At 28.7% G+C, this 144,179-nt stretch overlaps 14 protein-coding genes and 1 non-coding gene across 21 annotated transcripts in view; 6 read left to right on the top strand and 9 right to left on the bottom strand.

The window, feature by feature from the left end:
- Positions 1 to 14: 14 nt before the first annotated feature.
- Positions 15 to 2,701, bottom strand: LOC113863810 (probable 2-oxoglutarate-dependent dioxygenase AOP1). Its single transcript, XM_027497529.1, has 3 exons — positions 2,328 to 2,701; positions 1,188 to 1,515; positions 15 to 260 (listed from the first exon to the last, which is right to left on the bottom strand). Exons 1-3 carry the CDS (start codon positions 2,699 to 2,701, stop codon positions 15 to 17), a joined length of 948 nt encoding a protein of 315 aa, XP_027353330.1.
- Positions 2,702 to 24,219: 21,518 nt separating this feature from the next.
- Positions 24,220 to 25,591, top strand: LOC113863854 (probable 2-oxoglutarate-dependent dioxygenase AOP1). Its single transcript, XM_027497608.1, has 3 exons — positions 24,220 to 24,587; positions 24,911 to 25,235; positions 25,349 to 25,591. Exons 1-3 carry the CDS (start codon positions 24,220 to 24,222, stop codon positions 25,589 to 25,591), a joined length of 936 nt encoding a protein of 311 aa, XP_027353409.1.
- Positions 25,592 to 27,161: 1,570 nt separating this feature from the next.
- Positions 27,162 to 28,894, bottom strand: LOC113863852 (probable 2-oxoglutarate-dependent dioxygenase AOP1). Its single transcript, XM_027497606.1, has 3 exons — positions 28,491 to 28,894; positions 27,960 to 28,281; positions 27,162 to 27,539 (listed from the first exon to the last, which is right to left on the bottom strand). The coding sequence occupies exons 1-3, from the start codon at positions 28,871 to 28,873 to the stop codon at positions 27,297 to 27,299; spliced, it is 948 nt and encodes a 315-aa protein (XP_027353407.1). The 5' UTR covers positions 28,874 to 28,894; the 3' UTR covers positions 27,162 to 27,296.
- A 3,766-nt stretch (positions 28,895 to 32,660) lies between these two features.
- LOC113863546 lies at positions 32,661 to 33,157 on the top strand. The gene has a single exon (XM_027497174.1). The coding sequence runs from the start codon at positions 32,702 to 32,704 to the stop codon at positions 33,014 to 33,016; it is 315 nt and encodes a 104-aa protein (XP_027352975.1). The 5' UTR covers positions 32,661 to 32,701; the 3' UTR covers positions 33,017 to 33,157.
- Positions 33,158 to 39,797: 6,640 nt separating this feature from the next.
- LOC113863339 (protein GAST1-like) lies at positions 39,798 to 41,105 on the bottom strand. The gene is made up of 4 exons (XM_027496892.1): positions 40,978 to 41,105; positions 40,617 to 40,688; positions 40,412 to 40,445; positions 39,798 to 40,049 (listed from the first exon to the last, which is right to left on the bottom strand). The coding sequence occupies exons 1-4, from the start codon at positions 41,044 to 41,046 to the stop codon at positions 39,868 to 39,870; spliced, it is 357 nt and encodes a 118-aa protein (XP_027352693.1). The 5' UTR covers positions 41,047 to 41,105; the 3' UTR covers positions 39,798 to 39,867.
- A 3,790-nt stretch (positions 41,106 to 44,895) lies between these two features.
- Positions 44,896 to 51,998, bottom strand: LOC113863290. Its single transcript, XM_027496819.1, has 9 exons — positions 51,786 to 51,998; positions 50,836 to 51,225; positions 50,584 to 50,724; positions 50,397 to 50,500; positions 50,092 to 50,316; positions 46,979 to 47,470; positions 45,958 to 46,379; positions 45,332 to 45,425; positions 44,896 to 45,201 (listed from the first exon to the last, which is right to left on the bottom strand). The coding sequence occupies exons 1-9, from the start codon at positions 51,957 to 51,959 to the stop codon at positions 45,090 to 45,092; spliced, it is 2,154 nt and encodes a 717-aa protein (XP_027352620.1). The 5' UTR covers positions 51,960 to 51,998; the 3' UTR covers positions 44,896 to 45,089.
- Positions 51,999 to 60,273: 8,275 nt separating this feature from the next.
- LOC113861314 (protein EARLY RESPONSIVE TO DEHYDRATION 15) lies at positions 60,274 to 62,935 on the top strand. Of its 3 annotated transcripts, none has more exons than XM_027494054.1 (3): positions 60,274 to 60,308; positions 60,971 to 61,321; positions 61,483 to 61,784. In XM_027494054.1, the coding sequence occupies exons 2-3, from the start codon at positions 61,012 to 61,014 to the stop codon at positions 61,530 to 61,532; spliced, it is 360 nt and encodes a 119-aa protein (XP_027349855.1). In that variant the 5' UTR covers positions 60,274 to 60,308; positions 60,971 to 61,011; the 3' UTR covers positions 61,533 to 61,784. The 3 variants fall into 3 exon arrangements, with proteins under 3 accessions (XP_027349855.1, XP_027349857.1, XP_027349856.1); XM_027494055.1 differs by lacking the exon at positions 60,274 to 60,308 and adding an exon at positions 60,365 to 60,665 and having other exon boundaries at positions 61,483 to 62,935; XM_027494056.1 differs by having other exon boundaries at positions 60,274 to 61,321.
- Positions 61,604 to 69,547, bottom strand: LOC113861313 (GTP-binding protein BRASSINAZOLE INSENSITIVE PALE GREEN 2, chloroplastic). Its single transcript, XM_027494053.1, has 4 exons — positions 69,307 to 69,547; positions 67,921 to 69,221; positions 67,421 to 67,588; positions 61,604 to 62,750 (listed from the first exon to the last, which is right to left on the bottom strand). Exons 1-4 carry the CDS (start codon positions 69,419 to 69,421, stop codon positions 62,388 to 62,390), a joined length of 1,947 nt encoding a protein of 648 aa, XP_027349854.1. The 5' UTR covers positions 69,422 to 69,547; the 3' UTR covers positions 61,604 to 62,387.
- Positions 69,548 to 72,390: 2,843 nt separating this feature from the next.
- LOC113862176 (protein MAIN-LIKE 1-like) lies at positions 72,391 to 72,813 on the top strand. The gene has a single exon (XM_027495298.1). It carries the CDS (start codon positions 72,391 to 72,393, stop codon positions 72,811 to 72,813), a length of 423 nt encoding a protein of 140 aa, XP_027351099.1.
- A 774-nt stretch (positions 72,814 to 73,587) lies between these two features.
- LOC113863697 lies at positions 73,588 to 78,776 on the top strand. 2 transcript variants are annotated; one of them, XM_027497354.1, is made up of 14 exons: positions 73,588 to 73,648; positions 73,725 to 73,826; positions 73,976 to 74,038; positions 74,170 to 74,231; positions 74,424 to 74,521; positions 74,763 to 74,814; positions 75,463 to 75,555; positions 75,696 to 75,806; positions 75,982 to 76,333; positions 76,501 to 76,952; positions 77,217 to 77,326; positions 77,700 to 77,758; positions 77,841 to 78,028; positions 78,239 to 78,776. In XM_027497354.1, the coding sequence occupies exons 1-14, from the start codon at positions 73,609 to 73,611 to the stop codon at positions 78,425 to 78,427; spliced, it is 1,971 nt and encodes a 656-aa protein (XP_027353155.1). In that variant the 5' UTR covers positions 73,588 to 73,608; the 3' UTR covers positions 78,428 to 78,776. The 2 variants fall into 2 exon arrangements, with proteins under 2 accessions (XP_027353155.1, XP_027353156.1); XM_027497355.1 differs by having other exon boundaries at positions 73,609 to 73,648; positions 73,982 to 74,038; positions 78,239 to 78,427.
- Positions 78,777 to 82,024: 3,248 nt separating this feature from the next.
- Positions 82,025 to 88,580, bottom strand: LOC113861685 (TMV resistance protein N-like). The gene is made up of 5 exons (XM_027494665.1): positions 88,105 to 88,580; positions 85,377 to 86,469; positions 85,011 to 85,289; positions 83,928 to 84,941; positions 82,025 to 83,849 (listed from the first exon to the last, which is right to left on the bottom strand). Exons 1-5 carry the CDS (start codon positions 88,578 to 88,580, stop codon positions 82,278 to 82,280), a joined length of 4,434 nt encoding a protein of 1,477 aa, XP_027350466.1. The 3' UTR covers positions 82,025 to 82,277.
- Positions 88,581 to 101,868: 13,288 nt separating this feature from the next.
- On the bottom strand, positions 101,869 to 101,942 carry TRNAN-GUU. Its single transcript has one exon. It is a non-coding gene; the product is annotated as a tRNA-Asn (tRNA).
- Positions 101,943 to 102,017: 75 nt separating this feature from the next.
- LOC113861500 (glycosyltransferase-like At2g41451) lies at positions 102,018 to 108,103 on the top strand. The gene is made up of 11 exons (XM_027494349.1): positions 102,018 to 102,529; positions 102,650 to 102,799; positions 102,903 to 102,955; positions 104,215 to 104,323; positions 104,434 to 104,568; positions 104,700 to 104,744; positions 105,509 to 105,696; positions 106,236 to 106,377; positions 106,671 to 106,717; positions 107,134 to 107,221; positions 107,338 to 108,103. Exons 1-11 carry the CDS (start codon positions 102,227 to 102,229, stop codon positions 107,617 to 107,619), a joined length of 1,542 nt encoding a protein of 513 aa, XP_027350150.1. The 5' UTR covers positions 102,018 to 102,226; the 3' UTR covers positions 107,620 to 108,103.
- Positions 108,104 to 119,672: 11,569 nt separating this feature from the next.
- LOC113863327 lies at positions 119,673 to 123,023 on the bottom strand. The gene is made up of 2 exons (XM_027496878.1): positions 122,589 to 123,023; positions 119,673 to 120,797 (listed from the first exon to the last, which is right to left on the bottom strand). The coding sequence occupies exons 1-2, from the start codon at positions 122,680 to 122,682 to the stop codon at positions 119,983 to 119,985; spliced, it is 909 nt and encodes a 302-aa protein (XP_027352679.1). The 5' UTR covers positions 122,683 to 123,023; the 3' UTR covers positions 119,673 to 119,982.
- Positions 123,024 to 142,930: 19,907 nt separating this feature from the next.
- Positions 142,931 to 144,179, bottom strand: part of LOC113863016 (DNA repair protein recA homolog 2, mitochondrial) — a 6,257-nt gene continuing 5,008 nt past the window's right edge. For 3 of the 4 annotated variants that reach the window (XM_027496383.1, XM_027496384.1, XM_027496386.1), the window contains exons 7-8: positions 144,008 to 144,142; positions 142,931 to 143,795 (exon numbers count right to left, since the gene is read on the bottom strand). In XM_027496383.1, the coding sequence (XP_027352184.1) occupies positions 143,517 to 143,795; positions 144,008 to 144,142 (414 nt within the window). In that variant the 3' untranslated portion in view covers positions 142,931 to 143,516. Of the gene's footprint in view, positions 143,796 to 144,007; positions 144,144 to 144,179 lie in introns of all 4 variants that reach the window. The other variant, XM_027496385.1, reaches the window with a different exon arrangement.

Raw genomic sequence — 144,179 nt, 5'->3', positions numbered from 1 at the left:
TATTAGTGTATGCTTCAGATCCCACAATACGCTTGGATTCGAGAATCAGATTCTTTGATTTTCTCTTTGTCGAAGAAACGAAGGAATTCATAGTGGTCAAATATTGGTTTATAACGCAAGGGATGTTCTTCATTAACTAACTCCTTTGGTATCTCCATCATCTCACCACTGAAAGTAAATAGTCCCATAGAGTATCTGCTTTTCTTTGCATTCATTATAACTCTGTGTTCACAGGGGCGTATCCTCCCATTACTCCACACCTAGGCCATCAAAATCCATCAAAACTTAGCCTAACCAAATAAAATATTAATTTCGTTATATATAATTCATTGTCTTTAATTTTAGATAACTACTTTAAAGTTTAAAGAAAGTGAGGACTTATTTATTTTTATTTTAATATTTTGCAAATATAATAAATTTAAATAGGAAATATCAAATCACATTAGTGTAAGTTATACTCATTCTTAGATTAAGAGTTTCAATTACGTAAATCATGTATACAAAATTTGATATTAAGTTAAAAATATTTGATACATTATTTATATACATTAAAATTAACTTATAAAAATAAGAACTTTTTAATAATAATCTTATTGATGAACTATATTTTATTTTAAAATAATTTTTTAATGCACCAAGTTTAGAAAAATATTAAACATTCTCAATTTCAGAAAATTATGAATTGATTATACTATCTCTTATTTTGTTATTAATGTTCTCAATTATATTTAATAAATACACAAAAAACAAGACAATTAAAAAATTAATTAATATACTTCTATTTAAAGCTAAATGGTTTATATAAATTAAAAATACTTAAATATGTTTTAACTACCTTTAAATAAGACTTATTACTTTTAAAGTTAATTAAGATTTTGTACTTAAATATTAAGATTTAAACACAAAATCTTAATTTTTTGTTTTTTTAATTTTTTTAAAAATAAAATACTAATATAAATTTGTGACTTAGAAAATTAAAAGTGAGGTAGAAGAAAGAGATTAAAGATAACGTAACAAATAATTTAATTGACAGAAATTAACGTCAAGTATAAAATTAAAAAAAAATTAACAAAATAATAATTTAAAATAAATCTTATTTAGAATTAATTAAAATTTATTTAAGTAAATTAAAAATTAGTAATTATTTTAAAATAAATAAATATTTATTTATGTGTATATCTATTTACCTTGAGTGCGTCACCTGCCATGACCACAAACAAGGAGGGCGAGGCATCAATCCCACTCCACTCCCCATCCTTCAGTTTGATTTCCAAGCCATTTAGATTATTGAGCTGATGTACTATGGATGTGATGGTCAAGTCTGTGTGAGAATGAAGTCCCAAGTCATTTTCATCCATCTGGGGCGCTCTGTATGTGGAGCATCGAAGGAGATAATTGTTTGATTCTATGAAAGAACTGCATCGTTGCATGTCCACACCATAGCTCTCAAACACCATTCTCTTTACCATATGATCTAATTCTCCCAACAGCTTAGCATACTTATTGACACTTTCACTGTATGGAGAATGAAGCCTCTACCATGAGCAATTTTTAACATTCACACTATAAACACAATTATCACCGTGCAAGGGGTTAAAATCACCGGTCTGAGTTTCCTATGCATTGCCCCATCCTTTTAATTGAAAAAACCACATGTATAGTAGAAATATAATATTTCCTGTTTGTCATAACAATTTTTATAGGACTTAAGCTCGAGAGAATGTCTTAGAGTTTTAGAATTGAGACTCCTCTTACTTGTATACCATTTGATCTTTTGTTAATCTATTAACCTGAGACTTGATATAGATAAGGAAGAGAACACATGAAAAGACATTTTTATTAACTTTAATACTTAGAATTTCAATATTTAAAATTAATTTTTTTATTAAAATAAGGTATTTATTATATTACAGATATAAAAATATAATAAATATTTTTTAAAATTACTATTTTTATAAATTTAAACTTAATCATAAAGTTTAAGTTAACTATCCTAATGAAGTTTTCACAAATAAGGAAGAGAATGTTCCCTTCTGATCTTATGCTAATTTTAAATCGAAAGAACCAAGAACAAAACATACAAAGGGGCAGTGATTTAGATTCATCGTTCAATTTCATGGCATGTCCAGTTAGTTTAAAAATTGAATATGATTAATTTCGAGGAAACTAATTTTAAATTATTGAATATAAGTAAAATATATGTATAAATTAATTTAAATAATATATTTTTATTAAAACGAATAGTTTTTATCAATAAAATAAAACAAAATTTTAACTATAACATAAACAAGGGTAAATGTTTATGGAAATTGGAAAAGGGTACCTACCAGAAATGATCATTTCCTTCTGGCCACATTATGTTAGCGAAATTTTGACATCCTTCCATAGACAACGGATTGTCAATGCCCAAAGATTCATACAAAGGGAGCCATGAGACTTGTCCTAAGTAGCCATGGAAAAGTTTGTCACTAGTCTTTTTGGCTTTTGTTTCCACTGGGAGACCAAACAAATTTTCCATGGCAAAGACAACAGAGTCACAAAGCTCCTTGCCAACTTTATCATAGCGTGCCACGAAACAACCATTGTCCTCTAATGCAGTCTTCAGAACATGGCAAGCTGAGAGCCATGTTTCACTGCCAGGCTTCATGCTTTCATCAGTGAAGTCAACAATATGAAGTTGTGACTGTGTTTCGGATCCCATAATACTCTCTTAAGACTCTCTCGCTTAAATGAATTTATTTCTTCGTGGAAAGCTTGACCGTGTTTGCTCCCCCCTTTTGTGTGATTTTATCTGTGCAACTGATTTTGTTTTGAAGTAGTGTAGTTCTGTTTTTTAGGGTCAAAGTATTAAATTGTTTATTTATTTATTTATTAATATGCATACAAGATTACATACTAAAGATTACTAAATAATAAGTTTTATTAAATATTATCAATACAAAAAAATCTTATTATATGTTATGATTTTAAATAAAAAATACTTTATATAAATTTTTGTTGTATTCAAATATGTTAAAAATTATTTGTTTATATTGGTTGTGTGTAAGGATAAACATATGTCATGTTATTTGATTGGGGCTCGCACATTAACTTTTTCAAAGTATAATTTGACTTAACTTATTTAATTAGACTTAATTAATTAAATAAATTGAGTTTGACTTTAAAAAAATTATTAAACTTGATAAAATAATTTATTTAAGATTCATAATATTAATAATAATATATTAAATAATTTTATATAAAAATTATAATATAATTTTACATTAAATAAATTTAATTTTAAAATTAATAAAATCTTTAATATTTTTTATTAAAGTTGAAGAGTGTCCTTACTATATACTATTTAAAAGAGAGAAAATCACTTGCTGAATTTTTTTTATGTTTGATCTATCTTGTAGACATAATACTGATTTGCATTTGTATTTGTTTTATATTTAGTATTTTATTTATTTAAATCAAATATATGATTTGAAGGTAATAATAAAAATATGTAATTTTATCATAAATATTCAAGATGATGAACTATTTTTTTTATTACTTATTCAAATACAAGTTTTATAATCTTTATAGAGATATATTTTATCTAGATAATTTAATAGTATATTTATAAAAATTTTAACGATCTATTAAAAGTTTCACTACAAAGTATACTGTTAAAAAAACTAATAAATCAAATAAAATTTTAAAAAAATTATATTCAAGTTTCAAAATTATTAAATAGATTAAAGTTATTTATGTAAAGTTTAACTTAATTTATTTCTATCTTAGTACTTATAAGTGACAAGCTTTCAAAATTAGACTAAAAAATTTAAATTTAATTCAAACTTATAAAAATAATATCTATTATATATATTTATTTAAAAAGGAAAAAAGAGAGAAGAAGAATCTAAGTCACATTTAACTTAACATGATGGGCTTAAAAAGATTTGAATTTAATTCGAGTTCAAGATTTAAATTTTACATTTTAGAAGATTGGTTTTTACACTTTATTTTCTTTAGCCATTATACTTCTATTATTATTATTATTAAATATCTTTTTTTAATTTATTTAGAGAGTATGTTTGTTTTTGTGAAGAGTGACGGATGAACGGTGAAGACATAAAAGACATGAACCATGAGGTGATTTGAAAAGGAAAAGCAAAGTGATTGAAAAATAAAAAGAAAAGAAAAGAAAGTTAAAACGTTTGTAATCATGTAAAAAATAGCACACGACCTCTCTCAGGAAGGAGCTTTTGAATTTGACAAAGGAAATGAGTGTGGATTTGCCGAATTCACATGTGTATATGAAGTTCTATATATGCAACTGGTGTTGGAAAGAAACATGAAAATCTTCAATGTAAATTGCCTTTCGTTTTTCCTAAGAGAAATCCAAAAAAGGACGCTAGAAAAATACACACAAGGACGAATTCTAGGAGTCTAACTGCTGACTATATTTCCCAAGAATTATAAAATTCTAAATATTTAATATTAAAAGAATTTTATAGTTTCAGAACTTAAATTTTGGAAGGAATTTTTATAAAAATTTTTAAAAGTATATTTTGAGAATAAAAAAAAAATTAGAGTATAAAAATGATTTTTTATTATATTTTATTAGCCGAATTTAGGACCATCCAGCTCGATAGACTTTTTTTTTTTCTTTAATAAAGATAAAAAAAAATCTATCGTTAAGTGTTTATTTTCATTTTAATTTAAGAAAATTTTATATAAAATAATTCAATTATCAATATGGTCATAAAAAATTAAATAAAATTACTTAAATAAAAATAATAATAAATACTTGAAAAATAGATACGGTCAAACTCTAAATCGAATCTTATCTTTGTTGATAAAGAAGGGATCGTGAAAAGGAGAAAATTATTTGTTTAAATTGAGTCCTGTCAATATGTCACGTGCCTTCGTTTAATCCAAATTAAAAGGAAAAAAAGAACAAATAAACGTACTTTTCCCTGTCATATATTTTAGGGTGTTTAATTTAGACATGAAGTAAAATAAAGACACTGCTTTTGATGTTATTTGACTTTGTTGCTTCTCAATTTTGATTGATTTATCTAATTGAAAATATTAGTTGATCGACTTGATTGATTAGTAGCGTGGAACCCAGCGGTCGAAAAGTTATATTTATTTTACATTAATTATTGAATTTTTTAAAATGTCATTAATTACAGAAAGTTATACTTTTATTTTTACGTTAAGCATTAATATTTTATTAAAAAAATCAAACAACAAGTATACTTCAAATGTTAAATTCTAAAAAAAATTATCAATACGGATTATTAATTCAATTTGATGTAAGTTACTTTCAAAAATAGTATTTAATAAAATTAAATATTTTATTAATATTTAATATACTGTTATTAAAAAATATTATTTTTTTAAAGATAAATTGTACAACTATCATAAACTATACTAATATAATTATTTTTTATACTGAATTCTATATATATTTAATAATATCTTATTTAAATTTTCAGATAAACATAAACTAATATTAAATTATTTAAAAATTATATGTTACGGTCTTATGAAAATATTGCTATACAAAAAAAGATAAAATATTTTCTCACCTTCAATAATATACAACTCATAGACTTATGAAAAAAATTATCAATTCGTATTTGTTAAGATAATTTTTAATCTCAATTAAAAGTTATAATTATTTCACTTTAATTTTTTTAATCTCAATTTCACATTCATTCTTGGACGTTTAAAACTTATCTTATATAAAATTATTGATATATTATATTGTTAAGATAGTTTACAAGTCAGGTTTATTTTTTATTTGACTCTTATTATCATTATTTTAAAAGTAATGAATTAAAAATTAAGAAAAAATATTTTTCATTAAAAAAATATTAAAAAGTATAAAAACAAGAATTATATTTTTAATAAAAATATTTTTATTAATATTATAAAGATTAATATATATTTATTTATTAATATTTTAAAATTACACTATGATATCATTTTTATTAATATATATTTTTTATTTTAACGGAAGTAAATGAAGCACGTTAAATTCTTATATTTATTAATGAGGTATTGAGATGCTTGCATGAAGGGTATGACTTCTGAAGATGTACAACCAAAAAATGTGTAAAAATAATATTTTATTCATTATTAATATAAATAAATATTTTATAAATATAATTAAATTTAAACTAATAATAGATAAATTCTTACTTTCAAGAATCAATTACGATCTTTGGTCGATGATTGAATGGTAAAATTAAAGGGACATAAAATGTAAAGCATAGGGTTTGAATCCTGTAAAAAACACAATCTTGTCTTCCTCTCCTAATTCCTACCACAACCTTATTCCCTTCCAATTCCTACTTCCTCTCTTAGGAAAAAAAAAAGAAAAAAAGTCCTATTAAAATAATATAATATATGTGTATGAAAGAGACAATAAAAGACGATGTATTTAGAGGATTAACTCTCAAGTGAATATGGACTATTCTTCAGTTTTTAATAATTATTAGAGCATAAATATTTGTTGTATGGTTGGTTAAATTTACTATTGAGAAAGATTGTTTATTACATATTGTTTTCAGATTTTTTTTATTTTGAATATTTTACGTAAGATTGTATTGATAGCAATTAATTGCTTGAATAATGAATTCTTTTATCATAATATAATTTTTGAGGAAAAAAGATGAATTTTATTACAGTATGCATGGGTAATAAGCTAGCTTTATCTCTCTTCTGTTGAAATAATAATTTGATTATGATTATATAAGTTGACGATAAACATATGTCAATAAAATCAATATTAGGATTTAAGTGAAAAAAATTAATATAAAATTTGACTTCAACAAATTTTAGATGCTCTTAAAGTTTTAACTTTAAAAAATAAAATATTTATCAATTATTTAACCTTTTTCTTTTAAAAAAGGCCAATGACAGATCATGACTGCAAGTGTGTAAATAATAGATAAAAGAAATAAAATTTATTTTATTTAGTTTGTTTGAAAACCAGAAATATGTAAAATGTTTTTGTAAAATCTTATATTTTAATGACTTGTAAATCACACTAAATTTAGCTTGAAAAGTAATTACATGATAATGAGAATCGAAGACAAAAAAATCATTATGTCTACATTATTGTTATAATTAAATTGCTGTAGTCAAGCAAATTTAAAATTTTACAAAGAATATTTTTGTTATTTGATTTGATAACTAACAGTGATAAGACGTAAAAAGAATATAAGGATTACACATTATTCTTTGGATTAAACAAAAATTAGGTAATTAAAAAAAATAAAACTTAAGGCTTAAAACTTAAAATTTTAAACTTTTAAACTTGAGAAGAATCTCACGAATTTAAATTGTTAGATTAGACCCACATTTAAAATCCTAATCTCCGTCATTAATTTTTATGTATATAGACCACAATTGTTTTAACTTTTTAATCTCACACCAAATCACTAAAATTGTATTGGTGCATCCATTAGTCACACTAAGCTTCAAATACCATGTTCATGTTAGGTATGAAGTGAAGAGGAACCAAGAGAAAAAAAATGGGATCAGAAAATAAAGTGGAGCTTCCGGTTATCATTTATGGAATTATTATATATATGGCGCTTTAAATGTCCAATTGAGATTATTTATGACTTCAATTTTGAAATTAAAAAAAGAATAATTTAATAGAGCATCTTTTCACCCCCAAATTCTTTGTAATTATTAGAAAATGACCTTACAAAAAATGCGACTTTAAAATATGATAATTAATTTTATGGCTTAATGAAATATTTTCCAGGCAAGGCAGGTGATACGCCTATTTTCTCCCTGACGATGATTCGATGAGACGAGGTTCTTTTGACTGTTGACTGTTGACTGTTGACAGTTGCAAAACCAAGTCATACTTTTTTTTTTTTTACTTTTTTTTTCACACATATTTTGTAAGTGATTATTTATTTATGCCCAAGTGTGTTATTAATCTCTATAAAATTGTCATCATTTGAAGTTAATTTTTTTAAAATGTGTTATTAACATTTTTAAAATATTTAAAATTAATCTCCGTCAACTTTCATATTTCAAATAATCTGTGTAATAAAAGTTTAACTCAGCAATGTGACGTTATATTTTTTTATAATATTTTATTATTTAAAATTAATATTTTTATAAAAAAATTATATTATTTTAAAATTTTAATAATTAACCTAAAAGCAACCTGTTTCGTTCTGATATGGTTCTTCTTCTCCGTTGTTGCCCGCGGATCAACGTATGCACGCACTTAAACATCGAAAACCAATTTTTAGCTACGTTCAAGAAGCGTTTCGTCATCTACAAAAGAGCCCTCAAAGTCCTTCCTCGAAGCTACAAACTTTGGCACACTTACCTTAGCAAATTCTTGACCTGGTTCACAGCCTCCCACTCACTCACTCTCACTACAGCACACTGAACAACACCTTTGAACACCCCCACGTCATAATGCACAAAATGCCCCGAATTTGGATCATGTACCTCCAAACCCTATCGCAACAAAAATTGGTCACTTGCATTTGCAGAACCTTCCATAGAGAGCTCTCTGTGCTATCCCTGTTACCCAACACGATCGCATTTGGGTGAACGAGCAATTTGTCGTTCATCACGAGACACTTGACAAGCACTTTCTTCAAACCCTTTTCTGGGTTGGCATAAACGAATGCGTACTCGTCGTTTAGCTTGTTCCAAAGATCAACAGGTAATTCGTCTACACAGAATACGCAGCACATGTATAAATGTCTGCAAATTTTGCAAAATAAGAAAAAGAAAGATGAAGAAAATAGTCTTTTTTTTTTTTGTAACCATTGGAAGGGTCAGAAAACGCAGCGTTGAAGAGGGCCTGGAGACCTGTAGGGCTGAGGATATAACCAGAAGCGAGGAAGGAGGAGTGAACGGCACAAGCGATTTCCTTGTTTTGGTACAAAAACTCCTTTCTTCAACCTCGTTCATCACTCACTCTCTGTGCTATCCCTTGTGTGAGATCATGCATAGCGACTTAGGTGGGACCTTCCCATCCTTTGAACTGTCACCCAAGAAAAGTTGCTCTGATTTGATTTCTGAATTCTAAAACCTTCGAAAGCGCAAATAGTTTCGTCATCATCCATCTAAAGGAAGATACTGCAGCAAGAGTATCATCTTCGACGCTGAAGAAGGATTAATTAATAATTTTTTAAAAATAATATAAATATTTTTGTAAATATTATTTTTAAATAATAAAATATTATAAAAATAATAACATGTCAATCATGAACTAAACTTTTTTATCCAAGTCATCATTTATTACAGAAGAGTTGATAATAAAAATTAATTTTAAATATTTTTAAAGTATTAATTACTAAATTCTAACAATTTATTTTAATAACTAATTTGAAAGAGTACTATTTTTATAGGGATTAAAAATATAAGTAAATTTTTACTTATATATTGTTGTTTTCAAAGAATTTTTGAATTAATTAAAACATGCTTTGGCAAATTAATTTAAATTAACTAACTTTTGAGATTGAAGGCAAATAAAATACTTAAAAAGAGATTTTTAGTATTCATAATTAATTTATTTAATTTAAACAATTGATTTTTAAAAGGATTTTTCTACCGTGAAGGATGCATGTGTTAAAATAAAAAAAAGTTTAAACCGACCAATATTCAATTGCTAAGACTGAAAATTGGTCAAGTTACCGATCTATAATATCCAGCAAATTGATGAAGAAAAAGATAATAAATCAATAAAATAATCAGGTGAAATCAAATATGAACTAATACTAATAAATTGGTCCGATGTTAGCCTATATACACTTGATGTTAGCTGGCGTAATTTAATTTTATATTATTAATTTTAAAATAATAAATAAGTATATTTTAAAGATTGTTTTATCGTGTCAAATATTTTTTCGAACATTGAGTACTTATTTTTAATTGACTATTAACTTAAATTTTTTATGATATATTTTTTAAATTAAAAAATTTATTTCTGAATTTAATTTAATTTAATATTTGTTATTAATAATTATCATATTAATTTTTAAAAATTATAAATATTATTAAATTTAAAAATAATTATACAAAATATTTTTAGTTATTTATTTTAAATTTTTTTAATTTAATTACTCATACAACATATGATAATGGAGAATATGAACTTTTGTTTTCTCTGCAAATCCCAACTGTGATAGGCCGCCTGAAGCCCCACCAGATGCAAGAGACTCTGGTGCCTTTTCAAAGAGTGATCCCTTTATGGAAAATGCATTAGTATTTACTTTTTTAGGTTTGTTTGGATTTAGAAAAAAGAGAGGAGAGTTTGAAAGAGAAATAAGAAGGGAGTATATTTTTTAATTTTAAATTAAAATAATTATATATTACTTAGATGATAAATGTATAATTAATACATTAAATTTTAGTAATATATTAATTTATATTTTTTACTTTGAATAAATATTAAATTTAAATATATTTATTTAAAATATAAAATCTGTCTTCTTCATCCTTTGCTTCCAAAACTCCAGCTTCCAGACAACCCAGAAGACGAGGTTCTTGCCCTTCCCAGTTACAAAGAAACGCAGATTCTTGATCGCTGCTAATTTTCCTGCGTGTAGACTCAGTCGTCGAAAACATCATATCCACATATGAGAAAACATGTTTGAAATGTAAGAGGTCTCGTCAATTAAGACTGCACGCGTTGGAACCACTATAAAAATTCACACTTAATATGATCTCAGCAAAATCGGTTCTTTTGCTTTTGCACATTGGCTGTCATCGACAATAATTCATTATAAAAAATGCATTAAAATCTTTCGTATAAACGTTAGTTTCAGCATTTGAATATTAAAAAACTGATATCATATATAATTATTTGAATAAATAAATCGATTCTTTACTTTTGGACATTTTGTCACACTGGTTTTACTCAACAATAATTCATTATTAAAATGCATTAAAATCTTCCACTAATCTTTCGTACAAACGTTATCACTTATTCTATTTAGATAGAGTTTCTGTATTTGAATATTAAAAAATTGATATTATATATAATTAATTTTACTATCTTTTTAAACTACTGGTATTCTGAATAATAAATTTATTTTTTAAATATTTAACATAATTATATTTACTGAAATTCAAACTTAAAATCATAAATTAAATTGAAACAACTTCAACTAAGTTATTAATTTTAATATATTTTTGTATGCAGTATTTTAAAAATATATCATAACTAAATACTATTTTAACGTTCACAAGAAACATTTTCATTCAAATAAAGAGAGCTAGATATTGTCTTTTACGAGTTCTTGACTTCTTGGTTATTTTAAAAAAATTTAAAATGGCTAAATAGTGCATAAAAACCATGTAAGGATAAATTTCAAGCTAACTCTCTAAGTAAAACTATATAGGATCCAAATTCCATTTTGATATGGCTGTGGTCGTGAGGGTTTATTTCTGATTAGGGTGCTTAGAGGGATGGAGATGATCATGATTATGTTTTTGCATGTGTAAAACATCACTGGGATGTAATATATTTAACAAATCTTGCTTTCAAGATCCAATTAGCGTTTCGTATATATAGTATTTCACATGATGAGTAGCATATGTATTGACAAAATTCTGTAATCAAACACTATACAAATTTATTACGTTTATCTCCAACTTATTAATATATAATAATGTATATTATATATTATATATAAAGCAGAATTTTTTTATATTAGTGTAAGTTTAAAAAATTTTGTACTTAATTTTAATTTTTTATTTAATTTATATTTAACAGATATAATTTATTATTTTATTAATTATTAAATATAAATTAAATAAAAGTTTCAAAACAAATATAAGAGTTTTAAAATCTTTACTAATACAAAAAATATTTTTCATTATATATATTATAGTAATATATAATTAAGGTGTTTCAAAGAATAAAAATATAAAGTGATGTTTTACACTTGAGATAACAAATTTCATTTTAATTCTTTTTTTTCAAAAGTGAAATTAACAACTTCTAACTGCTTAGTATGAAACTTGCATTTAAATAACAAATATTAAGATTTTGATGAAAATGAAGTTTTTATTACATATTCATAATATTAATATAATAAATTTTTTTTAATAACAACTTGTTACCTTTTGAATGTTTAAACTTAATCTTTACCTTGAGGTTAATAAAACTTTATATTTAATTAACACATTTTGTTCGTGTCATTGCCTCAAACTTGATTAATATCATTAATCAAACAAGAAGCTGAAGGGTTGCATCGTTTATTAATAGTAGTTCACAAACTATTAACATAAAAAAGAAAAATGAAATCACATACACTGTAGCCAAGAAGAGCACACATAAAAGGCAACAATATGCATAATCCAACTTATCATACTCCGATCCAAAGCAACATGACACGATCAATTCCTTAGTATTACTGGTAAGCTTCAAATTCCACAATACGCTTGGATTCGAGAATCAAGTTCACCGATTCTCTCTTTGTCATAGGAACGAATGTATTCCTAATGGTTGAATAGTGCATCATCTCACCACAGAAAGAAAATAGTGCCGCGGAGTATCTGGTTTTCTTTGCATTCATTATAACAGTGTTCGCATGGGGATATCCTGCCATTACTCCACACCTAGGCCATGAAAATGCGTCAAAACTATGCCTAACCAAATTATAAACTATTAAATGTGTCGTCAATTGACTGCTTCACCCCCATTATACATATAATTATTTGCTTTCAATTTTATTATGAATCATATTTGTTCAGATTTTTCTTTAAAACACATAAATGTATCGGGTTAATTGCAAGTAATATCCAATAGAATATTGAGATATTGTCCCCAGTGAACAATTTAATATGTATTAATTATCAAGATATACATTGATTGAACTTGTATACCAAAAATTTGATTAATAGTTTTCATAAAAATTAAGTAAAAATTATAATGTAAAACAATTATATAAAACGTAGTAAAAATTAAATTAGAGAAATTGAAATTAAATTTCATCTATCTCCATTTATGTATTTCAATAATTCAATGATAAATATAGCAATTATTTCCATTGATATTAATGTAAAATACAAAAATCACCTATCTTAATTCTTTGAAAAATATACTTTTATAATAATTTCTAAAATGTTGATGTTAACAAACTATCCAGCATTACAATTAAAATTTAAGAGCAATAAATAACTCAATCTATTTCTCAAGTAATTAGTTAACTGAGTAATTTTTAATTAGATCTAGTTTTGAATAATACCTTTCCAGATATAACTTAGATCTGGATTCAAGATACTATCAGTTAAACAGATTCAAGCATTAAACATAAATTAAAATCACCAAATCAATATATTTGAAGAGACAACTATATTTATATAAATTACTGAAAATACATTAAAGATTACATTCAATTACGCAAGAGTATTAGCTGCTCATGGCAGCCATAGCATCAAGGAAAAAGGGTAAAAACAATACATAACATGTGAAAATGAGTGTTTTCACTCTATTTCTAAGCTCTTTACCACTTCTCCCTCCCAAAATCTCTAAATGGAATAGTGCTACCATTTGAAACACAAAATTACTCAGAGTTTATAATTACTCAAAATTTCTAAATGGAACAGTGCTCTCATCTGAAATATAAAGTATGCCTAAACAAATTCTAAACAAAGCTTCTCTCGCTACAACATCGAATATTAGAAGTAAAAATTAGATCATTCTGTTTGTCTCTTATTGCACCAACATATATTTGCTACAGCGAGAGAGAAGACACTCTTACTACAACGACAAATATCTCGCTGTAGCTAGAGAAACACATAATCACTCTTCTTCAAAAAATGAATTCTCGCTTCAACGACCATCATAAACTCCTTTTTCCTTCAGACTTCATGTTTTGTGTGCTTCTTGATTGATTCTTCAAATTTCTTTAACTTTGTGTGATGTTTCTCTTCCGATTCCAATTACAAAATATATCAAAAGTAAATCAAAACACTTAAATTTTGCATTCTTCTCTTTATATACAAGTAATTATAAAAATTTCAAATTTAAAGGGAATTGAAACAAAAAATCTAAACATTTAACATGAAAAGTGTCTAAGCTATCACCTAAAATTACCCAATTTATATATTTATCAGTATTTAAAACAAGTATTTAGATATGTTTGATTAACTTTGTTATAGTTCAAAATAATAATTATTCAATGAAACCAAACTTGAAAAAGATTAAAAATTATCAATTTTTAAAATGCAAATATATATAAATTCATTTGATTATATTATCTCTTATTACTTTAATGTTCTCTTATCTTATTTAATGAATACATAAAAAAATAAAGACAATTAAAAAAGAAAAAAAAATATTTTTAATTTTTAAAACTAAATATTTTAAATATTAAAAAAATAATAATTACTTTTAAATGATGAAATATTTATTTATTTTTATGCATCTATGTATCATTGTATCTCTTTACCTTGAGTGCGTCACCAGCCATGATCACAAACAAGGAGGGTGAGGCATCATCAACACGGCTCCACTCTCCATCCTTCAGTTTGATTTCCAAGCCATTTAGATTATTCAGGATACACTATGGATGTGCTGCTCATGTTTGTGTGAGTTTGAAGTCCCAAATCATTTTCATCCATCTGATTGAAGTCCCAATAATGGAGACCAAATTGGAGGAAGCAGAATGGGTGCAATCTCATTTTGATCAATTGAATCTCATTGAAGAAAAACGGTTGAATGCGTTATATCACGGTCAACTATACCAGAGAAGGATGAAGAAGGCTTTTGATAAAAAAAAGTTCACCCAAGAGAATTCAGTGAGGGAGATATGGTGCTTAAGAAGATTTTGCCGACGCATAAGATTATCGTGGCAAGTGGTCCCCGAATTATGAAGGACCATATGTGGTGAAAAAAGGCTTTCTCAAGAGGGGCTCTAATCCTCATAAACATGGATGGACAAGATCTTCCAAACCCCATCAATTTTGATGCTGTTAAAAAATACTATGCTTAAAAAAATAGTAATAATTAAAAAAAAAGAAGAAAGAGAAAAAAAAAAGAAAAAAGGGAAAACAGCTCGCTAGGTTGAAAACCTGAAAGGGCGACCTAGGCAAAAGTTAGAGCGACCTGGTGGGTTGAAAACTCAAAAGAGCGGCTCAAGCAAAAATTAAGGACAAATAAATAGTACACTGAACTGAAAACCTGAAAGGGCAGTTCAGAAGGGGCACTACCTTTAGTTGCAAGAAAGGGCTTCAAATCGAGAACTATGATCGACTAGAATACTAAACTTGGATAATTTTGAGAGGTTAAAGTTGAATCAAACGAAAGACGGATTCAAAATACCGTACTGGGGCAATTTTATTTTGGCAGTTTTGTTAATGGATGATCAATTTACATGAGAGATTAGCACTGTTCATCCGGAAGACGTCACTTAATCAGCATAATACTTCACTATTTTCATAATCATTTTGATCCTTTGATGTATTTTTTTTTTTCGGTACTCATGTCATAAGTCTTCTATGTAAATTCACCATTTCTTTATTACAGTCATTCCTATGTTTCAAAAATATTTATCTTTGACTTTAGTCACCTTCTATTCAGCTTATATACACCACTTTGTTTACTCAACTTCTTCAATAGCATTTTTATTGTCATTTCAATAATTATATACTAAAAGGAAACATGCAAACTGTTAAAAGGGTAATAAGAAAATACAATTACAATAATAAGCTACACAGTAAGTTCGATGAATCTCTTGATAAGTTTAGCATGACAGAAGATGTTGACTCCTTTTGACGATTCAAAAATAGATGGCAATCCAATTTGATTGATGTCTTACCTAGCTCAAATTTCATGAAAGAATTGATCCTGACCAAAGAAGTTACTCATTCATGAACCTTGATGCGCATGTTTCGATAAGGTTAGAAGAATTATAATCCCAAAAAAAAAAAAGAGGACAAAGTTTGTTTTGATTTAATAAGTCTTATAATAGCATTAACTTCATCATTCAATAACTTCACTCTAAGTGATAACATTCATCCAGTTTATGCAATCGCATCATTACATTAGCATGCATTTGTTTTTATCTATTATCACATTTTTAAGTTTAATTTAAATTCATTATCTGCTTTACAACCTTTATGTTCAGTCCAAGACTATGATCTAACTGAGTTCTTTACTTTTCATCAAAATTCAGAAGCTGATTGATGTCTTTATTTTTCTGTCTTACTTTTACTGTTAAAGTTCAGAGCATGACTGTCTTTTTATTTTCTTTTGCAATCCAGAACATGATCAACCTTTTATCTTTCTGTCTTTGTTTTTACCTTTCTTGTCCTGGTCCCTTTATGCTTTTGTCGAAGCCTAAAACTTGACAGTATCTTTCGCATTTTCTCAAAGCCCAACACCTAACTGGCACATTTTATTTTCTGCCAAAGCCCAGAATCTGACTGGCACTTTTTCCCTCTTTATCAAAGCCCAGAACCTGACTGGCATTTTTCACTTTTCTGTCAACACCCAGAACCTGACTGACACATTTTACTTTTCTGTCAAAGCCTCAAACCCGTCTGGTACATTTCACTCTTCTATCAAAGCCCAGAACCTTTCTGGCACATTTCGCTTTTCTGTTAAAGTCCCAGAACCTGATTGACACCATTCACTTTTCTGTCAAAGCCCAAAACCTAAATGACACATTTCACTTTTCTCTAAAAAACTCAGCACTTGACTAGCATGTTTCACTTCTTTGTCAAACTCCAGAACCTGACTAGTTCTTTTTACTTTATTGTCAAAAGTTTAGAACCTGATTTACTTCACGTGCAACTTTTATTTTTGGCTAAAGCCCATTATCTGCCTAGCAACCTTGGTTTTTAGTCAAAACTTAATATTGTCTCATAATTCTTGTTATTTGTTGTTAAGCACAAACCATCACAAATCATGGTTTTTCTGATAGCTTCTGATGTTGACTTTTTCTTTTTATGTATCTTATCTTTTTTAAATCAAAATTAGTTCACTTCTTTACTCAATTTTTATCACTCTAATATAAAACTTGTTCACACATATTTTTTGATAAAAACTGAGTAAAGAGGGGCAACTGTAAACATCAAAATTTTGATTTAAAATTTTTTATTTAAAAAAAATCTAATATTACAAAAGGAGAATGGAATCAAAAGGTTTTAAAGAAAACAAAAATTTGTTTTAATAAAATAAGAAAATTTCAGAATTAATTTTTAAAAGGAAAATAGAATATGACAAATAATCAAACTCTTGGACCAATGCTACTTTATACATAAAAAGGAAAAAATTTAGAATTTTTGGCCTTTTGTGAAAACCCTAGCAATAAAAGAAAAAAAGAATTATGGAGTAGAGGAGGCATCAAAGGAGGCTAAAAAATTTTTGAGAGGAGGATTCTTAAACTTGGAGAGAAAAAGAGAAAATATAGAGAAAGAAAGGTTAGTGGAAAGGAGGAAAAACAAAAGGCAAGCAAAAATTTTCAAGAATATCAAATAAGCTTCATCGTGCATTTTATATATTTTTCTTCTTCATACATATTTATATTTTGAATAAACATTTCCTATATCAAATCAATCTCAAATGACAAAAAAAAAAAGTTTCAAACTATCACTTCAAACATCCATATCTCACCACCTCTCCACCCATTCCTCCATCTATCATAATCCACAAACACAAAACTCACCATAAAAAAACTCTTTCTCTACCTTTTCTCATTCCTCTTCCTTTTGCTCTCACTAACCTTCACCACTCAAAACCATGGCCTCCATTAACCTCACCTCCTCCCTTTCATAACTTTTTTTGTTTTTCTTGGAGAAAAGCACACCCCTAACCCTAAAGTCATTTCCTCTCAAATCTGAAAAATTTAAATTTGGGACCATTTTACCCTTTTTTTTTTTTTTGGTCTAAATTTTTTTTTATTATTATTATTTAGTTCAACATACAATTTCTTATTTTAGTTTTATTTATTTATTCATCATCATTATTATTTATTATTATGATAATTATTAATTTATTTAATGAATGAGTTCTTATTATTTATTTTTATTTTTTATGTTAGCCTTGTTTAAATTATTTTATTTTATTTTATTTATTTAAAATCTCTTGATACTGTTTACTTTACAATATCATATTTGAGTTAGTTTTTTTTTTTATCTCATTTTAACATTAACAATAAATTATTTCCTTTTTTATATTTCATTATTTATATCTTACTTTTTAGGATTGTTATCTTTTATTTTATTTATTGTATATTTGTATCATATTAATGCGATTTAATTTTATATTTATGATTACTTTATCTTATATTGTGAATACTAAATTACTTATTTTTTGTATAATTAATTAATAAATAATAATATAATTGTATCAATTTATAATACTAACGTATAGCTTCTCTATCGTCATGTATTATAAATTGATAAAGTCTATGTATACCTACGTTACCAAGACTTTATGCAATATTAATTTATCATATATTGTCATTAATTAATTAGTTAACCACTTTAATAATAATGCAAGATGTATTTCTCTTTTAAATACTAACTTACAAATCAATCAACTAATTTAAATCTAAATTGTTTTATTAAGAAATAATTTATAATGCTAATATGTAGCGACTCTACCTTTATGCGTTATAAATTGTCAAAATCTATGTGTACCAACGTTACCTTAGGTTTTATATAATATAAATCTATCAAATGAAATTTTTAATGTTTTTATTAAATGAGTATCTTCTTTAATCAATTCAAATAAAATTATTTTTTATTAAAATAGAATTAATTTCATATTTTAAATTTTCTTAAGTCATATTTCAAATTTTGATAGATTAAATTACTATCATTTCTTCATTTTATAAATTTCTATAATATCAATGTGTAATTTACATTACCTTCGATAGTCTAATAAATTATAAGAGGTTTATGTATAGCTTACGCTATCTTAAATTTCTTTCAATATTAATCATAATCAAAATTAAAATTCAAATACTCCATTTATGAATAAAATATTTCTTAACGATTTGCAATATAATTGTGTGATCTTCCTTCATTTTCTGCATTGTTTCTCGTAGGGTACATGTGTAACCGCGTTATCTTGTATCCTAAACATTATAATTTTATGAAAATAATTTTAATCTCAAAATAATTTTTTTTTACTAAACTTAATTTTAATTAACCAACCTCATAACTTTTTAGATAGAACTACGTGGCTTTGAGTTCGCATTGCACCCGAGGATACGTAGGAACGAGAACCGAACCCTTCAAGTCAAAATAATTTTTAAAATAATCCAAATAATATTTCAATAAATAATATTTCTTCTTCTAAAATAAAATAATTAATGTTTAGGGGTTAAATAAATATTTTTCAAAATTAGAATGAATTTGCACAATTAATTTTAGGTAACCATTTTTAAACAGACGTTGTAGGGTGCTAATACCTTCCCTACATGTAAATGACTCCCGAACTCATTTTTGGTTTCAAAGATCGTGTTATATCTAAGTTTTTCCAAGGTTTTTTCTTAAAATAAATTTTGGTAGCGACTCCTCTGATATTTTTGAAAGCGTTTTTGGCCGTACCATTGCGACCGCCCGGTTGTGACATTATATAATGTTATTCTAATAATTTAATTCATACTATTGTCTTATATCAATTTTTTTATTTTATTTAAAATGGGACTAACAATTAATTTAATTAATTAATAGGATGTTTAACATTTTTATTACTAATGTTAGACAATAAAAGTCAAAAGGATGCAATCTTCACTGGTTAAAATTTATATTGATAATTGAGGTAAAAAAGATGGGAGCATTGTGAAAATGTGTTGTTTGATTTTTTATTTTTTTAAATGCATTTTGTGTAGAGTGAACTAAAGAAGCATACGGTAGAGGCAGGAAATCTACACGATCCTATAGATAAAAAATGACATATACTTAAAAATAAAAGGGCCTGAAAAGAGAGTCTACGTTGTTTTGGAAAGCTTCCATGTCAAACAAATTCTGAAGTTTCTTTTTAAAAGTTCTAATGCATATATTGGACTTTAGAAATTAAAGAATTGATTTGAAAATCTAGAGTATGTTTGTTTGCATTTTTAAAAAGAGTTTTTAAAAAAAATTAAAAATACATGTAATTTTAATTTTTAAAAATGCAAAGTATGTTTGTTATTCAAACATGATTTTCAGAAAATTCAAAAATTAATAGTATTTCAAAAGTTATTGCTCAAGAGATATGAATTTTTTATAATTCCAAATTTAAAAAAATATATATGAAATGATATTTTATATAAAAAAAATTCACTTAAGTATTTGATGCTGCAAATTGCTCCCAATGATTTCATTAATGTTAATAAATAGAGCACAAAAGGCACCAATTAAGTGATTGGTAAGTAATAATTTTAGAAAATGTCACAATACAATATTTTATTAGTAATTTATAGTAGTTATGGACTGGTAATTGTCAAAGTTCTATGAGCTTTCAGTGCATCTTTTGACTTTTGTTTTGCCCATTTGACTGACTTATATTAGAATTTGAGTTTTACTTACAATTTTAATTTGATATATGTCTAGCTCTAGTTGATAAAAATGTTAAACTTCATTTGTGTAGTAGTTTAATTAACTACCATAGTTTCTATTTTCTATTTGAAACTTTGGGAAAGTTTACAGTAATAACCTCAAGCTACTATGTTTAGGTAGAAATCTAGTTACTTGGGGGAGAGATCACTGATAGATAATGGTTTGATATATGTTGTTTCATAAGGTCAACTTGCAAATGTTAACTAATCTTACATAATTTGTAGTGTACGACGGGTAATTGAAAGGTACAATTTTACAATAATCATCTTTAGAGTCGTAAATAACATCAATTTTACAATGCAAGATATTATTATTGTAGCTCATGGGTGGTTCACGAGTAATTGAAATTAAAAGACAAAAATAAAATGGAAGCTCATGGACTTTCTTATAATTTTGTATGTGCATCATGATATAGTTACATGACATCAAGAATTTTATTGTAATAGAAAGGCTTTCCACAAATATGTGAATCAAAAGCAAAAAATACATTACTTATCTACAACTTGTGCTATATGTCATTTGCGTATATACTAATCAATTGAAGAATGCAACTTGTAAGTGAGAAAGAACTTAAGGCATGTCTTTCTACAATTTAAATGTCATTTTTATTTGTATTGTTTTATTATTTCACATATTTATCTAAGTTCAACTTTATTATTAATGTTTTCATTATTAAGTTATTGAATAGATATTTTATATTTGAATATTTTCTTCAATATTAATAATGCTCTTCAATATATATATTGAAAAATATAAATTAAAAAATTCAATGTGAAATTTACTCATAAATATGATTAATATTATATATTTAGTAATATTTAAATTTGTTAAAAATATTATTATGACTTTAATAAAATGAAAATTTTCTATTTAATGATATTTACCTTTTTTTTTTTTGCAACAACAGTTATAAATTAATAAGTTTTTGTTTTGAAAAATTATATATTATTAACTTTTCCCTACAGAAACAACAGATTGCGGGTAAGAGTATTCAATAACTTTTCGTTACAAATAAAATAAATTATAAGTAAATAAATACTTATATCTATGTACAATAATTTATAGGTAAAATGTATGATAGTCATAACAAACTATAAGGTAAAAGCACACATAATGTCTTCAATGTCTTTTACTTATAGTTTCATTAGTAAGAAGAAATTTATAATTGTAGCTAAAAGTTATAGTAACGTTTAATTACTTATGATTATATAAAAATGTCCGTGAGTCATATAAAAATATATTCTTTTATCTTTAGAAAAATATTATTAATTTTTTTCATTTTTTTTAGTCTATAGATATATTTTTCACATGACAATGTTATTCAATCTAAGACAGAACCACTAGCATTTGTTGCATTCATCTACACAATGCTGCTTTATTCTTTTTTATGAAAAAAAAATTCAATGCATTAAACATAAATTCTTTTTATATAACAGACATTAAAAGAAATTAATAAAATTCTTAATTAAATAAAGACTATAATATTATTTTTTGTTAATATAATAATAACACATTAATAATGTTATTAATTATATTTCTTATATTTTACACATAATTTATTTATTATTTTATGTATTTAATATTTTTATTAAAATGTTTTTATATATTTAAAAATTATATAATTTTTATAATTTTACAGCTCTCGAATTGGTCTAGTAGTATTTTAAACATCTCCTAAGATATATTTAGGAAAGAGTATTTTTTTTATATATATATATATAATAAACAAGAGCAAAAGGCACAAAAAGAACTAAAATACAATTAATCATCTTAAGAAAATAAACACTATAATTATCCTTTATGAGAAGAGTAATAAGGTAGGAGGAAGAGAAATCAATAAAAATTTCCTCTTAAAAAGAATATTACGAGTCCAGTTTGTTAAATGATAAAAAAATTATATATTTTATATTTTAAATTAAAAAATTATATATAATAATAAATATATAATTAATATATTAAATTTATGTTAATATATTAATTTATATTTATATTTTAAAAAACATTATTTTTAAATATATTTAAAATAAAATAAAAAAGGTATCCCCTCGTTACCTCCTAGTCAAACAATTCCCTGGAAAACGCCCATCCTGTTGGATAGAGAATCTGTTTCACATTCGAACTACTTGATTGTAACTTTTGATTAACTTATCGTGACACGTCAGCGTCATTATCTATTAACAAAATTAAACTCAAATTAAGAGTACATACGTTAGGACCACTCAATAATTTCACGCTTAATATGATTTCAGCAAATCAGTTCATTTACCTTTTGGACATTCTCATGTTGGCTTAATCCCAATAACTCGTCATTAAAAATACATGAAAATATTCCATAAATCTTTCGTATGTTATGACTTATTCTATTCAGACAGAGTTCCAGTAATCAACATTAAAAAAAAATTGTATTATTTATTTGCTTTGTGTATAGTATTTCAAAAATACATCTCAACAAATAGGATAATATTTTGTTGTCCTGTTATATTGTCTTTTATTTGATTAAGCATTTAAAAATATGTTAAATTGTGCATAAAAACATGTAAGAAGTAAATTCCAAGTTAATTCGTTGAGTAAAACTAGACATAGGATCCAAATTTCATCTGGATATGGCAGTGGTTGTGAGAGTTTATATTGACAAGCACAATAATCTTTGACAAATTTTGCTTCCAAGATCCAATAAACGTCGCATACAGTATTTTACATGTTGATGAGTAGCTTATGTATTGAGTATATTCTGTAATTAATCAAAATATACAATCAACTAACTACATTTATTTCTAACTTAGTGGAATATAGTAATATGAATTATGGTACGGAAATATTTGAGTGATCGAAAGACCTCCATAAAGAAACTGATGTTTTGTCGCAACAGCTTATATATATCAACATAATATAGAACTTGCATTTTTGGCTATTATGGAAAGTTGATATAAGTTACTCACTGTTGCCAATCAAGCATTGCTTAAGAAATTAATAAGTAAAAAAAATATTAAATTTCTGATAAAATTGTTTTCAAAATTATGAGAAGTTGTATAAGTAGCACTTTTCATAATTTTGTTAATCTTTAATTAATTTCTTAAGAATATTTATTAATATTTTTGTAAGTTATTTATAACAATTTTTTAAAAACTAAATTAGCTGTTTAACTAGTAAAAGTGTTAATTTAATTAATCAACGATAATTAAGTATACATTTTCAATGTTATATAATATATCAAATAATAAATGGATATAAAATAGGAAATTAAATTTTAAACCAATATAAAGAATCATATATGTTTTTAAGAATATATGTGGACTTTTTTTAATTAAAACTATTTTACATAATTTAAAATTAAAAAACGGGGCCCGGTTCTCCATTCAAATAAAACCCCATTACCAAGTTTTTAACAAAAGCTCTAACAAAGAATCCACGGGTCCATAAAATTAGTCCGACAAATCAGCACATTAATCGATATTATGCAAAACAGCAAATTTTTATGCCACACGATTTCTTATTCCTTAGCAAATAATCATTTTTTCTTACCCACTACTATTAGTTATTATATTGCTATTACCTGTCATTATTTTTCATGTGCATATCACACAAATAATCAGGAAGATTGTATTGGTGCATACACTATTCAAACTACCCAGTCCAAGTATCTTCTTCCCAGATCTATTAACTAAGTGAAGAGGAATCAAGAGGAAAAAAATGGGATCAGAAAATAAAGTGGAGCTTCCAGTTATCAACTTCTCCATTCAAGACTTGGAATTGAATGAAGCAAAGTGGGAATCAGTGAAATACCAAGTCCACAAAGCACTTGTAGAATATGGTTGCTTTGAGGCCATGTTTGATAAAGTCCCTTTGGACCTCCTCAAAGCCATTTTTGTAGAACAGGAAGAGCTTTTCAATCTTCCTTTACAAACCAAGCAACGTTTGGTGCATGGTAATAGGCCCTACCATGGTTATCTTGGGCCTCATCAACTCTATGAGAGTTTGGGAATTGAGGATGCAGATGTTTATGAGAACGTGGAAAGTTCACTCAAAATCTTATGGCCAGAAGGAAAACCAAATTTCAGGTATGCATTAAAAATAATAAGTTTTTATTTCACACACCGCACATTAAAAGATATATCTCTAGAGACACTGATAATATATTGTTTATTTTTTAACACATGAAAAATTGTATATATTACAAGATATAAATCTTATATCACACATTCACGTTAGTATAACAAATGAAATAGAACATTTTTTTTACATTATAAAGGTGCTTTTATGTATGAAGTTATATGGTGATTCAAATGTTCAAATGTAATTATTTATGACTTCAAATTTGAAAAAAAAAACATCCAATAATAGAATACCTTTTCACCCCTATTTTTTGGTAATTATTTGGCAGCAACAATATACAATCCTTCACAGAGCAAGTGACAAGGTTGGATCAGATTATTAGGAAGATGTTTCTGGAGAGTTTAGGTGTTGAAAAATATTTGGACCAACACATGGACTCAACACATTACCTGACACGGCTTATCAAGTACAAAGGCCCTCAAACTAATGAAGCAAAAGTTGGCATATTAGAGCACACAGATAAGAACACATTTACCATATTGTGTCAAAATCAAATTGACGGTTTAGAGTTACAGACTAAAAGTGGAGAGTGGATCAAATACAAGCCCTCATCATCAAATAGCTTCGTGGTTGTTGCTGGGGACGCCCTTCATGTAATTTCTATAAACATTCCATTTTCTCTAGGAAATTAGAAAATGATCTTAAAAAATATGTGACACTTTAAAATATGATCATTAATGCAAGAGCCTAATGAAATACGTTGCAGGCATGGACAAATGGCAAAGTGCATGCACCCATTCACCGAGTGATGATGATTGGAAATGAAACAAGGTTCTCTCTTGGAGTGTTCACAGTTCCAAAACAAGGGGTCATAATAGAAGCCCCAGAAGAGCTTGTGACAGAGGAGCATCCTTTGCTTTTTAAGCCCTATGTCCACAGTGAGTTCATGGAGTTTCTTCGTTCTTCTGAGGGTGTTAAAAATGCTCTGAAGGTTTATTGTGGAGTCTGAGATTTAATCAATGATTGTATGTGTATTAAGTTACACTAGTGCTCCCTCTACCCAGTCCCTATGGATTTTCATAAAACAATGTTTGTATTCAAGTTTGCAATATGGTGTGTGTAATTGTGAACCTCTCTTCTCCGATCATATGGACATGCATCTTTGTATTACAGTTTCTAAAATAAAAGCATGTGCGTCACTATTTGCAACATTCAAGAGCAAGTCAGTCATACTTTGTTTTAAAAAAATGTTAACTTATGATAAGTAATTAAAATCAATAAATTTTTATTAAAAAATATTAATCATAAAAATATAGAAGTTTAATAAATGATATTTTTAATAGACATTTATTAAGTTTAAATGTTTAAAACTAACACTAAAGATGAGTTTAATTATTTTATTTTTATTTTACATTGGAAACTACAAGCATTTATCCGTAAGCAAGATAATATGTGGCTTTCTAATACTGGAGCAAGAAGATTGTTCGCAAAATTGAACATTTTAGAGATCTATAATTGTTTCAGTTTCTGTGACCGTTACAGTTGCGCAAGTTAATGCTAGGATTCATTCAGTTTTTCACACTTAACGTAAAAATGTGATAAAAGTGTTTTATAATTGTTCCGATGCTTAACAAGTTTTGCATTATTTATTTAATTAGCTCGTCACAACAATTAAAACGCAGTAAAAATGATAAACTTCGTAATTTGTAGTTTTATTTACATGATACATTGTATATTGAATGACCACCTACAATAACTCTGCAATCAAGATGATTTACTTTAAAAGATAATATACGATTATAACTACTAATGAAAAAATTAATGATTGAGATTTAAATTTTATAATTTATTATACAAATGTATTTAATTTCAATTTAATCATTAACTTTCTTATTAATAGTTATAAATTTACCTTATCTTTTAAAATACACTCTCTCTTAAGTGTGGAATCTTTAAAGAATTATGAGGCAGTATTTACAAGTTTTATATTCATAAAGTTGACAAATTTAAGCTTATATTATAACAAACATGTTGTTTTGTACACTTTTATTTCACAATTTTAAAATATTTTATTGATAAAATAATATTTTAATCCCCTAATTTTATTTAATTTCTTATGGAACTTATTTTTTCATTTTATTTTAATCCTCTATTATTTTTACCTAGTCTAATAAGTTAATTATTTTTGTAACCCATCTAATTTCGTTAACGATGATGTTGAAGTGACATCAGTGTTGAGTTCTGGTAAGTTACTCAATTACATAATTTCCATTTGTCACTAACCAGTCTATCAGTTCCTTATACTGTTCTCTTTTTGGTTTCTGTTAGAATGTGAGACATAAAAAGTCTGTGGAAGACTTCTTCATGCATAGCCCTCTTTTAAAATCAAGAAAAAAAAAACCCTATCAAACCATTCTTTTCTGGCCAACGCCTAGTGAACTACCTCACCCTAGTGACATTTTTCTAGGGATCAACACAACTTGACAGATTTAATAGCATAAGTAAAATTTGATTAATTTAAAGTTCGATCACATAGTACATTATGACAAGCCTCTTTCACATAAATACTTGGAAGCTAAAGAAACTTAAGATTTTTATTCCACAAACACACAACATAAAGTAGTCACCAAAATACGCATACACATTTTAACTTTGTGATATATTCATATCATAGAGACCGTACATACACTATCATCATACATAATTTGTGCACCTCAAACACCACAATATGCTTTGATCCGAGATGCAGATTTTACAGCTTCTTCAGTGAGAAAGAAACGAAGATATCCATAATGGTCAAATGGTTTGTAACGAAGAGGATGTTCCTCATCCACTAGCTCTTCCTGTGGCTCCATCACCTTACCAGCATATGAAAGCAACCCTAAGGAGTATCTGTCTACATTTGAATTCATGAATACTCGGTGCATACATCCTCGTATCCTGTCGTTACTCCAAACCTGCAAAATGAAACTTTTAATGGAAGAGTGATATTCATAACAGCAATGATATCCACACAAAAGAATTTGTACACTTTGAATTAGGTATACCACTTTTTTGTTAACCACGTATCAGTTTAGTTAACGGGCTAGTTAATAATCAAATTGCCAGATCATGTAGTCAAATGTTACACAATATTAATTAAGAAGTTTATGCATCACAAATTGTTAGCATGCAAACAAAAAGTAGTTTGCTAGCATCATTTTCCATTTCATAGTAATTTTGCATTGTTTGGAGTCTTCTATTTTAATAACTATTATCTAGAGCTGAATTATGATGGCATAGATAAATCAATTGAGTGTGGGGATCGCCTATCAATAATATTTCTTAGGAACATCATTTATTCAGAAAAGAAGGTAAAAGGGTGAAAAGACAATTACCATGAATGCATCACCAGCCAAGACAGCAAACATAGAAGGTGAGGCATCAACCTGGAACCACTCTCCATCCTTCAATTGTATTTCTAAGCCATTTAACCTCTGATTCAGAATAGTTAGGAAGCCTGAGTCCGTATGAGGATGCACTCCTGCATTGGTCTCACCCACCTTCGGTGTTCTGTATTTGTAGCATCTGAGCACATAATCAGTTGATTCAATCAAAGACTCACATTTCTGATTGTCCAGCCCATAGCTTTCAAACACCATTCTCTTAACAATGTAATCTAATTCTGCCACTTTCTTTGTATAGGAACTGACACTTTCACTAAAAATAAAATGGACATCCACCGAAACATAGTAAGGAACTTTTGATAAACAATTTAACTAAACACATTTGTAAAGTGATTATTGTTTATCAAAATTAGCTGGTAAAGTGATTATTGAAGTTTAGTTACGCTAAAACCCAAAATTTAAGATATAAACATCTTTCATAATTTTAAATGAACTTTGTTGACCCAACGGTTGATTAATTACCTGAAACTGTGATTCCCTTGTGGCCACATAATAGTTGTGTACTTGTGGCAATCTTTTGCACTTAATGGGTTGTCAATGGCCATGGATTCATACAAAGGAATATCAGGGCGTTGACCAGCATAGCTATAGATAGGCTTATCAGTGGTGGGTTGCATTTTTGTTTCTAATGGAAGATCAAAGAGTTGTTCCATTGAAGAGAAGACAGAGTCATAGAGCAGTGGATCAACCTTGTCGTAGAGTGCTAGGAATCCACCGTGATCCTCGAATGCACTTCTCACAACTTTACAACATGAAACCCATGTGTCAGTACCAGGTTTCATGTTTTCATCAGCGAAATCAATAACAGGTAGAGGCGCCTGAGCCTGTGTTTCTGACACCATCATCCTTCCTAGTTTTTGCTCCCTTACCGTATATCGATGGAACTGGAACACGCGTATTTATATTTGATTTCTATCATGCAACTTTGGGTTGAAAGAAAGTGCAATATCTTAAAAGAAGATGCTAACTAGTTCCACGTTGAATAATTAAAACCAGAATTTTATTATTAAAATATATATGTATTTGTTCTTGTAATTTTTTGAAGTATTTTTAATACAAATTTATTATTTTCAACTTTTTTAAACAAGATTTTAACAAGGTGGTATTTTAAATTAAAATCTGTATAATCTGTGTTTGGTTTTTAGACCAACCTGCACAGTTTGGCTCAGGCTTATTTCTTGAACAGAGAAATGTTATACAATTTTTTAAATATATTTTTATTATTAGATAAAATTGTTCAAATTATTAAAAAAAAATGTAAATTTTACTCTTAGTTTAATAAATTTTGTTCATATTTTTATAAATTTTAATTAATAAATAAAATATGTTAAAAAATTGTACCACTCCTCTGTTCTCTTCTTGAATAATAATGATAAAAAAGATACCTTTTTTCTGTTAACCGTACAACCACTATAAAAAATTCATAATTAGTTTTCGAATCAAGGTCACTGTTAACACATATCTTGACAAAAAATTTTAAATAATTGCTTCGTGGTAAGCATGACGGCACTAAAGAATAAGAAAACTAATAAATTTAAAAAGAAATGTATAGGAATACATTTTGTTAATGTTTTTTTTAATATGAAATTTGATTCCCTTATGAGTACGATAAGTCACTAAATTGTGTATCTATTTATTGTTTTATAAATATTGAAGAGCTTTTATTTATTCAATATTTACTGAAAAAATTCAAAAATACTTGTCATTTTAATATTGAACATAAGATTATCTATTTGCTTTTAATATATATGTTATGATTAATTAAATTTATTGAAATTTGCTAAATTATATGTGAGACTCCCTAAGTAAGAAATGAAGTTTGCATTATTTTAATGGTTTCGGTATGATTTTTAATTAATAATAAAATATTTTAAAAAATATATTAGTAGTATTTGTTGTAAGTTTAAATGGAAATCAAACTGGAACGAAAATAAAAATAAGATATTTTTGGTTTTCACACAAAAAAATTTGCCAATAATAGTTGTCTATTTATCGATCGTAGCATTATTACTTGTCAAGATTGTGTTGTTTCCGAAGCAATGGAAATTGAAGTCCAAAAAGTGTAAACGTGCTGAAACCAATGGAAGGACTTGGGCCCATCTAAGGATTCAGAGGCCCAACTCAAACTCTTACTCAGTTAAGAACCTCCAAGATTCTATATAGGAGGTAAGTGCCTTTAACTGAATTAATAACGTATGCAAGAAGCTAATCAGTGTCATAAAAATATTGATTAAAAATATCATATATGTAATTTTAATATATTTTATGTATTTTTAATAAAAAAATTTAAATATTTCAATTATTTCTTTGATCAGTGCTTTAAAGGAATGTATCTCGCAACAACGTAGACATTATTAACAGAGAAGATAAACAATTATTTCCCTTTTTTTATTATTAATTTGGTGAAGTGGTATTTACATATAGGTTTTATGGAAAATATGTTGGCCATTTATTTTACTCAACTAACATAGCAAGGGATACCAAAAACTATTGTGAGGAACGAACCCACCAATAAATAGTTAATTTAACAAAATTTAATGTTTACAAAAACAACTATTTATGTAAGCAATAATTCAATTCTCAACTCTTTTAATATGTTACTTTCTGCCCTAGTTTTGTATTACTTTTTCTAAGGTCGGATAAGATAAGTAAAATAAATTTAATAATCAATAGAATAATATTTTTCTATTTTACCACTAAAAACAATCTCACACACCCCCTATTGGCTTATGGTTTTTCTTCTTACAATAGACACTGTTACATATGGAAATTTAGCTGTTTTCATAACCACATTTCTAATATTAAATTCAGAGAATTTATTTTTTAGAATAATTAGTACGTTTTGAAATTTTATTTTCAAAAAATAGAAAAAGAGTGACAGTTTTTAAAAAGGTACAAAAAGAAATTACCACAAACTTTAGAATAGTATTAAAAAATATTGAAATAATAACTTATTGGGGCCCAAAGATTACAGGGTGGCCCAACCAATGTGAGTTGTGTGTTGTGTCCTGAATCTGACCATTCTGCCTATTTCTATTCCACAAAAAAGAATTTATTCTATTTTTCCAAGTTAATTTTGATTTGTCATTTTTATGAATAAAAAGTTATATTTTTTTTAATTCACTTTCTAATAGAAAAGTATTTATTATATGATAAATTAATAAATAAATTTATTTAAATATCAATCGTTATATGTCATTTAACATGTTTGTAAACTTTTTAATTCACTTTCTAATATAAAAGAATTTTTTACTATCTAGACTTTGTATATACAATAAAGAAGATAGAAAATAGGTTTTAAAATAAGAATTATCTTAAAAGTAAAATAGAAAGAAAAAATCAATTGTCTTAAAATTGTAAAATGACTATTATTTTAAAATTTGATTAAAAAGATTACTTTTAAAGATAAAAAGAATATGTTTAAAGTGGTGATTTTCTTATAAAACAATTTTAATAAAAGAGTAAAAACTTTGGATAATATGTATGGAATTGCTGCCAAAATCAAAAATCAATTGAAATGAAATTTATCTATTGTTAACAATATTAATTTTGTCTCTTATATATAATTTTTAAAAATATATTTAAATTTAAAAATTGTATATTACAAACTTATTCGTGTGTTTTTTTCGTCTTTGTATACATGTATATGTGTAGTACTTTACTTGTCGAATGAATATACAACGAAATATTGGAAAAACAATAGACTGCGAGTATTATCTTTATTCATCAATGTTCTATTATTAAATATGTAAACACATAAATACTTTAAATATCAATAAATTTGAGTTTTCTCTCTCTCTCTCTCTTCAGCTTCACCTTGGTATGAAAGCTTGGTGACTAACAAATCACAAATTAAAAATTAATGTCCTTAGACAATAATAAAAAGAATTTTTTTATAAAAAAAGGATTTATATATATTTATCATGCTTTTTATTATATTTTATATTCCAATTTTTTATTTAAAATATTTACAGATTATTTAATTATTTTACTCAAAACTCACTAATACAAATATTAAATTTTAATTGAAATAAAATTTCGAACTTTTCTATCCTAATAGTATAAAATCTTTTAAATTTTTTATTTTAAAAATTTGAAATTAATTTGATATCTCAATTCTGATCTCTTAAATATTCAAAAAATAATTTGAGGTTGTGTAAAAGAAGATTGACAAAAGAAAAAAAATTACTTAATTTTATACACTGGTTTTAAATTTGCATAACTATAAAAATAAAAATAAAACATAATTAATCAAATTAAATATGACAAGTTAAGATTATATGCAATTTAGAAAAATTGATATTAAGTGTAACAAACAGAAATTGTTATCTGGACCCTCAGACATTATATATATTTAGAAAAAAATAATGATAAGGTAATATGATAAAAATAATATAAATTAATATTAATAGCATTAGAATACTTATAAACAAGAATTGCAATAAGGAAAGGGTAATTGTTAACATCGATGGATTGGAGGGAAGTAACGAAAAATTCAGAAAATGCATTCTGACGGCTTCCCCTTCTCCAAGAAACGTTGTTGATTCCCAAGGCAACCAAAATACAACGTTGACGTCTTTTGTGTGTCTATAAATACAACCGCCAACGAAAGCAATTGCTCTAAGAAACAAAACTTAGATACTCTTTTTCTTGTAATTGTCTTCTCTTTAGGAATGGCTGGGCTTCAACAATACAACTTCTTCCCCACTGATCTCTTCTACCCTCGTCCCCAACCACAGCCCTCTTCCACCAAACCCTCTCTTCTTCCCATTCAAACCTCAAATCCTCATGCTCATGCTCATGCTCATGCTCAAGATCTTCACCCCCAACTACCACCCACCACCACTTCCCTTGTTTTTGCTAACAACAACCATTCTCTTGCTCCTGTTCACAACAACAAACCCTCCAATTTCTCATCACACCCACTCTCTTCGCTGCTTTGGAATGCTCAAGATGAAGATGATGATCAACCCTCTTCAATTGTTTAATCATCTTTTTTTGCTTAGGACCATGTAAATTATTTAAGGGACTTCCTAATCCCTTTGCTTTTTCTCTATGTTGCTTTTCGTTAATATTTTACTTAGTTTACGCCACACCACCGCAAAGGTCCTACTTTATAGAGGATGAAAATCAATAAAATTGAAGCTTGTGTTCGGATATTGTATGTTCTTCACTTCATTTCTCTGCCTCCTTCAATCTTTTTTCCCTTGCCAAACAAACGAATGATACAACTCTATGCTTGCTTCCAAGTTTCTAAGGAAAAGAAAATTGGACAAATACTAGAAAATTGGGTACAATGCATGTGCCCAAATCAAATTGAAAATTCAAGAGTGTGTCTCTCTATTAGTCAACGATGTTGTGTGGAATTAATTTAAATGGGCAAAGTCAAGATTGGTTTGCTTCAGCCATCGCGGTTCTGAATTGTCCATCACATCAAACATTATTCAACTCTTCCAACAATTGAATAGCGACACATGTGAAAAGAAAACACAGAAAAATGAACAAAAATCAACGTGCGAGAACATGCCGTCATGCCAATTGCCAAACCTCTCGGCGTGCAACATACGCAGACTGCTACTTCTGGAACACAATGCGAATATCCCACCAATATGCTTCTGCGATCTTAATCATTTTTACATACATAGTAAACTGTTTAATCACGCACGTGTTGCCCTATTAGTTAAACCAAAAAATTATTAATTTCTGTTCCTAAGTTGAAGTTTTATATAATAAATGTTTTGAATAAATAATAATAATAATAATTGTATACTTAATATAAAATAAAAGAGTTGAGGTCAATAAAATTGTTATATTTTTCAGGGGTAAAACGAAATTGTTAAAAAGCCTTAGTAGTTAGTAAGATTCTCTAGAAAATGGAAGTAGCATCGTGTATAATATACCACAGTATCTTGTAAAAAGAATATGCTTCTTTGATAAAAAAAGAATATGCTTTACTAGAAGAAAATATAATCTACTTAGCTTAGCAGTACTGGTGTTATTTTGCATTAATTTATTCATCAAACATCTTGCGTAAACAATGATTCCGTTTTTGTAGAGACTGGACTGATACAAAAAATTTAAGGTTTCAATATATACTATTTTACATAAAGTTGACCATAATATTATCTAAGTTTCGTAATCTTTAGCCGACCAATTCGATATAACAGCGAATTAGGCCAATGATGTTTGGAATAAATAATCTTAAATATGTACCGACTTATTTGTTTTATTGTTCGAAAAATATTTATTGTATTTTTTAATAAAAAAATACAAGTTATAATAAAAATGTGTGATTCACATAAATTATACAGGTTCTTAATTATGTTCAATGATTCAAGATTATTTTTTTAAAAATAAGTCAGTTAAACTTTAAATTTAGTCCTTACACGTAACATTCTTTCTAAGTTTAGTTACTACATAAAATTATTTTATACTTTAGTCTCAACATGAATAAATAAATAAATTTGTTCCTGCTGTTTGTTTGTTGATATTATAAATATTATAGTATTGCTGGGTAAAGAAACTAAAATATAAAAATATTTTCATACAAATATAAAAACAAAGTGTTAATTTATTTTATATAAAAATTAAAAGAAAAAATATTATCAAATATTAATACCATTATAACAGTGGCAAATTTAAGTGAAGGACCTCTTCATAATTACTTTTATGTAAAATTTAAAATAACAATTTTTTATATAAAAATTAAAATTAAAAACTAGACAAAATATAAGAATTATTTTAAATTGAGTTAAATTAACTCTACTGAAATTTAAATCAAATGAATAATAAGTGTATGAATATTAAATGATTATTGTTTGTGAAAAGAAGGAAGAAGAATGAAATAATTGTCTGACTATATGAATTAATAAGATGTGGAATATGATATATAAATATGAATAATCGAAAACCGAAAGAAAAGGAATAAGAATGACGGAGGACCATGAGTTGTGCCAAAAGATCTTGCATGCTTTGGTGACATGACAATGGGTCATGGGTTGGTAGGAATTAGCATTAAGAGTATGTGCCACCTAACAAAGCCAACTCATGAAAAGTAAATCGTGTGGGTGAAAGGCAAAACTATCTTTCCAATTTATGTGGTTTCTGTCTACTTACTTATCAAGCCAATTATTTTGCTTTGCGTTCCAATGACGCACACTCTCATGTGGTACTACTTCTACGATTGTTTATGTATTATAAAACTAAATCATAATTTTTAACATAACTTAAATACCCGTTTAAATATATTTTTATCATTCAAATATATTAAAAATTTAAACAAAATACATAAATTTTAGTGTTGATTTGATACTTTTTATAAATCTTAAATGATAAAAAAAAGTATGTTAGAAAAATGTATGCATCAACCTTGTAAAGATTCAAATTCGTATTCCAAAATATAAATCTGCAAGTACTTCACTCTTTGAATATTCAGACATGTCATATTAAAAACAAGTCTTCCTAATAATTGTCTATAAACACTATTCGCACCTTGTTAAGGAGATGTGATGCCTCCTTGTTTGATCGAAAATGACAAATAATATGAAAACTTTAGGACACAACTTTCGATGAATGATTATAACCGTTAATAATATCAAGGTTTCCACGTAAAACTCAAATGACGATTATGGATCTGGATTTTCTTAGGTTCATGCGAAAATTCAGACTTTTTTCTATTCGCTCTCATGTATTAAATTACTTCAACACTTTAGATTTTGCCAGAAAGAGCGAGGCTAAGTTTCCATTTACTTTGAAAAGTAAAAAATTAAAAAATAATGCTTTTAAATAAATAAACTATAAATTATTTAAGATTATTGATTTAATTTTCTTGTAAATCAATTGTTAGAATTGAAAGAGAAAAAAATTATACAAATAATCTGTATTAAATCTTAGTCATAAAAGATAAAAAAAGGAAATTATTCTATTTTTATATTTATACCGTTATTGACCCAGAGACTCTAATTTTTTCTTTTAATTGCTGATTTTTCTTTTATAAACACAGAAGTCAAAGAATTTTTAATATTATATTATAAGCATAAATTACCTATAATATGATAGACAGAAATATGTATAAATAATATTGATTTTATTAGAATTTTTTAAATTTTAATATTGATTCTAAACTATTTAAGAAGATGAACGGTTGTTAGGAGAAGATAAAAAAAAAATTTAAAAAATGCTATTTTCTATCACATCCTATTCTCTTACCTCCTTCTTATTCCCTTTTTTATTTTTATCCATCACAATCATTATGAAAACTCTTTGATATAGAATATAATTTTTTTAAAAGAAAAAATGTAACCTTTTATATAAGTTCTTTAAGAGAAGTAGAAAATTACATTTTTTTTTAAATATACTTTTTACATCAATTTTTTAAGAAAATTGATTATGGAAGTAGTGACGTAAAAAATGCTATTCTTTGGTAGACCTGACATAGAAGTAGTGAAATTTTTTTAATATTATTATATTTAATGTCATAAACTTAAAAAGGACATAATTTTTTAATATCTTCGAGATTTATCCAAACTCTTGAAAAGATTTAAAAAACTAGATTTCAAAATTTCAACGTTTTTAATTTTTTTTTAGTGTTTTTTTATATTTGTGAATCTTTAATGCTATGAATTATAACTTATAGCCACAGAAAAAAATTGATGAGATAAAAATAAAAGAAGAAGAAAATAAAAAAGACAAAAAAGAAAATGAGAAATACAAACATACATAAAATTATTAATGTATTATTTTATAAATTTAATTTATATAATTAGTTTTTTATTTTTTATTTTTAACCATCTAATCTTAATCGATGGTCTACAATGTTTAAAAACTTTTGAAAATAACATTTTTATTTTACTTCATGCAACAAATAAAAAAATGTTAGCTTCACTTAGTTTAAAAATCTCATTTTTATTTAAATAAAAGTTAAACTCACTTAAATAAAAATGAGACTTGAAAAGGGATGAAATAAAAAAAGAAAGAGTAAAAGAGATGTTCTTTAAATTTCTATAGATCAACTTTCAAACTCTTTATGTTAGAAAATTTTAAATCTCAGTTCTCTTTAAAAATTCACATTAAGAATTTTAAAAATACTGTTTATTTCTCTATCAATATTTAAATACTTTTAGAATTTTTTAAATAATATATTACACACTAGTTAACAAAACTTCTTATTTTTTAATATAATTTTCAATTTATTCTCTTGATCAAAACTTGTTTTTCTCTTATCATTTAGCTACTCCACACTTGCTAGTTTTTAAACGATATAATTTGATACAAAAGCTTTCACACAAAAGTTGTTAAAATTATTTCATAACAAATTGTAATTAAATTCTTATAAATATACAAGTAATAAATATAATGTAATTTTTTTTTTTTTCATTTTTGTCCATAGGTCACATAGGCTCCATTTGGATGAAAGGTAAAATAGAGAGAAAATAGATGAAGAAAAAGAAAAAAATAAAAAATAAAGTAAAAAAATATTTTATGTTTGAATGAATTAAAATAAAAGGAAAGGAAATGATAAAAAAAATTATTTTTACTTATTTGAATGAATAAAAATTAAAAAATAATTACATTTAAAATATTTATACCAAATTAAAATTAATGAAAAAGTAGGTTTTTTATTATAATAATTTTCTTGATAAAACATATTTTTATTATTTAATATTTTAAAATAAAATAAAATTCCTTGTATCAGTCGTCCCCCATGGTCCATTCCCTGCCCCTGTTCATTTTTCACAGCTTCTTTAGTATAAACCAAGGAAAATGTTAAATTTCCTACCATCCAAACTAAGTGAAAAGCACGTTAATTTTGTTCTTGGTTTTTAATTGCAATATGTAATTTCAATATTCTGGTTTTTGAGATTTTCGTACCGTAATAATTTCACTTTAAAGAATGATAAAAATACGCTATTTTAAATATACACTTCAACATACTTATTATATTTTATCATTTTTTTAAAAAAAATATATAATTTAAATACACTAATAAAATAAAAATATATACTATCATTTAATCATAAATTTTCATATAAGAAAAAAAAATTATGTTTATAATAACTAATATAAGAATCATACATTCTAATTAGTTTTTAAGATTTCAATATCATAACAGTTTACTTTGAACAACACTAATAATATATGAATACACTCTTCAACACACTTATTATAATTAGTCAATTTATTTAAAAAATGAAAGTAAGTGAAAAAATAATTAAATTTTTTACTTTTTATGCCTTTAAATTCTTCAAATTATTAAATTAATTAATTAATTAATTAATATTTTTTTATATTTTTAAGATTATATATATATAATTATCAATTTAGAGGCATATGTTTTAACTTCTTAAAATATTGATCAATTACAAAAAAAATGTATTTTAAAAAATAAAATTTACTATTATTTCTCATTTAATAACCACGATACCTAAAATTAATTTTTAAAACTATCAAATATAAATATTTTAATCATTATTAAGCATTAAAATGACGGTCATTTTTGTAACAATAAGAATAAAAATGGTCATTCTTCAATAACTTTATAGACCATATACGATCCTTTTATATATATATATAAGAACCAAATAGATTGGTACTCATAATTTTAAAAATTAATTAATTTGATGTATTACTTTTTTCTATTTAAAACTATTTAACATTTTTTAAAACCAAAAATTAAACTTGCATTATCAGTTTTCATTCATGTGACTTTTTAATTAAATTTTATCATGTTATAAATTAAACAACTCTTATATTTTTCACTCACACTTTCTATCACGAGTTATATCCATTTTTTTCATTCTCTCATTATTGAATAATTTAAAATTTTTCTATAAAATCCTTTTAAAAAATTTCTACTTGTTAAATAAAGAAAGAATTGAATACCTTTTATATTTTAAGACATTAAATACATTTATATTTTTATTTAATACATAATTAAAGAAAATATTAAGAAGATTATTAAGAACTTATAATAGGAGGATATGGCATTACACTTTCTTCTTTTTTTCAGCCAAATGATGCATTGGTGAGTTTTCCGTCCTTTTAATTTGGGAAAATGATTCTATCACAACTCATTTTGAGATATTAAATGGGTAAAAGAAAAGAGAGATAAGAAAAAATAAGCGAAAAAAATAACAAAAATATAATATATAATGTAATAAAAAAGAGAAAACAAAGAAAAACTAGCCTATAGTAAAACTAGAAGCAAAGCAAAAAAGACATCACAAAACTTCGTTTAATAACATTGTTTTTACCGTAGTGCTGAAGAGCTTATAGTTTATGATTTTGATATTGCTTCGGCTCTGCCCCATAAGTTAGCTGAATACATAAAACTAGCATGTAATAATACATTTATTCTTTTTTGTATAAACAAGAATATGGATCACAGTTATCTTTTCCTAAGGCAATCTTGTTCAATACAAATAGGTTCTTTGTGGGCAACAAAATTCTGAGTATATATATTTTGTCTCTTAAAGCCTTTCCCAACAACAGTTTCTGAATATATATATTTTATTTTATTTCCTAGAACACATGTATCTTTTACACAATCCTATTAAATATAAATAAGATCATTGTTGGGGACAAAATTTGGAGCATATATATTAATACTAATGTATAACATTCTATCATTAAATTTTTCATAACTAGGAAGACACATTATTTGCATTGTGTGCCTTATATACGGGAAGTGTTCTGTCTTATTCCCTGAGGCAGAATCTAAAAACACACAAAGACCAAACGTAGTTAAACTAAGGCACTTTCAATCTCGTAGGTACGTAGTGCTTGTATACATGGAATGGTAGAAATGAAGTAAGACACTTAGAAGGTGATGTTATAACTTTCAGGGGCATTTGGGTCCTCCCCTTTTGGTCTTCCAATTGTTGTAGCAAGGGCAAACCTGCTTGTTGCCATAAGTTCCAGGAGGCACACACAAGCACTTGGCACAACACTTCTGGCAGAAGAACATGCACGGCTTCTTGTATTGTGTCTTTGAGCATCTAGCCGTGCAACGTGGGCCACATTCTTCAGTTCGATGCATTCAACAATGTGCACCCATAATGATTATATCATCAAAGTTTAAAACAAATACAAATGAAAAAAATGGAAAGAAAGAAAGAAATAAAAGGGAGAAAGAATTGTTAAAAAAAAGGCCGTGGTCGAAATAGCGTTAAATGCAAGAACTGATAAATGATAACTAGTTAACGAAATTTGTTAAAATAATTTCATTAACCATTTATCATTAATCAGTTCCTTGAGTTTTAGCATCTTTATATGGTTTGAATTTAAGATTTTTTCAAAGAAATAAGACCCTTTTTTTGGCACCTATTAGTTGTGAATTTGTGATAGAAGCTACTTTGATCTGATAACATGTCCTTAATTCCTACCTTCTGGTTGAAGACTGCCTTCAGTGATGCCATGCTGAAATTCAGAAGAAAAAACAATGAAATTAACACAAAATGAAATCGATATACAGTATACATCTAAGAAGAATGTAAATTATGAAGTATGCAGTAAGCAAAATTGGCCAAACCAAAAACAGAATCAAAGAAAATTCTCACATTGTACCCAAAAACGAAAAAGATAACTCACATTGGGAAAGTGGGTAGTGTTTTTGCTAGGCTGTGGAGCTGGAGCTTCAATGGTAGACACAATGATCTCAGCCTGAAAGCATAATTATTATATACCGAATTAATTTATAGTAATTCAAATAACGAATGTCATGTCTCGCAAAACTCAAAATGAACAAGATTAACAAACTAAACTCAAACATGGCCAGGTGTCCCACATTAACTACAATTTGAAAAGGCGAAGTGGTTTCTTGTGACAAAAAAAATAGATGAATTTCCAAGTGGAAGTATCAATGTAGAGCTTAGAACAGAACAAGAGTATTAAAGCTGCACTTGAAGTTATCAGAATGAGAAAGAAAACTATAAGATTTGTTGTGACTTACATGGTTTTCTACAAGAAGCAGCAGCATTTGAACTAGGCATAGTGTAATGATGCATAGTTTTCTCGCCATTGCTCAAAATGGACGCCGCATAAACAAACCAAAAAAAGCTGAAATAAAGAGCAGTTATCACATGTGTGGTCTTCAAGAACTAGTGGATATACGTACTTATAGGCACATGATATTTCAGGCTATTTTATAGATGAAATGTGCCAATATGTAACTATGTTAGCTATGGATTTAGTTCCTCTAAAGTGAGAATAACTATTTATTTATCCTTTTTTTTTTTTTATTGTTTATATCACAGGAACAGTTTACTAGAGATTTTGAGCCATAGAAAACTAGCTCTACCTCAACATAATTAGCAATTATTACCCTAGTTTGCATTAAAGTAGTTTATAAATGTAACTAATTCAAATCAATGGTGGAAAGATTCCAATCTGCTGGTTGTTGTTTTAGTTTTAGATAGCAAAAATCCAACATTTGTGTTCCCAAAAAGACAATTCCAGACTCTATGCAGACAAAGACAATTACAACCATACCCTTCCCTACACTTCCACATTATCCACCTTTGCCACAACAATTATTTATGAGCTTTTCGCCGCTCCTTATAATGTAGTTTCTTAAGCCCCCTTCTCTTCTCAATTGAATGTACAAATAGCATGGAGATGAAAAGGCTATCTAACTAACATGTGTTGGCTCAAGTGGAAAAGGCTCAGATTTCTTAAACATGGGATCTTGGGGTCGATTTAATATTCAAGTGCATGAATGTTGAGAAGGATTTCAGCTTTCAAAATTTTTACTGCAGTCAAATTGCTATGAAATGACATCTAGATTCTCTGCGATCAAAATCACTACAATTAATCACGTGGTGCAACATAATTCATTAGATATATCTTGTCATTGATCCACGGTTTATATCGTACCAACAAACAGTCTTATTTTGAACGTAGAAAATCAGTTCTTTGAGGCCAGTGAGTTGATCTAAAAAGGTGAAGCCGCGTTCATGACAAGGAAAGTACTGAGTCTTAAACAAGATCCAAAGAGATGAAAGAAGCATGTTAAATAATTGAATAAATACTAATTTTAATTCTTCAAAATTATGGGTGTTGATCATTTTAATCTTTAACTTTATATGAAGATTTCACTTCATTTTAAATTTTTTTAAAATAACTTACTTTAATCCTATTACACTTCTTTTTTTATTATCATTTATATTTTATATTAAGGAAGATTAAAATAAATAGTTTATAAAATTATAAAATAAAATAATTTTTTTAGTTAATTAAAAAGTAAAATAACACGCTTGGATTAAAATAAATATTAGAATGGAAAGAATTGCTGAGTCTTAAAACTAGGGGCTGATGAGTGACTTCATGTGAATTGTTAGGATGAAAAGGACAGGTGACCATTTCACATGTGCATTCCCATGTGGTTTCCCAATGCCCCCTCAGAGTAACTAACTGAGAACGCGACAGAAGAACTAGGAAATACCATACACTAACCTCTCACTCTCGCTCTGCCTTGTCCTTTATACAGACATCACAGTATGAGAATCCTTGCCAGTAATCAATATTCAATAGCATTCCCGTGAACTAATTTATGCATTTATTATAGATATTTTTTTACCCTTTGATTTTCCAGTTGCAACCATTAATTATTTCGGCTGGTTATGTGAAAAGTGACCTTTCCATTATACAGTAATTCCGTGTTACTCTTGCACTTCTCAATTGAATTGAGTCAACTAACACGTCTTTTCTTTTTTGGGTCATTAGGGGAAGAGGGATTGAAGAGGGGGAAAGGGATGTGAGATTTTTCAAGATCCATAATTCAAGCATTGATCATCTTGCATATACCTCCTAACTCTCATCTAGTAACACGTTTGTAAAACTAGTGATACTATTTGTTGGATCTCCATTACTTGAAAACATAGTTTTTTCCTATTCCATTTTTTGTCATTTTCTTCTTTCCTTTTTCTTTTCTGTATGGAGTATCTTTTTTTTTTTTTTCTTGAGTACACTTTTAATTCCTCTAATTTTAATTATGTATGATTATAGTCCCTAAGTTTTTTTAAAACTGAATGCGTCCATCTAATTTTAAAATTAAGCAAATTTAATCACTTTATTATGTTTTTCTCCACAAATTATTATTTTCGATTCAAATATTTTAAATTTTACCATGAATTGAGACATAAAATACTTTTCAAAGTTTAGAATCAAGAAGTTTAGTAAAACTTAATAAAAAGCAAACGAATTGATATTTTACATTATGAAAAGAAATTTTGAGTAGAAAAAAATTATGAATTTTAGTTAGATAAAAAATCATCAAGAACCAAATTTGCTTAGTTTTAAAACTAAGAATTTAATTGATTGAAAAAATTACGAAACCAAAATTGCACGTAATCTGAAGTGAGGAGACAAAAAAGTACAATTAAATACTGTTTTTCATGTATTAGAAAAAGTTGTAGGCGTTTAGCCGTCCATCTCAACCAGTGTTAGAGCAACAGGGTTAGGTATTCAGTTTGTTCTGTTATACGGCTCTCGTGAAGTAGCATTTGTCTGTATTCGGCACGGTTTAAAAGGTTTTGACTAAAAACCACATCAAAATATGTCAGTCTTCTCCACCAAATGACATGACATACTAGTTCAAAACTTCTAAGTATTCCATTGTTAGTCACGAGGTTATTTCTTAAAACGATGCAATCAGAAGCTGAGAACGTAACCTGAATCCAGAAATATTGCGTATTTACATTCAGAATGCTCCACTTACCAGAAACTTAACGTCTTGTGGTTTCAGTTCAGTGGGTTAGTAAATTCAACTCCGTTAATCAAATTACATAGTGGTCGTTGACGAGGATGACAGAGACGCGTAGTGCCCAAGAACTAGGCCTGTTCTGTTTGGTCACATTCTCATTTGAAGAAGATAGTGGCTGCACCTCTTGACGGGGAGGAAAAGAACAGAACAAAATATATAACTGAAGATAAACAGATAGACCTGAATTGATTGAAAAGAAACTTTCTAGTGGTAGCATATGCTGATGGCACCAACCCTCACTGATTTTTGTTCTTCCTTCATGAGTTATGTAATGATCAGACGTAAACATGTAAAACACGTTACAATAGTTACAGTTTTCATCAAAGCACTTGGAGGCTCAAACTTAGTTTATTAAATTTAACAACATTAATTGCATGTCTGGTTTAGCTGTTATAAATTTCTTGTAACTGTATGTTTATTGAGTAAAAACTACTCTGGATAGTGTTAAAAATACGCATGTTTAAATTGAAGCAACGGTAATCTAAACACACTACCAATTTTTTAAGAAATAAAATTATTAAATGATAATATAAATATATTTATATTATATCATTTTATTTAATAAAAATATTAAAACTAAAAAGTACCATCCTAATTTTTAAGATGATAAACTATTAAATAAATTAAAATATGAAAATAATAATAATTTAAAATGAATATAATCTAAAAAAATTTCAGTTATAGCTAAGTAATTAAATGTCTTTATGTTATTTTGCACTAATCAAGAAAGTAAAAAAATCAAACTTTACCGAACATTTAGCTATCATATTAATTTTGATAAACATATCTTAAGTGAATTTCGTTTGTCAATCGAGGCATTTCGTATTTAGGGCATAATTGCTTTGGATACATACGTATATCCCAAATAAATTGGACAGCTTATGATACAGGTTCCAGACCCCATGAATTTTCTACAGCTCAAAATAAACTCGCATCTTTGATTTTCAATGTTTCATGACAAAAAGAAGGAATAATAGTGAAATAGCTCTCAAGCATAAGAATTAAAATATATATTTAAAAAATAAATAAATAATGCTATTTTTCTACGTCACACATCATTCTCAATATCGGGAAAGGCCAAACAAAAATTGCCGACTGTATCATGCTTAGAAGAGTAGGAACAAGCTGAATTAGGGAAGAATACGTTACCCATTGAAAGGAGAAAAAGCCACTAATATGAGAGAAGCAAGCTGGATGACATCTGTGCAATTAAATCCCCGAGCTAGTTGTACCCAACATATATATATATATATATATATATATATTGAAAACGAAGAAGAAAACCTGAGCCACAACCATTATCATCTGAAGCATGCAATAAGTGAATCATGACAAAGGCGCCAATAATCTTTGTAAGGCAGAGACGTCCATGGCATTGGCGAAGGAAGAAGGGTGCCACGCAGAGATGGCATTCTGACCAATGAGGGAGTAAAAGAAATGGGAAAACAAATGTTATTAAATGAAAACTAAACAAAGAATCAGAGAAATAGGAAGTAGTTTCAAATCACAAATACTATATCAACTTGGCACCAATATATCACACCTTTGCCCGATGAGGATTCCATATGCCACTGTGGAGAAGAATGACCCAGAAACTCCCGAAAATACATCTTTGAAGTGAGGCAACATAATTTTTCCTGAATTTTAAGCCATTGAAGTAAGTAAATAATGTTTGTACATGCAACAATACAACAGTGGCATAAATGTAAAGTGTTACAGCTCCCAGGTCACACATCTATCAAAATCATATAGAGGAAATATTACAGAATTGAAATTTCAATCTTTTCAAACAAAAGCTTCACCAAATGTTTGATGATGTCGGGCACTATGATATGTTGCTTTTATCTGGATATACAGCCAGGCAGAGAGGAACTTACCACAACAAAACTAAAGGCAGATCAAAACTAAAGGCAGATCATCACTGCCTGATTTACTATGATACACATCATCACAGATAATTCACAACGTAGATCCAAATTCTTCTAAGTAAAATCCCCAGACATTGATAAAGCACTACCCACTTTGAAAGAATAAACAGTCACATTGACCCCGTGATGCAAATATTCAATTTCCCTATTAATCAACATTTTGGCATATCTTGATAACCAAACAAAGGAAACCAAATAGAAGCACTAGTCTGAATCCACAAGTAATAGCTTTGGGCCTCACCTATGCTTAAGTAGTTGCTGTGGAGGACTGAAACCAGAATACTAGATTTTTCTCTATCCTTTAGATGCAACGATTCCTTGGATGAGGTCATTCTATCAGTAAAATCAGCACTTGGACAAACAGTACTGTTACTCTGACAACCAATAATTTCAAACCATATTCCAGAAGGGAATCTTTCTGGTCTCACAAACCAAAGAAATATCTTGGAATAAGGTGTAGCATGAATAACCGAAATAGTGACTTCAATGAGCAGAGATACGAGGTTAATGGTTGTGTCCACAATACTAAAGAATATATAGAAAACGGAAGTGGTTGGTAAAAGAAGTAAAAGTGGCGTAAATAAAAGAGATCCAACAATATGTTGCTTCACAGTATAGTCAAAGCTATCCAACCTCTGCCGAAGAGGATTCGACTTCCGACCCCTGCCAAATAGCCAGCAATATCATGAAAACACACAAGAAAGGAGCAAGTATGCATGCAAAATATAGGACTAACAATTATTCTTCAAAAGAATAACAACAGCAACACCCATACCTTATCTTACCAGGTGAGGTCGGCTACATGAATACTGAATATAAAAATATAGATGTGCAGAAAATATTATGGCTATCAGAAAATACAAGGGACACTCATGATCTCCACTTTTTTTTATATCAAGAATTATCTTCAAATTTACTAAAGCTTCCACTTCTAAACATAAGCTGTATTACTCATTGCCAATGATTTCAGAGGTGCACTATAGCAAACGTATCAAGGATAACATAAAAGTATAGTTCTCCACAGGAAAAAGGACAAATTTGACCCAGGATACCACTGCACTCTATTTAGCGAGCATATGGATCTCCAACTTGTAATAATTGTTTCAAAAAATTGTCATGCAGAAAGTTAATAAAATGTCAAAAACCAATTATATCAGAAAGTTCCATCAATAAATCAAATACCTAATTAGGACAATGAATTATCATTCAAATCAGTTCCTTACTTGTAACCAATCATCTAAAAATGAAAAATAATTCGTTACCTGAAAAGCCGCCACAACGCTGCTAATGCCTGTATTTGTGATGAATATAAAAGTGAAACCAACCAATGAAGAGTTGAAACATGTAAAGTTGCTAGTGCAATCACGTCTATGATTAAAGCAGCTGGTACAGTGAATCCACAAATGATTCCTAAAACAGAAATCCCTAGAATAATATAACGGAAGATGAAACCCACAAAGATCCAGAGTGTTGACCATATCTGGATTGCATTCAAAGAAACCATGCCAAGTACTCCAGCCAGCTCAGCATTCAATTTGAAGCCTGCAGGGTTTCCCATCAACCACACACACCCAGAGCGCAAAAATGTGGCAAACCCATGGACAAAGTCCAAAACTGACAAGCAAACATAATCTGAATGATATAATAATGCCCAGCCAACCAAGTTTCCAAGGAGAATATCAACAACCAAAGTTGACCACATAGAATGCCTATGCATTGCAGCTTTCTCTGCATATTCAACACATGACCGTGGCCTTGCACAGAAAAGAATTGTGTTAAACATGGGGAAAACATAAAATCAATCTAAAAGTTAAGATGGTTAAGAATAGTGAATAATTATCTCAAAATAAAAACAAAACATCTAATTTAGAAGGTCAATTTAAGTTACATTTATCAAAAAAGATCACCACATATAATGGGCAACATAACAATGAAGAGGCGTATACAAAGAGAAGATATAGTTTTCAACTTCAACCAAAGAAAATTTGTTTCAGACTAAACAATATAGTGCTTTAAAAACTAGGGTGTTCCTGGTCAAGTTCAGTTTGGTACTCATTTAATTTGGTGCTCAAATTAAACATTGTTAATTAGAAGAATGGAGGTGGCAAGGATCAAACTCTAGACCACCTGATCATAGAAGCTCTAATACTGAATCGTTAATGGATTGGGCCTAACTTAACCCTAAAAACAAGCTCAAGAAGGAAGGATTCCCCGAGTCTTATAAAAAGCTTTTTGACTATGGCTCAGTTTGGATAAATTTCTTAAAAAATACTTTTAGGAGTAAAAAATTAAGTAGTAAAATGAATCAAACCCCACTTATTTTTCTCTATTATTTTTAGAAATTCTTTCATTTAACTTTTTTAAAAATTGAGTAGTTAGTTGTTTCTAACTATGAGAAAAATTTTATTCATTTTTCATATTGTTTTTTTTCTCTTATAAAAATTTATTCACAAAGTCACCCAAATTGGACTTATATTCAGAGTCAACGTGGGAAACATCTTAACAAATCATAAATGCAATGGTCCAAAGTCAATAAGTAACATGCAACATAGAGCCAACAACTTCAATATAACTAAAATCCTATGTATGAAAATATTGATGTTGATAATTAAGGGAAAGGAACAAAGAAAGCAAGGTACAAGGGAAAGATTAGACCTAGAGGGAAGAAACAAAATAATAATGCTCAATTCATCTCGAATTCAGGTCAATAAATCTCTAAGAACATAGCAATTCCAAAGTATACAAACTTATGAAGCATGGACAGCTCTCTTGTTCAAAGTATTACAGTGTTGAACACATTTCCAGCACCTAGACTTTTTTGACACCTATCCAACCCCGGTCAAACTTAGACATACTTCAGTAAGTGTCTAATTAGAAAATAATTTTTTGTCAACTCAAACATTTGAATTGACCCAGATGACCACATACTGATAGATATACAAGAATGGGAAGACTAAATACTTCCATTGTAAAATAAACACAAATATTGATTATTAGTTTGAAGTTTTCGTGTTGGAGACCGTGCTTCATAGACACAAACCCTCACAAAGTAGCCCTAATTACTAAAAAAATAGAGTTAAAAATACTAATATCAATATTCCATATTTTGTTATTCCAATCCCATGCCTCATCACATTAGTATATGCAATAAGATTGAGTTCATATGATTTGTTCTAGCATCCTAAATTTTTAGGGCAAACTGTATTCAGTAAAGAAACTGAAGGGCCAACATTGGCGCAAATGGTAGTTGTTGCCTTCTGCTTGGGAAGTCGTCATAGGTTCAAATCTTGGAGATAGCCTTTCCACATTGTTTGTCAAGATTGCCATCATAATTGTTTAGCAATCTTAACCATTTGCAGGATCACAGCAGATCGTGATCTTTATTGGTAGAATTGTACGATCTAAGATTAGATCCAATCTTCGTATAGATGGATTTTCAGGTTGGATCTCAAACCTGGTTTGAAAAAAAGAGTTCCATCTTAAATCCCTAGGTCTTGTGCAATGATGCCAAACTAGGTCAATGTTTTCTCACCTTCTCTATTTCCAAATTGCCTTCCACAGTGGCACTTTGTGCTCTTTGAGAGTGGGTACTCTGTTTCGTGTTGCTGCCTGGGTCTCTTCATTTTCTGCTTCTCTTTGGTGTTACTGCTCTCTGCGATTGCACTGGATACTCTCTGAGTCTGCAACAGCTGCTAGGTGCATTCTGCAAGACTGCATCCTGTTCATGCAGTTGCTTCTTCTGTTTGTGATTGTTATCTGCAACCGCATGCTCTCTGTTCAGTCTATTTTTTCTGTGGCTGGACTCGTGGCTCCCAAGTTTAGTAGTAGAATTGAACACTTATGTTGGGTTGAAAAATTCATATTTCTTATAATATACTTATGTTAGTATTTATTTGACTAATTATGGTTTGGATCTTAAACTTATCAATTTTAAGCTCATGTTTATGTATTTGGATGTTATATTCTATTTACATAGGTATAATTTTATATGTTTGATACGATCTACCGATACTTGTAACGATCCTATGATTTATGATATTGTACCCCCATTTCCAATCCTATGTAGGATCTTGATTTTGACAACATTATGCAAAGTAACGCTCCATACACCTACTCTCCCTAAAACCCACTTGGTGGGAGCCTTGTGCACCAGGTCACTCTTTTGTACAGTAAAGAAACTGAGCTGAATCACAATTTGATTCAGTTTAACCAGTCTAGTTGCATTTGGTTTCTTTAATATCCCTAACAAAACTAGTATTTCAATAGAAATTAAAATACATGGACTTCATCATATATTAAAGCCTGCCATCTCCAAATTTTGAAACCTGCTACAAATCAGACAAAGGAATATAGATTACCTAAAATTTAATATTACCTGAGGTCATTCTCCTGAAGAGAAATTGGCCAATATAATATCTGACAACAACGGATTCGTATATTTATCCAAGCAGTTGTCCTGAATACATTTGCTGATGTCACAAACATCCATGATTCTGATTCATAATTAAAATGTGTTCGGACAAATTGAAGAACAACATAGAATACAGTGGAGAACGAAGCCACAAACTTGGAAAACAGATGCCCAATGATAACATAAAACCTGAAAAGTGACAATATAGATCATCAGAACAAGAAGATCAAGTAAGCACGAGATGGTGCATTAACAGTTAAAGTGTGTACATGGGAAATATGGAGAGTGGGCTTAAGGATCTTCTTGGGACCACATGTCCCTCAAATATTCTTTTAGCAGCAGCGGTGCAATTAATTGCCAGAATAACTGTATCCTGGGGTGAAATTTTGAAAAGGCGGATTAGCAACTATGAAAAAAATTGGCGTACACAAATATGAATAAAGTAAATTCCATTACCAATTCAATGAATTGCTGCTTTTTATGAAGCTCATCGACCCACTTAGGATTTTTAATGGAAGTTTTTGCTTGCTCATTTGAACCCGAATGACATAATGAGAAATGATGAACACCATAATAAGGTGTTTCATAAATTATTACCTACAAGTGGTTAAATATCATATCATATATATCTGTTTGAGAGAAGGATATTATAAAATGACAACTATTTGCAGAGGCAAGAAGTAGAAGAAGAAACAGTGACTTACATACGTGAACATCATATTGTAACACAGTTAGTCCATCCCAATGAATGTGGTGCAGCTTTGGAAGCCTGCGCATTCCTGCATCATTCTGTTCAGGAGAATCAAACGTCAGTAGGACCCAGTTACTTTTTCCAAGAACAGATTGGCTACTTTTCCTCAATGATTCATCTAACTGGACACAACGACAACTCCTACAGTTATTCTCTCTGTATGTACATGTGCTTCCCTCTTTCAAAGCATTGCCGCAATCAGAGAACCTTTTTTGGTCATCTTCTGTCTCATCTGTCAAACTATTACTAGTATTATTAGGGTCAGTGACACACAGACCAAGTACAGAGAACTTGGACTTATCCTGAAGAAGTGCAGGCATGCTCCCACAAGTGTCATGAATGATCCCCTGACGGAGAGTAGAAGTTAATAATGTCAGTTATCGTCATTACACTGTACCATTCCAGAAGCCACTTAAGACAACTTGTATGAAAGAATCATTAGAGGACTTAACAGTGGGATTTTCCCACCAGTCATACTGTCATAGAACCAAGATTTCCAATGACTAACGCAAACATAATAGTTATACATTTGTGTGTGGATTCATGCCCATTCAAATTAATTCATTTTCCCATTAAATTGATATGCTTTTTCCCACAAATTCACAAATATATTGGCATAAATTTTACACACATGAACCAAATATTTAGGTAAAAATCAATCAAGATACTGATCCCTTGCTGAATATTCTAAGAGGAAAAAAGTTAATTTCCATTTAAATTTGACAACTCTTGCAAGACATAAAAGTATTAATATCACAAAAAAGGAAGCCCAAAACTTCCTCAACAATTAATGATTGTAACAAACAGACAACCAATTAAATCATTACTGCTATTGTTATTTCATTTGATTACTACTCTAAACTACATGCAAGAGAAAGGGATTGTGAAGACAAATTTAGTCTTATACCTCAATGCCATGACTAGAACTAGAAAGCAAGACTTCACTGCAAGTAAGGGCTACAATAATGTCAAGGGATGATGGTGAGCTGGTGACAAACCATCCCAGTAGAACACTGGAGGGTGATTCTTGATTCGATAAGAGCTGCTTTGGCCACCAAAGCCTACAATGTCTTCTCATCATCTTATGATCTTCACATAAACTAAGTTACTATTCATGAAGTCCCTGCAATGGACAGAAACAATCATGTGTTAACAAAAATTCTCAGATTAAAAAATGCAAACTAAAAATTAATTTTTGTAATAAACATAAAAACTTGAAGAAGATTTTGATGGAAGTATAGAATATATTATATACTTTATTTTTCTTTTTTACTTTTTAAAAAAATGTTATATCAGGAATTACACCTCATGATATACTTTTTCAAAACGAAATGAAGTGCATAAATTTAACATCAAAGATCCAAATTTTTAGTTTAATACTTTCTATTAAGAAAATTTAGCACATCAAACAACAGAGTTCTAATCATCCTAGGCTGAGACATAAGTCAGCGACAGATAGAGTCAAAAATAGGTAAACAATCTACCCATAATAGCCTAAAATCTCCCAAATTAATTTGAACTCAAAAAATTATCTAAATTAATTTATAAATTATTTATTATGATCTCTTTTAACCATATAATTGACTTAGACCTATTTGACAATATGTGCAAGGCCTCTGTAATGAGACCAACTGAGTTGGAGACCAGCATGGATAGAGAAAAGGACAACTCAGAGGGTGAAAAGCAAAAACATCAGCAAACAATTGGATCAAGAGTTTGTTTTAAAGAACAAACACACGTCAAATGATACAAACTTTCAGGGAAAATGCTTGGTGAACTCTCAGCTGCAATATTTCATTGGAGTGAGCAGTAATATAACGTCTAGGGAGTGAATTCTATATTCCTTTTCCCAAGTCTTTCCATTCCTTTCCGATCTAATCCATCTTGTCATTAATCTTTTTCCTGATCTGACTCTTCTTCTCATTGGTCTTTTACCTCAGTACTCACTATGTGAAGATATTATAGCCATCTCTCATTGCATGAAATCAGGCTGAAGTCGAATTTGTTTGAGTTGCTTACATATTGATGGTTTCATTGAGAGATGATCATAAAGTTTGTTATTTGAAAACACATTTAGAAATCATAGTTACCGAAGCTTCCAAGGCTATACAACGTATTTATGCAAATAACCTTTCATACGTTAACCTTCATTGTATGCAACCTGTCAAAAAAGAACACACCAGTCCTAACTCCTAATCGTAACAATTGTTGCCAATTAAATTTTAGTTCATTAAATGCTGCAAGCAACGTCCTTGCTTCTTCTCTTCTCTCTCTCTTTTTTTTTTTTTAATGAAATTCTGGATATATTTTTTGACGACAATATTAAGCAAAGACTTGTGAACTAGGGCAATTACTAAAGCTTGGTGAGTTGACACTCAACAAAGCATCTTCGATTGCCCTGAGTAGGGTTCGAAGGTTTCCAATGGTGGAATCTAAAAGCATTGCCAGAAAAACAAGCACGATCTCTAGAAATGTAACTACAAAAGAGCGAGCAAGAGAGAGAGGGAGAAACCTGAGTTGCGATGGTGCACCACCGTCGAGGGCGGCGAGACGACGGCCGGAGAGGCGGTGCGGAACACCGGAGGTGAGAATTTGCGAGGAGCGGACACTGCGAGGCTGAGCGGGAGTGAAAAAGCTGAAGGCAAGGGAAAGTTCCCAAAAATAATAATTGCAATTGCCCTATCAAAATTCAAAATCAGCTTTAAATTCAAAATTTGCATATTTTTGCTGTCTAATTAATTTGAATAGTTTCTTAATTAATTATTTTTATTAATTGAATAGTTTTAATTAATTATGAACTAAGAATATAATACTTTAATTGAATTTTAATTTGAATAGTTATTAAGAATTAATTAATATATTACAGAATTTAATTAATATTCTTAATATAACTGTTGACTACTGTAATAATCATATTAAAAAAAAAATATCAACGTGATTTTTAATTAGTTGACACAGTAAAACATTTATAATAATGATATATCAAAATTAAATCTTATATTGTAATTTTGTTTTAATTCTTTTAACTTACACTTTATTTTAATCTTTTTGTATACAAGTTTTACAATTTAGTATTACACATAATATATTGCTTTTAATTTTGATATCCAATAAAAAAATATTAATACCTTTTTATAACTTTAACGATAATAAAGATTAATTTTAAAAAAATTATACAAGAGTCAATAGACAAAATTTCTTCACATAAATACTAAAATAATAAAAAATTCATGAATAAAAACTAAAACTATTATTTAACTTAAATCAATATTAGTATCTTCTATTGACCTCGATGAATTTATTTGTCAACGGAAAATATTATATATATATATATATATATATATATATATATTGTTTTATTAATTTTTATGCAAGGTTCAAAATTACAAGTTCTCTCGTGATTGCAATTGCATTACAACATAAAAATTACATCATTGCTTTACAGTTCTAAAAATTACATAAAATTATGTAAAGTTGCGACCATGTTCAAATGTGCAAAATCACGACCATGCAGTTGTAGTAACATATTAATTAGTTACGGTTGCGAATATTTTGGAGTGTGATTTTAAATATTAACTTTATATACCAAACACTAGAAAGTAGGAATACAGAACCAAGAAGCCTAAGATGCCATGCTTAAGAAAGTGGATGAAAATAATAGAAGTGCTCATAGTTTGGTATAAATTATTTTTGAGGTAAAAAATTATTCGATCTGATTAAAAGATTTTGGTTAGATTTATTTGACAAAAATATTAAAATTGAATTAATTTAATTTAAGTTTTTTCCATTTAGATTGAACTATTATTTCAGTTCTTGTCTTATTTTGTCTTACTTGGGTTTTCATTGAAGATATAACCTTTATTACAAAAAAGTCAAAAGCATGAAATATATATATATATATATATATATATATGCACATATATATATAACTTGTTAAAAATGTTAAACCTCATTATAAATCATAATTTAGTCTAAATTATAAAATAAAATTAAAATACAAATAAGTTCAGTACAAATATATTGTAAGTTAACAACTATATATGAATAAAATTTAAAAATAATATAAAATTAGACTTATAATTCAATCTCAAGTAAAAAAAAAAACCTACAAATCAAATCAAATAAAAAATGTGTATTTTTTATAGTTAACATTTCGTTCAATTCTTATATATATAAGACAGTCTCAACACTATGAAAAAAATATATTGATTTATAAAGCTACAAACATGTTGGCTTCTCCATTAATATGGCAAAAAATAAGGGTTTATTTTAAGATGGCTACTACCAAGGTTCTTTTTCATATATTTATCATAAGAAATTGTAAGAAGAATATTAAAAAAACACTCTTTACTGTATTTAAAAAATATATATTATTAGTTAATGATTAAAATTTATTAAAAACTATAAAAATACAAGGAAAATATAATTAAAAAAAAGAAGACCAATATATATTTTTTATAGCTTTTAATGAATTTTAATTAATAATTAAAATTATGTTAAAAAATGTGTTAAATATTATATTACTAGTCTTCGCTTATTTTAATTGTTTCAATCACTGCAACGAGGTCCATATGCATGCTGTTGGATTCAACAAAATCATTTCTTCCCAGTCAAAGTAATGCTTTCACAAGCTCCCTAAAGCCTAGCCAATCATTTCATCCCACTTCCAATGACCACTACTAGTACCTAGATCAAGATTCATTCACTAAAATTCAATTATTGAAGCAAAATGTGATTCTAAAACTTTTAAAAATATAAAACAACAATGTTTGTGCTAATCATCTAATTTGTCACTATGTATGAGGACATAAATGAATCATTAGCATTGAAAGTAATGATTGATATAAATTTAATGAATTTGAATAATAATTGCAATAAAAAGAAACAATATAGTTTGGGAGTTGAATGATTTAATTCTTCAAAATATAAAAAGAAAAATTAGATGGTTCATATTTTATTCTTTTTTTTTCTTATCTTATGTACTAAGTGTGCATAGGTTAAAAAGAACGTTAAATATACATTTTTTTATATATTTTAAATTACTTAAAAGAATAAATATAAATATTTTCAACTCCTTAACCTATACATCTAATGTGTAAAAACAAAAGGAAAAGGTACCTAATTTCAAGAAAATTATCTTGTTTCTATCCATTAATCGTCTGGAAAGGCAATCTAAAATGAAACAACTGTATTATAATATTTAAATAAGTTAATAATTGAACCACATGATAGAGCTTTACAATAGTTGCATTTTTATAAGTGGTGTTCTTTGCTTCTAAGGTATAATTGATGAGAATGAGATTGTATGATCATGATTTATATTATTTTGCCGGACAGGGCTTTAGTGGTGAAGAATTGCTTCTGTATATCCTCTAACTAGTCTTTGATTTGGCCATGCGAAGCAAGCCATGTGCACTAGACTAATTATTAGGGGATTTTGTATGGATGCTTCCTTATTGCCCCCACGTCATCAAACATGGAATTAACTATGCTTGGAATCTTAAGTAGAATTGCTCAACATGCCAAGAAATGACAAATAATATATAGTGCTTTTTAATAATTATTAAGCACATCTCTCCCTGATCTCTCTCTCAAAAAAAAAATCTTTAAAAAAGAAACATTAATCATGTAGAAAAATGAATTGATGTTTTATTATTAAAATTAAAATATTATGTAAATAAAAACTCTATGAAGCACTTTTAATAAACTAAGCAATGATGTTAACCACAAGCATGTTACATAAGCACCAACACAAACGGTGCAAGGGGTATTCTCATAAAGAACTATACACAGATTAAAATATGTTTTTATTAATTAATTTGAATCACATATTTACATTAAGATATATGATTTATATTTAAAAAATATTAGTTAATTTTAAATTTTAAAACAAATAAAAACAACTCAATGTAAATCATTACATTATCACATTCTTTAAAAACTGATACGTAATCTATATATTATAATTGACTCATTATTTTCTTATTCTAACTCTCAATAAAAGTATTAATTAATAAAGCATATATCATCTGTTTTTTATATGCCACCACGCATCTTCTGTTTGCTATAAGCGTTAAAGATGGTGGAATATTTAGTTCTATTTTTCTTGGTTCTTACTACGATTCATTTATTTAATGACCAAGACATGTTTAGTGGGGAAAAAGAGGCTATAGGATGGGTAGTTATCTTCTGTGCAACCACCTGGTTTATATGGATATCAAGGAACAAGTGTTGTTTTCAACAGTATCATGGTGACTCATTGAACATTCAAGTTCAATTACTATCATGGGACATGCTATCTTCAGGAGCATTTCTTTTCTTGATGTTCCGTTTCAATAATGTTGGAATACCTTGGCCAAGTAGTGTTTGCAAATGTCAATTTAAAAAATCTATTTAATCCGGTGCTAATTTTAACCCATGCAGATTAGAGCTAAAAAGTCTTACGAACCAAAAAGTCCATCAATTTATAAGTCTATCAAGATTAGTATCAAAGTTTGTGAGTTAAAAAATTTATACATTTTAAAAAAAATTAGATTTAAAAAAACTATATACAAATTACAATAATTATTAAAATATTTAGTAAAAATATTTATTTTATATAATATTTTTTATAATAAACTTGTATTTCAGTAAAATTACTTAAAAAAATAAAATAAAATTTATATAATATTAAATATTTATATTGATTGTTGTTATTAAATATAATTAATAAAAATAAAAATTATTATATAATTTTAACAATTTTTTATATAATTTTTATCTATATTAGTGATAATTATTAAATAATTGTAATAATTTTTTATATAGTTTATAAATAAATTTTAAAATATTATTTGAGTATTAACTATAAATTTTTTATTCAATAAATTTTTTATATTATTATTTTTCTTAATTTATTTTCATAAAAGTATTAAAAATATTATATATATATATATATATATATATAGGATTATATTTTATTTATTAAAAAAAATCTATATATTCAATAGATAAAATCACAATAAACATATAAAATTGATAATAAAAAATAACACTGAAAAAATTTATTAAATCTAGTGAATGAAAATTAATATATTAAAAAAAGTAAATAAACATTTTTATCGTTGAAATTATAGACATAAAATATTTTATATTTAAAATTCATGGATGTAGAAAAGTAACATGTGAACATAGTAAGAATTAATAAATGTTTACAAATTTAAATTTTGATTAATCTTATTTAATAAAATTTATATTTAAATTAAATTAATTTGTGTTTCTAAATTTTTATCTTAATAAAAAATTTGTGATAAAAATTAATATAAAATTTTAAACTAAATACAATATATATATATATAATATTTAATTTTATTTTATACATTAATTTATTATTTTAAACTCATAAATATGTGTAAAATTAACACATTAATGTAATGAAAAGAAATAATATATATACGATAAATTAAAATACATACTTATATATTACATATAAATTGATAAATTAACTAATAATTTAATTTTTTATTTATACGTTAATTTATATAGATATTTACAAATTATTGAATTTCAAATGTATATTAACAACTGTATTTTTAATAATAAAAATTTATCTATACCTATATATTTATATAAAATTTATTAAAATTAATCATTTAAGATTTTACATATTTATATTTATATTGAAAATAATCATACCATATATAATTCTAAGTTATAAATGAATCTATAATTATTAAAATTTATTAAATAATATTTAAACATACTAAAATTGATTAAATTTATTAAAATAATTATTAATTAGTATTTTATAAAATATTATTTTATCATTTAATTATTATTTAGTTAAAAATATTTAATACTTATTCTTAATTAAAATCATAAATTATTTTATAATATTAAATAAATGCAAAAACTAAATTTATTTTAATTTTATGATATAATTATATTTTATATTATTTTTATAATTAAATTTTAATATATTGACTAAATATTTTTTATTTTTAAAAATATTTTTTATATTTTAAATATAAATTTTAATTTAATTAAATAAAATAATTTAATGAATATTATAAAAAATGATATAATAGTTATGACTTACTTTATAAAATAAGTGGACTAGTCCACTCCTAATTCTGATTTTAGTTTACTATTTTTTTTATTTTAGAATTTAAAAATCAATGTAAATCTACTAATTATAAAGCTTTTAAAAATAAACAGAATTATATAGGAGATTGATAGAGAAAGGCTGAGGGCTTGACCCATTTTAACAGTTATAACCAATAGCAGCCTGCATTATTAATACTTTGTGACATTATATTACTTTTTTTTTATATTCCTCTATTTTATTTGGTCTTGTACAAATGGATGTGTTTTATTTTATGAATTTAATTTTGATGTATTTTTATAATGTCAATAATTTAATATATTTTTATATTAATTATCATAAAAATTGAAATTTTGTGCTTATATGCAAATTTTAATTCGATGACAGTGTAAAAACAAAAGTTACGCTGTTGGTGTATTTTAATTAAACTCTTTATTTATAATTTTTTTGACATTACATTAATTTTTCTTAATTCATACCATTACATAAAAAATTAAGAGAAATGTGTAATAATGAGAAGATGATACAATACTGCATCATAATATAAATTAAAAGAGATTTTTAAAATATCAAAACAACAAAAAATTCTTATAAGAGGATAAAGGCTTTAGAATTCATCATATATCTAGACAAATTAATAGAGGTGGTAATTTCTTCACTAATTCTGGACATTCACTAGATAATAATTTTTATATCATAGATAATTGTAACTCTGAGCTTCTGAAATTAAGAATGACATTTAAGGGATTTATTCCCCTGTAGAACATTTAAATGATATTATATTAAACATTATATGGCTTAATTATTAAGACTGAGACATGAAAAAAACTTAATCATAAGTTAATTACTAGAACATATCTAAAAAACTTACATGATCCACCGCATTGACATCATTGGATGGCGTATATGGTTTGTGTGATTAGTCGTCAATTAAATTTAGGCAATGGAGAGCACACATTTTGCTTGGCTAGCCAGTTTGGTAAAGGCCTTTGCTAAAATATTGTGGGTTAAGTTTGGGTGGTTGTGGCAGAATAACAAACTGTGAAACAATTAAGAACCGTAGAACGAGAAAGAAAATAAGGAAACGGGGAAGGCAGTATTAAATACGTCGAGGGTCAACATTCACCTGCAGGAATACGCGCATAGTTGACAATTGACATTCACCTCAGCACCGTTGCGTCCGAACCAAGACGCGCTCTCGACGGTGCTTTCACCTAACCTACTCCGTGGGTCCCACCTTTTCCCGAACCACAGCTTCGGAGATATCCCTTTCGCCCCTCTATAAATCACGCTTTCTCGGCTCGCCTCGACGCGTAACTCTCGCTCGTCGTTAACGAAATTTCTCAGGTAATTTCTCTTCTCTCTCTGATCTATTTCTGGTTCCGAGGGATTGTTTTGAGTGAGTGGAATTTCGTTTTTCTTTTTCTTTTTCTTTTTCTTTTTCTTTTCTTTTGTATTTTGGGGGAAAATGGAAACCTTGAGTGATTCGTTTTTGTATCTGTTTTTTTTCCTGTAATTGCGCGGAAATTAGTGATTTATTGTAAAATTTGTTTGATTGATGCTTGGAAACAAATGGATTCGGGTTTTTCTTTGTTTGAATTTCAAGGTTACGAAATTTCAATTAGCCAGCGACTTTATTGCCTCTCTTTTTTTTGGAATATTTTATTACGTAACGATCTTTACTCCGAAGGAGTCAAAAGAGAGGTTGTTTTGAATTCTTTTATCAGAGATCTGACTTTTTCTGCTAATTGTTTATTTATTTTATGTATGATCGAGGTTTGTTGTTCCATTTGCCAAATTGATGGAATCTTGATATCTCCCAATATAGATATTCGAAATTACTGATGTGTTGAATAATCCGAATGTAATGCTCTTGTAGGCGGAAGATCCATTTTTATACTCGAAAATTTATGTTAATTTCTTGTTTGATAATTTATTTTTGATTCTTGAATCTTGATCCTTGTTAACACTGGTGCTGCTTGGTTCTTGTTGATTTACTTATGGCGCAGACAAAGACAAAGATCAGAATCGTTGAATCAAGTTAAGCAGGATGGCATTAGTCTCTGGAGGAAGATCAACACTGAACCCCAATGCCCCTCTTTACATTCCAGCTGCCTTCCGCCAAGTGGAGGATTTTTCTCCAGAATGGTGGGAGCTGGTAACAACTCTAAAATGGTACCATGACTACTGGCTCAGCCAGCAACAAGAAGATGAAGAAGGCTTTTATGTAAACGGTAGTGAGGAAGGTAGCAATGATGTGGTTGATTTGCTACCTGATGCATTTGATCTTTATGCTGGTGAAGATCTTTCTGCTTTGGATGCTCAGTTTGAAGAGTTTCTTCAATCTTCTGAAAACCAAGGTAAATAATTTGTTGGACTTGGAGAGAGTGTATAGGCAAAGGGGATCATTATGTTTCGAGTTTTGAATTCAAAATTCAAATTTAAGAGTGTTATGTTATCTTTATGAAGTTTGAGCTTGGTTTTCATTCGCTAATAAGAAGGGGCTTTAATTATATTTCAGAAGAAACTCGACCCAACACTTTTGTGGAGCCAGAGCATGGACCAAAGTAACTGCATGAGGCTGAATGTCAGTCACGGCCTTAGCTTGCGGTCATTTAGCTACTGTACCATGTTATCGTTAGCTTTAACTTTCTGTTAACTCTTGTATAGAGGTTTCAAGTTACAATCTAACCTTCTCTTGCTTTACCAAATTCTCTGGTAAAATATGGAAGGAAAAGTAAAATTTGTGACTATATTTCGTACTGATGTAAGAACTACTACAAGTATTCAAATTACAAAAATGAAAAAAGACAAACAGTTCTCTATTAGGAATTGTTTTCTCATGACTTTAAACCTTAATTAAAATGGGCACGTTCTCTGTCAGCTTCATAGTTGCCAAATTTAAGGGGGCATTCGATGCGCTGCTGTGATTCTTAACACCCAATTAACTTTAGGACGTAAAAATCAAAGTGCTTTGACATAAATCCGCCTCAGATTGTCAGCAGAAAGGAGTGGCACCTTCATAAAACATGACAAAGCCATGTCCAAGAGTAAATGTAATTATATTCCGACTCCTCTTCTAGAGATACTCTAATTCTCCTGCCTTGTGGAAAGGCCATGAATACATAAAATTTAATGTATTCATATACATAAAATTTGAAAATCTATCACCCAAAATGTAGATATTACCAATTTATGTACATTAAAGATGCAGATCTTAGTCTTACGACTCATTTCAAAACTACACAATCACCGACTGTGACACCTGGCAGCGTGGATGCATTTTATCTGATTAGTTGGTGGGGGTAATCACACCAGCTAGTTGAATGAAATGGGTGTAAAAGCTTAAGCTGCAAACATGTTATTGCCTCTGCAACACGTCAGTTCAATTACATCCTTAATGAAAGTCAAGGGGCAAAATTCTTTTCATGCGGAAAGCCCTGGCCCTGTCCCCACGTATTCCGTATCCTCATCTTCAAGTTGTTTCCTTCTTTGAGCTTCAAGTTTAGTTTGGTTGCCAATAGCATCAGAGATGGCTTTTGGTAACCAAAATCCTGGTTTCTCAAGGAATGGGGCCCGGTCAAGAACCAAAGGTTCTCTCTCAGTTATTTCAACTCCATCAAAGGCCCACAATTTCAAGGTTGCTTCACCTTTGAGACCCAAAGAGAACCAACCTAAACCCGCAATTGCTATGTCAATGCTGTTGACGTCCCAACTAGATCCAGACACTTTTACTTCCCTTTCTTCCCAGGTTCCTAATTCAGCAGCTCGGTCATTACCCATGGGAGGCTGGAAAAAGAATAAAATTAAATAAAATTAAATTAGAGAAAGCATAGACCAACGTCCATTTCAGAAGAAAGATGATAAAGCACAATTTTATTTTATATCATCCAAGCTATATATGTTGTCATTTTAAATAAAAATTTATTATTAATTAATTTATATATAGCTTGTATGATATAAATTAAAACTCCTCACATTCGGAATCTTTGTCGTATAGCTTCTGCAAGTTTTAAATTCTAGAGGACTATTAAAAAGACATTGGAAGAAGTTTCTGTTCATTAATGATTTAAATTAGTAATAACTAACGTTTAACATTTTTTCATACTGTAAACTGCAAATATTGTGCGGGTTATATGTTCTGAAGCAACGAGTTATTTGATTCATAGATTGTAAAAATGTTTCAGCTCCTAAGCTTCTATGGTAATCCTAACTTACACCCTGTTGATATGAAACTTCTATAAAAAATATAAGATCCAACTAAACCTAAAAACTCAAGAAACCAGATCATCTGCAGTTTTGGCAGGAACTACGTCCTGCAGTGCATTTTCACTTAAGCGAATTTAACATAAAGTAAATTTGGCTTAAGCCAAAAAAATTCGTTTGAGCGAATTTAGTAAAAAAATGATTTTTGCTTAAACCAAAATTGAGAAAAATTTCAAAATTTCATCTTCTTTCTCTCTAAACTATAGAAACTTCGAGAAACTTTGTACAAGATCATATAGTCACACTTTATGATCATACAACAAAAACTTAGGTGTTTCAAAACATGTAATATCACAACTATTTCTCAATCAATTCATCAAAATTATCATTCCAGTATTATCAAATGGCGGAAATGGCAGCTCCATGGTGGCTTGCGATGGCAGATTTCAACCCCGCCGTTACATTGCCTCCGTTAAATGGCCTTTTTGTATCGCGGCGCCATGGCGGTAACAGCGGCCATGACAGAAATTTGTGAAAAATGGCTGATTTTTGTTATTTGGGCCCAAATCCAACCTGGTCCAAGGCTGACCCACGCATAAAATAAGATAAGTCTCTCTTCTCCGTCACTCAAACCCTTCTCCCTATCTCTCATCTCTCTTTTCTTTGCTCATCTCCCATCTTTGCTCGTCTCGGACCCCTCTCTACCATCATCTTTTTCGATTTCTCTTCTCCAATTAGTCTTCTCCGACATCGGTCTGCCCTAATCTCAGATCTTTCTCTTCTCTGACCTTCTCTGTTTTGTTCTGTTCACTGGGGCGACATTTCCTCCATTTTCGGTGACGTAAACCTCCATCTCCAGCTACCCTTTTTTTTCGGTAGCCATCTTTTTTTGTATTTCCTCTCTCTTGCAGTTTTTTCTTTTATTTCTTCATTTCTGTTTTACTCTTTCCATGTTTCAATTTTCCTTCGTCCACATGTATGCTTTTTCTTTGTTTATCCTCAAAAAAACCCATTATCTTTATTTCAGCTTCTCTTAACATACCTCAACAAGAATCTTCATCATCAAGAGCTTCTACGCGATCTGACCCAGGATGGAAATGCGCTCATTTGTTGAAAGAGGGTGATACAAACAACATTGTATGTAACTTTTGTGGAAAAGTTATGAATGTTGGAATCACTAGAGTGAAACAACATTTGATTGGAAAGAAAGATAATGTGAAAGCTTACCCCAAGTGTCTTGAAGAAGTTAAAAAAGAGATTGAAACATATCAAAAGGATAAAAAGAGTCAAAACAACTTTGAGATGCCAAATGTGACAAGCTTTGAAAGTATAAGCTATGATGAAAGTAAGAATGAAGAGAATACCCAAACACATAGTATTGCCATGGGTAATCAGAAAGGGCCAATGGATTTGTTTTGTAGAAAGCTATAAAATGTAATTGAGAAAAGGAAAAAGTTAAAATTGAGGCAATCAAATATAAGAAAAGTTTGTGACAAAGAAGCCAAAGCAAAGGTCCATCAATAAATAGCTCGATTTTAGTATCAAGCTGGCCTTTCATTTAACCTCATTAAAATGAAGAGCTTTCAAGAAATGCTTACAACTGTTAGTGCTTTCGGTTCAAATTTATCAGCTCCAAGTTATCATAATATTCGAGTTCGACTTCTAAAGAAAGAGTTAGAATATACCAATTCTCTCATGAAAGATCATAAGAAACAATGGAGCAAACATGGTTGTTCCATCATGTCAGATGTATGGACCGATCGAAAGCAAAGATGCTTGATTAATTTTTTGGTCAACTCTTCTGCTAGGACTATGTTTGTGAGGTTCATTGATGGATCTAATTTTGTGAAGACCGGTGAAAAATTATTTGAGATGCTTGATACTCTTGTGAAAGAGATTGGAGAAGATAAAGTTGTGCAAATGATAACGGATAATGGAAACAATTATGTCTTGGCTGGTAAGATGTTGGAAGCGAAAAGAAATCTTTATTGGATTCTTTGTGCAGCTTATTGCATAGATTTTATGCTTAAAGATATTGGAAAGCTTTCCTTGATAAAGACGATAATTCAAAAGGAAATATCGGTTGTTAGCTTTATCTACAATTATTCAAGTACCTTGAGTTTATTGAGAAATTTTACAAACAAGAGGAAATTAGTGAGACATGCAGTTACTCGATTTACAACTTCTTTTTTATCATTGGAAAGGCTTCACCAAGAAAAAGCAAATCTTAGAAAGATATTTACTTCTAAGGAGTAGTGTAAAAACAAGTTATCAAAGGAAGTTAAAGGAAAGCAAGCAACAAAAATTCTATTAAATCTTGTATTTTGGAATAATGTGGTATATATTTTGAAAATTATGGCTCCTCTTGTTTGGGTGTTACGTTTGATTGATGGGAAAAGAAGACCAGTCATAAGGTATATTTATGAAGCAACGGAGAAAAGTAAAGAAGCTATTATGAAGTCATTCAAAAATAATGAAAGTAAATACAAAAATGTGTTTGCAATCATTGATAATAGATGGACTAGTCAGCTTCACAGTCCATTACATGCAGCTGGTCACATTTTAAACCCGAAATTTTACTATGACAACCCTCAAATTAAATTTGATTTAGAAGTTACAAATGGGTTGTATAATTGTATCAAGATGTTGGTGCCAAGTCAGGATGTGCAACAAAGCATACTACTTAATTACCAATTTATAAGTGCGATGGTGGTCTTTTTGGGTCTAACTTTGCAAAATCACAAAGAAAAAACTACTAGGAGGAAGGGTAGGAAAGTGTCAACTGCTAGTTAGTTGTTAATATGGTTAATAGATTCTATAAATAGAGTTAGATTCTAGATTGAGGGGTGTGTTCTCTTTTCTGTAAGTTGTGTTAGGGAGAATTCATTCTTTGTTCAGGAGCTGTGAGCTTGGGGGGGGGGGGGGTGTTCTTGTAATCCTACCGCTTTCTAAAGTGATCAATAAAATAGTCAATACTATACAGTCTTTTTTTTTTCTTGATTTTACTTCTCAGAACCTTAACATTCAAAGTCCTAAATGAGCTCAAAAGGTTGACTAATATTCTTTTATCTACACAAACAATTTACTGTACAACGTGCCCTTTTTCAACCAGTTCCCCAAAGAATGTCTTTGCATTTATAATGCATTTCTTTGCAGAATAAAGTCAAATTGATTTCCCCTTTTCAATCTGATAATCACAAAGATACCAGACTTTTTTTAGCTAAAAGTAAATCCAATTAATGAAACCAAATCTTTCCAGATTAATAAGGAGGAGTAGAAAAGTGATTATTATCAGAACACTATATTTCCAGAAACAAACGGTAGCACCTCTCCCCACTTTGAAGTTTACTACTGTTTCAAGGAATCTGAAGTTCTGAACCCTTGCAAAAGGTTTTGAGTTTTGAACAATCAGATTTCTCATAATTTCTGACTCAAGAAGTTGATCATTTATCACCAAAAATCACTATATCTAGCTTCACTGCAGTCAACCATTATATCAATGAGAACTCAAGCAAATCCACCAGAGCAAACTCATTTATCAAGACAACATTAAGCTCCTTCATATTCCAATTCAAATATCTAAATGTTAATCAAAGTGTGATTTTCTTTTGTTTCCGATATTCTGATTTGGGAAAAGTTTGGATGTTTGAGTATAATTTAAGTTTATTTATTTAAAAAAGTGTCATCCTCTTTTCTAGAGTTAGTTTTCTTGAGAATATTAGTGAAGTTTGATTTACAAAGCAAAGATGATTCCAGCATTTCTAAATGCCAACATTGCTAAGAAACAATTGCATATGATGTTCAAAAATCACAAATATGTACAGGTGAATTCCCCTAACTACATTCTTCAACCCCCTCCCCCAGCCTCCAGACGGGAAAACTAAAGATATGTTTCTTGGTAGATTCTTGGTATTTACAATAGCTAAATATAGACTACAGACACCATGCAAAATCTTATTTTCTATCGAAGGTTAAGTGAGAACAAGACCATTGAGGGAGATGGAAAAAAATAAAGATTAAACAATCAGTTATAATTGTTTCATGTAGGAAATCCCTTCTTACCGAGTATATATTAAATCGTCACTAGCTTATAATGGTTACTTGAGTTTATTTAGATGGAACTAGGTGTGAGCAAATTAACCAAATGAAACGAACGATGACCAAGCTATGGAAAAAATAGAGTTTTCAACCTCATCAGTAAAACATAATATTGAGACTTGTTTAATTTGGTAGGAAAATTGGAAAAAGTTTACCTGCAGCCTAACACCAACATGATTACTCCAAACCTCATCGGCATTTTCGATTTTCCCCATGTGAAGGGAAACATTTGGTGATGCCCAAACTGTGACATATATTGTTTCAACAGAGGATTCAACAAGGTCAAGTCTCGTTAAGCCACCGATGTGGACAGCCTGCCCTACCTGTAAATTAAAACCAGCATGTAAGATTCTAAGTTCTAACTGCATCTCTTTTTCTTGAATATCATACTAATACACATACAAATCTTGTAATATCAATTCAGTACGCATATTTATGGTTTAACATCTTCAACAACCAAATAATGTTCATAATGGTTGTATCTTGTTTAGTAGCCAATGAAAACATAATACTTGAACAAGAACATTTCTCATTTATGTTAGCTCTTAACTTACGAAGATGCACAAAACACATATATAATCTATGCAGGAAAATAAAAGCGCTCCTGACCATTCAAATCCAGGATAGAGAACAGGAACAGCAAAAAGTCACTTGCCTTAATTCTATATGTCCGTGGCCGAAGTTCCTTCCGTATCTCCACCATTTTTTGCTCATCCCGGTTCAATCTCATTGATATTAAATATGGATGCAAGAGCCCTGGAGTGTCAAACATCTTCGTCTTAGCCGGCAAAATTCCTGCAATTCTCAAGATCCCAAGTGTTGTCCCAGGAATTGCAGCTTCTGTGAGCTTAGTAACTTTGGCTCCTTCTTTCTTTGCAAACGCATTGATCAGAGTAGACTTACCTGCATTTTGAGCTCCAATTACCCACACATTCCCTCGAGGGCCGCTCAAATTCTTTATAAAGGATAACAAATTCCTTACTCCTAAGTCCTTTCGAGCACTGACCATATAAACCCCATTTAACTTTGGTGCACCTCCATACCTTGCACGGTTTCTAACCCATCTATCTAACCTTGTAGGAGAAACCTGGGAAGGAAGGAGATCAACTTTTGTCGCCACTAGAACAAGCTTTGGCAACTTCTTGGCCTGTTTCATGTTATCCTGCATTTTATCCAATGCCTTAAACAATGATTTCACCGCGGTTCTAGGGAAAGAACCATCAAAATCAACACAATCCACAACCATGACAACAACAGTAGCACTTCCACTACCAGAAGGATTCATCAACCGAGTAGAAATCAACCTATCGAAATCAAAATCTGGTATCAAATTCTCAACTGTCTGGTTCTTAACCTGGCCATAATTTCTCAAGGAATGACACCGAGCACACACAGTAACCTCTTCTTTCACCTTCTCAGCCTCCTTAGCCATCTTCTTCTTCTCAGCTTTGGACACCTTCTTCTTCTTTATCCTCTCCAAATACTCCTCAGTAATGTTACCATAACCAACCCCTGCAGGTGCAAACCCATCCAAATCCTTTTCATCATCATCATCTTCCCCTAGTAACTTAGCTTCCCACTCATCAGAATCCCAATCAAATTCATCTCTTAACCCCTCAATTTCTTCTCCAAGCTTACTTTCACTTCCATCCACAAACCCCACTTCATTATCATCATCATCTTCTTCTTCCACATCATGAAACCCATCATCCTCTTCTGTAAACTCTTCAACTTTAACCTTCCTTTGTTGATAATACCCAGGAAGGTTAGGGTCATTATCTTGCATGAAGACTCCACAACCAGGGCAAATAGGTCCACGAGCTTCATCTTCATCCCTTCCCTCACTCAGAAACGGGTTTTTACCATCTCTCTTTGGCGTGGTTCTAGCAAGAGTTGAGTCACCGTTCACCGCAAAGGAAATAAATGACGAAACTTTCTGAAAGCGGTTGCTATTATCTACACTCAGAACACATGAAAACGCAAATGGGTATCAGAAAAATAACGAACAAATCGAAGAGGATTGATTAATGAAGTGGCTTACCTTCGAAATGGCGCAAATTTGGAACTGCGTGTTCTTGCCTGTTGTTGCTGAAGATGGAAAGCTTGGAGCTGAGCTTAGTAGAAGGAACAAAAATCGTAGACAACAAGATAGCCATGACTTGGAGGTCAGAGATAACTTGTTAGGGAGCACAAGCACGAACAGAGAGGGAAGGGGTAAAAGCCAAAGCAAGGCGTTTTCGCAGTGTTCATCTTCAAAAGGTATTTTAATTCAAGTTCAGGCTAATGTTTCCATTTGATTTAAAATTAATAATGTTTATATCTAATTCTTCATTTAGCAAGCCTATAAAGTATAGCTACATTTGGAATGATAAAATATAAGATTTGATTGGTAAATTATTATTATTTTTTGGTAAATAATTAAATTTTGTTTGGAACATTGATGAGAAATTATTTATTTTTAAGAAATTTTATAAATTTTATTACTTTTATTTTTAAATATTATTAATTTTAATGGAATTAGGACATGATTGATTTGCTTTTTATATTTAATTGCATAAAATAATTAGTTTACGTTATTTTTAATATATTAATCAGGAATAAAAAAAATTACATTTTAATAAATTATATGTTAAAAAATTGACATATTCTAATTTGTAGTTAATAAAACTCAAACTCGTTTATTTAAATATTTTAAAACAGTGATTTCGAGGACGTATACACTATACAAATAATTTTTTGTAAATAATTTTTAAAAATAAAATTCATTTTTTGTTTAGTTATAATTTTAAAAGCACTTCTCTTCAAAAACTACTAAAAAGATATTAAAACATCTAAAAGAAATATTTTTAACTTTTGATATTTTCACAGTCTCAAACAAGTAAAAGAAAAAGTCCAAATTGAAAATTTAAAATCCTTTTCTCAATAAATAATCGTAAACAAATGAGTCTAATGTAAAATAAAGTCCTCACAGTAATTTTCACATAGTCTAGAAGTATTAGGACACAGAAACAAAAGGAAAGAGAATTTAACATATCAATGTAACATTATTGAATTTGCATAAAGTTATGAATTACCATACAATTTAAAATTTGATCTTTTAAACAATTTTTATAACTAAACAAAATGAATAATGCGATAATCAATTATTAAATAGTTTTTTTAATTACATTAAAGTATTTATATGAATAATTTTAAATAAAATATATTTAACAATTATTGTTTTCTTATTATGTTACATAATTTTGTATACATTGAACAATTATTATTAATTTAATATTATACAAAATATTTATTTAATTTAATTATATCTCTAGTTCTTATGTTTTAACTTATACGTGATTTTGATTATTTTATTTTAATATTTATATTTAATTTTTCTATTTTTTTAATTATTCAAATTCCTCTCCTACCACAAGATTCTATCCAATAACAAACAAAAATATAATAAAATATATTATATTATTAATTTATGTAAAATTTTAAAAACATAAACGGAATAATTAAATAAAATGTAATAAATTTATTTATTTATTTTTATATTATTTATTAATTTATAAAAATTAATTAATAATATTTTTAATTCTATTATATGCTATTAATTATTAAATAAATTTTTTAAGCTGGAGACTTAATTTAAATAATAATAAAATATTAAAAATTAAACATGAACAATGCAATTTTAAAAAACTGAAATTATATATAAGTTGAAAAAAAAGATACAAAGTGTAATTAAATATTTTTTATCAATAATTAAAATACTTTTTATTTAAATAGCAAAAAAATAATTTTTATTTATAATTTATACAGTTTATTAAATTTTAAAATGATTATATAATATTTTTAAATTTGTATTCAAAACATATTTTTAATTTAACAAAACTCACGTGTAAGAAATCTTACAAGTTAATATAAAAGCAAGCTTTTAACATATTAAAAATAAGGAAGAATGTAAAAATTAAGGGATAATGATTTAAATAATCTTAATTTTAAAAATAATTACCAAAAAAAAAAAAAGTTATTCCCTGTCTGGGACAAATTTTTGTCACATAAACATCTATTTCGTATTTAAACCAGACGAAATAAATTTTTAATTTTTTTATTTAATAGTTTTGCCCTAAATTTGGACAAAATCCATAAAATTTGAATTACACTTTCCCGCTCTGCGACACGTGGGCCAATCATGTTGTTTCGCCTATGAGTCAGACGAAAAGGTGATTTCGTCTAACGTAGGAATGAAAATACGTGATTGGCCCACGTGTTGGCGGAGCGACGGACCCTGCGTCTCCCTCTTCCCTACTACCCTCTGTTGTTTCAATCACGCACTTCCTCCATTTTTTTCGTTTAACGAGCTGGGTGGGTATTTTGTTATTGTTTGAGCGTGATTCGTGAGTGAGATTGGTAATCCATTGCAGAATCGTGTTTAGATCTGCTTGGTTTGCAACAATTGAATGTGTTTTTGGATAGAAAGGTTGAGGAGGTTGAGAGAACTGCACAGTTTACTGTAAACGGAGAAGAAAGCTAGTTGGAGAAACACCGCCACCGTCCAAACACCTTTAGAGTGATTGTAATTAGTTGAGGTTAATTATTGATAATTATATAATTTAATAAACGATGACCAATAAAAAATAAAAAACAAACAACTTGTTAATTAGTGTTGTTATTGTATGATAAATTTTAATGATTATAGGTTTTAATTAATATGGTAATTTATTTTGATGTACTAAGTTAAAAAAATTGTTAAATATAGGGAAAAAATTCATAAAATATATATACATATTTCTAGACAAATTACTAATTTATTTAGTCAAATTTTAAAAATTGGTTATGAACCATTGTATTTGATTTTTTTTGTATTCCACTAAAAAAATATTATAAATAGATTTTGTATTTGAATAATGTGATAAGTTAAGAACACATTGTGGTATTATACGTCATGCTTGTTATGAATTTTTTTCGTATAATTTAGATTCAAATTTAAAATGTTGACCATATTATTTTTTATAGATAATTGATATTTTGTATATTTGAGTTGATAACATATTATTTGTAAGTCATAAATAAAAATGGTTGAAAATTATCTAAACAATGAAACTAACACACACGTATGTATAAATTTTTTTTGTAGATGGCGTCATCTTCAGAACAGAATAGAGTCATTCATTCTGGACCAGAGGATCCTTCATTATTGCACTTACAAAATATTCACGTGTCTGAACATATATGGAATGATCGAGATCATCCTATTTTGAAAGTTAGGAAGAGCCAATTTATTCCAATTGGTTTGGATGGTGTTTCAGAGGAGATCTTTCCACATTTAGAGCTTGCAGGATTTATATGTCAGTTCCCATTAGACCTCCCGTTGATCACTGCATTAGTAGAAAGATGGAGGCCAGAGATACACACTTTTCACTTACCTTCAGGCGAGTGTACACTTACTTTGCAGGATATATTAGTATTGTTAGGCTTATGCATTGATGGAAGACCTGTGATAACTCCTATTGGAGGTAATTATGCTGATATTGTTTCCCTTATTCTTTCAATGTGCTAGCGTAATTTGGTTCTGCAAACGTAGCATTTTATACTTCATTTGTGCTGGATAAAAGGGGACAGCGAAAGGGAGTTAACTAGCGGGCAATAATGGTTTCGTCTCAAATATGAGCGAAACCATATGCATTTCGTCTTACATGTGGACGAAATCAATAAGATGCAATGTTGACACTTGACCATAGTTTTGTCTCTCATTTATACGAAATCATTGACACATGTCGTCATATAGAGTGTTTCGTCTCTCTTTTATACGAAATGATTAATTAAAAAAAAATAATTAATTTTGTCTGATTTAAATTGAAATAGGTGTTTACGTGGCAAAAATTTACCCCAGACAAGGAATAACTTTTTATTTTATTTTATTTTGATAATTTTTTTTAAAATTAATATTATTTAAATTATTTAACAAAAAATTAATGTATATTACTTCACCTTTCAATGTGAAATTATCTGAAAGAATAAAAAACAAACAAGAAAAATAATTGAAATGATGTACAAATTAAAAAATCAGGAACCAAAATATCTAATAATGTAATTTTCCTTTAAATGCTTACTTAGTCCATTTTAGAATTTCGTGGTTTTCCCCCTTTGTTACGCTGAAAATTGGAATAGGGGTTGGATTCTAAATCACACGTCAAGTAGTAAGTTAGTAGGAGTTTTATTTTTAAAAGAATAAAATGTCGTTTATGCCACTGAAATTTGAATATATTATCGGCACGCCCACTCCTTTCAGACTCTATATAATACAGTGCTTCTTCGGCAACTAGTTAAACCAAAGGCCAAAACGAAAAGAATTATGGCGCCAAAACGAAAACCTTCACTACCAATCTCCATCGGTGAATCTTTCAAACCCTAGAATTCCAAGACTTCCATTTCAATATTCGTTTCTAACTTCGATTTCCACATTCTCAGGTAACTGCGAGATTACGGTAGAGGCCAATCGTTTCACCTGCTGCTCCGATTCTGACAGTATTGTAATCTCTCTGCCCCGAAGCGGAAAGATCAAAGTATCAGGTATTTTAGACAATGCTTGTTTCGTTTCTTACTAATTCTTACGAACACAGTTGAGTTTGAGTTTGAGTTTTTTTTTTTATTATTTATATGATTAATGATTTTTACTAATGTTTCCTTTTCTTTTTCTTTTTTCTCGTTTCTTTAAACAGTAGTAGGCGACGTGTCTGCAAAACACGGAAACGCTTCTGAGGATTTCAGGTCCGGAGATAAAGGTAAAATGCTACATTAGCATACATGTGATTTATAAATATTACTTTCATGTAAGTGTGCAGTTAATAGTAACTATTAGATGATCATTATTTATAATGTTTGTTATTTGGTTTATACGTTTATACTTTCATAGATCACGAGTTTGTGCTAGTTAATCCTAAAGATGTTGATGGAATAAGCAAGTCCTACCTTCAGGTAACACCCTTTACTGTGTTTGCTTGTGTCACGCGGGTCTCTCTCCACCCTTATTTAGTAAATTTTAAAACTAGAGAAAGCTACTTAAAATACCATTCATGGCTTACACATTTTTGTAAAAATTTTATAGTGATATAAATTTGACCCTGCCATTTTTTCCCATCCGAAATGTCTCTGTAAATGGGTTTGCAGGAGGTATTAAAGATGTATATGACGGAGCTACCTGGAATGAATTATGCTGCGAATACAGGAAAACAATCAAAGTTTCTTGAGAGATGTGTGACTAATGGGTATTAGCTACTTCTCATTCTTCATGTTTTTCTTGCGTGTTTATAATTATTCCCGGCAGTGTGGCTGCTAGTTCATTAACTATTACTATTTAACATTTTTTTTTTCCCACAAGTTTGTTTATTTGTGTCTGGGAGGTTATTTTAACCTGGTTTAACTGTAGGCTTTGCTTTGTCTGGGTGTTTTTTTTGGCTACTTGAAAGATGTAAGAAGCTTTCAGTTATTAATTGTATATTCTTGCAGGAAATACAGAACACTACTTCTGAAATCCGCTTCTGTTGAAAATTCGGGAAAGGTAATATATTTCTGCTAGACGACTCTATTTAAGTCGCATCGCAAATTGGAGCACGTGTTTTGTATTGGATTTGGTTTCTCTAATGTGAGGGAATGTGTAAAATGAGAAAGTAAAGGTCTATCGACCATTTATTTTAAGTTATTTATATTTATAAAGTACTTCAATTTAAATCACAAGGTGAATAAAACTTCATTTTCTCACTTTACACATTCCTTCACTTCAGAAGAGCTCAATCCGTATTGTATCAGTGTTATATTTGTAAGCCCATATTTTTTGGACGTCTAGGGCGCATCTATAAGTAACGTATGCTGCATTATCCTATAAATTAAACTTATGGACAATGCGTTAGTCATGCTACGTTTACAAATTATAGTAAAGCATGTGCTTAAAGCGAAAACCTAACAATTTTAGTACTGTTTGATTGTGTATTGTATCAAATGACAATATATTTAGGCATAATCGATGGAATGGTTGGTTTTACAAGTGGGTTGACATTGTGTCAACGATTTCCCTGATTGGCCTGGAAATAAAAGGAAAAAATGTTTCTAACTATCATCTAATGTGAGCTACACAACCATGCTTGGCAGTGGAAACAAAAAAATTATAGCGGCATATGTATAGATTAACTTAACTATTGACATTTTACAGGTTATAGCTGCAATCACATACCAAATCATCTCTGCTGATACAGAATATGCTGAGATCCCGCTTGCAGCTGTCAATTCAACCCATCAACGGAAGGTCTTTCATAATTTTTACATTTTCTTTTAACTGTTGTCTATGTTTAAATGGTTAGGTGCTCATAGTAAACAAGTTATAATTTATGGTTCAAATAAAGATAAGGTTTCTTTCTCAGTTAATTATTAGTTAATATCTTGCAGGGTTTTGGTCATCTATTGTTTCTAGAACTACGGAAGAGACTTCAAAGTGTTGGCATACGTTCTATTTTCTGCTGGGGAGACAAGGAATCTGAAGGATTTTGGCTTAAACAGGTAATTAATAAAAGAAAATTATCTGAAAGCTTGAGCAGATAGTTTAGGCATTATAGAAAACGTTGGCATTTATGCAAAGAGAATTACTCAGTGATATCAAAACCAGTATTATGGTGCCTATAAAAGGTGCTCCTTAGTTATGATGTTACAATGTTGCTTTGAATTGCAACTGCAGGGTTTTATATCAATCGCACAGGTTGATACCAAAGGAAGAGCCCGCAGGTTACCTGTAAAAGCTGATATTCGAAAATCATTATGCTTTCCTGGTGGTTCAACTCTGATGGTATGCCACCTAAGGAAAGAATTCTTAGCCGAGGATGCTAACTCTGTGAAGTGTCTTCCCTCACAGCTTCATCAGAATTCCTTTACATCTGCCATTGCTGAAGATGAGCAACTTGAGTTTTCAGGACAATTACATGTTGATTTGAAATTTCCAAATAGATCTTCCCATAGGACAGAATCAGATAAAAGGGAACCTAAGGCCTTGGTGAAAGATGGATCCTCAAGAGAATATGACAAACTCGGTGGTAGGACATCGTTCTGTCTGTCCCCCATATTTGCAGTTGTGATTATTTTATAATTTCAATGATTTCTTATTTTTTAATTACAAAAAAGTAGTAAACAAATTATCTTTTATATGAATTAATTGGTTTTTTTCTGTAATTTTTGTTGTAATCTCTTACACTCTGAACAGGATTTGACAGTCACAATCCTAAGTACTGCTGCAATGACATTGTTCCTTTTTCCAAAGTAAATGATGGCCGGCATGCCGCTTGTGCAGAAAGTTCGCAGGATGGAATTGATGGTAATGTGAATTATTGTTCGCATTCTACAAAAGGTGCGAAGAGGGCCTGGGAGGCCTCTTTATCCTCGTTGAAGTCAAAAAGAGTGAAGGGAAGCCAGTTGGTTGATTGTCGATCAGATTATAGCTGGGGGTTTATCTCAGAAACCGATAAGGTCAACCCGTGCTTTGTAGAAATTCCTCATGGTGATCCTTCTTTGACGACGACGAATTCTGAAAAATATACACAAGGTTATTTGTATTCAGAAGCTCCCATCAACAAAGGACTTCTATCGACTACACAATGCTTTAGAATTATGTTGATGAATATCGCTGATGATGCTAAGAAAACACAGCTTACAAAGGTGTGCTTAATTAACCAACCATTTTATGAATGCTTTCGTAAATTGATGGGGGATATTTTTTCTGTCTTTTTTTAGAGACTCGGTCTCTTTCTTTTCAACGTATTGACATTCTCTCTTTTTAAGCTTTTGTTTCTTGCTGCTGGCAGGAAAAATAATTTGAAGCTTTCAATTTCTTTCTTTTAGTAATGGGCTAGAATCTTGAATTACTCCAATGCAGAGGTCTAGATTTTTTTAGCAACCATTAGACATTCGTTCTATGTATAGGTGATTGAAGACCTTGGTGGAACTATTGTCGACGATGGGAGTATGACCACACATGTTGTCACGGGAAAAGTGAGAAAAACTCTGAATTTTTGTACCGCCCTCTGTTCAGGGTAGGTCAAAATTATAATTCCAAATGTTGGCATGCCCAGTTTCATACTGAAATTTTATTTATAGTTGAAATCTAGTTTTAGTTGCATTTTGCAGCTAGTTGAAATCTTGACGTCTCTTGGTTTTTTAAATAAATTCTGGAACTATTTTATATTAAAAACAACTTTTAATCAAAATCTTACTAAGATAGCTATTGGATAAACAAATGATTTTAGCCTAAAAAGCAATCAAATCGAAACGTGCCAATATTGTTTTTATAGTTTGATTCTTATGAAGTCGTTCTTTTATTCATTGATGTATGCCCTATATACATTTTTGTATGTATAATTCATCATGTTGATTATTTATAACAAGGAGATCTTGATGACTGCACAGTGCTTGGGTGGTCTCATCAAGTTGGTTAAAAGAAAGTTTTCGTGAAGGCAAATTTGTTGGTAAGGTGGACCAAACTTTATTCTCTGTCTAATAATTATTCAGAGGATAGCTTACGCACTGAATTTAAAAATGAATATGCAGATGCACTGCCTCACATACTGAATGATAAGGACTATCTTCTGAAGTACAGATGTGATTTAAAAACTGCAGTTTCCCGAGCAAAAGCCAACCCCCATGCTTTATTTAAAGGGTATAATATATGTATCGCGTCTCATGTTCAAACTCCTGCTAAAACACTGTCTGCAATTGTCAGGTCCGCAGGTGGTAATGTAAGTCTAGGCTTTTTTCTAATGCTGAAATTTAAATTTAAGCCAACCTGATACAGTGCTGCATCTGGCATTTCACATCATTTAGACATGCTTTTATCTACATCATGATACACCTTATTCCCATAACATAACTATCTACATTCTATTTTCCTGGGGCTTTTTTGTAACTGAACCTCGCCTTTTATCAAATTCCTATTATTTTTGTATTAGGTTGTTAGCGGACTTGAGAAAGTAAATCTAGCATCAACAACAATATTTGTGACATGCGAAGAAGACACAGAAGAAGCAATGATAGCTGCAAGGAAAGGTATACAGACTTTCAGTAGTGAGTGGTTTATGAACTGTGTCATGAGACAAGAGCTAGACTTGGAAGCTTCCCAGTTTGCAGAGTCCTTATGAGGATGTGACAAGCCCATTGATCAATATGATTCCCATTGATCAATATGATTTGTTACATAAAAATTTCTCGCTGTTTTTAAGAGTCTCTGCGTTTCATTTTTATAAATGTGACTAGTTTTGAAGAAAAAGCGTATTAACAAATTGACGAACATCGATTCTATGTAAGTACGTATCAAAGTTAGGACAAAAGTCATTGGATATTTAGCTGTAGAGATGTTATCATTCAAGTGATCATAAGAATAATTAAAATTACCTTTATATGTGTTCTATTTTTACAATCATATTATGTAATAAAATGTATGCTGATCTCATATGGTTAAATGTATCTATAAGCATGTGTTGGGTTCTGCGTATAATTGCGAGTCGAGATTTAAGCACTATAAATGTCTGCTGCATTTCCTTTTATGCTACTTCTTACTGTTTGGCAAATATCTTCTCTTATCCTTTTGTGGCACTGGGATGGCAGTAAGTATGGAAATAGGTCAGTACATATTAAACTTCTCCTAAATAGACTTTTACTATTTAATAATTTTAAAATTTGAGTTTGACATATTAATTATTATAAATTTTTTATTAAGTTTAGTATAATTTTTTTAAAAGTTATAATTTTTTTAAAAGTTCAATTTGATCTATTAACTCTTAGTAGTCTATTTTGTATTTAAGTTTTTAATGTCATTAAACTTTTTTATAAATAAGTTATTGAAATATCTTAAAAAGCATGCCTCTGAAAATATTATAAAGCTTATATCTCAATAACATATTAAAAATGGTTTAGGATGTTAAATATTTTAATAAATTTATATATTTTTATTTATCATTTTCAAATTATATATTTTATTTAAATAAGTAAATAAATATATAACAAATATAATTAAATAAACATTAATTTATAAATTATTAAGCAAATTAAGTAATATAAAGTTTCATATAAATAGATGAAATTGTTTTATTCTTCTCAAGATATTTTGTTAAACTTAAAAGTAGGGGGAAAAAGTGAAAAAATAGTTACATATTAAATTAAAGAAGCAATAAACAAACTAGCATTATATTAAATTATATGCAATATATATATATATATATATATATATATATATATAAAATTAAAGAAAATAATAAATGAGATGAATTAACAATAGACAATGTAAATATAAATGAGTGTTGTGTATAAGATGAATCATACAATAGTAATGTAAAAATATTTTAATATAGAATGCTTTTTCTTTCACGACACTTTAACTCAAAAAAAATTATGATTTCTAATTTAAGATTTTATTTGTTTTAAAATTTTATTTATTTAATATAATATTATACATATATTATATTTATATATAAAAATTATTTAATGTTATTATAAATTTTGAGAGTTTTAAATAGGTGATTTTATCAGTTTTGATAAGTTTTTTTTTTATAAATTTAATTAATTAAGTATTTTAAAATTTTTAAATTAAATCTATTATTTAAATAGATTAAATTAAATTGAACTTTAAATAAGCATAACAAATATAGTCTATTTTTAATCAATGCCACATGTTAAATAGTGTTTCTTATTATATTAAGTTTTCATTTAGCATATACAGTAACTTAGAAACACACTCTTCTAAAACATTAAACTAATCAGATTAGTTTAGCACGTTAAATAATAGCGGTGCATTTTGTAATTTGTAGTCTTTCACACTATCAGAAGGCGACCCATTTGTCAACATGAATAGTTGCAATACTTGCCCAAAGCCTGAACAGTAGAATGCAAAAAGAATACATGCCTTTGCATTTCAAACCTACTTGAAATTGGGCATAAAGTATATTCATTTTCAAAGCAAACATTGAAAATTCAATTTTGTCCTTCACAATATCACTTTGGAAGCTTACGTTGCTGGAACAATCAACTTCTTATTGCCTTTGTCTTTCAAGTAGAAACCTTTTGAGTTTTTTTTTATAGGCATTGACTACATCTATGATATTTGGAGGCAAAAGCTTAACACAACTTGATTAGAAGAGAAGGTTGCACAATCGAGTTGTGCGAAAATCGTTGGTTGATCTCAAGAGTATATACAAAATACAAAATAATGGTTAGTTTTTCAATGACTAGTTTGTCATAATATATTATAAATGTAACAAATTTAGTTCTATTAATTTTTCAATGAAATAACTTGTTTGAAACATTAAAATGTGGATAGTGTGGGGACTAAGTGAATCGAGGAATGCAGTACACTGGAATGCTAAGACAAACTAGTGGATTTAGTCTCTCATTTTTCATTTTCATTTATTACATTCAATGTTATTTATTTCCTACATTTGTACAAGTTGACGGTCTTTCTGTTCAATTTCTTGATTCATCAGTTTTCTTTATTGTTGTTATGTAATTATTAGAAAATATATATTAAAACAAAAAAAAAATGAACAATTTATGAAAATAATTTATAATTTTTATAGTTTTAATTTATTTCAATAAATTTTTTTTATATAAATTATTAAAATAAATAAATTTATTTTAATAACTTTTATACTTAATTGCATAAATTATCATCGAATGAAAAATGCTTATTATAAATTAAGCGGTATATGTACCGTTAATTGTTAAGTCTCGTCAAGCAAATTCCACCTGAGTGACTGAATAGTGAAATGGCTTCTTAATAGAAAAACCGGGTTTAGTAACCCGTTAAAGTTACGTCAAAGGGAAACTAATTAATTATAAATTTAACAATCTTTTTTTATTATTAATTAATATTTTATTGCTTTGATGATGATTTGATCTCTTAAATATAAAGCATATCAGTTTCAGTTTCAGGTTTTCTTTTCTGTTTTAAATTTTATAGCTAATTTTAAAACTTATAATGTATTTTTATATTTTTAAATATTTTCATCTATATTTTTAACATCTACCTAAATTACTTATTATGATATGCATTTTAATTTAAACATTTCTTATTTATTTATAATTTTATTTAAGTTTGAGTTATATGATACATGAGCTATATGCTAGTAGCATTCTTAAATGTAGTGTACAATTGTCTTGTCGACACAAGCCAGAGTTCCATTATTTGAAGATTAAAAAACTAATACGCATGAAAAATCGTATGTTTTATTTTGCATGTTTTTATGTACAGTCATAAAAAATATACTCCAAAACTAAGAACATTTTGTTTCTTGCTTCATATGTTTGCAAACTTTTCTCATGAATATGTTCATAACTTTTCTTTGATAAAGGCATAATGGTAATTCTCAAATTAATTTTAAACTGTCATCTTTTTTCTCTGAGCAAAAGAAATAAAATTCTAGACAACTGTATAAGGTAAAATAGAGTAGGACATGTCTCCATAAAAACAAAATTTAGATGCAATTTTATAAATATAGTTAAAATTACTTTTTAAAAATAATTTCCGAAATAAAAATCGATATTAAAAATAGTACACTGTTACACTAATACTAAAGGTCAGTATATATTCAAAATAAAATTTTAATTCTAATTAAAACAATTCTAACAATATTTATAAAACTCCACTTAAATTTTGTGCTTCAGGAAAAGGGCATACCATTTGACTAATGATCAGAAGGTAGTCAGGATTCCCGCCTGGCTGGTTATTACCCACGAGTCCATGACAAAAGGCTAATAACCTCAAATCCCATGTTAATTAGTTAAAGACGCGAGGCAAAGAATAGACTTACAAGAGGCATTACACTGTATCCAAGTTTTCCCTATCAGTTTGTGTTTCTACTTCTGCATCAGACCAAGTTGCTTCTTCTCCATTATTAAGTTCATTGAGGAGTAAGGATCATTGCTCTTCACAAGGAACTTCTGTTGCTCCAAGTCATAATTCAACCTAGGAACATTGAAAAAAAAATAAAAAAGGAACTACAGGCAAGGAAGTTGAACATTTAATGCATCAGCCATCAATGCCAGCCGAAGCTGCTCAGGTGGATCAGCCAGGAAGCAATAGACCTTATGTTGCTCAGCTCCAAGTTTTGCTAAAATGTCTGCGCATGCATTATCTTCCCTGAGAGAATGGATCAAATTCAAGGACCAGTTTCTTTGCTTGAGGGAGTGTATGCCAGCTAGCAAGTCACCATAGGCATGATCCTCAATATTAGCCTCCTCAATCAGATGTATAGCTTCAGATGAATCGGTTTCAACCAGTACATTTCTGTAACCCAAATCCCAAGCTGTGATCAAACCCTGACAAATGGTATGAAGCTCCGCTTTCACAGTTGTTGTAACGCCCAGAGATCCATAGAACCCACTGAGCCAATTCCCTTCCACATCACGAAAGAGACCTCCATAACCCGCTATGCTAGGATTTCCCAGGAAGCAGCTACCCACGTTCAACTTAATAAAATGCTTTAGACGTGAGTTCTCGGAGAGAGAACTCACAGCAGAAGTACCCTCTTCCCCATTTAGATGCAAAAACATTGCATATTCTTTTACTAGCGACTGAATTAGAGAATACAACCCATTATTATCTGTTGGAGAATTTCCCTCGATGATGGAACTATTTCTATCCTTCCAAAGCAGCCAAGTCGTGATGGTAAACCTCAAACAGTCAGCATCATAGTCCCGGTAATTATTTGGCAACCAAGGTTTCTGAAGGAATCTATGCATCCAGTCATGAAGCGACATTGAAAAAAATTCATCACGCACGTCAGCGGGAACCATTTGAACCCAGATTGCAACAGCTCGTCTACAATCTCGTAAAACATGGATGATAGTACCTTCCAAGATGCAGAACCTGCACCTTGCATTACCAGGCAAGCGATCGCACAGGACTGACAAGAGGAAAGTCTTGCAACGTTGGGGAACCTTTAGATGGCATATCCAACTCCAAGAAGCAAAAAGAGGAGATAAGCCAACCCCACGTGGAATACATAGGTTGGCTGAAGCAGTGTTGCATTCAGACAGTTTTTTGCGCCAGCTTTCAGCATTTTCCTTACATAATATTCTCCATCCACATTTCTTTATCACCAGCTTACTCTTAAGACTAGAACTGAAAAATATTAATTGAAACTTGTCTTTAACATAAAACCAGCGAGATGGACAGAACGGAAGATATAAAATCAACAGGTGAGGATATTTATGATTCGGGATTCCTGAAATGAATCCATGTTCCAACTTGTGACATAGCTGATGCAAAAAGTTGTTGATGGTAGGAACTTTTGAAATCCAACCAATGCGATAGTCCTGGGAAGGTGAAGACACCACATCTTCCACAACAAGGCAAACCAAAATTCCCCACCATTCACATCTATAATAACGATGACGAAGTTCAGCCAAGTCCATTGATATTGACACAGTAGAATCAGCCCAAATGTAGTTATCTTTTAAGTATTCTATGTCTTGAACTTGGTTGAAATACTTTTGATAGAAAAAGAATGATGGAATTTCGTTTCCCGGACTTACTAATAAAGTTTTAAGCTGTTTGGCATCTTGCAACTGTTTCAAGGAAATCAGTATGTTAAAAAATTAACAAGAAATGAAACTATAATATAAACAAAAGATACATTGACAGACCTTATCGAAGGCAAATGATGCCAAGTGACCCCATATCTGCCGTGGATCTGATAAAGGTTTCATTGAACCACAATCACTTGCATTTACATAATGCACATTTGGTGGCAGCTTAGGAAATGATTGCAGGTTTGGGCAGAACTTCAATAAAAGTTTCTCTAGCTTCAAAAGTTTAGAGATGCAGCCGGCAGGAAGTTGTACAAAATTGTTCCCACTTAGATCTAATGTTACCAGTGATGATAAGCAGCCAAGATCATCAGGAATTGATCCATCATGGAGATTGCAATAGCTTAAGTCGAGTTTCTTCAGTGAGTACAAACCAGAAAAAGAAGGCAAAACTAATCTCTTGGGAATCGGACCAAAAATCTTCTTCAAAGAGAAAAGTGAGCTATGAGAGTTTGATGATAGTCCTTTGCATCCACGAAATAAAAGTAGTCTAAGGTTTTTTAAGAAAACAATGGATGGAGGCACTTCTCTTATAGCAGTCTCACTCACATTAAGACACTCCAATGCCTCATTTTCATTCAAATTATCAGGCAGCTTAGAAAATTTTGAGCAACCAGAGATATTGAGCCTTATGAGAGATTTCAAATTAGAAATGGTTTTTGGAAGGCAAACAATACTTTTGCAACCTGCTAAAAGCAAGTTCTTTAAACCTGTCAAATGACCAACAGATGAAGGCAGTTCAGCTATGGAAGTCTCCTCTAGAGCAAGCATGGACAAATTTTTCATATTTTCCCCGAACTCAGGAAGTTTTCTAACTGCTGAGCAGCCTGAAAGAATTAGACGTTTTAAAGAATCCATTACCAATTTTCTTGGAAGGATTTTGAGATTTTTGCAATCTTCTAATGTCACATATGAAATCTTTTTAAGTAGTCCAAGAGATGCATGCACCTCAACTAGGTTTATGCAGCCTTCAAGATCCAATTTTTCAAGATTTGGGATTCCAGTGAAATCTGGAGTTATATGCAGATCTTTGGAATTTCTCAAATTGATGGTCTTCAAATTTCCCAGAAACTGAAAATAAATATATATTAGCTCTTAAAAAATTACACAAGGTCCAGACGTCAAATGGAAGAATGTTACCTTTGTTCCTCTCCAAAGGTGTTTTATTTTGCTATGACACATATCAAGGTCAACAAGTTCATCTAGTTGAGCTCCAACTGGCAACGATTCGAGAGGATATTCCTTCCATACAAGAACTTTTAATCCACTGGGCAGAGACTTGAGACCAAGTGGCAGGTGCAATTTATTTAATATCATGAGAAGTCTAAGATTACTCATCTTTGAGAACGCTCCTGGGTTCCAACATGCTTCATAAGGCTCTGGCAGATTTAGAACTATAGCTTGAATGGATTCAGTTCCCTGATAAAATATGAAGATTAAAATAACATAAGAATTGATGAGGAGCAAGTTATAAATGCAGTATAAATAAAGTAAAACAAATTTTACTTTATTATTTCGGAATACTTGATCAATGTCCTTGAGAGTCCATAACCTACTCCGCTTGCCAGCATCATTAGGAGATTCTTGGAGAACGATATTCCTACCCATTTCTTGAAGCAAATCGTGCATCCCCAAATGCCATCCATCATAAGTTACCAATGATTTTTCAATTAGAACGTCTATAGCAATCAATGGATTGAGACCACAATTTTTCAATATTTGTGTCACGTGATCTTTGGTGCTTCCCTTGAAAAAACAAGCAATATCTAGAAATATAGCCTTTTCCATATCTCGTAATCCATCAAAACTTATTCTTAGAGTCTTGTAAACATCATTTTGTAGATCCTGCCTTAACATTTTCAAAGCATCCTCCCATATGGATGCGCTTCTTCCACAAAGGAATGAACCCAGCACTTTGAGAGCCAAAGGAATGCCTCCTGCACATTGAACCACACATTTTGACCATTCTACGTAAGCTTCTTCAGGTTTTTCTCCTTTGAACGCCTTCTGACAAAAAAGTTGAAGGGATTCTTCACTATTTAAAATTTGAACATCATAATTTTCACAAACGTCTAGTGATGCTAGTAGATGCTTGTCTCTAGTCGTTATTATTACTCTGCTCCCTGGTCCAAACCATTCTTGCTTTCCAGCTAAAGTCTCTAGTTGGATATCAGAACTTAAATCATCAAGCACAAGCAGAACTTTTTTATTGAATAAGAGATTCCGTATTGTTTCCTTCCCTTGGTCCAAACTTTCAATTCTCATGCTTCTAATTTTCAGATGAGAAAGCAATTTTCTTTGTAAGCAAAGCAGACCATCTCTTTCACTAGAAACCTCTCTAACATTGTCAAGAAAGCAACTAATATCAAATTGTTTATGGATTTTCTTATAGACAAATTTGGCTAGAGTTGTCTTTCCTATGCCACCCATACCCCATATCCCCAAAAAGCGAACTTCCTCTGACCCTGTCCTTAAAAGGGAATAAAGGTTGTTTATCCTTGAATCAATTCCAACCAGTTCATCATAATAGGATGGCAAATGAGGTTGTAAATTTTCCCAGACCTCTGCAACAATTTCTTCAATGAGTTCCGTTTCTGGCCTACATAAGAAATGATTATTTTGGAAACGAATCAAGTAATATGGATTATAATCAAGTAAAGGAACAACATAATCATATCTGAGGGTGTATTGTGATTAAGGTTTCAATTTGGGATTATGCTTTTTATATAATCTTAATTAGAGTCTCTAGTTTTCAAAATTTCCCGTAATTATATATTCAGGGTCTCATTCTGTAAGTGTACAATGTATGTGGTATGCTATTATCCTAGTCTTTTGCTTGTTTAATAAGGTTATGGCTTGGGGTTATACTTTTCGATCACTTGTCTTCTTTGCCAAACTTCTCTAGTCTTGTACCAGGTACTCAGTTGATTATTAATTGGGTTTCTTTATTGTTTTCTGTTGTGGTTTTGCTTGTTTTGAAGAATACAACTGGCCAATTTTCATTTACTCGATATGTTTTCATTATTAGTAATAAGAATGCTGTATCTTGTTTATCAACATTTTATGAAAGAAATAGTAAAATCAAGAAACCCAACAAGTAGTGAGGCTTGTGTACCCCAAAAATTTCATTATTTTGTCATACAAGCTGCCGAAAGCAATAAAAGACATGACAGATTATAAATGCAATCGAATAAAACTAACAAAAATAATTATTTCGAGTATACCTTCCCCTCCATTTGTCTTATCTGAATATCCTTCCTCAACTACTACTATTTACTCTTCCCTCGTCACGTTTGCTGCTTCTATGAAAACATTTTTCAAATTTGCATGTACACGCACTTATATGTCTTCTGATGATTACAAAAATGGATTTGAATTGTCCTCAAATCAAGTCATATATCTTTTGCTTGACAAAAACTAGCCCCCCAATGGCCAATGCTCTGTCCTAGCAGGACATTATACTGATGACTCCTTTAATACGGGAGCCACCGAGTTACTAGTGTATGTGCTTTCTACCATGCATTATAGTTAAATATAATAATATGGTTGAAATTTGAAGACTGCTTCTATAATATTGGCGTAATAAAAAATGCCATCATGTAATATAAAAAATTAAATTAAACATTTAAAATTATTAAATGTCTAAGTTAACTTGATTTTATAAAAAAAACTTTGTTGAAAAAATATTAGGAACATAATTTCCCATCATAGCTTAAAAAATCAATGTTGAGCAGATGGTTTGGGGAAGATCAACTTCCTAGCATGATTTTAAAAAACAAAATTGTAAGTCCTCGCGCTTGGGAAAGAAATAGCTTCCTTAAACCCTAAAAAATCTATAGGAAAATTAATTTTAGGAAATAAAGTAAATGAACACATTAATAGTAACTAATTAAAACAACATCAATTAATTTCCAATGAAAAGAGTGTTCATATTTATTTCAACTGTTTATTCATTTTATCTTGTTAGTTAAAACACAACGTAAGTAAACAAAGACATGAAAATTAGACTTAGGACAAAATTTAAATACAAACCTTATTATTCCCTGATTAAAATAGAAAAATCATCACTAATATAACCTTCAATTTTAGTTACCAATGCCAATCACTGAAATAAAATATTAGTTTCCTTAAAAAAATGTCAAACACTCTCCATGCAACTTTATCTAACTTTATCTAACTCTTATCCATAAATATAAACCTAACAGTACAAAATATGTGACAGAGCAAAACTGACCAATTCCTAGAGGTCCAGCCAGACAAATCTGCAACGTCCGTCAAGGCTTGTCTCCACCTTCGAACCTTCTCACTCTCACATCCAAACCTTTCCCCATGCTTCGCGAAAGCTTGCGCAAAAGATCCTCGCTGGTGCCTCACATCGGAGGGATCCACGTCGTAGAAGATCGGAAAAACGAATCGACTGAATTGCGTTCGCGATTCAAGTATCTTGAGAAGCTCGTTCAAGCACCACCGAGAAGAAGCGTAGTGCGGAGAAAGAACCACGACCGAAGAGAGCGATTCTTCAATCGCTTTGGGGAGCTCGCTCGCGATTACTTGTCCTCTCTGGAGTTCTCTGTCGTCTTTGAAAACGGCGAGGCCACTGCCATTAAATGCAGCGTATAGGTGATCGGTGAATTTGTTGCGTGTGTCTTCTCCCCTGAAACTGAGGAACACGTGGAATTTCCACGCTGGGGCTTTGCTCGCTGCTGCCATTGCAATGGAATCGCAAACAACGTTGTTACTGTGCTGCTTCACACTTCAAATGCTCTCTCCTCTCTCTCTCTCTCTCTCTCTCACACACACACACACACATTTTCGTGTCTTTTCCTACACGAAACCACCTCGCGTGTGGACAATTATTGAAGTAGTTGAACCTCCAACTCTGCACAAGTGCACATGTCAAAAGCTTATAACAGGTGCTTCAGTGCGTAAGAGTGGGAAGCTAAAAATTTAACTATATTTCGATAATGTTATTTTAATTCTTAATTTATAGATATAAGTTAATTTAGTTTTTAAAATAAAAAAAAAAAAACGTTATTCTCTTTTGTTAATGCCTACACTGCATGGAGTTTTGCTTTTTACTTCAGCTTCATCTGAAAATTCGTTTACATATGAGACTATTATTACTATTATTATTATTATTATTATTATTATTTTTGTTGATTTACTATTTTAGTATAATATTTAAGGTAATTTCATAATTTTTATGAGTTTTATGTTAAAATATTAAATTTATTTGTTAAATTTTATACTATGTGTATACCAAAATGATTCCTATTCTATCATGTTAGATGAATTTAACCTATCAATGAGAATAACTAAAATGATAGATTGTTAACAATTTAAGAGATTAATTTTTTTTATAATTTTAAGGATTAATGACTAATTTGTGATTAAAATTCATTCTTATTTAATTATTTAAAATAAATAAACGGGCATGTGTTTACTTTTAAAATTTAGTAAATTAAAATTAAAAGTATTCTTATTTAATTATTTTAAAAAAAGAAATTACCCTATATTTACCATTAACATTGCTTTTTTTTTTTTGAGTCAACCATTAATATTGCTGGTAGAAAACATGGGTTGGCAATCCCATATTGCCAGAGTGCTGATGGGCCTCGCTTCTGTTAAACTCCATTAAATTATTGGCCCACTTTTAATTACGGACAAACCCCTTTTGATAATAACAGGAATAAAGCTATTGAAACCTCCCTCGCTCTTTTGTTTTGTTGACCCAAAAATGGCATCGTTTTGCTATGGACCCAAAAATAACAACAGCTTCGTTTTAAAGGTAATCACCATCCCCAATTCTATAGACTCCAATGCCGGTCTCGTAATTCAACCGTTGCATCAAGCTTTGCCTTCTTTTTTCTTTTTATAGTTTTATGATTTGTCCATGGAATCTGTCTTTCTCTTTCTAAGTTATATTCATTTCATTTTAAAAAAAAAGATAAAATTATTATTTTTGTCCCTTAATTTTATAATAAAATTTATTTCGTCATCTAATTTTTTTTAATTTATTTTATTCTTCTAATTTTTTAAAAAGTTTCAGATAAATTCTTTTTTATTAAAAACTTTAACTTCGTTGTCTTCAAAACTAATTTTTTGAAGCCTTTGACTCAAAAGTTTTTTAAAGCCTTTGACTCAAATTTATTTTTGTCCAGTTACACTCATTGCCTCGAGTTTAAAATGGCTGATTAAGAAGTATGGAACATTCTCTTTCTATTGTAAATTTAATATGTGAAGGCCAAATACTTAGTATAGTGAATATTGAATTTTGACGACAAAATAGTTAAAACTGTATTTTTCAATACAAACTTAGCTCTATTAGATGCTGCCTTTTCAATGGCCTTGATTGCATTTAGAAAATTACCTTTTCCCATTAGCTCTTTTCTCTTCAACTATGCATGCCAAGTGATTACGTAGTTTCTGATATATATATTTATGGCAAATAGTCCTCAAGGTAACCTCTGCAATGTGCTACAAAACCAAAATAAAAAAGCTCATCTTTCTTCTTTTTTTGTACTTATTCATCATCCTTTCCATATCTTGTTGGTTCACACAAAAGAACAAGTCACTACAAATTTTGATAGATAACTGTAAATTCATTATTTATTCTTATTCATTCAACCCCTTGAGTAATCGAGAGCACTTTGAGCCTGTAAGAGGAGACCACAAACTTAGGAGGAAACCGTTGCATTAGTACATCTTACCTTCTTTAACATAGATTAAAAAATGAGCATTTAGAAAGTTGATTTGTTTATGATTTGAGATTTAAGAGTGAGTGCTTGATGTTAGTGATAAAAAGATGAAATTTTGAATATAAAAAGATAAAGATGTAAGGGAGAAGGAAGAAAAAAAGGTACTAAAATCAAAATCAAAGATCTGTAGAAAAAGACGATGAACCATATCGCACGGTATGGAACAAAAAGACCAAACTTTATAATAAAATTTAGATTTTTAATGAAAAATGACTTATTTGAAACTTTTTAAAAAGTTAGAAAATTAAAATGAATAAAAAAATTAGAGGATAAAAATAGTAATTTTGTCAAAAAAATACTAAAAATATACTCTAATATATTTTTAAAATATATTTTAATAATTAAAAAATATTAAAAATAATAAAATATGAATAAAAAATATTAAATTAAAAGTAAGGGTAACATAATTTTTAATTAATAAATAACAACGCGTTAGAAAAAATATAAATTAATAGCTTTTTTAAAAAATAGGATGCAGGATTTTGACTTCCCACTTGGCGGACGAATTGAAAATGCAACAGGCCTTTCAACTGCACAATTGGCTGGGATTGTTTATGACTCTTCTCCAAATCCTGGGTGCTCATAAATTGTGAGTAAACATTTTAATAGTATCAACACGTATTTAATATCTTTTATTTTTTATTATATTATAATATTTATTATATTACCTTTTATTTATTGTTATTGAATTCTCTATTATTGTAAAAATGCAGAGGAATCTTCATGAAATGATCAAATGGGCTTAGGGAGGTTGGAGAATGAGGTGGCGTATAATATATTATTGACGTTTTCGGCTGATCAATCCGGACATCTCAAGGTTCAATCAAAGTTGACGTGACAACAAACATAGTATAGAAGAATACTCTATCATGTCTTAGAGTTTCCCCACTCCCATTTTCATTATAAAAACCCCAATCCCATCATTGCTATCCTCGACATGGACCTGTTGTTCTCATCGATCCCTGTTGTCCCAATTAGATTTTATTTTATTTATAGACCACATGTATTTTTTTAAAGAAAAAATATTTTTAAACTAAAAATATGTACAGTATAATGTTTAATAGTTTTTTTTTTATATATGGGATTTAAATCTAAATTTTCATTTTAAAGGAATTCTAGTATAGACTTATATGCAATTCAATGTTAATTTGTCATTTTTTCTGGTATATTTTACATAAATATGTTTGTCTTAAATGTCTTTAACCTACCTATATGATAATAATCCCTTCCTTTAGCACTTCCGTACACTTGATTTTATCATTTTTTAAACTCAATTCTCATCCATTGGTGTTCTACAAACTCCTTTAAATTACTCTATAAAATGAAACTCTATGCTAACTTTAATTCTGAAGGCCTTGTCCTTATTAGAATTATATTTGTGATAAAATGGTTTTCTTTCCTTTTACATACTTAAAGAGTAATCAATTTTGTAAAGCTTGTTCACGTCATATTTAAAATTGATATAATTTTTTTATCTAAAGCTATATTATATTTATGTTTAAACTTTTTTAAGAAAAACTTCTTTAAAGATATATTCTTACTAATATATATCATCATTATTAATTTCATATTGTTTCTTTACATCCTTTCTTCTTATTCGTAACATTTGAAATTTCATTATCCCTTCCTAACATTGTTCTTAGATTGCACAATATATATTTCTACTTCTCTTACATGAATGCTCATAGCATTATTAATTATTGATATGAAGTAATACAAAAGTAACACTAAATCACCTCTCATAAGAACCTTGAATATATTAAGTTAATAATTCTTTCAACGAAGACAAACATTCAAAAAACTTGTCTCTTCAATCAAAAACACAATATACATGTTAAAGTTTACAACAAATAAAAGGTATAGCTACAAAATTGAAAGGTTAAATTACTGATCCTATCTTTTAAACATTATATTACACCCAATAAACCTATTGGTATGCAATCTTAATCTAATAGCTCATATCACTAGGGATGTCCACGGGTCAGTTTAGTTCAGATTTGGAGAAAAAAATAATTTGAACCGATCAAAATGGATTGATTTAGTTTGGTTTGGATTTGTGCAAAAAAAAATTAAAAATCCAAATTAAATACGAACGGGTTGGTTTAGTTTGGATTATCAGATTGTCTGATTAAATAACCCAAAATAAAAAATGTATAAAAAATATAAAAAATGTTAATTTTTTTATTCGAATAATTCTTGACACATAATTTCAACGTAATTATACAACATTTCAACACAAATACACAAATTCAAAATACGTTTCAATTCAAAACACACTTTATTGTAGGTAAAGGTGTTTTTTTTTTTTTTTTTTAAATCAACGTAAGTCAACAAATTAATCGGATATGTCATTAAGTCTATGGGTTGACTTGTGCCAACCTGTTATCCAAACCAAACCACGTCAGATTTGATCAGTTTGTATTATATCAGACCCTTCAAGTATCAGTTTAGATCATTTTTTGATTTAAATTGGTTTGGATCATTGGGTTTATTAGTTTATCTAATCTAATAGACACCCCCTACATATCAGTATAATGATGAAAACTTAAGTAAAAAATAAACAAATGCTCATGTAAAAGAAACGAGTTTTAGCTTCAAATTATTTACACATTCTATCTCTTGAATCATAATCGCCTCAACAAGAGTGAAACATATACATCCAAATAGTAATTAACTCCCTTTATAGTCTGTAGTCAAGTATTGAATAATTATAAATTTTAAACTTAATATAAAAATATTTAAACACATTCTTTGTAACTTAACTCTTTTTAAATTTCAATAATTTCTTGTGCTGACCATTAGTCAAGTTTCAAGAGACTACATGCCAATTCTTCAACATAATACAACAATTTCTATTTTAGTGACTCTATAATATAAAAAAAAAAAAAACTAAAATAATAAGCTACCTATTATTTAATATATTCATAGATAAAATTATACTCACAAAAATGAAATATCTTTTGAACCATAAACATTCACATTAGACTAAAAGAACTAGTCAAAATTTTATGCAAAAGTCGATTTTTTATTTACTAACAATCATTATAACATTGCAAGTTATAAATATATAGCACATTAAGTTCAATAATACACAGAAATAAAAAAAATAAAGTAATGATAAAATTGCTTATGAATTCATACTTTGAGTATGTAAATCATCGTTAGATGTTTCGCCAATGAGAAGACTAGTATTTATGCACAACGTGTGTATGTTTGCACAGGGATTAAGGCTATGCTAGCATTTTGTTTTTTTACATAAGACTTTTATTGAAAATATTAACACTCTTTGATGATATATTACTCTTAAAACAATTTTATGATAGAGATGAAAAAGTGTTTAAATCTAATAAAAATCCCAAAAAATTAATAAGAATAAAAAAATTAAAATATATTTTAAATAATACATTATTAACATTTTTCTATCACATGTTTTCAACTTTTATTCCATAATATTTGGTGTATGTATAACCACGAGAAAAAAAACTAATTAGTAACCCAAATTTAAAGACCCACAAAAATTAATTACAATTTGCAAATGATGATTGTTATGAAAAACAAGAGAGAGAGTAAAAATTGAATTAATGATTAAATATTTAGTTGTAAATATTACAAAAAAAGCCTCCTAATTTAATTACTAAAATATTACAAATTATTTATTGAGCAAGTATTGTGTCACAAAATAAAATATAAATTTGCTCCCTAATTTAATTGTATGTTTTATTTTATTTTTGTGACTTGCTAAATAATTTGTATTTAAATGGATAAATTTGAATATTTTTCTTATTTTTATTATCGACGGTTTAAAATTAGCCATAGTTTGTGATGGACTGTAATTATTAGTATAACCAAATAAAGACAAATAAATATATTAGTAATTAAATTAGAGGTGAGATGTTCGGTTGGAAAAGTAAATAAACAAATATGTTAGTTGAAATTGGAAAAATTTTAGCTATCAATTTTGCTACTGCTAGTTGTGTCATGTGTGCTTATTTTCTTGATTTGAACAACCGATTTGACTAATTGATAAACGATTTTTTTAAAATTACATAAATGTTCTAATGTATACAAAATAAAATCATTCTTGTTTTATAAATGATTTTACTACTTTGTTTTATTAACAATTTAATTTATAATAAAATAACATTTGATATTAAGATTATTACTTTCGTAAAAGAAAAATAGAACAAGACAATGATAGTTATAAATTGATAAAATAAAATAAATTATAGATTTAAACTATTTCATTTATGTATGTATAAATTTATATTAAAAATATGTAAAATAAATATTATGCATGACGAGACGAATGAATAAAAATGAGAATAAATGACATAAAAATAAATTATAAACATATCTACAATGTAAAATAAATATTATAAACTTTTATTCAAACAGTTTATATCTATATAAATTATATATATATATATATATATATTCATTGTATAAAGATACTTAAATTTAGAAAATAAAATATTTGTTTAAAATTTAGAAAAGATTGATTCTTAATTTCTAAAAGGAAAATATTTTTTTTTCTATTTTGAAAAGATTGACTTTCAGAAAATCTCGAAGGAAAAAGGTTTCTACTTGAGTAATATTGATTGAATTGTAGAAATATTTTTTTTACTTTTCTTAAAAATATAGAAATATATATTTTTAAATTTTTTTTAGAAGATTCAAGTTCAAAAGAAGCAAGTCTACTTTTCTTTTCTTTTTTTTAAAAGAAAGAAACAAGTCTATTTTACACTAGCTTCCAGATATTTAATAAATTTTTATAATTAAAAAAATATTAAAGAAGCATTCACTACTTAATTAATATATACAGATTCTGTAGACTAAGGAATTAATTTTAAATTTTTTATTTTAAGAAAAAGCATATTTTAATTTTTGTACGTAGTTGACAACAATAATAACGATAGATATTAATATATAAATTTTTTAATGTTTTTATAATTTTTTTCTAAATTTTATTTTTTATACATTTTATATCGATTTTATTCATTCAATGTAATTTTAGTTATTTTTTTATAATTAAAAACAAGTTTCATTTAATCCATAAAAAATAAAAAGCCAAAATTTTGATAAAATAGATTAGCAATTGAAATTGCAACTACTAACTAGATTTTTATCGACGACCAAATTTGTGATTAAATTAATAACTATTTATAAAAAATAATCAAAGAACAAATTAGCGACTACCATAATTTAAAATAATCATATAATGATTATAAAAATTGATCAGAAAATTAGTTACTAACTAGATTTCCGTAATTACCATTTTTGACTGATATTTTACCAATTTGTCACCATAATTTCAATAACAAAATTACTAAATTAGTGATTACGATATTGGTTACTATAAATTGATTAGTGACCAAAATGTTTGCGACTTTCTTTAGTTGGCTACTAGTTTAATCGTTAATTGATTTAATGATTAAATTTTTATCAAAATTTAATTATTAATTATTTTATTTCTAGCTGTAGAAGTTCTTAATGGTTAGAACTTATATCTTCATTTCTCCAAAGCACCTTGATCTCACGTGTAACAAGTTATGTTTTACCTCCATTGGTTATTCAATGATAAATGCAAAAGTTTTGATTGCAGAGAATCCAAATCCCTTTTTACTTGAAAGAGCTCAAAATGACAAGTGTTTATAATGATAAATGGAATAACAGTGCATTGCTTGAAGAAATTTTTAAGAAGACCACGACAGAATTCCATGTTTCATGTGATGATACGCTGCCTATGGAGACAAACATTAGTGACATAACTTTCTGAGTCTTTATCTAAGTTGTGTGCATTGTTATGCTTATCCGCAAACTTATCATTTTTTAATTAATTAATTTTACAAAAATTATGATTCGTTTAAACACGTTTGGTATATCAATTTATCTTTTGATCGTATAATTAGCGATGATAAATTAGATTTGAAAAAGTTTTCAAAATAATGTTTAATTAGTCATTTATATTTTTTCCTTCATTTTCACTCTCAATATTTTCATAAATTTACTTGTTTAATTTCAGGATAACATAATAAAATAAAAATAGAGTGATCCGAAATGTTTATTTTAATTACTATAATATTAATTTTTTTGAATATTACAATTTTTATTTCAATTATTATATTAGTACACCTTTTTTTAATAAAAAAATTGATCTTTAAAGTAAGAGTTCAAAATTAACTAAAATAATAAACTTATTATAATTAACGAAAAATATTTTTGCATAAAATGTAGTTTATATAAAAAGAACATAGAAAATATATTATTTTAGACTATCAAATAATTTAATTTAATAAACTAATTTCATAGCTTTTAGCTAAGCTTTAACTTTTTTGATTTAAGCTAATTTATTAGTTATGTTTATAGAGATACCCAAAATAATAAAAAAATATAAAAAGCAAATTACACTTTTTTTTCTAAAAATTTTAAAAATAATTTGTAAACACTTGAATATATATACCCAAAGAGATAAAAGGAGAAGTGATAAATTTGATATGTGATGTAATACGAAAAAAAGAAGAAGTGGTGAGATATATTAAATAGGCGTTGAGAACGAATGATACTGTTTAGATGCGATCCTTGGTTCTATTTTAATGTGAATATTTTTTTGTTTGTTTTTTTTACTATGATTCTCCTCATTATTTACAATTATTTTTTTCAGAATCTGTGTGTGTTTTTTAAATTTTTATTTCTTAAATTCATAAAGTTAATTATATAGAGTTTAAATTTAATTATTGATAATATTGAACATTATAGGAAAACATAAAATCTCGTTAGAAAGTCGATTCTTCGATGTGCTCGGGCCAATTTGCATTTAGACTAAAGTGTAATTCACGTTTAATGGAATAGAGTGTAATTTATAATGGTAAATGCGAGCATAAAGTAATCTAAATATTTATTTTAAGGAAGAAAACCAAATTCATCCAAATAATATATACAGAAATTTATAATAAATTTTAAAGCACACAATATTATAATATTTAAAACTAATATTAAAAATATTTACAAACAATATCGCATTTTCATGTATTGCATGAGTATCTGTGTGTGATAGGATTAAGGGATATCAACAACGTTAAATAATTTTTTTTTATCAGAAGTTAATTTTGTTGGTGTAGTTATTGAATTTAAATCTTCATAAAGTAAATCAAATCAAGTTAATTCTTAAAATTATTTTATTTTCTAGATGATTCTTCAAATATAAGTTTTAAATTTTTTTCTAAATGTAGTTTATTTCTCTATTTTTTCCTTTTTTAAAAAATTATTAAAATGTACACGATTCAAAAATTAATTGATACTTCATAATTTTAGTTTATTTTAAATGCGAAACAACTTTTAATAAATAAATATTATTACTTTACATATTTATAAATATTTAAACTATGCAAAAGTTTATATACTTAATTATTTTGATAATATATTATAAATTAATGGTTAAATTGATAAAAAAAAGAAGAATATCATTTCACTGCAATAAAATTTTTTTAGAAAACTTAAAATAATATTTCTAAAAATGAAAGTTTAAATTTAAAAAATTGAAATATTTATATTAAACAAAAAATTTTAATAGTTCTAAAAAATTCCTAAAAAAACTTAAAAACAAATCTCAATGTTCCACTAATTCTTGGAGCCTAGCCTCACATATTATCTCATAGGATAGGCAATATTTTTAGGCATTAACAATAAATTTTGTTCTTGACTTATCTCTCTTCCCTTTTGCCAAGGGTGTGTGTGTTGTTTTAATATTTAGATCTCCAACACATCATCTTTTGATATCACATTGTTAAAGAAAGTCTTTGGTTGCGTTGGATTAGTGTGCTCTTTTATTGTCCTTGCATTCTTATTTGGCCATTAGTTAATTGTATATGCTGATATTTTTGTAAACGTAGACACCTTTGACTGAAGAAGGCTTTAAGTGTAGTTTGTATCGTTTTGGTTGATGACAATATTAGAGCCCATGACTATCTTTTGAAAATGAAGAATGGTTTTCCTTTTTTCCCCCCTTTACCTTCTATCTTCTTTTCATCTTCCTTGTCACCATGTTTTATAGAAAGCTACTTATGCTGATGCACATCGCCTTTCCATAGTGTATCTCTCAATTCATAACCTTACCTTTTTCTATGATGCCTATGCCTTTTTTTGTTGTTGCATTGATGTGAATTTTGATGAACAACTAGAAGTCCGCATCGATTAAATCATCTTCCTTCAACTTTACAGAACATGCATCTCAACCCCAAGTTATTGACATTAAATGCTTAGGAAATATCTCGAGTTTGATTACACTCTTAGTTTTGATACATATTTTTTTAATTTCAAACTTTATAGTTGAGTTTAAATACTCAAAAATAATAACTTTTTATCAAAAAATAACACATTTTTCATAAATATTTTTTTAACAAAATATTACTATTATTAATTGTTTGAAATCATCTCTAAGAATCGAGGTAGACATTTTTTACTTTCAGTTTACGTGCGATTCAAATTTTTCTAATTTTAATTGCTTGTATTTATTTATTTTTCCTTTTTAATTATTTAAATTAAGTCTCTCATTTAAAATTTTATTTAATAGTTAATAAAAATATAATTATTAATTAACCCAAATTAATATATATATATATACTTTTTAATTTTTTTAATTATTTAAATTAAGTCTTTACCTAATTTTTATTATATTTTATTCATTGTATTTACTATTTTATTTAAATATTTTGATTTTTTTACTAATTTATATAAATCAATAATATGTCACATTTTAATTATATTTTTAATTAATTATTATATAAAATTTCAGAGTGAAAATTTTAATTTAAACAATTAAGAAATTAAAGAAACCAATTATAAGTAAGGAAAACTAGATAATCTAAAATTATGTATAACTTAAATATCAGAGCAAAAAATATAGTTAAGTCTTACTTTTTATTTTCTGGTAGTTGTAGCCTCTGGTGATCCGATCACTGCATATAATATGATGATTTAATGTTTTAAGGTTCATTTTGTAGAAGTGTTTAGTAAAAAATTATTTTAAGTATTTTAGAAAATTTAAGTTGGAAATGTTAAATTTTCATGTTTGTTATAGATACTTGAAAAAAGATTTTCAATTAACTTGACATTCTCATAAATTGTACTTTAATTAAGTTTTTTAAGAAAACATTTTCACGAGAGGATGAAAATTTAACATTTTTAAAACAATTTTTATGATACAAATATACAATTATACTCTTCAATGATCTAAAATTTAAATATAGTTTTTTTTTATCTCTATTTTATAATCACATATTCAAAATTTTTATTGTTAAACTGTTATTATAATTAAATATTATTTAACATTATTGTGATAGAAATTTTGCAACTCTCACCGTGATGTCATCTAATACTATTATTATATATAATTTTTGAAATAATCCATAGACATAAGTAGTTTCAGAATAATTTATACTATGCCTCTCAACATTTATTTTAATTTAACCTTTATTACTAATTATTTCATTTATTGATTGTTTTCTCACTTAATCTAAATCACATATATTTTTCATAGAAAGCAATTTTAAAATTTTATTTTTAAAAACATTAAGCATGTACCATCTCCGTTTATTAAGGCGAACAAAGAGTTTATTTATGTATTAATTAGTAACTTCGGTATTGACAATTATATGAACTTTTTGGTTTTTATATTTTTATATTTAGTCATTTTGTTCTCTTTATTATCAGCAAAAAATAAACAAGGAAAATTCTTCATGTTTTTTAAACATGGTCATTAAAAATATATATATATTCATTCATTCCCATTTTTAGTTATTCACCATCTTGGGCACATTTGATTGGGAATTTTTTCTGTCCTCTCTTAATAAATATTTTTTTTTATTTTTATTACAATACACAACTTTATATAACTAATTAACTATTTTTTCAAATTAAAATTAAGAAAAAGTTGCAAGCAAGTAGATACTACAAAATTATATAATTTTTTAATTAACTAATATTTTCGATTTTTTTATTTAGTGAAATTAGCTTTGTTTTCTCTTACAAAAAACTTATATTTTAATAAGATATTTTTATTAATTAGTCAAATATATTATAAATAAACTAAAATGTGTTGACAAAAGGATATAAAATCTTTTTAAATTTGGGTGTGGCGTGTGGTCAATAAAATTAGTTAATAAATTAACTCGAATTTAAAAAATCAGCATAGAAATAACATAAAAGATAGACTCATAATAAAATAATGAGGATAAGAATAAGAAAAAGTTAAGAATTTATAAACTGAGACACTACGTAAAATAATATTTTTAAAAATGTTAACAAAATATGACAAGTTACTAAAAATAAAAATTTTGTTAAATAAAATGTTTTTCTCTTTTTTTGTTTAGAAATAAATTAAATTAAATTTAATTAAAAGTTTATTTTTCATTAACTAGATATTAGTAAAATTGATGTATTTATTATTTAACTTTGGACATGAATATGCTTCTGATTTTCTAGTAACGTGGCACTCATTTATTGACTGTTGATTTATTACCCATAATAAATCAATCTCTTTAATTAAATATAATTTTGAATTGGTCAAATAAATTGAGAATCACCTTAAAAATCTTCACAAACACATTCGTTATCTCATTTCCTTAGAAAATCCACCTATATGGGATGCATAAGAACGGAATATCCAATAAAGTGGCATAATTTCCAGTGCTATAAACCATTTGAATATGGGAACTTTTTGTGTCTAATTTTTACAGGGGGCTTTTTGAATCATTTATTCCACGCCATTTGACTGATGACACATCTCATGTGATTCAGGAAACACCTTACCTTTACTTTTTGCCTTCATTAGAAAAACTTGAATCAAAATATCCAATATAGTGTAACTGAAAACAAAAACTTATCCACAATAGGATTTATATGATACGGTGACATTAATTTTGTTGATAGAATGCAGAACCGAAATCATGTATATTGGTCATACAAGTCGATTTCCCTCTCAAATTTTCCCATTAAATTACATTAATGATAATAATTAACAAAAGTAAAAGCAGATGCCATTTCAAATTTTCTACACACCTACTACATTTGATGCCATTCCCCACACCAATATCACACCTTCTAAACAACAAACCTCAATTTAAAAGAAGAAAGCTACCCATCATCCCTTCCTAACCTACATAAACAAAAAAAATCCAATATACAGAAGTGAATACTGAATCTCATATCTGAATTGAGAAAAACACACACAAATTATAAAATAACGCTAGAAGGAGGGCTTGAACCTCCGACCTTGTGGTTAACAGCCACACGCTCTAACCAACTGAGCTATTCCAGCTTTGCTGCAAACTAGAGCCAAAAATAGTAAATCAATTATTTATATAAAGTTAAAATATGCATATATTAAGAACTGAAATGGCAACGACAAAACGGCTTCTTAGAGAGAGGTTATATTCTTAACGTGTATTTCAGTTTGGTTGGAGTAAGTCGTCTCTTCTCATTCCCTTCTCTTCTCTGCTGAGAAAGACCCACAACACCAAACCAATATATATATACAAACCAACATTCTCATTCTCATTCATAGTTTCATTTGATGCACCCACTTTCACTCACCTTCCTCTCATGGCGGGTGCACACTCCCTCAGACAACACCAAACTTCTTCTTCAAGGCTTCTCCTTCTCCTAACCGTTCTCCCTCTCACCTTAGCCTTATTTGCTTTCATCCTCCAATGGCGTGGTGGTGTCACCGACCCTGTCACCCGCTGGTCACCCGATCAAAACCAGTTTCCCGGCATGATCGGTTCCCCTCCCTCACACCACCATTCTCACTCCGATTGCTCCAATCTTCTCTCTCGGTCACACTCTCCTTCCTTCCCTTACTTCCGCGATTGGTCCTTCGATTTCACATCACATCTCACTCCCAAGGTTTTTAATCTTAAACCCTACGAATTTTTTGTTTTTGTTTGAAATTAGTGAATCGTGGATTGTGATTTTTTTATTCTCTGATCTTATTGTCGATTTGGTTTTTTCGGGGTGGAATTTCAGATATGTATTACGACCAGTACTTCCGCTGGTTTGGAACAGACTCTGCCGTGGATCTTCTATCATAAGGTTATGGGAGTCTCAAGTTTTCTCCTTTTTGTAGAAGGGAAGGCTGCGTCCCCTAATGTCTCTGCAGTTCTACAAAGCATTCCTGTTAGTGCATTCAATTCGTTGCTTTTTTGTGTTCCGAGAATTTGCCAATTTTTGTTTTTAAATCTGAGGTTTGATCTTTGATTAAAACGTGTTTTTGAATCAGGGGGTAAAGGTCATATATAGAACAAGAGAGTTAGAGGAACAGCAAGCTAAAAGGTATGTGTGTATGTGCTTTTTCTTTTTCGCACCTCTGTTTTGAATAAAATGGGCCTTTTGACTTTATTGAGCATATGGGTTGGTCACTGTTTATTTCAAACAAGGTTGTAGAACGTGGGTTTTGAAATCTTTATGTAATTTGAATGAATTCTTTTGGTTCTATAGTGTTGACTATTTTATTACTCATACTTCAATGGTAGCATGTTTTCCTGTGTTAAAGTTTGATGCGCATTCTGGATCTACCTTGGTTTCTGTCTGGTTTGTTAATACAGATCTTTGGAAGAGGTTTGAGATTGAATTATCCAATAAATAACTGTTTAGGATACAGATTCCAATAGTTCTTACATAATTTAAGTGAAACAGTTCTTAGCATGTTTGACCTAAATCTCAATGTAATCATAACCAAGTATAAATTTGGATATGATGACATCATATCCAGATATGTATGTCATTATATGCTTATCTTATAAGTTCTTACTGTTTGATGAAGAAATTGATGTGAATTTTGATCCACATAAAAGTTCCATTTGATATTATTTTTTGTATTGAAAACCAAATTTGAACAGTTGAATCTTTGCTTAATAGCCTAAACTTTGTCGGTCAAATTGTTCTTTGACATTATATCAAAGCTTGGTTGATCAAGTGCTCTGTTGCTTTATTCTTGTTAGTCATCAAATCAAAACCCATTCTTGTTATCTAGTATTGCTCAGACGCAAAACCTTTTCATGAATTACCAACTTTACCCTTTATTAATATTATTTTCGTTTCATCAATACCCATTCATCTTTGCTCTTTCAACCTTGTCAGTAATTTACATCTTAATGAAAATAGTAGTATGGAAGAGAGCGTTTAGCTCATGGCACAGTGGTCCTGGTAACATTGCTGTTTTGTGACCTAGTGATCATGGGTTCTTGTTGCATGATTTCCATAGCAATGGTGGTAACCTAGTATTTTGAACCGTGCTCTCTTTTATATAGAATAATGGTTTGTGATATAACTTCTGCACATAAGAACAGAACCAAACACCTCAAAGAAGGGTTGGTTTTGAGTATAAGTTCCATTCTTGGGCTCTTGTTTTGCTGCTTTAGATGTCGGGATCAGTAGTTTCTACTAATATTTGTAAATATTTTATTCGTATGTAGTTTCTGAATTTTAAAAGTATGTTCTAAATTTTGGAACCTCTTCATAATGTTTGTTAAGTATTTTGATAGGATGATTCATTCCTTATTCGCCTTTTTCTACTTTCTTATATGTTTCAGCCGAATATGGAATGAGACTTGGTTAGCGAGCTTCTTCTACAAACCGTGTAACTACGAATTGTTTGTGAAGCAATCTTTAAACATGGAAATGGCTATTGTCATGGCAAGGGTATGGATTATGATTTCTTTTATTGGATTACTTAATTAGTGTACCCCCACTAATGTAGTTTATCTATTTATGATCTTAATTTTTTTTTTTTACAATATTTTTTGTCTCAGGATTTAAGAATGGATTGGATCATTCATCTAGACACTGATGAACTGATGCATCCAGCCGGAACTCAAGAGTACTCTTTAAGACAGTTGTTAGCTGATGTGCCTGGAAATGTTGATATGGTTATTTTTCCAAATTATGTGAGTGCAAGAGTTTTATTTAGATCCTGAAGTTAACTATCATTTGCTATAGTTGATCAAACTGTAATCTTTTTGGCCAATTGATATTCATTGATATTTTTAACTTAATTATGGAATGCCATTTATTTCAGGAAAGCAGTGTAGAGAGGGACGATATCAAGGAGCCTTTCAGTGAGGTAATTTGCTTATAGCTTCTTTAAATTTTCCAACTGTTAATTCCATGTTGTTCGTAAATAATTGCAAATTTTGTTCATTGTGATCATTGTGTCATATTATTGTGCGTGGAAAATAAAATCTTTTCTGAACACAAATTACAAACGTTTGTTTAAAACTTATCTCTTGAAAAAACGAACCAATCTAAACTTGTGTACATTTAACGTAGGCATATGAAAGAAGACATGCACAGGCATTCATACTCAAAAAGGGTTTTGTATATTTTTATAGTGAACCTTTTAAGTAATGTATACAGTGAAGAAATGACATATTTTTAGTGAATTAAGATGCAATTTTCAGTAGTTATGCTTAATTGAGTCTTTTAATGGTTTCTATTGAAGAGATATTAGTCAGAAGGTAACTTGGTAAAACTATCTGACTCAGAAACAAACAACTCATTAGAGTTTAATTGATTAAGCACTATCTACATTATACCAATGCAAAGTATATAAACATAATCTCAATCCACTTTGCTTGCACTTTCATGTGAGTTGATGGTATTTGTTTGGTTAAAGCTATTCTGTTGCAACTATTAATATAGCTTTTGAAGTTTCTTGGTGTTTCTTTTTAATTATTTTAAATTAAATCAAAAGAGAAAAGTGTCATTTGGGGTGAAAGCCCCTTGTTTCCGATCCAGATTTTTACTATGTCTTGTAGCCTTTTTATTGATGATGTTCATTGTTTTTCCAATATTTATTGACAGAAATAATTTAAAATGTTATCATAGGTTTCAATGTTCAAGAAGAACTATGACCACCTTCCAAAGGATATATATTTTGGAAATTACAAAGAAGCAACCCGCGGCAATCCAAACTATTTTCTTACTTATGGGAATGGGAAATCAGCTGCCAGGGTTCAAGATCATCTCCGTCCTAATGGTGCACACAGATGGCACAACTATATGAAGACACCTAAGTATGTTGATTCTGCCTGTCATTAATTCATAAACGTGCATCACATATAATACATATGCATATGTATGTATTTTTTCCGCCAACATTAGTTTATGGTTAAGGTGAGATTTTACTGAATTGATATGTATTAATAGTAGGGTTCCAGTTGACATGCTGAAAAGCATCATCAGGAATTTATTTTTATGCTAGTTTCATATCTTATATTGTTTAGCTGATGCTTATGTTAAGCCTACATGAACTGTTGATCTCATTTTGACTTATCTGCCTGCCTGCAATTTATGCTACCCTGAGCAGGCCTTCATTAGTTTGAAGATCAGACATGAATATCATCCTATGATAAAAAGTCTGTTAGATAGTGTCACTAGCATTACTCTCTCTCTTTTGGTTGTTTCCTGACATCCTTGGCTTACTACATTTGATTTATTTATGAATCATTTGTCTATAAAATGTTTACAACCATAATGTTAACACTTAATAGTGAAGAATGAACTGTTTCTGTCTATATTTCACTCCTTATTTGTATGCCAAATCTTGCAATAGTGAGATAAAACTGGAAGAAGCTGCTGTTCTGCATTACACCTACACCAAATTTTCTGATTTGACTTCGAGACGTGATCGGTGTGGCTGCAAGCCTACAAAAGAAGATGTTAAAAGATGCTTCATGTTGGATTTTGACAGATCTGTAAGTTACATTTACATCTCATTGCTTGTTATAATTATTAATTTATTATTAGTTTCTTCTAGACTATTGAGTAGATTATTATCTGTGATTACATTCTTATAATCCAAAGATTTTGTAGATCTATTGGGTTTGATGCTCTGATGTTTGTTTTGGGCCTTGCACTCATTTCCTGGTTGAATCAGAAGAGCAGAACTCCTGTTTTGTTTAATTATTTCTGTGCATGGTTTTTTGGCAATTTAAAACTGCATTTGTTGTATTTTTAATCTGACCCAACTCTTGTATGTTTGATGTAGGCGTTCATAATTGCTTCAACTGCAACTGAGGAGGAAATGCTTCAATGGTGAGTTCAGGAATATAGAATCAATTGCCTAAGTCATTTTATGTATTGATATTATTATTATTTTTATTATTATTATTCAGGGGTAGGGGGAATAAGCATTTGAACTTTTTGATGAATGTCATTGATGGACAGTGTAGTTGGCTGGTACAATGCAGGAACAAGGCCACAAAATAATTTGGTTTATAAAACCATGATTGGATGATATGTCCATGTAATGTGATATTTACAAAATGCTAAGCATGATATCTTCTGTATGCTTTATCATATATGAATTATGTGGCTCTTAATCTTAGCATCCTGACATAAATTAGCTCTTCTTTTTTCTTAGTTTACAGAACAGCAAACTTGCTTATTCAATAAGAGGCTTCTAATCCCCATTTATTGCGCCTCTTAAATGAGCTTCTTTCTTAATTTAGGTATCGCGAACGCATTGTGTGGACTGACAAAGCACTAAACATGAAACTTATGAGGAAAGGCATCTTGACTCGCATTTATGCTCCCATGGTAAGTTCACTTGCATGAAATTCGTTCTGGTTTCTCTCCAAGCATTTGTATTGTTATCATCTGCATGGTCATGAGAAAACAGCCTAAACTTTCCTGCCAAACTTTTATCTATGTAGGTTATTATTCAAAGTTTGAGGGAAACTGGTGTGTTTAATTCTGTGATTGCGAAAGCTGCTCAAACAGCGTTATCAAAAGACAACTTTTTAAAAACTGTTGACAGTAGCAATTCAACTAGGAATGGCAGATCAGAAATGATATCCTCTAGAAAAATTGATGCTGGTGGATTATCCCAAGCAACTGCAAGAAGAATCTTGGAAGTTGTAAATGACTCATTCCCATCTGCAGTCCCACCATTATCTCCACCCAGCCATGATCATGCTGACCTGATTACATTTTAGTTTTTTACTAACTCCTTGCCATCATCAGAATTGATTTTGAAGATAGGTCTGATACTTGAATTGTGGGGAAAATTTAAACAAGACAATGATAGAAACTCTTCTGGCTGTCATGATGGGCATTCCAGTTTTTGGATTCATGGGGTTTTTCCCGATCATTACCCAAGCGCTTATGTAAATTTCAGGTATAGATTATAGGCTTAGTGTAGAAATCATACAGAGCACAGTTTGCTAGCATTTTCATGATTCTTTGTTTACCTCTAATCTGTTTTTATTCCCTTCTTTCCCTCCTATTTTTAGCTACATTTGGGCTCATTCGCTGCCATTGTAATGGAAAATAGTGGCCTACTGTATTTTTTATACACATTGAGAGACAGTTATACAGGTTAAGATTTTCTCCCCCGGTTGAAAGTAGAAGTGATTCATTGAATGAAAATTGTGTTTTGCCAAATTTTGCTAGAATTATAAATGACTTCATTGGTGCTGTTCATCCGAAGGGAAGTGAAAGAGTTTGTGTACTTTTATAATTTGCAGAATCAATCGTAAATGAAAAAGATGGTCAGAGGGCTAAATTTTAGCGTACTAAAATGTCTGTTCGGTAGCATTTGGTTAGGATGAGACAAAATATATGGGTTTTGTTCTGGGCGAGGTACAACAAAATATCGAACACAGCATGACATAACGTTGAAAAAATGACATATTTTGCTTTCATTAAAAGCATTAAGCCAAAATAAACAAAAAGGCTGTTTTTCATTCTGTCAGTGTACTAATATAATTTAACGGAAAAAAAGGAAGGCCCTTTTGGGTGTATTAATGTGTTTGGGAGAAGTGTTTTAAAGGGTAAAAAGGGATGATATTTTTTATGTTTTTAAATTAAGAATAATATAATATCGATAAAAATTTAAAACATAACATTTATTATTTTATTTTTAAAAATTTTCAAATAACATTTATTCGAATTAATTTTTTTTTAAACTTTACTCCCAAACATGATATACACGGAGCAAGGAAGGTATCAGATGTCTCGCCCCACTCATTTATCACAATTCATTCAAATCTAATAACCTTTTCAACTAAAATTTCTCTTTGTAGACCAAAAAAGGGAAAAAAAATTCAAAAGTTTTCATTAATTTTAGGAAAAACTATTTTGAACAGAGCAATATGAAACATGAAAATTTTAACAAAAAAAACAAGTATTTCATGTCATAAAAAAAGATTCCTATTTTTCTCCATTCAATATTTTTAACATTCAAATGTTCAGCTTGTGCTTTGTGAGTTGATGGTACGAGCCTAGGAGGCCCACAGAGAGACATAGCGGGTGCTACTTGGAATAATGCGTATTGGCGTGAGTTGTTTCGGTTCATAGTGTAAAGCTATGTCTACAAATTTTCTTGTCTTGTTAAAGCTAGCAGTGCCCAGTACTTCTTATACGAAAGGAAGCTAATGCGTGCAAGTCAATAAAGATAATTTCTTTAAGGTCTTATTTGAGCGTTTGAAAGAAGAGGAAATGAAAGAGCTTGAAGGATAATGAAGAAAACTAAGGAGAAAGAAGGGTTAATACAAAATTTCTCAATTTAGAAGAACTTAATATAAGATTGGGAGAGTGTTAAAGGAATTAAAAATATTTTACTAAATTTAAAGTCTTTTTAACTGTTTGATTACCTTAGATGTCAAGTTCTTAAAGTTGTGGTTCCATGATCAACAACAATTTAGTATGTTTTCTTGATTCTAAGCCTACCATATTCTTTTTTGCAAAATATGAAACTTTTCCTTCTTGCTACTCTAATACAATAGGCTAGGAGTAATACTCAAGTCATTAATGCAAGGTATCGGGCAATTATGCAAGAACGTTGAATGGATATCAGGTAATTTATGCAAGGTAGTTTGCATGTGGTAGATAATTATGGAAGCCATAGGGTGGAATTGCTCACGTGCTTGCTCATAAGCTAGCTACTCATATCAAAGTACTATCATTATATAAGCTAATTGCTACAACTCTAAAATCAATGTTGTTGAAAAGTTAAATTGAAGGGGGAGTCACCTGTAAGAACATGTGGCTTGCATTTCAACATAAGAGGGAAGACTTTTTCTTCTCTCATACAATTGTTAACAGAGGCAAGTAATTTTCGGTGCATAGATGGAGGCTACAAACTAGCTATGGTGAAAATGGGTGGTAAGAACATGTGCATTGAAAGCATTGAGTTGCCTATAAATAGGCTTCATTACATTGGCTGAACATATAACAAGCATCCCAAGCAATCAACAAGATAGTAGTCAGTAAGAAGCAGAAAAACAGAAATTAGTTTAGCTTCTGGGTGTATTTGGGTTGTGGGCTGTGAGTGAGTTTGAGAGTGTTTTGTAAACACTAGTGTATTTCTTTTCTCCTAATAAAATATCTGCAGTAGTTCGGAGACGTAGGCATTATTGGCCGAACTCCGTTATCAATTTGGTGTGTCCAATTATTCCGCTTTTATTTTACTTTCACAGATCTGACTTCATGAAAAATTCAGCGTATTTTTCCCAATAACTGGTATCAGAGCAGGTTGTTAATTCTGCAATTTTTGTGGTGTTACTATTCATATGAATAGTAAAATACTATTCTGTGAATAGTGAAAAACGTGAATAGTGCAAATTTTGTCGGCGCTACAAATTTGTCTACAGACGTGTTCTGAAATACGGTAGTTCACAGAAATTGTCAGAAACGATCCAGTGGAGAAGTCAGATCAGAGTTGAAGTGATGGCTGCAGATGAAGGAAAGGTGAAAATCGAGAAGTTTGATGGTGTAGACTTCGACTTTTGGAAGATGCAAATAGAGGACTATTTGTATAAGAAAGGCATGCATGAATCTCTTACAGGCAAGAAACCAGAGTCTATGAAGGAAGAAGACTGGAAACTTCTGGACAGTAAAGCTCTTGGAGTCATTCGATTAACATTATCCCGTAATATTGCTTTCAATATAGCAAAAGAAAAGACTACGGCGGATCTTATGAAGACTCTTGAAAGCATGTACGAAAAGCCGTCAGCCTCAAACAAAGTTCATTTGATGAGGCGGTTGTTCAACTTACGGATGGCAGAAGGCGCCTCAACGGCGCAACATCTAAACGAACTCAACACTGTCACAACCCAATTGAGTTCAGTTGGAATCGATTTCGATGATGAAGTACGGGCTTTAATTCTCTTATCTTCCTTGCCTGAGAGTTGGAATGCTACTGTCACAGCTGTGAGTAGCTCATCGGGAAGCAATAAGTTGAAATTTGATGATGTTCGTGATTTGGTTCTCAGTGAAGAGATCCGGCATAGAAAGTCGGGTGAATCATCAACCTCTTCAGTATTGCATACAGAGTCAAGAGGCAGAAGTTTAACCAGAGGAAGAGAACGCAGCAAATGAAAGAGCAGACGATCCAAGTCCAGAAATCATCATGGTTCCCAAAACTCGAAGTCGATCGAGTGTTGGAATTGTGGGAAGACCGGGCACTACAAAAACCAGTGCAAGAGTGCACGGAAGAATCAAGAAGCAAAGGACGAAGCAAACGTAGCCTCCACCTCAGGAAAAGACGAGGTGTTGATATGCTCTCTTGAAGGAAAATAGGAGTCTTGGGTGTTAGACTCTGGAGCATCTTTTCATGCTACCTCACAGAAGGAACTATTCGACAATTATGTTCCCAGAAAACTTGGTAAGGTTTACCTTGGTAATGAGCAATCATGTGAGATTGTAGGTAAAAGTGCAGTAAAGATTAAGTTGAATGGGTCTGTATGGAAATTGAAAAATGTCAGACATATTCCTGACCTGACAAAGAATTTAATCTCAGTGGGCCAGCTAGCTAGTGAAGGCTACACAACAATCTTCTACGGTGATGATTGGAAGATTTCAAAGGGTGCGATGACAATTGCTCGAGGCAAAAAGAGTGGTACTCTTTACAAGACAGCAGGAGCATGTCATTTGATTGCAGTTGCAGCAAATGAAAATTCCAATCTATGGCACCAAAAACTTGGGCATATGAGTGAGAAAGGGATGAAGATCATGCACTCAAAAGGAAAATTACCAGGTCTTCAGTCAGTAGAAATTGACATGTGTGAGGACTGCATACTTGGAAAGCAGAAAAGAGTCAGCTTTCTGACAAGTAGAAGAACTCCAAAGAAAGAGAAGCTTGAGCTCATCCACTCTGATGTTTGGGGTCCAACGACCGTCTCATCCATTGGTAGAAAGCAATACTTCGTGACTTTTATCGATGATCACTCCAGAAAGGTATGGGTTTACTTTCTGAAACACAAGTCAGAAGTATTTGAGGCTTTCAAGATTTGGAAAGCTATGGTAGAAAATGAAACAGGATTGAAGATTAAGAAGCTCAGATCCGACAATGGTGGTGAATATGTAGACACCAGATTCAAGAAGTTTTTCTATGAGCACGGGATCAGAATGGAGAGAACCGTGCCTGGTACGCCTCAACACAATGGTGTAGCTGAGCGTATGAATCGAACGTTGACTGAAAGAGCCAGAAGCTTGTGTGTGCAGTCAGGCTTACCAAAGCAGTTTTGGGCAGAAGCAGTCAATACAACAGCTTACTTGATAAACCGAAGTCCATCGGTACCATTGGAGCACAAGATACCAAAAGAGGTATGGAGCGGAAAAGAAGTAAAACTCTCACATCTTAGAGTTTTCGGCTGTGTAGCATATGTGCACATCAGTGATCAAAGCAGAAACAAACTTGACCCAAAATCAAAGAAGTGTACTTTCCTTGGTTATGGTGAATATGAGTTTGGCTACCGCATATGGGATGATGAAAACAAAAAGATGATCCGCAGCAGAGATGTAATCTTCAATGAAAGAATGATGTACAAGGACAGATATAATATAGGTGCCAACAACTCAGAAACGAGTGGGCCAGTTTATGCAGAGGTGGAAGATATCTCAGAAAGTCCTATGATAAGGAGTCCTCAGTCAGAGGAATCAAATGAAGAAAGCGATGTGCAATCAGAACCTCCTACTCCAACTCCTGTATTGAGAAGGTCCTCTCGGCCCCATGTGCCTAACAGGAGATACATGAACTACATGTTATTGACTGATGGAGGAGAGCCTGAAGATTATATGGAAGCTTGTCAGACCACAGATGCTAGCAAGTGGGAGCTTGCCATGAAAGATGAGATGAAGTCTTTAATCTCTAATCAGACATGGGAACTAGTCAAGTTACCTATGGAAAAGAAAGCACTTCACAACAAATGGGTGTATCGAGTGAAGGAAGACCATGATGGTTCCAGGAGATACAAAGCCAGACTGGTTGTCAAAGGATTTCAGCAGAAAGAAGGAGTTGACTACACTGAGATCTTTGCTCCAGTTGTAAAGCTCAATACTATCAGGACTGTGTTAAGTATTGTGGCTAATGAAGAGCTCTAACTAGAGCAATTAGACGTGAAGACTGCATTTCTTCACGGAGACCTAGATGAGGAGATCTACATGCACCAACCTGAAGGTTTTTCAGAAGAAAAGAAGGATATGGTGTGCAAATTGAAAAAGAGCTTGTACGGCCTGAAACAAGCTCCTAGACAGTGGTATAGGAAGTTCGAAAGCTTTATGCACAAGGAAGGTTTCCAGAAGTGCAATGCTGATCACTGTTGTTTCTTCAAGAGGTATAAGTCCAGCTATATCATATTGCTACTTTATGTTGATGACATGTTAGTAGCAGGATCAGATATGAAAGACATTAGAAATTTAAAGATGCAGTTGTCAAAAGAATTTGACATGAAGGACTTAGGCCCAGCAAAGAAGATTCTTGGAATGCAAATCACGAGAGATAAGCAAAAAGGAGTTTTGCAGTTATCTCAGATGGAGTACATCAACTGTGTTTTGCACAGATTCAACATGGATAAGGCCAAGCCAGTCAGTACACCTTTGGCCAGTCATTTTCGTCTATCTAAGGATCATTCTTCTCAAACAAAGGAAGAAGAAGAGTTTATGGCTAAGATTCCTTATGCTTCAGCCATTGGAAGTTTGATGTACGCAATGGTCTGTACGAGGCCAGACATTGGCCATGCAGTGGGAGTTGTAAGCAGATTTATGTCAAATCCAGGAAAAGCTCATTGGGAAGCAGTCAAATGGATTTTAAGGTATCTACGGGGAACAACAGAAAAATGTCTGTATTTTAGAAAAGGAGATCTAAAGTTACAGGGTTACGTAGATGCAGACTTTGGAGGTGAAGTTGATCACCGAAGAAGCACCACTGGTTATGTTTTCACTGTCGGAACTACAGCTGTTAGTTAGATGTCACGGATACAAAAAAATGTTGCTTTATCCACTACAGAGGCTGAGTATGTAGCAGTGACAGAAGCCAGTAAAGAATTGATATGGCTTCAAGAATTGTTAGCAGAGTTGGATTTCACTCAAGAAAGGAGTATTTTGCACAGTGATAGTCAGAGTGCAATACATATGGCAAAGAATTCAGCACATCACTCTAGAACTAAGCACATTGATATACGTTATCATTTCATCAGATCTCTGCTTGAGGATGAAGTGTTGACATTGAAGAAGATTGTAGGAAGCAAGAACCCAGCAGACATGCTAACGAAGGTGGTGACCATTGACAAGCTGAAGTTGTGCTCAACTTCAGTTGGCTTGCAAGAATAGCAGACCGGAGAAGACTACTGCATTGATCAAGGTGTGAGGACAGATTGAAATCAGTCCTCAAGTGAGAGATTGTTGAAAAGTTAAATTGAAGGGGGAACCACCTGTAAGAACATGTGGCTTGCATTTCAACATAAGAGGGAAGACTTTTTCTTCTCTCATACAATTGTCAACAGAGGCAAGTAATTTTCGGTGCATAGATGGAGGCTACAAACTAGCTATGGTGAAAATGGGTGGTAAGAACATGTGCATTGAGAGCATTGAGTTGCCTATAAATAGGCTTCATTACATTGGCTGAACATATAACAAGCATCCCAAGCAATCAACGAGATAGTAGTCAGTAAGAAACAGAAAAACAGAAATTAGTTTAGCTTCTGGGTGTATTTGAGTTGTGGGCTGTGAGTGAGTTTGAGAGTGTTTTGTAAACACTAGTGTATTTCTTTTCTCCTAGTAAAATATTTGCAGTAGTTCGGAGACGTAGGCATTATTGGCCGAACTCCGTTATCAATTTGGTGTGTCCAATTATTTCGCTTTTATTTTACTTTCACAGATCCGACTTCATGAAAAATTCAGTGTATTTTTCCCAACAAATGTATTTTATTTTAGATTCAAATTATTTTAAAAAGAATTTATATAACATCATAATCAACATTTCAATTAAAAACTAATTCTTTTACTTTTATTTAGTTTATTTTGTGACTTTACTAAATATGTCTTATCCAACTTAACTACAAACTAATTCTTTATGAACCGATTATTCATTACTAAATAATATGATCTAGTTAAAAAATAAAATTTACATAAAGTTTGAAAAAAAATTGTTATTGAAATAAAAAAAAACTCTCTTTTTCTAAATTTTTAAAACCTTATCTAATAAACTTATAAAAAACCAAAAAAGCAATCTAATAAGCCAACCAAGTTTGTGATTATTGGACTATTAGTTGGATTAGGTTTTCTTTGCTTCATCCCTTCATCCCAATTAAAGTTTGACTGTGATTGCTTGGTGCATCAAAAAGAGGAAATGTGCTTCCTCCCACAAGCTGAAAAATAAAAGGTCAAAGTGTTTAGCAAGTGAGATTATGGCAATGTGGTAGGAGTCTTTTGGTTAGCAAGACACTTAATTAAGGTTATTGATGGTTCCTTCTTGTTACAGGAGTCTTAATTAGAAATAAAATTGCAGAGGTATCAAGAAATGATGCTGGAGAGCATGAAATGAGAATTAAAACATGTTTGGTTCTATTTTTAAAAAAGACTTTTTTTAAATAAAAAATATAAATGTTAAGATTTTATAAAAGTTAGTCATGTGAGTATTAGGAATGGGGATGGCTAGAGTTTAAGAAAATAATTTATCCAAACTAAACAAATGAGATTGGGTTAGGTTACTTCAAGACAAATCTTTTGTACTCAATCCAAACCAAACATGCTCCAATCAAATCCTAATTGGTTGTCAAGTTGTAACGTCACTAAAAATATTTAATTTCTTAAAAAATTCATTAAAAAATGAAACCACAAATAATAAAATTCAAATTCATCATAAATGATCATGTTTGGTTTTGCGTTTTAACTCAATGAGCACACGTTCATATTAATGCCACATAGAGTAGCTTCAAGAAATGGGATCTATGTTTGTTATTTTTAGCACAAAACAAACACACGTCGAGATTCAATTTTGTTAAATTTTTGTAGAAAATTTTTATTAAAAAAATAAGTATAAAAATTAATAAATTTTTTCATAAATTAAAAATAACAATGTTATTTATTTCTTAAAAAGTTCCTTGTCTAATTTTTTTAAAATTTGAAGAGATAAATTGTATAACATACATGTTGAAAGACCTTAAAATCATATTTAAAGATATAGGCATTGTTAAGAGTTTTGTACATTGTTTGATAATTTTATAATAAAAGTATTTTTATTTTAAAATTTTTATTTTAATTAATATAATAAATTATACTTTTTGTATTAAATTAAAAATATATTCCTAAATTTAAGATTTTTTTAATATAGATCACTTCATACTTTTGATATCAACATTCAAGATATAAAATTGCATGTTAAAGATGTTTAGACTTAATATGGGTAAAATTTTTCTCAAATTGTTACTTGGATAACAATATTAATTACTTCTATCATTTATTAATTTAACTTATCAATTAATAGTCATGTTGACAACAAATTTATTTGGTTAAGCAATTTGAAAATAAGTTATACAGCTAAACACAATTTTAACTAGTTTGTTAGTATAAAATTTTTTACCAATATATTTGATCTGATGTCTTCTTTATGCATAAAATATTAAATTTCTAATTTGTCTTATTTATTGTGATGCTTCTTTCACAAATTACTTAAGGTATCATAAGAACTTAAGACCTTTACTCATTTGTTCAAGATGTCACACTTACATTAAAGACAGTCTTCACTGTATTAGAGACCATTTGACAACTTAAGAAATTTGGATTCATGTAGGTGTGTGAAATGAATGATTTTCAACTTCCTTTGATACCAACAACTGGACTATGACTTAACATAAAAGTAATTCCTCTTTATTTTTAGCTACATTATGGTGAATATGGAGGGTCAGGAATATTAATTGCATTGCTAAAAAAATATATCAATTTATAAAATTATGCTTGATATTATAATCTTACCAACTATAAAATTATGCGAATAAGTACAACAATTTCAAGCTCATTTGAATGCTTGGAAGAGCTCACGAAGAACTAATTTCAGTACTTTTATTAGAAATAAGGATGAAAATTGATTTAGAGGAACTTATGAATTCATTAACATTTCTGACAATACTCATGTTCAACTCATTGCCATGCTTCAACAGTTGAAAATGACTTTTGAAATCTAAATCTTAAATATATCTTGTATTACTCTAATGCGATGAAGGTCTTAAATCTTGTGATGAAAATTATTCTATATTTTCACAAATATGTTAATTTTATTTAGAATATAAAGGAGTGACTAAGAAAAAGACTAACAAATCAACATCAAACACATCCTGCGTCAAAACACGTGCATATTCTTTAACTAAATTGATAGTTTTTTCATATTGTGGTTTCAAAGATTAAGTCTCGCCTTTTGCAGACTTGAGATTACTTCTTTAGGATGATGTAAGAGAAATCTTATATTTGCTATTGTAATTTTTACCTTTTTTCCTTTTATTTATTTCTTTACTTTTTTCTGCCAAAAAAATTAACCTAAAACCAATTTTATAAATACCAAACTAAAAGCACACCTAATTTTGAATGCACAGTCCTTAGTGAGCATATGCTTTGACTTAAACACTTAAGCATTAGGTTGTTCTCTTATTTTAACAATTTTATAAAAATTAATAAATAGTTAATATTTATTTAGTAATGATAATAAATAAGTAAGATATTAATTAATGTCTATAAATAGTATGATAAAAAGTTAAATAATGATTTTTTATTAAATATAGAATATTAATTATTTTCTTAATTTATATAAAAATCCTAACTATAAAAAATGCGGAGAGTGTGATAGAAAATCTGAAAATAAATGATTCAAGTTAATTTAAGATTTTTCAAGCACATAACATTTACATACATACTTCTTTTAGCATGTACATTTTGAATTATATTAAGTGGATGAAGGGTATAACAAAAAGTAAGTAATTATTTTTTATAAAATTTAAAATTATAATTTTTTTATAAAAACATTAGCCATAAAAAACAGAGAGTAATAGAAAAACAAAAATAAATGAATATTATGTTAACTTAAAAATTTTCAAGCATACATATGTCCTCCTACAAAAACACATTTTCTATTTGATAACATGTATGTGAAGCATGCCCTCAAATCAAATATTAAAAGTCTTAAATGTAATGCTTATGTATAATATTAAAGCAAGTTTTTAAAAAGACAAAAAATCTAAGTTTTAATGGATGAAAAATATTTTTATCTTAAATAAATTAGACTACTTAAATATTCCAGTGTCATTTATTTGACAGTATGATTATAAATAATTAAAAACAATATGTTTATACAATATTTGAAGAACGTCGTCAAAACATAGCAATGTTAACATAGATGACACACTATTTACTCATGCATAGTAGTGTGAACATCAAATACATATGAAATTATACTAAAAAGTTGACTTGATAAAGTTAAAATAGACATAAAAAAAAACAAATAATTAATTATGTAGAAAAAGTAAAAATGAACTTTTCACACTTTTCTATTTGTATATTACTTTAAAAAGAAGAAAAAGTCATTAGTATAAGCCTACAAGTATATTCAGTACGAAAAGGACATGAACACATCAAAAGATTATAAAAAAAGTAATCTAATGTGTTTAATAAATAAATAAAGTCTCTAAAATACACATTTTTTAAAATTTACAAATTAAAAACACTATGGTACCGAAGGATAAGAAGTTACTTAGAAGTGCATAAAAAATACTCTTTAGAATCAATCTTTCTTAAACTTTTATTCTTTTTGAATATATTTCTCTTTGTAAAAAAATGTTATTGTTTGTCTAGAGGTGCATTTTTAAAAACACTTTTAGTGTAATTTGTTTTTACTTGAAGATGTAGTGTTAAAAAATAATATTTTGGGTAGTATAAGCTTGAAAAAACTATTATAAAAATACTTAACTGTGAGATACTTATTAATACAACGTGAGGACTGAAAGAAGTTTTTAAATTTGAAGATGAATTAGTATAAATTTTTTAATGTATCTTTTCGAACTTTACTAACCTTATAACTTCATTGAATCAAAATTTATTAAAAATTCTAAGAAAACATTCGACCTTTCTTCTATTTTCTATTTCATGTAACGTACATATTTATTTATTTATGTTAAAATAAATTGTAATACAACTGCAGTATTGTGACCACTAAATACTGAATGATTTAAAATTTGAATGAAAGAGCAATTTAACAAAACTTTTAAATCATAATTCAATTGATTTAATTAAATACATTAGTAGTTTTACAAATATTAAAATAAAAACATAATAAAAATAATTAGACAAAAAAAAAACTTAACGAAGAATTAAGTTTGATCTTTAAAAATATTAATAAATAAATAATTCAAGGGAAAATTGTATAAAAAAATGTTTAAGAGTTAATTTTCTTTTGTCAACTAAAAGGAGTGTTGCATAACATACTTTCTATAACTCCTTTTAACCCATTTTCAGTTATTACCTAAAATTTATTGTAAATTACTAAGAGTGACAATTATTAAATTAAAAAAAAAAATCACATAATTTTTGTTACCTTTCAATAAATTTTGACAAATTAATGTGTGTTTAAAAGAGTACTTAAAAAAATGTTACTAATATTTCTTCACAAATAGGCATATTTCTTTGCTTAAACATTTATATCAAAAATTAATTTTCCCCTAAAGTAAATGTAAACGGATCATAGATGAAATCATGAATAAGAAAAGTAGCACGGGTCATCAAGGAGACAAGAATCAACAATTTAGCTTCATTTAGAGTTGTCATTGCACATTTATCTGTATATACACAACCCTCTCACTACGGTAGGGACAATTCTTAAACTAGTAACACGGAAACAGATCATAAATCTTTCATACAAATGTATTAAAATTGAAAAAAAGCTGTCCCAACTTCTTATATATTCTACCTTATATGACATTTTACTAAGATAACAAAACTTATATCTTCAACTACCTTCACAAAATTGACCCTCCAGCACTTTCATTGGAGTCCTTACAGTCTAGGGTCCTTGATCCTTAAGCCTTTACATGCATTTACCATGCAGTAGGACTAGGTACCTTGTCCACATAAGGACGGTCATAAGCAAAACTTCCCCTCCTTCCTCCTCTATTGTTTCTTCTCCCTCTATTCACATGATACTCATTACCATTATATGCATGACTCTTAGACCATGACATGTTTTCTCTCCTTCTGTTATACCCATCCCATGCACCCCAATTCCCATTCCCACCATTTCTTCCTTTGCTCAGTTTGTGCATGTCACCACCAAAATGCTCTCTCTGATTCCATCCCCACAAATCGTTCTGACGGTGCTGCCACTCGTATTCTTTTGCTTGTTCAACAGGAGCATAGTGCTGTTCCCAAGAGTCTACTCCATTGTTTTCATGCACATTTGAGTCCCAACCTTGGTCAGCAGAATTTGGATCAGAAGCCTTTGGTACTACTGCTTCATCATCGCCCCATCCAGTGCACGAAAATGACTGCTGATTCAAGAGGAAAGGACTACCTAGAATCACAACCTCCTCGTCTCTCTCTCCCTCACTAGGGACCTTTACTTCTCTTTCCAAGTCCAGAACAAGTTCAGGGTCAACACTTGAATTCCAATCCACATTGTCAATGTAACTGTTGGGATCAGGCAATGATATGTTGCAGGGAAGGCCATTGATCTCAGCCCAAAACCTACTTTTAGCATTGTCAAATGCCTCTTTGACAGCCGAGTCATCCCAGTTTATCACATTGTCATGCAGATACATATACTTCTTGCTTTCGATTAGCTTTCTCCATGGAACTGAGCCAACTGTAAAACAGAACTTCTTTTCCCAAGAAGGCACTGTAGAATGCCAAGTATCTGTGAACCGAGAACAAAAAGAAATCAGCTGATAATTTAAGGAAGGCCTACTATCATACCAAGACTATATAACAATAAAAATAGTGTCTTGCAGTCTAAAAATAAAAAACATGGTTTGTACAAAAGGAAAGCTGAGAAACAATATGTAAATTGGAAGACAGGAAAGGGCCTCAGAAAAAAAAATGAATATATTTTCATAAGAGAATTTACATCAGAAATCTATATGAAGACATAACACACAAAATGAATCTGAAGTAAAAGGGCTATCCACAAAGAAAACTGCTTTAGTAATAACACAGATATTTTCAACTTTTCACAGATATTTTCCACTTCACATGTGATCATGAATTATTCATACATTCAATTTCATAATACCGTGCATATGCTTCTAACATACGTGGCAAAGGAATGAAAAGGGGAGAAATTTGTGGAGAAAAAGTATCAATAGTTCCAAATGATATCTAGAGCAATAATTACTCAGTATGTTTGTTCAATTAAAAATGTCACTGAAAAGATTCAGTTAATAAATATCTAGTTAGTTATAGGCAAAGTCCAGACAGCTACAGTTCAAAACCCGGTGCAAACGACATTTTTAAAGTTCAGAATGTACAAAAGATCAATTGCTAAGCTTTCCAATTCAATAATTGAATGGTGCAGCAATTTGTTTCAAACATGCCTCCAAAGATTCTGTTATTAGATACCTTGACAGTTTCAGTTCAGAACACGACACATCGAATTATTATAAGAATTTATATAAACTATACAAGAAATTCCGTTATCTTTGCATGACTCTATCTCAATTAAATAATGTCACAGTTTACAGTTTGAAACGTGACAAAAATGAAAAATGCTACATGTAGAAAAGAGACTATAAAAGGAAACTTAGTTTCCCCAAAGCTTCACCAATTTAATGAGGCAAAGTTTTGTTTACAATGTGCACCAAAAGATGAAATTACTAAACATCCACTTCAAAATTGCTCAATCATACACAGTTTGGGCTCAAAGCAAAATCACAAACAAAAATCATTACAAAGCAGAATTTGCAGAAGATCCACTACAAAAGGAATCTTAGTTATAAAGCCCTATCCATTTCAATAATTCAACAACGTCAGGACCAATTAGACCAATACTACCAACGAACTACAACCTAACAACCAAAGAAATGACAGCACTAGATGATAACCTTAGAGGCCCTCCCTTCAATTGTTGAAGCTCTTAGCTACTTTTGTTGACAAGGAAATGAAACCTAAGTCGTCCATCATAACCCCACTAGAGTCACACACAACCAAGTAACTTTAAGCCTTGAATTATTAACCTCAGAGCCTCTTCTCACAAAAGAGGCAGGGGTTTCATAAAAGCACCATCAAACCATAACTCACCCTATGAAAAATAACAATAAATAAAATTAAATCAAATTCAACATACATCTATCTAATTAAAGCTAGTTCCTAGAAACACATGACTTGCACAAAATTAGAAACCCATCCCAACGCACAGAAAAGCTGAAAAACCATAATTACTCATTAAATACACATCATTTTAAAAATAAATAAATAAATAAATAAGGAAATCCCACTTTCTCAAACCAAAACCCCAATTGAAACCATTCAAACGCAACGCGATCACGATATGTTTATCGATTCCACCACTCACCCACTTTATAAAACCTGCCTCAAAACAAATAAAAAAGAACAACGAAACCAAAAGAGCAATCCATGCAACAACTCTAAAAAACAATTATGGGCACTCACTCACAGAAACCAAACCAAAAGAGAAAAAAAAGGTACTAACCCAAAGGTGGCTTTCTGTTATAGGAGGAGGATCGCCAGTGACCCACATGATGATGACTCTCAGCTTGTTGTTTTCTCCAATTAGCCATAGCCATAGGCAAAAGAGAAAAACCCAGAAGAGGAAATTGGAGAAGCTTGCTTGAAAACAGAGCAGAGGCACAATAGAAGAAAAAATTAATGAACTTTGGCAAAAGACAGGGATTTAAAGAATTGATGAGGAAAGAGAGAGAGAGAGAAAGAAAGAAAGAGAGAGAGAGAGGTGTGAATAAGGTGACACCACACAAAGACAGAAACAAAAGAAACGGTGATGTGGGAGAGAGTGAGAGAGGAAGAAGAGCATGAAATTAAGGAGCTTGTAGAAGGGTCAATGGACCCCAGACAGAGGAAACGTTCGCAGGTTCTCTGTCACGCTTTCGAAGAAGCGTTTCCTTCCAAGAGAGACCCTATCATATTCGTTTCAGTATTTATAGCACATGGTTTTCCTTGTCTTTTGCTCTTTTACTTCAGTATTCTTATTTTCCTAATATGTTAATCTTATATAATAATTTAATAAGAAATTATTTTAATTTTAACTTTTTAAATATGTGCAATTTTGTACACATGAAAAATTATGTACAATAATTTTTGATAAGAATTATAAAATTTAATATAATTAAATATTATAATTTTTAATAAAAATTTGTTACATTTATGTTATATAATGTTACATATATTAAAAGTTATTTAAATTTAATTAATAATATTTAAATTTTTGTGAATTTAATTGTATTAAATATTTGAAAAAAGAACTTTAATATTTATATTAGTTTTATCAATTTTAAACATATTTATTTTTTAATATGTATTTAATGATATATGATAATAAATTTTTAAAAATTATAATATTATAATATAATATAATAATATTAAACATAATTTATTAAAATGGTATATTAACAGCATAAATTATAATGTAACTTTTTTTTAATGAGTGTCTTACGCATATAATAAAAGTTAATAAATAATATATTTTTATTAAAATTTATTATACAATAAAAATATTTTTAATGTGCTAAATTTTTTAATAAAAAATATAAAATAATATAATTAGATAATTGTGTAAATTCTTACATTATTTAATTTTAATATGTTCTTAGTATAAAAATTTGTGTATTATTAATTAATTAAAAATGACTGTGAACATGGCATTTAAAGTAATTATTATAAATAATTTTTATTATAGGCAATTTATAGTTAAATACTAATGTAAAGAAAGTAACTATTATATTTTTAACGTATTTTAATTAAATTTTTAAATAATATAAAAATTACTGTTAAAAAATGTAATTGGAATACCTAGATAGTATAATAAGTTCAAAACTAATATATAACTATGGCCAAAATAATTATAATATTTAATTTAAACATCATATTTATTGTATATTATAATTGATTAATTATGTAAAAAAATTTACTTATATACATTAATATTAAACTCATATATTTAAGTTTATATAATTTAATTATACTGTAGTTTTAAAAAATAGAGTATTATTTTGTTAAATTATTAAATTATATATATAATCACAAAAGCTAAATGATAATACTTTTTCTTACAGATTTTTAATATAAAAATAATACAAAATTTAATTGAAATACATTTATCATGTAAATTATTTTATGTTATTATTCAACAGTTTTCATGAATTTCTTGTAAATTTTTTAAAGAAGACTACAATAAAATTTTTTAAATAAATTTGACATTTTAGATTTTTAATTTTATTTTTTATTTTAGTTTGGACCTTTAGTTTTTTAAATTTATTGTTTATTTCAATTTAGTATTTTAAATTTTTTACTATTTTATTTTAAATTTTTTAGTTTTTAAATATCAATCAAACAGATCATTTTTTAATTATATTTAACTTTATTAATTAAATAGAAGGAAAAAATGACAATTATAATAATGGTAATAATTAAAAAATTAAATATATATATATATATATAAACTTATTTAATTTCTGTATAAAAGTAGAAATAAAAAATAAAATAATAAATTATTAATTTTACCAAATTTCTCGTATGAGTACATGCTTCTACCTTCAGTACATCTTTTCATTCACTGCCTTTTTAGCACTCCGTGAAAACAGATGAAAACTAACAAGAGATGTGACAAAACCACATTACTATTCCACTGTGTTTAGTTGCAGATATAAATAGTAATAAAATAAAGCTTATAATTAATATGAAGCAATTACATATTGGTGAATGTGAAGACTGAAGAGAACCGTCGTCTGATAGAAAAATACTTTTACTGCTTGTTAAAAATATTTTTAAAGTTTCAGTAATTATAAAAATTAAAGTTTTATTAATCTCAATTTTTAATTACTAAAGTAAATTTTAGGTTTAAATATGTTTTATATTTTCATTATATTTTAATAATATTTTAATTTTAATTCTTTTAAACTATTTTTTTATCTTTATATTTTCACAAATTTATATTTTTTAGTTTGTATTACTGAGTTAGTTTATTAAGAGACAGTCATATATTAATTTTTGGTTAGATAATGTTAAGAGTGGGACTAAAAATAATAATTTGTTAAAGTATAGATATTAAAAAATTATTTGAAGGGAAAATAATAATTTGTTAAAGTAGAAATACTAAAAAAATATTTGAAGGGATAAAGAAAAATTATTAAAATTTAAGGATTAAAAATATATTTAGGTCTAAATTTTATTAAAAATATATTTATTATATTTAACTTATAAAAATACAATATTTTTTAAATAAAATTTTACTATTATTTTTTTTAATAAACATGGTTAAAAACCCAAATAAAAAATAAAAAGGGAAGCTTTATAAAAAGTAGTAGTTAGTACATTTTGGTTACTTCTCAAAGAGATGGTTAAACCTTATAAACTTAACACTTCTGAACAAAGTCTTAATTTTGCTAATTACAAAATAGAAATAATAATTATTACTCTAGATATTAACTATTAAGGAAATGATATTTTTGGAGTCACCAATTATTCAAATAACATGTATATTCTATCAATGACTAGGGAAATTGATAGAAATCTAATTGAGTCATGTCTAACACTAAGTAAGGTTAGAAACTCTTTTTTTAGTATAGGGAATTTTAAGTCCCCTAACCCTGATGACCTTTATGCTCTTTTCTTCAAAAATCAATGAAATTTTTTAGCCCTTCACCTTTTCAAACTAGTTTAAGACATTTTTAATAACCCTAAAGAAGTTGTTGCCATTAATGACACTATTATCACTCTAATCCTTAAAGTTGAAAATCATGAATATATTAGGTAGTTTAGGTCTATATCTCTTTGCAATGTTAGTTATAAGATCATAACTAAAATCTTGGCTAATAGAATTCGAGGGTCTTTGCCTCACATTATCTCTGCCAGCCAGACTAGCGTCATTCTTGGAAGATAAGGCATTGATAACATTCTTATTTTATAAGAGATCATCCATTCTTTTGAAAAACTTAAAAATAGGTCTAGTTATATGTTCATAAAGCTTGATCTGGAGAAAGTCTATGATAAAATTAGATGAAACTTTATTTCTGAAACTAATTCAATTAATTGGCCTAAGTCAAAGATCTCTAAACTCATAAACTAATGTATTTCAACTTCATCCATGACTATTAATTAGAACAAACATAAGGATTAAGAGTTTTAACCCCTCTAGGGGTATTAGGCAAGGGGATCCTATACATCTTTGTTATGTGCATGGACAAACTTTCCCATCTAATCCAAGATCAGGTCAATAACAACCATTAGGTCCCTTTCTCTTTTAATAATGTTGGCCTCAAATCTCTCATCTTTTGTTTGGGGATGATATAGTTTTAGTGGCTAAAGTTGACACTCATAATGCTAAAACAATAAACTTTATCTTGAATATGTTTTTCTCTACTTCTGGTCTTTCTGTAAATAAAGAAAAATCATTTGTGTACTTTTCTAAAATTTGTGACCATGCTATTAAACAAAATCTTGAACTTATCCTTAGCGTCAAGAGCTCTCCTCTTTTTGGTAAATATCTATGTGTCCCTCATAATCATATCAAGCCCTCTAGGAAGGATTTTGTTTTCATAATTGACAAAATAAGGAAGAAACTCTCAACTTAGAAAATAAATTCTTTATCCCTTGCATGAAAAATTACTCTTGCTCAATCATGTATTATGAACATACCTAATTATTTCATGCAAACAATGGTTATTCCTAAAACTATTTGTAATGAAATAAACAATATTTGTAAGAAGTTTATTTAGGGATCCTTAAATAATAGGAAATGTCATTTAATTGGCTGGGACAAGATATGTAAACCTAAAAGTGAGGGAGGTCTAGGATTTAGAAACATTTGCCTAGTCAATCAAACTTATATCATGAAACTGTGTTAGAGACTAATTGCAACTCCTAATGATCTATGGGCCAAAATTTTGTATAGTAAGTATCATTTTTCTCTAGGGAATAACATTTCTTTGAATACTAGCCATAATTTTTCCTTCTAATGGAAGAGTATAGTTTCTGTTTGGGATTGTTTTTATAAAGGCCTAGGCTGGATAATAGGAGATGGCCGCACAACTAGGTTTTGGGAGGATAGTTGACTTCATGATAATCATGTGTTGTCTAGCAGTGCTACCCCTCCTATTCCTGAGGAGGAATTAAGCAATCCAGTAGCCTTTTTTCTAATTAGGGTAACCAGGGTTGGACCAAAATTAAGAATGTGCTCCCTGGGTCTAGTGTGATATCATTTTCCACATTAACTCCCCTGTTTTAGCCAATGGTCAGGATCAAATATATTAGAAATTAGCTAGCAATGGTATTTTCTCAATTAAGTCAACCAATAATTTAATTTCTAGTAATCATCAAACCTATACTTAACATAATAAGACCTTTAAATTGGTTTGGGATTGGGAAGGTCCTCCTAGAATTTCTACTTTTCTATGGAAAGTTGCTTATTGTAGGCTTCTAACCAATGAGGAAAGATTTTATCACAAAATGGCTGCCTCTGCATGGAGGCCCCTGAAACAATTACTCATGTTCTCAGGGAAAGTTGGGTTGCCAATACCATTTAGAATCAAAATCTCCCTCCTAACAAGTAGGTGTCATTTTTTAGCTTTGGGCTTTTCAATTGGCTGGAATTCAATCTGACCAAATAAAATTTTCCTTTGTATCTAATTTGGAATAAAGTTTTTGAATTAGTTTCCTAGAATCTGTGGAAAAACAAAAATAACTTTATCCTCCAGAATAACTCTTTAAATAATAATGAGTTGTTAAACAAAATTTTTCTAGATATTGATTACCTTCTTTTCTGTTGTAGATATAACTAGAAGAACAACACTAGTTTTTGGGGAACTTTTATCCAGGTGAAGTAGCTGCCTCCTTTGGATAGACATTTCAAGATCAACATTGATGACTCAGTCTCTCACTCTTTAGGTCATGCTAGTTGTGGTGACGTAATTCGTGACTTTGTTGAACAATTCATTGCTGATTTCTACAGAGATTTAGAGTTCTGCCACTCAACTGTTGCTGAACTGTAGGAATTTTATTAGGGTGTTCAACTAGTTATTGATAGAAAAATTTACAATTATTATTTAATTGAACTCAACTTTTAAAATTAAAATTAATATTTAATTATATAATATATTAAATATGATATTAATTACTTAAAAGATGTAATTATTATTTTTACTTAATTTGGAAAATGTTTAATTTTTTTAGTTAATATATTTTTTTTTAACTTAACATTATGTATATTTAGTCTTCATTGATTTTATTTAAAATTCTCAAACTATTTTTTTGTCTAAATATTTGAAAAATCGATGATAAATTTATTAATTGAAATTATTTCACATATTTAAAATTAGTAAAATTTTTACAAATTTTGATTTTTTTTTATTTTTTAAAGATGATTAGAGTTTGAAGATGGACAATTTTGAATTATTTGGTATGTTTTGATTGAAATTTGATATTTTAATGGGTATGTATTGAGAAAAAGAAGTTTAGAACAATTCAACTAATCTAATTTTGAATATTTTAAATAATAATTACGAATTTAAAAGTAAAAAATAGTAAAATTTATATAATTTTAATAATTTTTAATTAATAATAAAAAGTATATTAATAACGTGGTAAATAATCTTTAATTGGTATTCAAGATAGTCAATAATTTCTTAACAATGGCTACTATACTTGACACTTTTACAAGGGTTATTATTTTTATTTGTATTTCTTTAAGGTTGAATTAAAATATTAAAAATAGTAATTTTAATAAAAATAAGTATATCTATTATATTAAAATTTTATATAAGCATAATAATTTATTAAAAATATTATTATAATTATCTAAATTTAATTTTATGAGTTTGAAGTTAACATTTTCCTTTATATAATAGGAAAAGTGTATATGATCTTTGTAACACCTTAAATTTAATTTTAATTAAATAATAATTTCATAAATCGGATAACCAAATTTTTATAAAAGATTTCGAAATAAGGGAAGGGTTACAAATTAATATCAAATAACTGCTACAAGACTAGTTCAATTACAACAATTTCAAAATAAAATCTAAGTCCTATAGCAATCTATCCGTCCCTTCACTGAGTCTGGTGCTGATCGTCTTGATTACTTGAAAATGAATGTAAGGGTGGGTACTTTACACTACCCAAAAACACACAATCAACGTAGAGTCTCACCTCTAGAACATTTCCAATATATTCAACAAATACAATCACAGGCAGCATTTCACATCTATAAGTATAATACACAAACTCGTGCATACGCACACCAGCCACACTCACTGTAGTACTGTGATCACAGATTTTCACTAGGAATGGTTGCCGATTACCCCCGCCTCACGGATACCACGTGGGTAGTCACAGGTCGCTCAGCAAAGATAATGGTCAAAGGTTTAGTCAGGAAAAGAGTGTGTGGCCCGTGGTGCACCCGTTCCACAGTCAGTGTCACCATCACTCTCTCCTCCCCAATGTATTTCTACCATCCTCATTCCTACACCCCCAGTGTATCGCTGAACCATTAACAACACATTACAATGGTGCTAACATGCCCCATTCACATACATTTCATTCATACACACAATATTTATGCTTGCACACGGCACAACCTATATGCAATTCACATTACATGGCACATGGCCTATATCCATCTATATTACACGGCCCTCGGGCCCACATTTGTTCACAATATTCATTAATTCATCTATAAATGACATTCCACCACACACAATTTTTCCCATGGGCCTAACTATTCCAGCACACATCACAATGCACACCAATTTTCATCAAACACATCATTTCTACTTTCTATCTCAGCCACATGGCATTAATCACAAAACACACAAGAATTATAATACATTGAGATAGGGTAGAGTCCCCCCTTACCTCGAATTGAAGACTCACACTCGGATTTAACCACGGACGTGCTTCCTACACAGATTACGGCCTAAACACATGGAGGAATTCCATGAGAACTCCAAGAAATCGAGAAACAGAGAAAAGGGGATGAGAAACGAAACTCTAACCATTAAAACTCACCTCCAAGTGTTTTTCACACGGATTTAACCTTCAATCAAGCTCCCAAATGGCTTTGGAGGCAATTAATATGTGTAATAGGGCTTTGAGTATGAGAGGATCCAAGGGATTTCGAAGGGAGAGGGAGAAATAACTCTTCCCAAACCCTAATCCCTTTTAAATACTTTTTTGATCGTGACACTCTCACTACAGCGAAATATTCTCGCTACAGCGACGCCATCTGTCGCCACAGCGAAAATCTCAGATGAAATTGCACTCTGGTTTCTGCAGAATCCCGTTACAGCGAGACTGCACTCAGAAATGCTCCCAAAACTGTCGCTTTCTTGTTACAGCGAGAAGGTGACAGTTTTAGTCCTTCCTCCCAGGGCTCTCTCGCTGCAGTGAGAACAGCCCAGAATCACACCCTACACTTAGGCACTCAGCCTATTTCAGCCCTATCTAGTCATGCATACACACATCCATATACTTAATACACATAAACATCATTATCAAGTAAATCTACACACACACACACATATATATATATATATATATACATTTAGATTTATATAAATAACAATAATTAATACTACAAAATTCGGGACGTTACAATCTTGATTAATATAATATAGTGATGTAAATGTGCTTGAGCAAGATGATGCAAATGCTTATGTTTAGGGTGCATAAACTACTTCCACTAATTGAGACCCATTTCCTTACGTTAGAGAACATGGATTAGACATTCCTAGGTTAGATATTAGGCATTGGAATGCACCAAGATTAATGGGGTTCTTGAGATATCTATTACAATATTAAATTATTATGTTGTAATTATTTATAATAAAAACCTTTAATTATTTGTCATTTTATTTTTTTTCTTAAATTAGACAATGTCAAAGTTTAATTTCTTTTCATTAATATATTATTTTAATAAAATAAAAAATTTATGATATTAAACTAAAAAATAATAATTCTAAAATAATTATTTACTATCAATCAATATATTGAAATGTGGTCTTTAAAATTAATCGGTTCTTAACATTATTAAAAAAAATCCGTAAACAAATAAAAAAATATTATAAACCATATTACTAAAAAAGTATAGTAAAGCTTTATGTGTAGAGAATGGTTGATTTTTTACTAGAGATTTGAGTATAAAGTTGCAACTTTATTCAAAATACTTAAAGCAATTAGACTTGTATATGTATTTATTATATTTTTATTTTTATTTTTTTTAATTAATGTAAGACTTGTTTATTTTTTAAGAATAAATTTAAGAAGTAATGAAAGTTAAGAGAAGATGAGAAAAAACTAGATTATGAATGCAAACAAGGAAAGAAAGCACAATTATTTGAGGTTCAAAGTAATTTCGAAAAATAAGATAACTTGGTTTGCGGTTAAGAAAATATTGGGATTGTTTATTTATAGTTTGTTAAGTTAACAAAAAGAAAAAAAAACATTTATTGGTTGTTATATAATTTTAACTGTAAAAATAAACTATTTTTAGTGCTACTTTTTGCTGTTATAAATAAATTAAAAAAACAATTAAACGTTAAAAGTTATCTTTTAGGTATATAGTATGATAAAATGCTAGTGCTCTAGAGAGATACAATACAATATTGTGATTGAATATGGACAATATTTTGTACGTGCATGGGCTGTTTCCACTGAGAATTTTAATAACTTTTGAGTCAGTAACATGTATAAAATATGCTTATACATACCTCATTTTATCAGAAGAGTCACACCCCGTGATCTCTTTCTTATCACTATCATTCCCCTACAAATTATTTGAATCTTTCAGCAATAAAATAAGAAAATTTTGTTACATTTATCCACACTTGTCTGATAAATCTTATTTTAAAAAACAAGAAATAGTTATTCTACAAATAATTTATTTCTTTGATATAAAATATTAAAATCTTTTAAAAAAAGGATTAACTACCTATATATCCTTCTTTTATTATAAAACACACATAAAAATAAATAAATTTTACATTGGTTTTTGTTTTAAGTCGAATACTATCGTACTTTGAGAAATTTAGGACATGTACTGATGTATACAGTTGTGAACACTAAAATTTTGATTTTTAAAAAAATTAAATTTTAATATGACAAAAGAAGAACAAAAATAAAAGATTTTAAGGAAAAAACCAAAAATTTGTCTTAATAAAATAGAAGAAATTTAAAATTAATTTTTAAAAGAAAATAGAATATAACAAATAATTAAACTCTTAAACTAATGTTACTTTATACATAAAAAGGAAAATTTTCATATTTTTGGCATTTTATGAAAATTCTAACAATAAAAGATGAGAGAAACTATAAGAAAGAGGTTCAAGAATTTTGGGAGGAGGAGATTTTTCTGAAAAAAAAAAAAAAGAGTGCTATTGAAAAGGAGGAAGAACAAAAGGTAAATAAAAAATTTCAAAACCATCAAATAAGTTTTATCATGCATTTTATATATATTTTTTTCTTCATGCATATTTTATATTTAAAATAAACATTTCATATATCAAATCAATCCCAAATGACAAAAAAATAAAAATAAAACTCAAACCACTACTTCAAACATCCAAGTCTCATTACCTCTCCACTCATTCTTCCATCCATGATCGTCCACAAACATAGAACTCATCATAGAAGCTCATTTCCTACCCTTCTTCCTTTCTTTTCCTTTTTCTCACACTAACCTCTACCACCCAAAACTATGACCTCCATTAGCCTCACCCCCACTCTTTCATAATCTCTTTTATTTTTCTTGGTAAAAAGTAAACCCCTAACCCTAAAGTCATTCTCCTTTAAATCTAAAAATTTTAAATTTTGGACCATTTTACCTTTTTTTTAAAAATTTATTATTATTTTTTTGGTCTAAAATATGTATTTTTATTATTATTTAGCTCAACATACAATTTCTTATTTCAGTTTTATTTATTTATTTATTCATCATTATTTTTTTAGTAATATTATTATTTATTATTTATTATTATGATAATTATTAATTTATTTAATAAATAAGTTCTTATTATTTTTTTAATGTTAGCCTAATTTAAATAAAAAGTTTTGATTTTAATTTATTTGTTTATTTTAATTCTCTTAATACTATTTACTTTATAATATTATATTTGAGTTATTTTTTTAATTTATCTCATCCTAACATTAACAATAAATTCTTCCTATTTTTTTTTTATATTCCATTATTTATATCTTAATTATCATGTTGATTATTTATTCTTTAAGATTGTAATTTTTTATTTCATTTATTATATATTTGTAAAATATTGATGTGATTTAATTTTATATTTATGATTACTTTCTCTTATATTATGAATAGTAAATTACTTTTTTTAATAAATATAATATAATTACATCAATTTATAATACTAACGTATAACTTCTCTATCATCGTGTCTCATAAATTGATAAAGTTTATGTGTATTTACGTTTCAAAGACTTTATGCAATATTAGTTTATCATATATCATCTTTAATTAATTAGTTAACCACCTTAATAATAAATCAAGATATATTCTCCTTCTAATTACTAACTTATAAATAAATCAACTAATTTAAATATAAATTACTTTATTAACGAAACAATTTATAATGTTAACATGTAGCAACGCTACCTTTATCGTTATAAATTGTCAAAAACCTATGTGTACCAACATTACCTTAAGTTTTATATGATATAAATATATCAAATGAAATTTTTAATTTTTTTTAAATAAGTATCTTCTTTAATCAATTTAAATAAATTTTTCTTTTATTAAAATGCAATTAATTTTATATTTTAAAATTTCTTAAGTCATACTTCTAATTTTGATAAATTAAATAATTAAATATTTCTTTACTTATTTATATAAATTTCTACAACATTAATGTATAATTTACATCGTCTTCAACTGTTCAATAAATTATAAGAGATTTATGTATAACTTATGTTATCTTAAATTCTCTTTCAACGTTAATTATAATTTAAAAATATAAATTCAAATATTTCATTTACAAATAAAAACATATTTTAACGATTTGCAATATGGTTATGTGATCTTTTTTTACCTTCCATATTATTTCTTGTAATATACGTGTATAACCGTGTTATCTCATATTTTAAATATTATTTAATAAATTAATCTCAAAAAAATCTTCTTTATTAAACTTAATTTTAATTATTCAACTTCGTAATTTTTAAACAGAACTACGTGACTTTAAGTTTTTTATTCTACTTGAGAATAGGTAGGAGTGAGAACCAGTTCCTTCAAGTCAAAATAATTTTTTAAAGTATCCATTAACATTTTAATAAATAATTTATCTTTTTTAAAATAAAAAAAATAACAATAATTGTTATTTATGAGTTAAATAAATATTTTTAAAAACTAAAATAATTTTGCACAATTAATTTTAAATAACTATTTTTCAAAAAACTAATCTTTTCTTACACATAAATGACTTTCAGACTCATTTTTTGTTTCAAAGATAATTTTTTAAAGTTTTTCAAGAATTTTTTTAATAAACTTTGGTAGCAACTATTTTAGTTTTTTTTTAAAAATATTTTTATTCATAAAATATATTTTTTAAATATATTTTTATCGTACTATTGTAATTGTCTGGTTGCGACTATAGCAAAACATTTAAAGCTCAAATAACTGTAATTAATTTGCTAAATCGGAAAAGTTTTGCATGGTTAATACATAATAATTAATTTTACACTTATTTATGAGTCATTAAGAGGAAATTAGTGATGGCAATTAACATCATATCAAAAAAGAAAGTAGCAAAAAAAGATTTAATTATGAATGCGTTTAATTTTGATTGCTTGCTTTGTAATGTACACTTGTTTAATGTTGGAGACTATAACAGGTTGTGAAATCTACCACAATGGAAGAAAGAATCGATGACAAAAACAATTGTTTTATGCATATTTTGTAGAGTGGTATAGGGTTTCCCTGTTGTCCGACAATGGAGAGTGGAAACGTAATCAAAAAGTGGGTAACATTTATCCCTTTTGTTCCTCACTTTCTAATTCACAGCCATAGGCATATTTATAATACAGTGCCATTATATGCCATATAAAAATGCTCATAACAATGGAGAAAAAAATCTCACAGATCTTGAATAACATGCACAATTTATCTATTTTTTCATTTTTAAGTTTATGTAAATACAACAAATTATTGCAAGAATTTGTAGCTCATGTTAGGTGTAAGGACGGTCATAAAAATTTTAAGTACAATATTTGGTTATACTACTAATAAAAAGATTATAGTAACTGAAATAAATTATTTGTTTAATAACACTCAGCTAAGGTGAATCTATTTTATGCAAAATTTCTCATCTAATTCATAAAAGAAATGACATGCTCTTGAGTGTTATGTAAAGTTATAATATTTAAATTTTAGTTGCCGATGGGATTTAAACTACTTGTGCAGTCAACTATTATTTATGACCGTAAAACTTTGAAGAAATAGCAAGATAAAAAAGTGGGAATAATATAAATAAAAATATTAAAAATACTAGAACTGACTGAGTATTGTAGTGACACTCCTATTGAGGAGAAAATAACATAAAATTAGTTAAAGTGATTTAAACATGTACAAATAAATGTATAAGATCGTTAGAGCTACTGATATACAGGACTAATTGTATAGTTTCCAGTGTGCAAATTGCAAAATGAAAAGGGAGGTTAAGAACAACATTAAATATATTTATTAAAAGTAATTTTATGATAAATAATATATTTAATAATTTATATTTTGAGTGAATTCAACAACATTATATCATCAATTACGTAGTCAATATTACATAATGATTTTTGTTGTTGGTATTTTTAAAAATATTTTGGATAAATTTGAAAGTTGTCAAATATTTTAACATTTTTAATCTAATTTTATTTAATTAATTCACCTTTTTACTTTATTAGTATTTTATTTGTGTTTTCATTAATTAATGTATACAGTATAAAATTCCAAATCTAATACTCCCTAGCTTTATTTATGAAACCCTTATGACAATTTTTTGGAACTGTACTTCATTTTTCTAGTAATCTTCCTAATACTTTATTTTAAAAATATTAAATGAAAGAAAATTATTAATCTTAGTATTTAAGGCTAAATTTTAAAAAATATTTTTTTATTAAAAATATATTTATTATACTTTTATAACTTTAATATAATAGTTTTATTTTTAATTACTTTTTTATGTTAAAACTCATCTTTAAAGATTCAGGTAAATAAAAATTTAATTAAAAAATATATACATTTATTATCTTAAAAATATGTAATACACTTAATAATTTTATATTTTATAATTAAGAAGAGATGTAGACATAAAATGTAAAATAATTTAGAATTAGTCATTTTCTAACGTTTATAAAAAAACTCATAACAAAAACTTTCGTATAATAAGTTTTATTAAAAATTATAAAATATTACAGGATTAAATGTTATAAATTTTAATAAAAAATTGTATTTATTAGAAATAGACATTACAAAAAGTTGTTCAACTAAATCATATAAATATAAAAAACTGTTAAAAACATTAATGCATTGAGTTTTTCAAAAAAATTAATTAAAATTTGTTAAGTTTATCTTTGTTTAAAGTCAAACTTTATTGTCATATTAATTATTGACAAGGTAGCCATGCTAAATATTTATGAGGGCAATAATAATAATAATAATAATAATAATAATAATAATAATAATAATAATAGTGATAATAATAATAATAATACTTCTAAAATTCTGTAAATATTTTTTATATTAAAGAATATATAAACTATAAGTTTTAATTTGAAATAATTTTATGAAAGGGATTGAAAATAAATTATAAGTTTTAATATTTTTATTATTTACACTTCCGTTTGTATTTTCTTTGGCATACAAGCTTTTATACAAAATTTGAGAAAGTGGTTGATATTTTAATTCTTACAAAAAAATAATAGTTGTTTTTTTATTATATTATTTATCAAGTATATTGTATTAAAATTAATTTGATAAAATAATAATAAAAGATAAACCTAATGGAATTATTAAAATGTAAAAGGTACAATTAGAAAGATTTATAGGCATAAAAATAAGAAAAATAAAAATGATTGAAGTGGATAATTATTGAATATTTATGATATAAAATATGAAGAGGATTAATAAAAGGATATAATTGAAAAGTCTTACGTGTATGTGGGGGAAGAGAATAGGCATGGAAGTGATGAAAAAGGTATTAGATTTATTAAGAATGAATTGGAGTGGGTCCCATCCAAACTACAAATACAATGATCAATGCAGAGAGAGACAACCAATCAATGCAATTACTTACATTCTCACTATCCCATGCAAATCCAAATACAATTGCTTGCTTTCTATTTCTGTTTCTACTTCCATTTTACTATATTTACTTTACTAACTGTATTGCTTTTTAAATATTTTTATTTCAAATGTTAAGTTTACTATAAATTATTATTCATTTTTGTTGACGACTAATTTTATTTTTAAATAATAAAAAATAATTTTAAAAATTCAAAAAGCTCAAAATTAAAAAATCAAATATAATAAGTATTTTTTTTAAGGTTAGATAAATAGATAAGATATCAGACTAAAAATTGACCGAGTAATTATGGTGATTAAGAAGATAAGGATGGTTTCAAATAATAATAAAAAAATAAAGAGAAAATAATTCTAAGAGCACGTGAGATCAAAGTTGTTAACTAAAAAATTAAATTAGTAAGTATTTTTTTAAGTTAGATAAATAGATAAGATAACAGAGAAAACTTGATTAAGTAATTAAGAAGATAATGATCATTTCAAATAATAAATAAATAAATAAATAATAAGAGAAGGTTTACGAAAGTGAGTGATTAGATAAAATAAAAATTCTAAGAGCACACGGAAATCAAAGTTACAAATTAATAAATATGAGAAAAAGTATACATAATTTTTTAAAATACAAGTATGTAATTAGGTATTCAATAATTATTTTTCATTAATTTTTACATAAATTTTGTAAAAAAATATTTTTTATAAAAATAAAAAAAAAATTCAAATCAATTAATACTAAACTCTACCATGAAGCATGGTCTAGGACGTAGCAAGGGTTTGGTTGTCTAACTACTAACCATGCTGTTCAAATATGTAATGCCCTAACACGTAATTGACTTTATCGTGAAATGCAATCAAATATTTTCAACCATCAATTCTTAATTAATCAGTGGGATTAAAAAATGTAACATAAAATTGAGGTGTAATTTTTTAAAATATTTTTAATGGTCTTTTTTAAATTAAAATTAAAATTTTATGTATTTAAAATTATTGAGTAGACTGCCCAGTCATGTACATTTGATAAAAATAAAACCATTTTGCACATTCAGATTTTTTTTTGTCTCAAAAATAGGTCTTTTCTTTTATTTTAATCCTTACAAAAAAAAAAATTCTTTTTTAATCCCTCATTTCACCCATCTCTAATATTTTTGAAAAAAAAAAAAACATCATAATCATCTTTGCCCACAAAACCTTCACAAAAGTTTTCCTATATCCTTCAAGCTCTTCACATTCAATATTCATTTTTCTTTATTTGATTTAAATTTAAAAACAAAAAAAAGTAAAAATAAGTAAAAATAAGTACACTTATTTTGGCCGAAATAAAAATTTATAAAAAAATGAAAAAAATAATGACAATAAAATTAAAGAAGTGCAGCCTTCTGATCGCATAAACGATTATTATTATTATTATTATTCAGAATTCGATTCATGATACAAACGTATTAATCACACATCATGCTAACAATTCCAATCAATCAATGTAAATGGATAATGTCAAAGGTTAATTTTAAAATAATTGAGAACGACATAGAAACTAAGATAAAAGAACATAACCAGAACATTTTTTCAAGAGAAGAGAGTGATTTCTTATTATCTCTTCATTTTAAAATTAAAAAAAATTTAATTACATAAATACACTTTTAGTTCTTATAATTTTAATTGTTCACATTTAATATTTTTAATTTTTTAAATATTGAAATTATATTTTTCATCTTAAAATTAAAAATTTTATTATATTTTATTTGTTTATATAAATCAATAAAGTGACACATTTTCATTGTTTTATTAATTAATAGATAAATTTTTAAAATAAAAAACTTAATTTGACATTTAAAAACTATAAGAATTAAATGTATACAATTAGAAAGATCAAGATTGCAAGATAAAAAAATTGAACTCAGCCAAATAAAAATAAAATATTTTTAAAAAAATCAAAATTCTGGTAATCTCCTGGTGTTTCATCCACTCAGGTGTATCTATTGATACACTAATCAATTGACAACTAAAAGATGGAGGAAATCCTTGCCTTTCCATTCCACAACTTAATATTTTTTTTATGTGGCAATTTTATCTTTTCTACAGCCCAAAATGTGTGGGCTGATAGCTGAAAAAAGGGACATTACACTGTCTTTCCATTTTGAATTTCTTATGTATTGTCCTAAATATTCTTTTATTTTTCTTTACTCTACTCATATCTCCTATATTTATTATGCACAAGCAAATAAAATTTTGATTAACTGTTATTATTGTATTAGTATTATTAATTAAAAAGCGTTAACATGAGTTCTTAGATTAATTTAAGGTATCTAAAAATATTAATTTTATTAAAATATAATAAGTATTTCAACTTTATTATATTTAGATGTTTAATATTAGTTATAAAGATCGGTGGATGTTAATAAAGTCGTATGAATTTATATTTAAAGGTACTGGTTGATGTTACACATAATGTGGGACTTCCTTGTCCTCAAATGTATGTCCATATTATCTTACATTTTATGTAATATAAATGTATTTTAAAATAAATAATTTTTTATAAATAATTTTCTTTTAATTAAAATTATTTATCTATTTACAAAAATTACCTATTTTCTGAGTTCTTTATTGAATTAAAAAGATGGATAAGAGTGAAGTACATCCATCAACTCATAATTAATTTTTTTCATGATTTGGTTTCTTTGGTAAAATAATTATTTCCTTCTTAATTAATTACTTTTTCACCCATTTAATTTAGTTTGGGGGATAAAATGAATTTTTTTAATAAATCTTCTAAAGATAAATGTATTTAGAGGATCTTGTGAAATTATGTTTTTCACTCTCTTTCTCACACACAAATATATGGTTTAATAGACTTTGAACCAATTTTAAATTAAAAAAGGTTAACATTTACGGCTGATTTTAAGCATTTAAAAGGGAAATTTTTTATTAAAAGTTATTCACTATACTTTTATATTTCTAACATAATAATATTTACTTCTTAAACAAAATTTTACTACTTTTAAATGTCTGAAATAAATTTAAAAGCTGATGTTAACTAAGCTTACATTAATTATTATTTTGATTCACTGTTCTACTCATGGTATCAGTCATGAAACAATCCTATCAAACCTAATACATGATAATCAAGCAATTAAATGAGCCCTGGAAGAAAATGCTAGGGGAACCCACAATGTTGACCAAGAAGCTGTTAAGACAATTCTGATGAGGGTAGTGGAGAGTGAAACAAGGGCTATATTGTACAAGAAGTTGGTCTTGGCCTTTTGGGCTCACGTGGGTCTGAAAAAAGGAGGTGCTAAGGAATAAGTTGTTGTTTTAGTTTGAATGATTCATAGTTGACAAAAAACAAAGATTGAATGATTCATTAGACAATTCCATCTTATTTTAAACAATTCAAATGACGATAACTAATGTTGATTTCATTTTATCTTATTCAACATCTTTTTCTTCAAACTCTACATTTTTAAGTGTCATTGATAAATGTACTTTTTTCCACCATGCCATTATTTACTCTTGATATAAATGTACTGTTTTTTGAATTGTCACACTCCAAGTTCTTGATATTTTTATAATTTTCATTTTAAATTTTTAATACTAGCTGGTTGCGTGCTTTGCAAGAAAGTTCTCGGCCACATCAGAGGTTTAGAAATTTTAGAGTTAATACTAGCAATAGAAGATTATTCCTTTTATACTATAAAATATTAAAAAGAAAAAAACTAATTAAAGCTAACTTTGCTCATGAATGAGTACTTGCAAGCTTATAGATAACCTGCCTCTTTTTCTATGGCAATTATAGTTTTTATTTAGATTCATAGCCCTTATTTTTTTTATAATTTTGCTTCTACTGATTAATTCAAATTAATTGAGTATTTATTTGGAAGGAAGAGCCCCCAAAACTTCTTATGCTTTGGTTGCTTCTGATTATCATCAAAATTTCTTGTATGTTTTTGCATAATCAAGTGAAGTTGCTATCCTTTGTGCATGCAAAATTAGGAACAACTTTTCTAACCTATGCAACCTTGAACGTACTTATATATAATAAATTTTTATTAAAAAACTGTAACATTTAATAGTAGTAATATATTGATTTATGTAATTTTTAATAAATACTTAGAACATATAACTCTTTAATGTTGCATAAGTTAAAAAATTGAATTAGTAAATACACATCAATTAAAAATAGATATAGAAATTTTAATGTTCGCAAATCTATTCCTTCCTTAATTTTTGCAAGTGTTAACATTAACATTATTCATCCAATAGTATGCAAATTCCTTCTACAAAGTGCAATTTATCATCATATTCTTATATTAAATACAAATGCAAAAGCACGCGTTAAGTATAACATATGAAGTAAATTGAATTCTAATAGTATAATACTCATTTACCTCAAATTCTTTAAAAGAATGGTTATTTTTTTGGAAGGCTCTCAACCTCTCACGTAGATGGCATTATATCATTTCAAAATGTCCAATAAGGCAATAACATTTATCAGTGTAAAATAATTTTAATTATGCATTCAGCAATATCGATTTCTGAAACTAATTAGATAAAATCTTATCTGCTAAAACATCTGTGAAAATTTTTTGGTGATGATATCCTCCAAAGATGTAAAATCATCCACATGATGAGATATGTGAGAAATATCTTCTGAAATCATTGTTATCTCTTGCAAAAAGACTAGTTTGTATTATGTTTGGAGACCTTATATTCTCTACTACTTTTTCTCTTCAAAGTTCTACATCACCTGGATATTGTCTTCTACAAATTTAAACCTAAATTTCTCAACATCAGTGCTTTCCACATATACACCAATCTTATCTGTTAACAACTCGTTAAAGATATAATGTGACAATTTAATGGAACGTTTTAGTAGTTTATCATCTCCAAATTATTAGTCTCTCGGTTGAGATGATGGCTCTAAAAGGACATGCCATATTTGATATTTTCAACCAAGGTATATGTTATCTAATTTTCTTTATTTGACACACGAGTCTTTTCTAGCGGGACAAAATAAATGGAAAGACAATAGAGCCATAAAAGAAGTCACATTATGAGAAGGGTATAGCCAAAAAACAAAAATAAAAATTATCACTGTATTTAACAAAATTAACTAAAAATATAAAATTTAAATTATAAAATTAAACATAATTAAATAGAAATAGAAATATATTATACAATAAATCAAAAAATAATTTCAAATTCTCACTCTTTTGATAGGATTTAAAATTCTTTAATTTTAGTCAATTAAAAATCTCTACTAAACTATCTAAAATTTTAAACGTAATTTATGTGATATAAGTATATTTATATTGATATAAGTTACTTCTTTCAAAGCATCTTTTTTATTTGAAAATTTTCATAACTTAACGAACATAACTTTCAAATTTGACTTTTTTAAAAAAAAAATATAAAGTCAAGACAACCCAATTTTAATCCAGCTTTAATTATGTCATAAACTAGGTTGGATTTTTCAAAAGAAATTGTTCGATTTAGTAAAATGAATCAGGTTCGGCAAGGCTAAACATTTCTTTTCTTTAGTCTAGTCCCAAAACAAATGATGATCGCTTTCTGTTGATCGAAAACAGGTCACATGTCCAAGAATGCAGAAAAAGTGATATACAGATTCATCCAACAGACCTAGAAAAGCCAATAGATTAAGACAGACCTAGAAAGTTCCCCCTTGGGAATTTGGGAGAGGGAACCAGAAATGAAGGCAGTTCATCATTTACATTGCAGTTCCATAATTGGCACTTTTCTTTGAACAACGAATATAACCACCATTCCCCAGTAATACACAAGGTGTCAAATGGTTCGCAAGAGCAATCAAATTTCTCTTTTGGCAGTGTGACTTTGCAGTATTGCATGCCTAGATCCAAGGGACTCCATATAAAGCAGCCGAAATTCCTGTAAACTTATAATGTTGTCTGATCATATGCAGAATGCTTGATACCCATTGGAGGCATTGCTGATGCCTTGATAATATGTTTGCAATGCTAAGTTACATGAAGTCTGCCAAGCATGCATACCATGGAAGATTTGCGTAGTAATTCCATGCTATGCAAGTTTATGGGAAGATATTTAAAGGTCCACCTGATTTTAAAAATAAAATCTTCTCATATCCATAATCAACTTGTCACAAACGGTGTCATTTTTAGCCAAAAACAGTTCGGCTGCTTCTCTACTATTGAAACTCTCCCCTTCTATAAAGTAGCTTTCCTCATCTTTCACAATGATTCCATGTTCACAAGCAAAATCTAAGATCTCTGACTCATGGCAAAAGCCTTTTCCAAACTTGATACCCAGTTCAGCCTTTTTCATTGCTGCCGGTGCTAGTTTGTTTTTTGCCACTTGCACACAGATCATAACACCCTCTACCTGAAGCAGCATATATCAAGAGAGAAGAGAAGAATTAAAACAAGAAAAAAGAGGTGTTTGGGAACCAAGAAATTGGGTAACTTTCCATGTTACTAAACAGCAATAACACAAAAGTAGCATCATAAAGGTGGCAGGATTGAGAATGAGAAGTCTTCCACAACAGAACCCAGTTGGCCAAAGTCCTAACAGAACATAATTACTTAAGAACTAACCTTGTCCTCAGTTTTGATCAATCCCATTCTTGAAAGTCTCAAGCGAACAGCTGCATAGAATCTCAAGGCATTTCCACCACAAGTGACCTCTTCCATGGATCCACATCCATTAACTGATTTTGGACTAAATCTAACCTGTACATTAAAGACAGTATTGAACGATAAATCACAT

The sequence above is a fragment of the Abrus precatorius genome, unplaced genomic scaffold (assembly GCF_003935025.1).
Source record: "Abrus precatorius isolate BTA unplaced genomic scaffold, Abrus_2018 Scaffold3, whole genome shotgun sequence".
Lineage (NCBI taxonomy): Eukaryota > Viridiplantae > Streptophyta > Magnoliopsida > Fabales > Fabaceae > Abrus > Abrus precatorius.
The sequence above is the reverse complement of the archived record's forward strand: the minus strand, read 5'-3'. Positions and strand labels throughout refer to the sequence as shown.

Coding starts and splice junctions, on each gene's coding strand:
- LOC113863810 (XM_027497529.1), bottom strand. CDS start 2,701: ATGGGATCCGAAACACAGTCACAACTTCATATTGTTGACTTCACTGAT. Junction 1,516..2,327: donor GAAGGAAATGATCATTTCTG/GTAGGTACCCTT, acceptor TTCTCCATACAG/TGAAAGTGTCAATAAGTATG. Junction 261..1,187: donor TGGCAGGTGACGCACTCAAG/GTAAATAGATAT, acceptor TTGATGGCCTAG/GTGTGGAGTAATGGGAGGAT.
- LOC113863854 (XM_027497608.1), top strand. CDS start 24,220: ATGGGATCAGAAAATAAAGTGGAGCTTCCAGTTATCAACTTCTCCATT. Junction 24,588..24,910: donor GAAGGAAAACCAAATTTCAG/GTATGCATTAAA, acceptor ATTATTTGGCAG/CAACAATATACAATCCTTCA. Junction 25,236..25,348: donor TTGCTGGGGACGCCCTTCAT/GTAATTTCTATA, acceptor AATACGTTGCAG/GCATGGACAAATGGCAAAGT.
- LOC113863852 (XM_027497606.1), bottom strand. CDS start 28,873: ATGATGGTGTCAGAAACACAGGCTCAGGCGCCTCTACCTGTTATTGAT. Junction 28,282..28,490: donor CAAGGGAATCACAGTTTCAG/GTAATTAATCAA, acceptor TTTTATTTTTAG/TGAAAGTGTCAGTTCCTATA. Junction 27,540..27,959: donor TGGCTGGTGATGCATTCATG/GTAATTGTCTTT, acceptor TTCATTTTGCAG/GTTTGGAGTAACGACAGGAT.
- LOC113863546 (XM_027497174.1), top strand. CDS start 32,702: ATGGCTGGGCTTCAACAATACAACTTCTTCCCCACTGATCTCTTCTAC.
- LOC113863339 (XM_027496892.1), bottom strand. CDS start 41,046: ATGGCGAGAAAACTATGCATCATTACACTATGCCTAGTTCAAATGCTG. Junction 40,689..40,977: donor TGCTTCTTGTAGAAAACCAT/GTAAGTCACAAC, acceptor TTATGCTTTCAG/GCTGAGATCATTGTGTCTAC. Junction 40,446..40,616: donor ACACTACCCACTTTCCCAAT/GTGAGTTATCTT, acceptor TCTGAATTTCAG/CATGGCATCACTGAAGGCAG.
- LOC113863290 (XM_027496819.1), bottom strand. CDS start 51,959: ATGATGAGAAGACATTGTAGGCTTTGGTGGCCAAAGCAGCTCTTATCG. Junction 51,226..51,785: donor GTTCTAGTCATGGCATTGAG/GTATAAGACTAA, acceptor ACTCTCCGTCAG/GGGATCATTCATGACACTTG. Junction 45,202..45,331: donor GGAATCCTCATCGGGCAAAG/GTGTGATATATT, acceptor CTCATTGGTCAG/AATGCCATCTCTGCGTGGCA.
- LOC113861314 (XM_027494055.1), top strand. CDS start 61,012: ATGGCATTAGTCTCTGGAGGAAGATCAACACTGAACCCCAATGCCCCT. Junction 61,322..61,482: donor TCAATCTTCTGAAAACCAAG/GTAAATAATTTG, acceptor ATTATATTTCAG/AAGAAACTCGACCCAACACT.
- LOC113861313 (XM_027494053.1), bottom strand. CDS start 69,421: ATGGCTATCTTGTTGTCTACGATTTTTGTTCCTTCTACTAAGCTCAGC. Junction 69,222..69,306: donor AAATTTGCGCCATTTCGAAG/GTAAGCCACTTC, acceptor TTCTGAGTGTAG/ATAATAGCAACCGCTTTCAG. Junction 62,751..67,420: donor ATGTTGGTGTTAGGCTGCAG/GTAAACTTTTTC, acceptor TTCTTTTTCCAG/CCTCCCATGGGTAATGACCG.
- LOC113862176 (XM_027495298.1), top strand. CDS start 72,391: ATGGCGTCATCTTCAGAACAGAATAGAGTCATTCATTCTGGACCAGAG.
- LOC113863697 (XM_027497354.1), top strand. CDS start 73,609: ATGGCGCCAAAACGAAAACCTTCACTACCAATCTCCATCG. Junction 74,522..74,762: donor GAGAGATGTGTGACTAATGG/GTATTAGCTACT, acceptor ATATTCTTGCAG/GAAATACAGAACACTACTTC. Junction 75,556..75,695: donor ATTCAACCCATCAACGGAAG/GTCTTTCATAAT, acceptor AATATCTTGCAG/GGTTTTGGTCATCTATTGTT.
- LOC113861685 (XM_027494665.1), bottom strand. CDS start 88,580: ATGGCAGCAGCGAGCAAAGCCCCAGCGTGGAAATTCCACGTGTTCCTC. Junction 86,470..88,104: donor GGCTGGACCTCTAGGAATTG/GTCAGTTTTGCT, acceptor TTTCTTATGTAG/GCCAGAAACGGAACTCATTG. Junction 83,850..83,927: donor CATCATTTGCCTTCGATAAG/GTCTGTCAATGT, acceptor TCCTTGAAACAG/TTGCAAGATGCCAAACAGCT.
- LOC113861500 (XM_027494349.1), top strand. CDS start 102,227: ATGGCGGGTGCACACTCCCTCAGACAACACCAAACTTCTTCTTCAAGG. Junction 106,378..106,670: donor TGTTGGATTTTGACAGATCT/GTAAGTTACATT, acceptor TGTTTGATGTAG/GCGTTCATAATTGCTTCAAC. Junction 106,718..107,133: donor GAGGAGGAAATGCTTCAATG/GTGAGTTCAGGA, acceptor TTCTTAATTTAG/GTATCGCGAACGCATTGTGT.
- LOC113863327 (XM_027496878.1), bottom strand. CDS start 122,682: ATGGCTATGGCTAATTGGAGAAAACAACAAGCTGAGAGTCATCATCAT. Junction 120,798..122,588: donor TAACAGAAAGCCACCTTTGG/GTTAGTACCTTT, acceptor CTCGGTTCACAG/ATACTTGGCATTCTACAGTG.